General features: G+C 37.6%; 1 protein-coding gene across 1 annotated transcript; it reads right to left on the bottom strand.

The window, feature by feature from the left end:
• Window positions 1-33,423: 33,423 nt before the first annotated feature.
• On the bottom strand, window positions 33,424-143,898 carry CEP128 (centrosomal protein 128). The gene is made up of 23 exons (XM_054162221.1): window positions 143,738-143,898; window positions 142,113-142,199; window positions 139,894-140,017; window positions 138,757-138,878; window positions 135,622-135,713; window positions 134,187-134,259; window positions 129,237-129,353; window positions 119,772-119,858; window positions 118,219-118,293; window positions 116,613-116,745; window positions 114,637-114,797; window positions 108,421-108,771; window positions 104,475-105,125; window positions 99,823-99,987; window positions 97,036-97,212; window positions 95,703-95,762; window positions 93,699-93,891; window positions 64,902-64,951; window positions 57,082-57,105; window positions 43,748-43,825; window positions 41,344-41,457; window positions 37,710-37,818; window positions 33,424-33,570 (listed from the first exon to the last, which is right to left on the bottom strand). The coding sequence occupies exons 1-23, from the start codon at window positions 143,882-143,884 to the stop codon at window positions 33,464-33,466; spliced, it is 3,297 nt and encodes a 1,098-aa protein (XP_054018196.1). The 5' UTR covers window positions 143,885-143,898; the 3' UTR covers window positions 33,424-33,463.
• Window positions 143,899-144,179: the final 281 nt, after the last annotated feature.

Raw genomic sequence — 144,179 nt, 5'->3', positions numbered from 1 at the left:
GCCAACAGTCAATGGTATTTTCCAGGCTCCTAATGATTAATAGGTTTCAGGGAAGCACCCATCTACCAATTTCCCTCACCTTTGGCAGTACTACTAGGAGCATTTCTATGAGTTTTGAGCACTTTTTCCTTCTTAAGAAAAGAAGAGTCTAGAAAATTAAATTAAAAAATAAAGTGAAAGCACTGTTATGTTCCTGTAGATTTATCTAAGGAGTAATGTTATCCATGTATATACAAAGTTATTCTGAGGCATAAATGTTTCAAAAATCTGATCCAAGTCTGGTAAACCACTTTCAAAATCAGGAAATTCCAATGGAAAGGTTAGTTACATTTGCATCTGTATTATTTTCTGCTCTTGCTTCCATTTTTGGTAAAAATTTTAATATGATTTTATATAATCCTAGTCTCTTAGTCTATACTTCAGAATAAATAAAGGGTTTAAGCTTTCATTGAGACTAAGACTAATTATGCCACTCAAGCAAGTAAAAGACCATGGAGAAAAATGTTGTTTGTTCAACTTTAGAGTCTTTTAAAAAAGCTAAAGGGTTACAAAAATGGTTTGTTGTACAAGGAAATCAAACACAAGTTTTGCAGGATGACTGTGGTAAAGACCTCAGATCTGGGAAACTTCTAAGGTCCTTTCATCTTAAAAGTCCATTTATAACATTGGAGACGTCTGCTCTTTTGAGCCAACCTCAGCACAGATGAGCACAACAAAGAAAACAAGCAAAAAATTTTGAGGAAAATCAGAATTCAATGAGCTATTCCACAAAAAGTAACTAGTCCTTATAGTACATCCAGAAACCTGTCAGAACTGAACACCATTGGCTTACACATTGCATAAGCAGGCTGCATTTACAGTTTATAGACACAATTCTTAACATATTATCAACACTGATGTGTATCAGAGTACTTTCTGAACTTGAGATTTGGCTCAAATACTATACAACATATGAAAAAGGGAAAGAACAAGAAGTCAAAGGCGAATGAGAAGGATAAAATTACTGTACTTCACTACACCTACTCCATGCTTATTGTTCAGAGCTATTTACAGATGTATATGTGCCTGCATGCAAGAGGGCACATGACTGGTTCCTCCTGCTGTTACATATGTATCAACAGCCAAACCATGAAAAGAGACATATTCCTAAACCACTAACCAAAAAAATATAAATAAATAACTAAATCTCCTACTGTTTTTCAAAGGATTATTAAAGAAGAAAGAAAAAAATTAATCTCAACAAATTTCTTGCATCTCATACCTCAGCTGGTAGGTGAATCAGTGTCGTCACAACTTCATGCTTTTCTCCAGTATCAATTCTCACATCTGCAAAAAGAAAACCACTCTTTCCTTCCACCAGTGAGGTTGTCCACTTCCTAGTAAAAGGCAAGCAAAGCTAAAGAATGAGGGTGATAAAATAAATACAACTTGAAAGATTAACAGCATTCAGCTGTTCTGCCAGAAGGGTGATTATCTGCTTAGTGCCACACCCCAGTGAAATGAGAACAAGGTGAGAAAGACAAACCTTTACAAGATGAGCCCAGGTTCTGTTTCATAAGGCTTTCCTCCAACATCATGTGCTCTACAGGTCTTAAACAAACCCACCCACCCCCCTCAAATACTAGGAGCAGTCTCTCAAATGAATTCACTCAGCAACAATTGTAAGCCTAAAGGAGTGAAGTCATTTATTCACAGAACACGTACAGCGTGGGAAGCTGAACTGAAAGTTTCCTCCACATCCTCTTGCTAGCAGACCTGCACCCTGCCCTGGAAGAATGCTGGATATTTTGAGAAACAAGAACAACCACATTTAGAAATATAAGGGATATATAGACTTTCAGCATATTTCTTCACCACCAATTCTCAAAACTGAGCCAGAATCACCAATATGTGGCCTGGATTGGTGTTTGCATCTTCTTTTCAGTGCACCCGTATTCTTTCCCCCTCTTTAAGGCAAGACACTGCATTAGACAGAAAAGGGGTCTGGTCCTTCTGCCTTTTGAGTCTGCTGACTCAGCTGTAGCTGTACTGTGATCTTGAAAGACTGATTGCTACTGACCAGGAATCCACTATACTGACAACTCATTTCCCAACAATGTCAGATGATGGCTGAACTTGCAGCCACTGACAACCAGCATGCAGAACAGAACGACTTGTTAACAAGTTCACAGTTACTTACTTGGTATGTAGCTCCAAGCTACTCTTTCATTTGGAATTACTTCTTTGATGGATTATGCATACAGCAACTCGATACCATTTACTAGAATCTGATCACAAAGCTATCTTTCCTTTGGGCTCTTGTTTCTAATTATTGCCTTCATTTTGTTGTTTTCTTCCAAACTGTATGGAAAATTCTTAGAGAATTCTTAGAGAAATGTCTGTAGAGTACTTGCAGTTTGTCCTAATTAGAGCATATTTCTGTATTTTTTCCCCAGCATTTAATACAATTATTTATATAATAAATGAACAACAACAACAAAAAAGACACTGATGATGAGGAAAGAATTAACAAGACTCTTTTTGTGTCATAGAAGAGTAAAACTGAAAGGAATTGAATAAAATTAAGTGCAAAGTATTCACAAATGTGCACAGTTGTTTGTTTTTTTAAAAGACCTCATAGCATGTCCTTTCCCTGCTGAAACTTGCTATGCTATGAACGTCAATGCAGCTGGGATATTGGTGCCTATATGTCCTGTGGGGTCTTTTGGTAGTACAACAGCTTTATCTAACCAGCAATCAGGAGGACCAGGTGAGACAAAATTTTCCATTCAGAAATAGCAAAGCTTGAGATATTCCCAACTCCATCACCCATTTCTGTCCAGCGGCGTAGTATCCCTTCACCACTATTGACACAACTGTTTGTGGTATCACATTTTAAACTGAATTAGGGAACTGATCCTGCTTCAAAATAGCTCAGCAGAAAAGAAGGGTGTTTTTTGAGCACTTGGTCCAGTTTACCACATGGTCCCACAAAGACTTGTGCAGCCAAACAGAGAAGGAAGTGCCAGTGATAGTGAAAAAGTAGGGCACTGGGTGCTTTGGTTCCTGTCCCATAGGGCATAGCCTTCTAGAATGAACTGAGCTTTTTAGAAACTTATTTTTACATTTGGACAGCATTCAAGTTTCAGTGGGAGCAACCACTGAGCTTTTTTAAGCACCTGGAAGCAGCAGACGAATGATGCAACACATTTTCCTGATAGGTAGCCACAGACAAGACTAAATATTAGGTTTTTTTTCTGCAGGGAGCTCATCCAAAAAGCCAGCAGCAAAATCCCTTTTGACTCATGGTCATTATGTTAGATACTTCATTCTTTATCTGCTGTCTTCATTTGTTTCAGCAGCACCCCTTTTCCTCCATTTAAGAGTTTCTGTATTATAATAGGCCCACGTGTATCTAATCCAAAATAGACTGTCAAAAGCTTCGGAGGTAAAATAACACCTTCTACTGCTTGTCAGAAGCAGTAGAATAGGATAGGATAGGATAGGATAGAATAGAATAGAATAGAATAGAATAGACCAGACCAGACCAGACCAGACCAGATTGGAAGAGACCTTCAGATCGTTGGGTCCAACCTATTATCCAACACCTAATCAACTAAACCATGCAACCAAGCACCCTATCAAGTCTCCTCCTAAACACCTCCAATGATGGTAACTCCCCCACCTCCCTGGGCAGCCCCTTCCAATGGGCAATCACTCTCTGTGTAGAATTTCTTCCTAACATCCAGCCTAAACCTCCCCTGGCATAGCTTGAGGCTGTGTCCTCTTGTTCTGGTGCTGGTTGCCTGGGAGAAGAGACCAACCTCCACCTGTCTACAACCTCCCTTCAAGTACTTGTAGAGAGCAGTAGGTACTCTGTCTCCAAGTTTGAATGCTGCCCAACTGTCCTTTCTCTGCCTCTAACTCCCATATTATCAACGGTCTTCCATATGCAGAATAGCAGGGTCCATTAACATGGCACGTGAAGTGAGGGTAGTAAAAGAGATCACTCCACTTCATTCAGAACATTGTATCAGTTCCTAATCTTTTCACTGGAAATTCGTGACACAGGAAAGCTTTCACAAAGGTGAAAGGATTTCACACACAGGAAGCTTATCTTATCTCCACTGCTCTTCCAAACTTTGTACTTTATTCCAGGAAGTATTGATTTTTTATTTATTTTTACATTACTGGAATAGATTCAAGAGACTCAAATTCTGAACACTAAAAGAGGTGAAGGTCTTATATTTTATCTGGGAAAATCTGGAACGTCCCAACATTTCACAGTACTCCCTTATCGCTTTCATGAGGCCAGGGCCGTATTTAACAAACACAGGGCCTGCTATGAAATCATCATAGAGCAGGCAGTAGAGAAAATTTCTTGCAAGGTTCAGGGCAAGGAAATTATGGACATTAAACTGACTACATACTGTTACATTGCTCTGTAGTATAAATTATATTCTGTGTTTCCAAAGGCTCGAAGATGGACAACTACATAACACTAAAGTTGGTTGCACATATATAGTGTAACAAGCTTACAGCATCAGGAGTAAACTAGAAACAAACTGACCAAACAAACAAAAAAACCCCAAACAAACATCACAAAAGTCCCCAAACAAAAATAAATGAAAAACCCTACAAACCAAGAAAGTGCTTCTTGGGGGAGGAGAGGGGAGCAGAACTAGCTCCCTAGCTTCATTACAAAATAAAAGGTATTTCACAACTGACTAATACTTTTACTGTATCAATTAAAAATCAATAGTCAAAAGTTATTCTAAATTTGAACATAACAACTAAATCTTCAATATCCTCCAGTCTACCTAAAGTACCTTTGGTTTTTTCTCTTCCATCTTTCTTTCTCCACTACATAGTGCTGTGCAGAGGCAAAGATGGCACAAGCAGCAAGGGTTTAAAGATAATTCTGTGTATCAGAGAGCTGTATCAAAGCATCCCAGGCATTCCTACACTGTAGTCTGTGCACCCTAATCTTCAGCAGGGCTCACAGCAAACACCTTAACTTCACAATTGTTACAATAGTACACAAAGAATCTACTAACAAGCAATCAGCAACTTCTATTCACCCCAAAGTTCTAAGAGCACTCAAAATGAAACAGGGCAGCACTAATTGTGGTAAACTGCTTCTTGCCTAAAATTGCTTTGTTTGATACCAGAAGATGGCAAACACGGCATCAAACTGTTTTCTGAAGTCTCAGAAAGACCCAAGGAAGCCCTGTGACACCAATGAGGCACAAAACCCTCTAGGCACATTAGAGGAAGTTAGCCTGCACAATAAAATTAATGGACATATGGATAACTGTGAATGGGGAAGAGTCAACAAGATTTGTTTCTCACATTTTTTTAAATGAAAAATTGTGCCTCATAAATGTATTTAATTTACCTTAAGAAGCAATTAAGAATGTGGACAAGGAGCATGCCTTTGATGTGGTCTACTGTATTTCCAGAAGGCTTTCAGTAATGTTCCTCATCCAAAGATTATTTTAAATAATCTGAACAGCATGGGAACATCCTTGGACAGATAAAGACCTGTTTAGAAAAGCAGAAATAGAGCCTCAGAATAAAAAGCCACTGGAGTGCCATAGGATTTTGTGCTGGAACCTGAGGTCCTCAATGTATTCAGTAAATCAAAGAGGTGACAAAGAATGGTGACAACACTACTAAATGCAATAAAGAAGAGGGTCTCAGTAGAGCTGTATGATAATGAGTCGCTTGGCAAAAACATGGGAGATTAAATTCAGCTTAGATAAGTATATATGGGGGGGAAACCCCTGAACTTCATATGTAAAGTTTTGTTCTGGGCTGACTGTTACAAGGCAGGATTAAAATCTTGAGGTTTCAGTAAATAGTTTGATGAAAAAATAATCTCAATAATTTTTATCAGCCAATGAGAGACCATACAATATTACGAATCAGGAGGACAGGATTATTCCAGGGAGTTCCCTGACACATTTGTATCATGAAAATTGTAGATGGGTCTGACCCCTTTTTCCCAAAAGAAATAAGGTAGAATTGAGAAAGATACCCAAAAAAGACAAGTAGTATTAGAAGAGGCAGGGAGCACAAAGCAGAAAAATTAGCAATATAAGATCCTTCTGTTTGGAACAGGGACCACTTAATTTGAAATTTATTAGAGGTTGAAAGATAGAGTGGAATATAAAAGATTGTTCAGTCTCTCAACAACTAGAGAACAGCAAGCAAGATAATCAGGGCTAGACTCAAAACTAACAGAAGGAAATGCTTCTTGACTACCATGCTGTTTAATTTATGGAACTCCTGCTCTCAGAAAGTTGTGGGTGCTATAGGTCATACAGATTCAAAAAGTGAATGACCAAAATCACAGGAAGAAAATCTATTAATGCTGAAGCCAGATTCCTGGCTGCTGGGAGAGTATTTGGGGGAAACATCAGTATGCACTTGTTCATCGCCTCTTGCCACCTTCTGCAGACCACTATTTCTGATTTCTCTTTAAGACACTCATTGATGCAGCCATACAGTGAATTTAGAAGTATTTTCATGCTTACAGTCTTGAATCTTTCCTCATTTTTTACCTCAGCTTCATATTTGACCTTGCATATGCATAGTACTTAATGCCTGAATGAATCCCCTTATTGACAGCAGTTTTTGTACAGAGTATCAACAGAATAGCTGTGGGCATCACACACAGCTATAAATTTTCATAGAATACTTGATCTGCAACCTTCTCTACCTTCTCCTGCTCATTGCAGCTGCTTGCTTCCAGGTGTAACAATCAATACTTTTTACCCTAGTGTGTATTTTTTTTTAACTATTGTGGTCCTATGAAGGGAGCAGCAGGAAGTTTCATGAAAATCCTTGCCTCAAAGATCCTGGTGCAAAAATCCACATGGTCTATGGTGAAGGAACTACTGCTTCATTGACCATTCACCTTATGACTCTGACAGATAATTCTGGATCTTTCACTGATAGGAATCCTGCTGGTGTTGGGATACTGGGATAGATCTTTGGTCTGACTTGGCATGGCTTTTCTTGCAGCACTACCTGCTTCACTAGCTCCAGACTCCTGTTCACTTTCTTTTCCTATGCTCTGCTTTTCACTGCCTCCTAGAACTGTTGCTGTGCTTACCATGCACTAATTGCCAATGCCTCTACAAGCAGGAATGGCTAAAAGTAGCAAAAGAAGGTTGTAAGTAGAAGGAAAGATGGTGCACAAGGACTGTCTGAACAGCAGTGGTAGTAATTACAGCTTTCTATCTCTTTCTAAAAGATAAAAGGGATCAGACTCCTGCTTTTTTATTATTCCACTCTGGTGGCTTCTTCTGCTTAGATTACCAGCTGTTTACATCATACTCTCTCTCAGAAGTCTGTACCATTGCTAGCACAAAGGGGCCTTGACACTTTGCAAGTGTTATTGCAATATAAATGAAGCCTGGTAGTTATGACCAATCTTAGTGCTGACCTTCTGTCCTCATATTAATTGGATCATCTGCATGGGATCCTTCAGATGTTCTGCTGTTCTTTACAACATTCCAAACTGGGAAGTAAACCAAGTAATCTGGCAGCAGGTTTAAGGGGGAAAACAGGGAAGAATTTTTCACCTAACGCATTATTAAAGTAGGGAATTTGTTGCTACATGATGTGAGCACTAAATAAACAAAAAGGGTTTGGGAAATAGACTAATGGAAAGTAGGTCTATTATGATAGCTGAAAGTGCTTTGGATGCAGTTTCTAAACTACCGGTGAAGGGAAACTGAACACAGAGTTCATTTGATACATTCCTCTCTGCGAGGCTTCTGCTGGACAGTTTGAACAGGCAGGCTGGTAAGCTGCATGGATCACTAGTCAGACAAGGAATGGCTGCTCACATGTTCTTACACTAGCATTTCTGTAATTGATGTCTTTAACTCCTTGTCAGCTGAGAAAGCAGATGAAGCATGGATTGGCTAGTAAAGCAAACTTTGGTAGAACACCATTTGAAATTCTTGGATGCCATTATAAATGTCAGTCATTAATATTTTATTAGGCTGGGCACTCCTAACACACAGAACAGTTAAGCTGAGAGATTCATACTGAATCTAATAATATCCACAAGGTGAAAGCACAGAAGCTAAGATTACTTTAGCAACCCATCTGACTGCATTAGTAAGGAAAGCTGTTCCCTAGCTAAAAGACCTGAAAGTTCCAAATGTGGGCACATTATGAACACTTTTTCTCCTACTGTTATAAAGACACTAACCTTTAATTTTTTACCTTTGGATAAAAGAATTAATGTTTGGAAAAAGAATTAATAACTATTATGATTATTATATTGGTATTTAGCATATAGACTGCAATAACCTCCTCTGCTAGTACCTAGGACTTGCCACCATATCCACAACAAAACACAGATCTTTGCAAAGACAGTACTGCACTGGAAAGGTTATAGCCTAGAAAGGCAGACAGTTTACATAGGCATGCTGAAGATTTTTGTCAGCATCAGAAGATGGTTCTTCATTAGGGAAGCCAAAGGAAACCCAGGAAAAAGAACTCAAAGGAAGTTGGCATCTTGCCTTTTAGATGGAAGGCATTCAAAAAGAAACTTCAGACAATGGCTCTAACACCTCCCCAGTGATTTTTACCAGCCAAGTAACAATTTGCAGTCGCAGCTCAAAACTGTGCCTGCAGCTCTAAAACGTAATTATGGAGCACTGGTTAATACTAAAGCAAAGATGACAACTGCATTTGCCTCTGCAGGACTGAATTCTGCAACAATGGAATCAGACTCTGCGGTCCAGATTCCAGAATCTTATGGACTCCTTTCCATTACAGGGTGCAAAACAATGGCAATTAAACACAATATTCATAAGCAGGATGTGTTCTACTAACTACACAGTAAAAGCTATTTTCAGCTTCAGAGTTTTGTGTCAACTATTATTTCAGCAGTGAGCTTAGGTAGTATGTAAGGTAATGGATGTTGGTCAACAAGTCACAGAAATCAACTGTAATTTAATTTAGAGTTTTTCCACATAAAGAAAATGAGGAGTAAAGAATGGTCTCCAGGCACTTACAGCTTAAAAACACTACAGCAGGAGAGCAAAAGGTGTAATACCATTGTTTTTTCCTGTAGAATACAAACAAATACATCCACACTGTGCCACATTAATATTAGTCTCCTTAAATCTCTGATATTTCAGTTTTGCTGTTACAAAGTTACTGAGGTATCTTTTTTCCTATCTTAACATAGATTGTACTGTTGTAATACGACCTAAAGGAGTCCCACACGGGATATAAAGCAACAAGTATCTTTCTACCCTAACAATATATCTTAGTTTAGAGGTATCAGTTATGAATTTTTCATTCTATGGGGGGAAAAAAAAAGAAAGGGAAAAAAAAAAAAAAAAGAGGCAAGCTTTATTTCTTTGGGCTATGTGCTATTCAGCCTACAGTCTTGATTGTGAGAGTCAGCAAAATCTCAGATTCATTAGTATGCTCTATTGATACAAACTTGGTGTCTTTGAATACAACTTGCTCAAAGCCATTTGCCATGATGACAGCTCTAGTTCCCACATTTGTGCTGAAAATTACGTATGAACAGAGGAAGCATACCTTTAGCCAGAGCTAATTAACAGTTCCACAAACTTTTGGGGGGTTTCTGGTAAAGAAAGAAAGTGTAATTAAGCAAAAAGCTACAAATACTAGACGTGCAATGCACCTTATTTGCATATTTTAACCAATAAAAATTGATAGTGAGAAAGCAATGCTTGCTTCTTAACTTAGAACCTTTTTTTTTCTAATTCAGCATTGTTTTGGTAATGTTCATGAAGTAACCTACAGCAATTCTTCTAATAGCAAAGCTGGTAGAGTACTCGAATTTACAAAGCTGGATTGGGAATAGAAAATGTAAGTATGCACCAAAAACTGCAGAGTTTTCATCTTATTTTTTTCTCAACTACAAGGTGTTGCACAGCTTTCTATTATTCCAGTTGAAAAATCTCCAACTCATGACAGCTCTGTCAAGTTCTCTTTCCCTGGAAAAAAAAAAAAGCTAACACACTGAAGATCTAAACAAACAAACAAAAAACCCCCAACAACAAAAGTAATTTTTCCCCAGTTTTTGTTAACTATATATTGGGTGAAGTATGCACAAACATAGCACACCAAATCATGTTTGATATTAGACACCAGCAGTGAAGTTAGAATAGATTTTGAATTCAACTTGAACAAAGAAATTGTTCAAGGTTAAAGAAATACTGGGAGTCTTTCTTTTCTGTATTGATAGCTATAAAGTAAAGCTTTCAATTTTTTTTCTCTACACATGAAGTAGTCTCCTTCTTATGAACTGTAAAGTGCAGTTTGAATCTTTGAAAGAAGTGTCGGCTACTGCCTCAGCAGTAACAACTGGCTTGTGTTTGCAGGGGCCAAGTGTAGACTACAAAACTCTCCATTTATATATAGAATGGATAGAAGCATGTGTGAGGGAACTGGCTTTCAGTAAGGTCCTGCACCAAAGATTCTTAGAGAGAAAAAAAATAACCATCACACAAGAAAGTTTTTTGAGAAATAAAAGGTTTGGAAGATAGGAAGCAGAAGTATGAGTAAATACAAAGTATTTATTACATGTGAAGGTCTACAAAGTCTTTATTACATGTGAAGGTCACTTGCCAAACTACACAGAGATCTGTGCCGATCAGCACATTAATAACTTACCCAGAAATTTAAAACAATTATTTTACATTTTGTTCATTAAAGTACTGCAACATGATCTAGGTGAACCTGCATTAGCAGGAGGGCTGGACTAGATGATACACAGAGGCCACCCTTCCATCTCCCGCTGTTCTGTGATTCATCAGGATGGTGTAGGTGAGCTTTGTCTGACAGATTCAGCTTGGACTATCCGGCCATGCCCTCCTGCTGTTGCTGCTTTCCCTGGGCCATCTAGACTTTTCTCTAGCTTTTATCATTAGAGATTTCTTGTGGCAGCTTTCCAGTGACCATACTTTAGCCCTGTATTTTATCATTTATAGATGCTGTCTGGGGCTAGTTTCCATTCCCTTCACCAGATCTTGGCTCACAAAGACAAAAAGAACATCTCAGATATTTCCATGGCAATAAATGCCAAACTTTTCTTTCCAAATCAAATGCTAAGGGCCAGATACATTCAGAAGTTCCAGAATTCCTCCTCTTCAGGTGACACACAAATAACAAAAGAGCATATCAAGTGTACACTTCAAAGAGGCACAACTACCCAGCTTCTGCTGCTTACAAAAGAGAGAATGTCAGATGGACACATTCTTTTACCTTGCTCCCAGTAGCCCCAAATCCTACTATGACAATCCTTCAACTGGTAGTCAAAACCCCATTCACCTCAATCTGTGAATTTTCTAATCGTTTCCCCTCTTGGTAAGCATTTGTAGATGCAGTGTATTTCATTTGTAGGAGTAGATGGAGAGTCATGAGTTCTCTGTGTAATTCAGAAAACATTCCTACAAAATAAACACTTACTTTGACACATACTTTAAAGACATAACTTAATTTTTCCTTTAATTTCTAGCAAGGGGTAGAGCCACGATGAACTGACATTGTGTGAATATCCTTCCTTGTTACAGATCAAACCCCAGGGCTAATACATGCCTCTTGAACTACCTACCTTGTGCAAAGCCAGTCCTCTGAAAGGCTGGCTGCTCAGTGCAGACATGTATTGTTTGTCCTATTCAACCGTGTTCTGTGAAGCCAAACTTCTTGGAATGTCACTTAAATGCTGCCTGCCCTGAGGGAGCTCTGGTTTGCTCTCTACAAGGAACAGAACTGGCAGAATCCTCCATTAAAATTCTGTCTGGGAAAGAATTAATCTCTCACTTACACTCAGTTTCTAACCTAAAACAATTTCAGGAAGAGTATGAATCTGAAAACAATCTGGCTTCACAGAGAGATTTCAATTTTCATTCTGAAGGCTCTGGAATTCTGCTCTAATACCAAAATAATTGAACTGCTTCACATCAAAACCAGGAAAACAAGATTTACTAGACATTACATTCATCTAGACACTCTTAGTGTTAGGATAATTAAAAAGTTTTTCACATTAAAGTGCAATTCTGACCGTTAAAGACCAGGTATTCTCAGTTGGCGTAGTCTGAGTACAGGCAGGATGCTCTCACCATCTGTCAGGCTTTGAATGTCATACTCATTTCCCAAATGCTTTGGGGCACCAGGAGGGTACTTCTGTGCCAAAGACTTAGCAGGAACTGTATTCTGTTGTTTAGTTGGCTGGCTGGTTTGCTTATTATTTCTCCTTTCAGATGGATGTTTCTGATTTAAACCATATGCAGCCATTTTTTCCAACCACCTTCAAGTTCCTCCTCAAAACTAACTACTCCATTATGCAAATAAACCCTGGCATTTATACTAAGGTACAAATGCAAACCAGAATTTATAACAATATTCAGAATACCTCAAGCTATAAGTAACAAATTAAAGTTTTGCTACTTTCATGTAAAGGCTTCTAAAGGCAACTATACCAATTCTGCTACCTGAGCCCACCATCCCAACGAATGAATCCTACTCCACTACAGATATTAACTCATTAGAGCTGTGATTTTTTTGGCAGGGTTTTATTTTACAAAAACAACAAATAAACAAAAACCCCCACCAAGACTCACGTGTCAATATTATAGAGCAACTTGCAAGACCCAGAAACAGGTGAATTGAAGGACACTTAAAATTCATGCATTGTGAAGTCTAAGATGGCCAAAATCTGAAAAGAGCTGAAAGTCTTAAAATGTGACTATACCTTCTAGGTTATAGCATGAAAAATTGAATGTCATGTTACTGTTTTGGAACTTCAAAAATTTTGCCTGCATGATCAAAGACAGAACCATATGCACTAGATTATGCACACGAGCACTGTCAGGATTCCATTCTTACTGGCTTCCATGAATCAAAACACTAGACAGTGAAAGACTCCTCAAAAGTAAAAGAAAACGGGATCTAGTCAAGATAAAGAAGGAGAATCCTAGTTGATTTTCCTTTCTGCAATCAGTAGTAGTTTTCCCGGGTACTTGACTGGGATAAGATTTCACCTATGATCTAGAGATGTCATCCATAAACTGAAATTTAATGTCTTGCCTTCCTTTTGATTTGTCCTGGTTTGAGGCCAGGCAGGTTCTCTCTTGCCCCTGAGAAGGACAAAAGAATCCCAAAGCATACAGAGTCCCTGACAGCACACCCAAAGGCTTCCCAGGACTTCCCTTCTCCCCACCTGAGGGTATACCCAAAACCCCCAGGGCTCGCTCTTCCCAACCCCCACTGCTAGGCTGGTCTCAGCTGGCCAGGTCTGAGACTGTCCCCCCACTTCTCCTCCTGGCATTAGGCCTAGCCAGGCCTAAGAGGCCTTGAGATACTCCCCCACCGTTACCCGATAGGGCGCATCTCTCCCAGGAGCAGAGAGGGAAGAACTAGGAAGAGAAAGACTCTGCAGATGGATTTATTTGGCACAGGATATTACGGGTAGAAATTCACAGCTTCCTGCATCCACCTCCTGGGTTGGACCCTCTGGACACCGGAGGTGTAACTTATGCAGCAGGAACAGGAGGCAGCCAGCCTAAACTGCCACATCATTACAGAGCATGAAGTTGGATGATATCTCATTTCTATCGGATTTTGCTGAAGAGTGGAAGTTCTGCTTCTCCCCTAGATTTGTTAGACTTCTTTATTTTCAAAAGTCTTCTAGCATCCCAGAAACAAACCAGTGGGTATTTAACATGTCTGCCAACAGAATCACCTTAATAAAGAAGTCACATAAAAGTACACGCTCAAGCACTGCTTAATCAGGTTTAACTAAGCACATCAAGTTTTGTTCACTCAGCTGGAAAACCAGCACTTGGGTCAGCTTGGCAACTGCTTGTGTTTAGGCGTCTGAACATAACATATAGATCTCCAGCACAGCAACGTTCAGTGTCTGCCCAAGCATCCACTGCTAGTTTAGATTAAGCTGACAAACTTTCAAAGGTATTTGGCATTCCCAAAGAAAATGTTAAAAAGAAAGAAATAAATGTTGGTGCTTGAAAGGATCCTGTTTTCATGTTGTAACATTCTCAGTTGTGGAAACTGGTAAGCTCCTCCTAGCAGTGAGATTTCAACCCAGACTCATTTTTTTCTTCAATATGTGCCATTTAAGATGAACAATTCAGTTAATAAAAGTTGCAATTACCAGCATCTCAGTAGCCGTGGGTATGGCTTTCTTACTCATAAAGGAAACTCAGACAAGTTTTAAGTTAGCCTGCTTAGGAGATAGTCCTGCTTTGGAAATAGAGATCTTGATGGGCTATATTTGGCATAAACTGAAAGTCATGTCAAGCAGGCCAGCAAAGCACTGTCTTTTTCTTTTATTTAGAGTATATCTGAAGAAGGCTAACTTGTTTTAGGAGCAAGAGAGAAGGTATTTTAACATACACAACAGCAAAGTTTTAATTTCCTTGGACCACTTCAGTGGGTTCACACAAAGCTTTCCATGTACAGCAAACTGTTTTGAATTATTAGTCATAAACTTGCATTATCACTTACCTGTTTGCCAGTAAACAAAATTATGTTTGTGCTGTTTCTTTATATGTCAACCTTAGGGTCCTTTAACCCTATAGGAAGACAAATCAGAATCTAATTGCTCTTTTTCTCTTCCTAATGAAATCAGTATTTCTTCCTTAAGCATGCTCTATTTGGACTTTGACTGAGATAATGCTGTTGTGGATCATATGTTATACCTTAAGGCTCTTCCTCCTCTTTTCTCTGCATATTTTTCAACTTCAGTTTTCACTGGTATTTTTCTTAGCTCTGATACTCTTACTCTTCTTCCATCACTGATGATGTGAATTTTTTTCTAGCTGTTGTCTCATGTATCTGTCCTTGGAACTAGGATTTGTCACTTTGATGTCATTGTTTCCTCTCAAAAGTTCTCTCCTTAGAGATGCCAAATGATTATTATTTCCTTAGCAAGCAGCACAGCTACTAGATCTACTACACAAACACAAGAAGGCATGTCTATGAAGAACAGACATTGCTCAAGGTGACCAAGATGAACTTCTGCAGTGGCAACCCTGTCCTTCCACATTCTCTGTCTTACCTCATTGATCATCATTTTGTCACTCTCCATTTGATGAATTCTGATTTCAGTCTCCTCAACCAGTCTTTTGCTGTCATCTCCCCAACAGTTCTGCTGTTCACAAGTCTCTGACTCTTCCCATTCCTTCTGTTCCATTTCACAGAATCACAGAATCACCAAGGTTGGAAGAGACCTCAAAGTTCATACAGGTTCCTATACATATTCCTCAGTGTTTGATAGCTTTATGCTGTTTGCTGGACTTCCATCCATCAATCCATCCACCCTTACCATTATCAGTTTTTGCTCACATTTTACAAGTAATGATTTAAGGATGGCAGATTCCCTTGGTTTTGGCAGAAGCCCTTTAGTCTCTCTGTACAGAAAGAGAAAAGCAAATGAGACAGACTATTGAATAAGACAGGATGAGAATACATTCCAGCCAAAACCAGTGACAGCTATGCTAGAAAAGCTGCTTTTTAGCCCTATTTTTTTAGGGCCAACTAAACTACAAGGCAGAAATCCCACAAATATGTGGTACTGACCTTCTGTGTATTATTTGATCTGTCATAAGATCCAAATGATACTGTCTTATGCTGTAAGATAATTTGAAACTTTAATGGAAAATACTGGGCATAACTCTAGCTGTGATAATGGAAACTGAATATGAATATGAAAGCAATAAAAGAAGTATGAGCACAGAATTGTAACAAGCAGATAAGGAATACAGGAATTGATTTGTATTATAGTCTCTACACACACAGCATCAAACTTCATGCAGATAGTTTGCAGTATCACATATCTGTGAAGGTGAAAGCAATATTCAGTAAAAAGGTAGATACTGCCAACTACTTTAAATGGAGAACTGCTCACAAACAGAGCGGCTGAAGCTTTCCAAAGTCACAACGGCTTTGTGTACATCAGCAAACAATACAAGAGGATCTGCAGATCAAAGCAATTGGTTCTAAGACTCCCACATCTCAGCTGTGAGCTTTTCAGCATTTCATGCCAGATCAGGTTCATTTTGGTCACCTAGAATGAAAGCAGTCATAAGCATAGCTGGAAGCTACCTGAAGGCCCAGTTCTTGGTGCTGGTGTCTCTTAGGGGCTGCTGTGCATTTGACATGCTGGAGTGAATCTTCTAATTTAATTTCCCCTGAATGGAACTTTGTTCTTATGCACCAAAATTGCTAACTAAGCTAGTACTTAATACCTTTTAAACTGTATTGAATTGTACTCACTCTACCTTGAGCAATGGAATTTTGATTTAAGTTGTGGTCAGATACAACTTAAAAGAAAATGCCCATCTTTCAAGCTCAGCACCTAGACTCTCAAACAAGCACATCTGGAAGAAAATACAGAAAGATTCATTTGCAATGATGACATTTATACTGAAATGCTGAGGTTTTTATTTTTAAAGATCAGTGTAAATCAGTTGGCTGTGCATCTGAGAAGGTGTTTAAAGTGTCTAAAACTTCCTTCACTTTAATAACCCACAGAAAAATGAATGTTGGTAGTAATGCTCATTAGCATCTTTTTAAGTCCTCATCCCTCAGCTCTGATCCTCTTTGTCTTTCACACACTTCAAAGCCTTCTGGTTTTGAGAAGCATGGAATATCTATCCTTGCTCCTTCACAGATGACAATCCACTTTGAGGCACATCAGGCAATTTATATGTCAATACTGGAAAAGTCAGTGTGACAACAGCAACAGCTCCTCTTATACAGTCCCTTGAGAAAGAAAGTTCAGTTGGAAGCAGTATGCAATCATCACAGCATTTTAAATTACTCCCAACGTTGTGTAACCCCATTAGGTTACACTCTAGTGGGAAATAAATGTTTTTATAAGGCACTATTTTAGACAAAGGTGAATAAAAAAAGTCTTATGCAAGATAAAGATCATAACTGGAACAATCAGAGATTCTCTGCTTTTGTGTTTTTGAACCAGCAGAACTTGTATTCTGTCTTGGAGCTTGTTTTTTGCCAGGCCATGTGCCAGTGGAAAGTCTGATCAACTTAAAAACAAAAAAAGAAACAACAAAACACCAAACTTTGTGTGGCTGTTAGTGATATCCACTGGCCAATTTTTAAGAAAGGTTTGTGAAATGTTGGGAGCTGAAAGGTAATAATTATTTTTTTAAAGTTCTAATTAAGATGTCAGACTGGGCAGTGGAATGTATTTAGAATCCCATGTAATTTGATTGTGTTGGCCTCTTAAGATAAATTGCTTTGGAAAGACAAATAAACCAGTTACTTAAAATGTCCAAGAGGTCCAGGCTCCATTCCAGCATTTCAAGCAATAGCCTTTTGTAACTAACAGCCAATCCAACAATAGACATCCAAGTGTCAAAGTCTGATATAAAGAATGATACAAGAGCCTGGATCACCATCACTAACAGAATAAACAGTACGTGGTGTTATTTAAGCACAAATGCTTAGCTTTTTTTCCCCCTTTGAACTGCAGACCTTTGGAGACAAGCACTAAAGGAAATGAACCCTCAAAAGTTCAAAATATCTGAAGCTGAGACAGCGTCCTACATAAACCCCTGGGATTATTTGGGTTTGTTTAGTTAGTGTGATTTCCGCCCAGGAGATGTACTAAATCTGTATGACAAACCCAAGATTCAGAACATATTAATACTGTGCTGTGAATAACCTGACACTCTAAAACCCATAGCATTATTCTGGAAATTTCAAAATAGAACCTGCCCCATTAATATACATATAGCCAGTTTACTGGTTTGTATCACAATTAACTTTACAATCCATTGCTTTTTCCTTTTATTAACAGGGAGAATCAAGGGAGGAAAGGGTTAGAAAAGCATATTTGATTTCCAGAGGAATAGTTTAGTACTTCCTTGTCCTTGAATCCATCACTGTAGGGTAAATTTAGGTCTGGACAGTTTTACCAAGAGAAGGCAGATGAATTTCTTGGTAATTTATACCAATGGCACAGTTTGGGTGCTCTTGGAGCAATGTTTCATCTTTGATCACTGGTTTTACCTTACGTGTTGCTTCTATCCAAAGGGCAGCACTGGTTTAAGTTTTTCTTGCATCATCCTTGTGAGATGCACAGTTTCACCAGCTTAGAAGGCGAACTGTGAAGTCAGAACACATGAAACAAAACTTTCTCTTTGTGCTGGGGGCACAGCAAACACAGTAGGGATCGTGGTGCTTTGGCATTGCAGCAGGGGCATGCTGCCTTCCCAGATCCCCTTCCTGTTCCCAGGCTGTACTGCGGATTCTGCTCTGAACTCCCTCCAGAGTAGCAAGACACCAGATTTCTGTCATGCCAGGCAGCACAAAGGAGGGTGTTTGCTCTTAGTGGGGCAGACTCGGTGGTTCCTTTTTTGCTGTTAAGTGGGGAGAGAAGATTTTCCTAGCTGGAGGGTAAACAAAACTTAGAAACAATTTTGCATGTCTTTGCAGCTTAATGTACCTGCTCTAACACATGATATTCATAGCTCTCATTAGCACCTGGGATTTCAAACCTTAACGAAAGCAAAGTTATATTGAAATTTAACCTACAGCTCTTCTCCACATTTCTTTGAAGATAATGGAAAGAATCAGGCAATAGGATCTGAGAAAGTTTTTACAACCACTAATTCTATGCTAGTACCTGTAGTACTATATTAACTCAACTTCTGATTCATTAATCAGGTTTAAAGCAAGAGGAACAGTGTGTTCCAGCACATAACCAGAATAATCCCAGAGCCTTGGGGAGCTACAGTTCACATGACAGCCATGCACGGGCGCTCCCAGCCAGGGCAGGAAGAAAATTATGTGAAACGTTAGATACAAGGTAGGTCCTGGTATGATCAACTTGGCTAGCATGTTATTTTATATAATTAAAATTAAAGCAGGATTGATGTTTCCTAACAGCTGTAACCAGTCACAGACTTCTGTCTTTTGAAGTAATTTTTTCCTTCTGTGACTTGTGCACTTTCTTTCAAGGTCTTCTTGTGTTGATTTACTCCCAATTCCCCTAACTAATATCTAATTCTCCACTGTGCTTGCAATGCCTGTGCTCCCCAATTGCTCACTTATAAGGACTTAAAATTAGCAATGCAAAATCTACAGAGGTAATTCAAGCCTCTTGACAGTTCTCTTAAAAAAATCCAGAACTGGACAGTACTATCTTACATTTTCTGATGAAAAAGGTGCCACCACACTCTTTCTTTCTGCTTAGCGTAATAACAAAGGCAAGTTGTTGGACAATTTAATGCCATTTTGAGTGCAGATAAAGAATTCTACCTATAAATACCTTGTGCAGATTAGCACAGTCTTGCAGTTAAAAGCAACAGCTGGGACTGGGATTCTTTCTGGTTTAATCACAAGCTTGCACATTTACATTGTCCAAGGCACTTTATACCTGGAAATTAAGACAAAAATGAAAAGTAGATTATCAATCCTTACCTATCATGAGAAACAATATTTAATTACAGGCTTGCCTGTAGCTAAGGGAGATAAGCTACAGAAACAGTATGAATACTAAAACACTACAGAAGTAACAGCTCACTGAGGTTACTCTTTATGTGAGCAGCCAATTTTTATAAAATTATTCTTGTGCATAATACTGATTGTTTTATCAACCATCTTCATCACATCCACAGTATTTGGCATGTAGCACAAAAAATATAACAAGTAATTAAAACTTCACCAAATGCACAATAGAGAGGACAAGCAAACACTAAACAGAGTAATGGAGCATTGAAAAGAAGGCTTTTACATCTCATCCCCTGTATAGCTTCCAGCATCCTGCTGGGACATTGTTTTGGTCTGAAACAGATGGAAGAACAACCCTTCTTGAATCAGCCACATCAGTCCTTCTGGCACCATGGAGGACACTGCTGTCATCACTGACTTTAGTGAAGAACAGCTCCTCCCTGCAATACCCCGACTGCCTGTAGCATAGACACTGCTAGCGGTAGGCCAAGATAGCAGTCATAGGAATTGTTAAGGAAAAACACATCTCTATTCCACAAAACAACAGATTTCCTCCAGAATTAATACATTTGAAAAACACTTGGACTCTTCAAGATCAGACAAGGAAAACACTCCCAGAAAGGCAGAGATGAAGGCTGACTTAAGGGCTCATTTGTGTGCAACAGCAGCTGGTATTCTGCAGATTAAATGTAGTGTATGATTGAACCAAATTGTGGATGTATTGTAGGTATTTGACGTATGGTGGGTTGATGTGCTTGCCTGCATACTGCAGGATCTCACAAAAGGGTAATTCTTTCCATGTTAAAGCATTCTGTTGAGACCAGTATAAAGATTATATGGGTTTTGAATTCCAGTATAAAACAATCCAATTTGTAACAGCAATCTTCTACTCTTTGGTAAAAAGACAGTTGCAGTTACATACCTGGTTAGTCTTGGCTACCTGAGGGAACATTGTTCCTCCCCAGCTTTATTCAGAAACTTCACTTTGAAGAAAGCAGTTTTGCCAGGCCCTGGGTCTCTTCTCTCTGTTAATTCCCTTGATGAATCTAAACAAGTTAGACTTCTTTCTTTTTATTAGTCAATCTTACCTCTTCAGGAGAACAGATCTGGTTCCTCAGAAATAAATGGTATTGTCTTGAGACTAGGATATATCTAATGGAGAGATCCTCCATCCTCCATCAGAGTTCATGCGATCTCCAGTTCACACCTTGTCTTCCAAGTGGCACAGAAAAAAAGCCAGAAGGGTCCAACCTCTCTGCAGTAACCAACAATTCCAATAAATCTTTCTTTCCAGTCAGGCATTGGAATAGGCTGCCCAGGGAGGCGGCAGATTCAGCATCCCTGGAGGTGATCAAAAAACATGTACACATGACACTTTGGGACATGGTTTAATGACCATGGTGGCGTTAGGATGATGGTTGGATTCAATGACCATAGAGGTCTCTTCCAAACCAAGACAATGCTACAATTCTATGGGAAAAAAATCCTATCCAGGTGGGATCCTTGCAGCTGAAGCACCTGTAGCAGTATCAGGAAGCCACAGAACAGAAAAGAAAGTACTTAAATGTTTTAAATTTTATATTTATGTCAGACAAAAGGCATTTTATGATGAAAGATTTTCAGAAGACAACTTCTCTTTTACTGTAGTAAGAATTAGGTCAATTGAATTGGAAACTTGCAGGAGGTACACTCAAAAGGGTGACTATATCCACAGCACATGGTTGAGTAGCAGAATTCTTTGCTGAAGAATCTTATGGATGCTAGAAGGTTATATAGGTTCAAAAAGTGTCAGTGCAAATTCATACAAGCTAAGAGAAACCTGGAGATTATTATTAAATACAATATTATCACCATAGGTTCAGGAACTCCATGAAACAAAAATTGTTACATACTAGGAAAATACCCTTAAAAACCAAACACAATAATACTCTAAGTACTGGTCCTGGACATCCAGAGACAGGATTCTAGACTAGATGAGCTTTGGCGGTTTTTTATGCTCTCATCACTGCTCTCAAGGTTTATGTTCCCTAAAGAGCATTGTGAAGTTATTGCCTTACTTTGCATTCAGGTACTTTTCCTAACAGAGTATTTGAGCCTTGGGCAGTTTGCTCTGAGCTCTCATCTTGCCAATAAGGGTATGATGGAAAACGGCGAAAGCAGGGGTTACTGCCATCCAGTGCCAGCTGTAGCCATAGCATCAAGATGCTTCACAGTGGCAGTGATGGAACATGTGGAAGAGCTGAAACTGATCAAAAAAAGGTTTCCTTCATGAATCTAACCAGAAAGATCCCAAATGAGCTGGACTATGTAACTTTCCCTGCATTGTCAAGAAGCTCTCGTACCAGAGGGATTATGTGCGGTTTCCTATTCATGAACTGCTCGTGTGTATGAAAACTTCTATGATTTATGAGGACATAGCTACAGGATGCTGTCAAGCATCAGCTGCTTTTTCAGCCTTACTGACCTTAGTTTTACAGGTGAAATTAGAACCAACATGCTGATGCATATTTGGCTTGCATGGCATGGGGTGGCTTATGTGAGAAGCTGTCAGAAGTTTCCCTCATGATTGACAGCACAAACACCTGCTGACTCCAAGCTGGATCTGCAACTGGACAAGGCCGAGTCCATCAGCGACAGTGGTAGCGCCTCAGTAATAACATATTTAAGAAAGGGGAAAAGAAATGGTGTGCAACAACAGAAGCCAGAAGAGAGGTGTTAGAATATGTGAGAGAAACAACTCTGTGGACACCAAGGTCAGTGGAAAAAAAAAAGGATCTGAGAAAGGCAAAAGCTGTTTGCCATAAAAAACCTGCAGATGACAAAACTATGTAAAAGACACACAAAACCTCTTAACCCCCAAAAGGGAATACGTAATTGAGGAGAACTGAATTAAGAAAATAATTACAGGCTTTCAATGAGTGATTTCTTACAATATAAAGAAACTGTACTTTGGCCATGTTGTGAGAAACCAGAAAAAGGAAACTTCTTTATATGTAACGATGCAACACATGTTTTGTTTTGCTTTGTATTTTGAAATACAATGCAAGGCTTCGCTTTTCCATTAAATGCTTCCATAGAAATGTAGCTCTGTGGCACTTTCCAGGAACATTGGCTTTCCAGAGAATTGTCAGGGTTGGAAAGGATCTCAAGGATCATCTAGTTCCAAAACCCCTACCATAGGCAGGGACACCTCACACTAGATCAGATTGCCCAGAGCCACATCCATCCTGGCCTTAAAAACATCCAGGGATGGGGTTTCCATCACCTCCCTGGGCAACCTGTTCCTGTCTCACCACCCTCATGGGGAAGAACATCTTCCTAATGCATAATTTAAATCTGCCCTCCTCTAGCTTGGATCAATTTCCCCCAGTCCTATCATAACCTGATATCCTAAAAAGTTCCTCCCCAGCTTTCTTGTAGGCCCCCTTCATATACTGGAAGGCCACAATAAGGTCTCCTCAGAGCCTTCTCTTCTCCAAATTGAACAACCCCAAGTCTCTCAGCCTGTCCTCATAGGGGAGGAGCTCCAGCCCTCTGATCATCCTCATGGCCCTTCTCTGGACATGTTCCAGCATATCCATACCTTTCTTGTAACAGGGATTCCAGAACTGGATACAGTACTCCAGGTGGGGGTCTCACAAGAACAGTGCAGAGAAGAATCACCTCTCTTGACCTGATGGCTATGCTTCTCTTGATGCAGCTCAGGATGTGATTGGCTTTCTGGGCTGCAAGCATACACTGGAGGCTCATGTTGAGCTTCTCATCCACCAGCACCATCAGGTCCTTTTCTTCAGGGCTGTTCTCAAGGTGGTCGCTGCCCAGCCTGTATTGGTGCCTGGAATTGCCCTGACCCAGATGCAGGACCCTGCACTTGGTCTTGCTGACCCTCATGAGGTTGTCATGGGCTCACCTCTCCAGCATGTCAAGGCCCCTCTGGATGGCATCCCTTCCCTCCAGCATGTCAGCCACACCACAAAACTCGTCAGCAAACTTGCTGAGGATGCACCATTAAATACTCTGATGGCTCAATCTCTTTGCATGCTTAACTGCATCCTGTCCCTGTGACTCCAGCGGTATCTTTCATTTAAGGTAATAAAGAACTTACCCAGGAATCCAGATGAAAAACATGTCTATAGCCTCCACCCTGCGGGTGGACTTGGTGAATGCTGCCTGACTTGTGCCTGTAATGCAGGCAATATACATATGTAATTAGCAGTCCAGGTTCCCTTTTTTACTAAATGGAGATGCAGTCAACAGAGCAGTTTGCTGCTATTCATTTTATCAACCCCTGGGTGTTTACTTTGAGGGGAGAATAATGATGGCACAGAGTCCAGGTACTCTGTTGACTACAAGAACACGTTCATTTAGATAAAAGTATGCATTCTGTCCCAAAGTAAGTTCAGCTGAACAAATCTCATTCACACTCTGTAAAAGGCAATAGGCACAGCCATTTTGTTCCATTCAAGGACGCAGAAACACAGTGATTTGCAGCCAATGTAAAGATCCAGCCCTATTGTGACACTATGTTGCCAGATTTATGTTTGGGAGGCCATAATGGTACACAAATATTTTACTTAAATAACATTATAAACACACACTTTTGAAGAAAACTACCAATTCTTACTGCAAAACTAGCATCCTAGTTTAAAACCATATTTCAGGGCAGGGAAAAAATAGAACTAAGAAACAAATGTGAGAACATGCTGTTTTCTTTCAGCCAAGTTGAAAGGCAAAATCAGACAACATAAATCTGTATCACCTCTCTGTTTCTCACAAACAACAACAAAAAGATCAATTACATAAAACAGGGCTTTACAGAAGTTTGGCAGTGTCAGGCAAATAAATACAGATGCTATGCATTGCTTCAAAAAATAATTTATTTTATTAGCTTCCAAAAATGTCAACTTTTCATGTTACACTTTATGAGTACAGCTAGCAACTTTGATCCTGCAAAGGTACTAATTATGTCCTGAGATGCAATTAACACTCGCAACCTTGCTTTCAGGAATAGCTTAGAAAAAAGTCCCAGGTCAGCAAAAATAATGAAGTTTGATATTTTTGTTACTGTCTTATTGGCTAACATTTCATAATCTTATTGCATAAAGTAGGTACAAATGTTGACATTAAATTGACATACAAGCTTTCCAGGTAGAGTCTTAACCAAACTTAAAAATAACAGCACATTCTGTGTCAAGTTATCCATTTGCAGCAACACAGTCATAGCACGATAGCTTTCTTCTACTTTGTACTTTATCTCTCAACATGATCCCTTCAACATGAGGAAGAAGTTTACTGCAAGGGTCACAGAGCACTCAAACAGGCTCCCCAGAGAAGCTGTGGAGTCTCCTTCTCTGGAGACTTTCAAGAACCATCTGCGTGCATTTCTGTGAGACCTTCACTAGATTATATGGTCCTGCTCTGGCAGGTGAGTTGAAGATCTCAGAGGTCCTTTCCAACCCTTAACATCCTGTGATCTCAGCGCTTAGTACTCTGCTTGGTACTTACGCTTTATACATAGACTCATAGAATCATTCAGGTTGGAAAAGACCCCTGGGGTCATCAGGTCCAACAACTGGTCCTATTTTACAAAGTTCACCCCTACACCATATTCCCAAGCACTACATCTAAGCAATGTTTAAACACATCCAGGGATGGTGTCTGAACCACCTCCCTGGGCAGCCCATTCCAATGTCTGACCACTGTTCCTGTGAAAATTTTTTTCCTGATGTCCAGTCTAAACCTACCCTGTTGCAGTTTGAGACCATTCCATCTTGTTCTATTGCTAATTACCCATGAGAAGAGACCACGGTGCATTTAGAAGTCCAGCAGCTTTCATTAGAGAACTGAATTTGTTGTAATCTTGCAAAATGAAAATTTATACAAGAGCCTAAATTAACTTAAAATCCCATTTCTCAAATTCTGGGGAAAAAAAATAATCTAAAGTAGAAAAATAAGATAGTGCCAAATTACTCCAAATGTTTGCACCCTGCTATGAAATTATTTCTGTAAGATCACAGATTTTTCAGTTGGTATTTGTTGCTCTCCAAACCAACACATATTGTAGGCTTTCAGACCTCCAAAATGCAACAAAGAAGTAGATAGGGAAAATATTTCTCCCATCTCTTTTCTAACTCAGCAAGAAATTGTAAAAGCTGGGAGGTCGGACTAGATGAGTTTTGACCTCATGAACATGTTTGTTCATGTCTATGCCCATAAGACAGATATGCAGTTATGTGAACAGGAGTGCACAGGACGTCCACATAGTTATTAGAAGTCTGATCCCACCTTTACATTTCAGAAATCAAGTTTGAAGGAAGCTGCATAGTTCTGGTTACTACAGCAATGTCAGCTTCAACATGCTACCTTCTCCGGTGCATTTGACATAAATGTAGGGTAGCAGCATGTTTATACAGACACACAGAATGAAACTCGTAAGAAAGGATAACTAGGATGAACATTTAACAAAGAAACAACAGATACAGTTTTGTTTTCCCCACAGATCTCCCCAATACCCTGCTGAATGTTGATCTTATATGGCAGTGTTTAGGGAGAATTTTACATTAAGTCAGGAGCTGGACTCCTTGCTTACCTACTGGCAAAAGTCTTTCAAGGACTTTGTCATGAAAAATTGCATGTTGAGGAATTTCATGCATATCCCTATTACATTAGCTGGCATATCAAAGTTTAGCAGTGCTAAACCAACCTTTCTGACTTGAAACAAGTACAGAGACATCCTGCATCCAAGTAAGTCATTGAAATTCTGCATTTTTAAGGTCACTTTATAGCACACTGCAGTGGTAGTATCAACTAGGAAATGTGATATAATTTGTTCAGTGTCCCGTGTATACTTGGGACAGAAATCTGGTCACTCTTAAGGTTTAGAATTTCCCAGACTAAATACTAGCTCACAAGATTAATTTTGTTTCCATTTTAGAATAGTAAATGTAAAAACCACTGTATTTTATTGAAATTCAATGAAAACAAAAGATCTGGAGGCAAATCACTCATCCAGCAACTAACTTAATCAGAAATGCTTGTAATGAGGTATCAGAACTAGCTGCTTTTAGTTATTGCCAAATTAAATAGAAACTGGCGGCACAAAATGACAAAACATGTTCCAGCACTCAGAAGTAACTTATATATTTTTTTCTCTCATTATTCAAGGAAAGAAGAAAAATAAAATTCAGCATTTAGACATTTCAGCTGCAAAACTGACTCGCCTTCAAAAACACTGTAATACACCGAATGTTCACTCTTACCTGCAGTCTAGATGTTTATGTATTTGTCACTGTCTTTTGGTTATCTAATGCCAAGGCTGAAATTTGAACACTTGATCTATTTGTTAAAATCCTCTGCATCACCCAGCACTCCATACACAGCACATCAGCTATCACCAAGAGACTTATCACAAGCGTGAGCTTCAGTGCACGGTGTACATACCAGAATTTTGTAAAGCATGGGACATAATTAAGTCTAAATCAAAGTGTGCAAGCCTTTCACAATAAGAGATTACATCAAGTGCCATTGATGTCTGTTGATTAATATATTCAGGGGCTTCAAAGATAGTCTTTAAAAGACTGTCACTCTGGTGAAGTTTGATAAATTACACTCTGGAAAAAATGAGGCATTTCTTGATTTTGATACTTGATTTCTCCATTTCCACAGAAAATTTTTTATCTACTAAATCTGAATAATTTCTCCTACATTTTTAAATCTTGTTGATTAGTCTTCTTGTTAAAGAAGTTTAGACAGATCCCTCATCAATCAATGCACAACACGCCAACAGATTCACATCATTTGGCTAGTGAGCCACATCTGTGATGTAGCTCGTACTAAGGTTTCTGCATTTTCTATCTTTATGACTGCACTGGAAACCAGTCCAGTGAAGACAAAACAAAAAACTTCATGATTTGTGATGAACTTACTGACATTTTTAGTCAAAACATGTAATTCTGTCACCTATATGGTTGCAGCTGTTTGGATGGAATTGTGTTGCCAGTGCTGTACCCAGCAGTGAAATCTCATTAAAAAACAGTGAACTCATTGAGTTCCATACACAAAATAGATTATGCTACAGCGGCAAACTGTTCATCTGACCAGCAATAAAACACAGTTCATCTTCATCGTCTTCCACACTAAGAACAAAACTGGGCCACTAGTAGTTTCTCTGAAGAGTCTAATGCCAGCATATATATTGGGCTGGCTTCTCAGTTCAATGGCTTGTTTAACCTTGTGAGTGACACAGAAATCCACATTCGCAGAATGACATTGTCTGATCATCTTTAGCAAATGTTGGTATTGTTTCTCAGGAATATATTAGCTATCAGCAACTCCTTCTACCAAGGGCAATTTGATATTGAAGAAATATACTTTGTAATATGAGAGGGTTTAGGTTCTAGACTAAGTTAGACAGGTCTCCTAAATTAGTTACAGCCTCTTTTTCCTCTTGGAATTGGTAATGTTTCAGGGTTAGTGCAGCAAAGTCAATCCTTTATTATTTTCTTCTAGAAACTGGTAGTAGAATGAATAGTAGCACTCAGAAAATCTAGACAAACCAAGTAAGACACATTTACTTTTGTCTGTGGGAAAACCTTTAAAATTAGGCAGCATAGAATCATAGAATTGCTCTGCCCTTATGTTAGTAGGTCTACCAAGTAGGTTTTACTTTAGTAAAGAAATAACAGAATTCATAAGAAAAGAGATTATAAGAAACTACCTTTCAAATTCATGTCATTCCCTGGGCTTGTCAACTACCAAATTTATTGAAGTTAATGAAGAAATGATGGTATGTTTTCTGACATATTAGTGCACTGTAGATGGCAGATGAGAAAAGCAGTCTAAGACCAAAACACCTCTGGTCTGAAGACAGATGAAAATAACAGACAAACTCAGGAGCAATTACTGTACTTATTCAAGCAAAACACTTAGTAAGTCCCTAAGTAAAGATAGCAGAATTATCCTAAAAGACATAGCTTACTGTAGTTCTTCTATTTAAATGTAATACTTCTGGAACCTGATTGCTAAGATGTTTTCCATAAAATACTTCGTTCCAAATAGCACCCAGCAGGCACCTACATAAAATTATTAGAAATGTAAAAAGAATATAATCACTGTATGCTTTCTCAAGGCTCATGACATTACAGATTTTGCCACTGTTAAGGTAAGAGAAAACAAAACCTTGTTCTTACAGCATGAGAAATGGCAGATGTGCCACTTCAGCTTCGGGAACATGAGAGCTATTGCTATTAGCACAAATGACAAATGCTGGACGTGGCTGTAGTTTACACAAAGAAATGTCATTCATTACAGTAGTAACATTCCCAGAGGCATTACTGAGGTTATCAGATTCTGCTCTGCTATACTTCTGTATAAAGCACTAAAGCATTCTTTGGATTTAAAACCTAATTTAGCTGTTTACACAGAAAAGCAAAACAATTCATATTCACAACAGCCTACACATGCTTACAAGAAAGAGCTGAGATGAGCTGTGCTAGAGTAGAAAATAGTTTTGTATGTAAAAAAGTAACAAAACAAAAAAAAATTATCCAAGATGGAATCTTATTTAGGGACCACTTTTAATTAGTTGGAAATACTAACTCTAAAGCAGTTTTTAATTTAAGACACCAAGAACAAAAGTATTATGAAATTTTAATTTAATCATGAGCTGCTTTCCATTCCTTCTACTACTTGTTTTCCTCTACATCTGCTTCTAAATTCTACAATTGGATCAAAACCACAGGAATTTGTGTGATGTCTTTCTGCACATCCATTTTTGACAAGGCTGCATCCTGAGATACTGGCCTGCAGCTCACAATAACTTTGGTATCAACTACTTGTGCGAAGACAGGTCTTACAGGAATATATTACTAACACACTTGAAACACGGAGAATTTAACAGTCATGGTAAACTTTGCAACAAGCAGTTTCACATAAATTTGTGAATAAATTCTTCTGAGTGTTGTAGACATGAGAACATGTTCAGGTTTGATGCTATTCATTTTTAGCCATAAAAGTGGTATCAGTGTTACAGAAAAATACCTACTTGGTTACATTCAAGGTAATATTGGCATTTTCACTCATGCAAAATCCATCTAGTGCTGCAGAGTGCAGAGACTATGTCTTGCAAGCCAGAGATGAACTGATATGTACATTTCATAGCTCAAAGGTGGATTTTAGAATACAGTTTTCTTTGTTCAAAGAAATTTTCATACATCCTCTTTATTTACTCTGGTGGGATAGGTAGTGAATAGAATAGAATAGAATAGAATAGAATAGAATAGAATAGAATAGAATAGAATAGAATAAACCAGGTTGGAAGAGACCTTCAAGATCATTGTGTCCAACCTATCATCCAACACCACCTAATCAACTAAACCATGGCACCAAGCATCCTGTCAAGCCTCGCCCTGAACACCCCCAGTGACGGCGACTCCACCACCTCCTCAGGCAGCCCATTCCAATGGGCAATCACTCCCTCTGTGTAAAACTTCCTCCTAACCTCCAGCCTAAACCTCCTCTGGTGCAGCCTGAGACTGTGTCCTCTTGTTCTGGTACTGGTTGCCTGGGAGAAGAGACTAACCTCTATGGGGTTGATTATCCAAGGAGTACCTTCACCATCACTGAAGACTGGCTTCCATCATAAATTTGAGAAGCAAATATAGGAAAATTGGTTTGGTTTACACTGTAAAGTGATTTTTATTTTTTTTTAAATCCTGGCCTAAGTTTTATTTTTATTTTGATGTTTCTTCCTAGGATGACAAAATTACATGATAAAACCAAATTATTTTCAACATCTAGTAACTATAATCTCAAAAGTGAATACAGTGAGGTACTATTAAGTCTGCTGTAAAACAATAAAGAACTTTAGGGCATAAAATGTAAAGGTTATTCAAGTGCTGAAATAAAGGGCTACTGAATTTGAAAGCACAATATTGAACCACCTTATTTCAGGACAGCATTAAGAAAAATAAATGCCTGATATTAGTTTGCAAAATCTGTATGTACTTAATACCTATATATATATACTTGTCTGATTTACTAAATGCTGAACAGAAAAACCAAACCAAAACCCCACAAAACAGCATTTTATAGTGACATATCACATTTTTTCATCATTGAAAACTACTATTTTGAGCAAGGATCGAGGAAGAGGTCATTGAAAGGTTAAAGTATTTAAAAAGATCTGATTAGCAGAAGCGACAGCAATTGTTCAGATCTGAAACATACAAAATATTTTATTTTAAAATTATCTGGTTTTCTACTTTAAAAACAGAGACTGGTCAGAGGAATATTATTTCAGGCCAATATGGAAAAAATATTATTTCCTAAACCACAAAGGGACATTTTCACATAATGTCATGAATGGAACTTTAGCTTTCAGTAAAAAGGGAACAAAATTCACTTTGTAATACGAAACTCTATCAAAGGTGGAAGAGAGACAAATATTACATGCTATCTGGACTGCCATGCCAAGAGAATACATTTAAGAAAGAATTTCCTGGCTTTGGAGTCAATATGTCTACTCATTACAAATTCCTCTTTTTTTGTGGTTTGACTTCTTCCCTTCTGTTCCCCCAGCCCTTTCCGAAAAAATTTTAAAAGGATGCAAAACTCTGCTGAAAACCCAGTCAAAAGGGCAATGACAAATATACTAAGCACTGAGCATATTTAAAGTCTTTAAGCCAAAAATACTCATCTGGTAGTCCTTTCTGTCCTGCATTGTACGATGCAGATTCGATACTTGATGAAACAACGAGAAAGTTCAGATTGATTACTTGTCTGACGCTATAAAGCAGTAGTGATACTGTTTTAAGGAAACATACTTCAGATTTCTGAGTTACTAGTGACCTAAAAATTGTATAAGTACATAAAATGGTGTGATCAATATCCAGATTTTTACAAATTCCTTGGGAAAAAGAGAGGACTTTATTTTTCTGTGTATTACTTCTCAGTTGGGACTGTTAAAGCCCTATTTGTTCAATAACAGGAACTATAACTCAAATATTATTTCAAGTTCAGTAAACTGGGTTGAGCATACAACTATCCATCAGCAATCCATGCAGATCTCATTTACAACATGTTTTCAGAGGATGATTTACTGATTTATAATACATTTATAAAATGACCTTTCCATATTGTTAGCCATAATTTCAGGTACCATAAAGTCTGCAGTTTTTAATGTCTCTCACCAGATAGAGCAGCTAAAATATTTTACACACTGTATTTCCAGCTGCGCTCAGACGTCGTTAAAAAAGTAAATTACAAATATTGGATACACTCAAAATAAGTTTAATTTATGGTAACTGTGGCTTGGGCTAAACACTGCTTCATGACATCCACACTCTTTTTGTAAGATCATGACTAACACAGACAGGTTTCTATTTGTCCTGTTTATGCTGTTTTTCTCTTGGTCCTGTCATTGCTGTCGAGATCAGAAGAGACAGATGTGCCTGTTTTGCTTTCTTGACTTTCTGAACGAGTAGATGTGCCAGAAGCTCACAAAAAAGAAAAAACAAACCAGTGCCAGCACTACAACGTGTTGCATTATACACATACAAAAGGTAAAGAAAACTTTTGCAACCAAGTTATATAAAAAAAAAAAAAAAAAGAAAAAAAATAAATTAAAGTAATTTAAGTGTATGGAAAATACAAATGAAAATGAAATTTTTTTTTTCCTTATTCCTTTGTCTGATTTAGATTTTTTTTCAGCAAGAAGTTCTGTTTGAAACAGGCTGAGTACAAAGGGGGTTGTCATATAAATGTAGTGTCCAGAGAACCCACTGGAACTGGAGAGGATTTCTTCAGAAATTTTCTTTTTAAAACAAGGTCTTGTTTTCCAGTGGCACATAGTGACCTGCAAATCATATCTGAGACATCTACAGTGCCAAAAAAAGACATGCTTAGCAAGCCTACTCCTCTGAAACACCAAAAGAAGACGACAAAACATGACGGTTTCAATGGTGTTCATGTTGTTACAGTACTCTGACAGATTTGGCAAATTTTTTAGGGCACCTCAGTAGTTATTCAGCTAGAATCACTAGAGAAGGTAACAAAAACAGAACCATCAGGAATACTTCCATTTCTTTTGACAGTAGAAAATTCTGCTGTGATGTGCCGTTTGAGATGAGAGTAACACAGAAACCGTGACCAGTTTGTTTAGAATAGAGATATCTGAACTTCTACAACTGTGCAATATTGTATTTCCAAAACATTTTAAAATCATTAAGGCATGTCTCTTCAAAGAGAGAATAAATAAATGATCATTAAACTCTGCTATTAAAATTTTCACATTACAACGTGCTTTCTCAGAAGGGTGAAATTCAGGTGCTGTTAAATGTCTTGCCAGAGGTCATCTGAGAATATTGTTCTGGTCAGAAAAACAATTCTAAACAGCTCATAACAGATATGTACTAAACCTGAAATTATGATTCAAATTTCCACTGCTTTTGAGGAAATTTGGTTTGGTTTAATATTTACAAATTCTTTCTCAAACGATTGTTTCAACTAAAGACCCTGAAATTACAAATGTGTCTGCACAACACTGGATAATGACTCTCATAACAAATATTAGTATGAAGGCAATTTCTGAATGTTGTTGTTGTTAATCAAGTTGTTAAATGTTATAAAAAAACACACCTGAGAACAATTCCTGTACAGAGATAAATAAACTCAAAGCAAAGATTAATGTTACAGGTCTTTCATTTCATAATAGTTCAGGAATATAATAAATTAAGTTCAGGAGGACTGCAGAAACAAATACAAGAGAAAAGCATAATACCAGGAAAAATTTTGGTGCAGAAGTTACATTAATGATCAGAAGAGTTCATTAGACTCACTCTTGCTGCTCTTTCACTGATTGGCACTAGGTGAATCCTTAAGGGTGCGTCAATCCAATTGTGGATGGAATCCCTACTGTTCAAGACTGAAAAAAACTGGAACTGAATTTACTATAAAGAAAACTGGTCTGTTGTAAAATATTCTACTCATTCCCTCTTTCTGCTTGCGTTTTCATTTCACTGACAGCAACAGCAATGGAATCTTCCTTTGTGGTACTTTTATCAAAAGGAACCATTCTTCTCATGAGTGCTAGAAATAAGTCAGATAAGATAATTAATTAAACATCTTCATTTTGCTGACACAAAACACACATAAATATATGTTTATATTTATATATAAATATAATGTACACAGCAAGTAATATAGTATTAACATGTATTCAATATTCATAATGCTATGAATTGAGAAACTGACTTATTTTTCTAAGTTGTTTTTAATACTATATAATTCAGGCATGGTGAAGACTTTTCTTATACAAAAAAAAAATGTAAACTGCATTTTAAAAAAAAAATCTACCATCATTTATTTCCCATTTCATTTTCCAAATTTTTTGTTTAAACAAGAGAAAACAAACCACTCAGAAAAAATCCTGAAGAAATATACCAATAGCATGGAGTAAAATCAACAAGTGACACAGACACAAGATGGACATGGACCTGATGGAGAGGGTCCAGAGGAGGGCCACAAAAATGATCAAGGGCCTGGAACACCTCTCCTAAGAGGACAGGCTGAAGGAACTGGGGTTCTTTAGCCTGGACAAAAGAAGACTCCTACAAAGACCTAATATTGGCCTTCTAGTACCCGAACAGAGCCTACAAGAAGGCTGGAAGGAGACTGTTTACAAAGGCCTGTAGTGATAAGATGAAGGGCTGTGGCTGTAAATTAGAGAAGAGTAGGTTTAGGTTGGATTTTAAGAGGAAGTTTTTTATCATGAGGGAAGTGGAACACTGGAACAAGTTGTCCAGGGAGGCAGTTGAAGCCCCATCCTTGGAGATGTTCAAGGTGAGGTTCAACAGGGCTCTAGGCAATCTGGAGGATGTCCCTGCACACTGCCATGGGCTCTTTGGAGGTCCCTTCCAACACAAACCATTCTATGATTCTTTGATTCATAGGATGACATGCTGTGCACACACTCTCATAGCAAGGTGCATATATAATGCTGTCTTGCAGTATCATGAGATTATAAAGTCTTGATTTTTAAATTAAGTTATATCTTTTTAAAAGTCAACACAAATAGTTTTAAGAACTTACGGGAAAGTACACACAGAGTTAAAAACAGCAACACACATTGCAGAAGTATTATGACAATATGACCAACAGTCAGGACAACTGGTTTTACTCAACCATGATATCATTCCTACTATATGTCACACTGACACAAGAGTGTTGTGTCTCACCAGAGCCAAAGGGTCAGAAAAGACTGTGATCCCAGCTATAGAAACTGGGAAAACTGGTGGCTATTTTCTTCTCCATAAAGTCACAGCTTATGATGCCCTGGAACATAAATTCCAAACAGCAACAGAAAGCTTGAAAGCTCTATGACTATCCAGGATAAAATACTGAAGTAGTGAAATTTACAAAGAGAAAGGCAGGACCTGACTCAGAAAGCCAATGCAAAGCATGTGTAACTCTAAGGACCTTTGTCATACAAATTTAAGAAAAAATGTAGTGATCATGAAAAACAATTTGTTGAGCAAGTAGTAGTGACTTTGTAGACCCACAGGTGTGGTCTGATAGTAATACAGGCATCAAATCACGTCTAATGAATGCTTCCTTGTAACAAATTATTTTCTTAGTTCAGATATTTCTTTCCTAAGAAAATGGTTATAGAGATAAAAGCTCATTCCCAAGCAATGGTTATAGAGATAAAAGCTCATTCCCAGAGCATCTTTAAAATAGTTTGTAATGGAAAAGCTGTTACAATTGTGGAAATTACACCAGGAACATGAGGAAGAGAGATAAAACAGAATGTTAATGTTAATCACTTTTCCTTTTAGCTGCCAACTGCATTGGCAATTTTTTTGCTAAACATATATATAGAGGCAGATTGCTGTTCCCTAATTTATCTTTTCATATTTTTTGTACCTCTTTCTTCAATCAATTTTAAACTTAAATGATCCCCCTCACAGATAAATTAAATTCTATCAAACATGTCTGCTCTCCTCCCTAATGTTCTCTGCCAGTCATAAGAGACCCACACTAAGAAAGGAGCTTCTAGTACTATTTATTGACTTTATAATCTCTAAGATTTCATGAACTTAAGAAAGATGAAGTGAGGAAATATTAAATCACAAAGGCTTGCAAACTGCTCCAAACAGTAAACAAAAAGAGCTCCATACTTCTGTTTCTGAAAAAGTGAGGAGACAAATCACAGAAAACAAGTCATGACATTTATAGGTAGATGTATTAAAAGCTACAGGAGGCTTGGGTGCAAAAATTGCACTGACAATTACAAGAAAAGGTCCTTTATGTTAATACCACTGCAGCAGAATCAGCAAAGTCAGTAATTAAGAACACCACCTTCATTCTATCAGAGTCAAATAAAATCAAGGGCAGAAAAATATTTTATACCTGCATCTCTGATTTAGCCTTATAAAACCTCACTAATGGATTTTTATAGCACACAGGTAAAAAACTCTAAAGACTTTTGTATCCAGTTTTCCCTTAAAAACACATAGGAAAAAGTGAAACACTTTCACTGTTACTCTTTTGCTTCAAAAAAAATAATTTTAAAAATAGTTCCTTACCACGTGGGCAAAAGAATAAAACTAAAAAAACACTCTCAGCACCATTTTGGGATTTGGAAAATATTAAGTATGAAAATAGGCTTAATTTGTGATGTGGAAAACACCTTCCTAGAAGATTTAAGCAAGAGAAAAAGTCATTCCTGAACAAGGTTCTGAAAGAAGCTTCCTCAAATGTTGAAGCCTTTGCAGATATTTCATAACAATTAACACTGTATCACCACTGTTTTTCATTCTACACTTATTTTTACCTCCAGAATGCTTACTGTTTGAAAATCTCAGCTGAATTAGATAATAAATACCCAGAACAGGCTCATCAGACTGATGCTCACATCACGTGGACCTTATTTCTCTGGCAAGTGCCTAACATTGTTTTAAAAGTACTAAACTAATAAGGTCCTAGAAAGATCCATTCAGGTTTAGTGAAGATATTGTAATATTTTAGGAACATTCATGCTGCATCTTTAAATTTCAGGAACTGGAATCACAGAGTTGTTCAGAGTGGAAGGGACTGCCAGAGGTCATCTAGCCCAAGATGTCTGCAAAGTACAGGCTGTTTCTTTTCTATACCCCAATCAGGCTGAGCTGTACTTTGACTTGCAAGACTTTGGCAGAGATGAGGTTAGGAAAAAAAGGAAAGCAGCTTTGAGTCAGGGGAAACTGTTCCTGAAGTACAGATGAGGTGGAGGCATTTGCTCTTATGGTTTATTCCCACTATTGTTATTCAGTGTGCTCTGCAACCCACAGACTCTGAAAGGAAAAGAAACCAATTATCTTTAACCTCATCAGATTAGCTCAGGACTTACTGTTGAGCAGTAATGCATTGCAGCACTCATTCTAAGACGCAAAGGTTTGAAAGTGCAATGAAGCCTGAAATAGAGCTTTCCATTATACAGAATGTGACTTACCAAATAGGTTCCCAACACATAAACTGGCTGTATTGAAAAGAATTGGAAGGTGATATGCTTCTGAAGAGAAGTATTCAGATATCCATGTGCTGGTATGTTAAAACCCCACAACCCTTAAAACCTTTTTTTAGCCATTCATGCAAAGGTGTACTTGTACTAAAGATTTGATGCGTCCTATGTTTTACTGAGAAGTTCCTAGCTGTATCAGAGGTCTTGTGACCTTTCATGACCAGAGGTTGTATATGCACTAGGAGATAAGGAAGAAAAATTAAAAAAAAATCACTACTGAAATATAAGCAGAATTAGTGAATTCAATTTTCAAAGTTAAACTGCTACAGAAGCACCAGAATAACTGGTTCAAATGAAAAATCTTGCAAAAAATCCTTGGCTGAGGATGTCTTTCTGGTCCCTGAAAAGCTACAAAGTTTACACAAGTATGATTCATCATGCAGAGACTCAGAATCCAAGTGCAGCCCTTTCTACTGGTGTAGAGTTGGATGATTAAGAGAGTATGCTGTCTATCCCAGTGAAAACAAATCCCACATCTATCAGTGGGATGCAGTGAAGTACTTCTTAGACAAAGGCATCCAGTCAGCACACAGAGCTAAAACACAGGATGACTCTTAAGATGGTTTCTAGCATTTTCTTGTTGAAAAGTTGAGTGTATTACTCTCTCAAGTTAATCAGTTTTGAAACAGGAAAATTGTAGCTTTTTTTTCTGTAAAACAATACTTACAACCAGAATCTGAGAGCAATGAGCTGGACATAAAGCTGTTTTGAGTTCGCCAACTAGAATAGGGAGTAGTCGCTTCTATACCAGAAATTTCGGTATCCATTTTCACATCCTATGACAGCCAAATGAAAATAAGTTTTATTTGTAAATATCAAGCAGCTGTAAACTTTAACAAAAACCATACATTAGCAGACATCTACATGGGTACATGCTATGTTTTCACATGTGCTGGAAAACACCGGTTTGAATTCTCAGTATTGCAGTTAGGATCGAATTAATTTGCTTATGAATTTCACATTCATTTCATCATTACAAAACCTCTGAAAAAAATGCTTTGCCTTGAGAAAAGTATTGGGAGCGCTGCAAGTTTTTGTCACATTAAGTTGCAAAAATTCTCTTTCCTGCTGCTATCACATCCACAGCTTAAGAAAAAGCAGAGCAATGAAGTCAATGAAGAATAAATTCCTCATCAATGAATATCCCATATTAACTCACAAAAGTTCCATAAGTAAGTAGCAATAAAAATTACATCTGTTTTCCTTGCCACTGAGGAAACTGAAACTTCATTGATTTCTCATAGTAAAATACATAAAGTCACTTTTCCATTTTTCTGTCAAACCACTAAATAAAATCCGAAGTGCATTTTTACTATTTATGGCTAGATCCATACAGCATAGCTTTTTAAGTGAGTGAAGTCATTTAGTCTATAAGCTTAAAAAGAAAAAAAAAAATCAATTTCAAAAGGGCATTAGCACTGCAGCAAGTAGTCCCCTGTTGCAATACCTTTCAAAATAAGATTAAGAGCTTGACTCGGTATTCAAATTATTCAGTTTGTTGATACAAGAAGATAGACTAATGCACAAATGCATCAGTTCATAAACCACTCAATTTTGCTACTGAATTCTTATCATAAACAGCCTCAGGGAATTTTGTTAAAACATCTTACAATTTATCATTCATGCTGATACTAAGATTTGAAAACTAAAAAAAAAAAGAAACAAAACCAAAGTCAGCACTAATTTAGAGATACAATGAGCTTTTGTCCCACCCCTGAAGAGAGATTTACTCCTATTAAGACAAATGGGAATTATACTTATTAATCCCCTTATGTGCTAATGAGAGACTTAATACCTAAAGCATACATAACACAATAACAACTTTTAAAGAATGAAAAAATGTTTTTGTCTTTTCATTGTTTCCAAAAATCCTACTTCAGAAAACAGATTATAAATAAGCAAAGTGTTTCTACCAGCATCTGCAGTGCCAAATGGCTTTCTCTGTACAGAAATCTGAATTTATATAACATGCCTGATTTTATGTGCTTCATTTACAATTACATCTATATACTGTGTCTGGCTAGGTGGTCAGTTGTTTGTGGCAGAGAAACTGCCTACTTTATTACTGGAAATAGAATAGAATAGAATAGAATAGAATAGAATAGAATAGAATAGGACAGGACCAGACCAGGTTGTAGGAGATCTTTGAGATCATCGCATCCAACCCATCATCCAATACCATCTAAACCTTACTTTTTAACACATACAAAGAGCAATTATGATTTTCTTGGGCTTCTGAGCAACAGGTACTTTACAGACATCTAACAAGAGTACAGAGAAGTGGGAAAATTGATTTGGAACAATGATATCATAAGAAAAGAGGAACAACAACTGCTTTTAGGGGAACATGCAACTTTTGCTTCATTTTTGCTCCTTAAAATGAAAGAAGGACAGGGCATTAGATGATGCCTGTCTGAGATTAATGTCGGCAAATAAGCTGAAAGAAGTATATTAAGGGAAAGGCTAGAAAGATCATAACAGCAGAGAATTATTAACTCCTCAAGTAAAATCTTATCTAAAATAGACAAAGCAAAGACTTTACAATTCCCTTTGTTTTTTTCAAGATAAGTATTTTCTTAAAATGTACCAAATCTCAGCCCAGTTTGCACAGCAGAAGCGCTATGTTGTGTATGGAGCATGAATCAAAAGTGGCAGAAAGAATGAACTTTGATGTCCGCAAGCCTACATTTTTCCACAAATCAAGTTTAGAGACTCCCAAAAGACAAATTGTAAAATAACAAAACAAATCAACAAACAAACAAAAAACCCTAAAGCAAAACACACACACAAAAATAACCACATGTGAGTTAGTTCCAAGGGAGGGTAAGAAAGGTAAGCACTAAAAAGGGTGTTTTTTTAGACTAAGCTAGCCTGATCACTGAAATCAGATTAGTACCCTCTGTTACTTGTTCTTGAACATTCTGTTCTATTTGTAACAGCCATGGCAGCGGAGAGTACTGTATATCACTCAAAAACCCAATTAGGTCTGACTAAATGGAAGCCATTAAATGCTCCTTGTTGTCTAAAGAAAGAGGAAATATTGTGTTGGAATCAGCTTTATACTGGATTGCGAATATAGCGTTCAAATCATGCAAGCTCTGTGAGCTCAGTCAGCTTAGTGCAATATTATATTCTACTGTCAGCTGATTGCATTCCACTTAGATTTCCCAATGTTTCCCAAATTTCAGGGCTTACTGAATTAGTAACTCTTGTGTGAAGACAAGAAAAATTCCAGAAACTGAAGATCATCATTAGTAACAGACTTAAAGCGAATCTGCCCTGTTTCTTTCATTCAGTTCTTTCTTACAAAAGAGCAAGATGGCTTTTTCAAATAGCTTAAATACCACCTTCTTACAGCAACTAAGAAAAAATACTCTGCATTTATTTTACCCTTTCCTACTCATTGCTCATTTTACAGAGGGAAGACTGCTATGGAAAAGGTGGGAAACAGAAACAGCTTAAAGTTTTTTGATACAAGGTATGTGATCCCAGATTTTGAGCTTAACTGCTTATAGACACTGGCAAGACTCACTGCCAAACAATCTTGATTTGAGTGTGATAAGCAACAGAAACACTAGCATAGTTCTTCAGTTCTGATCACTTATTTTGACCATGAGAATTTCAGTTCTGCCAAAGTAGGCTACTGCCACAATGACATGCAGTGAGAAGTGATATGAGAATAAATGATCTAATAAGCAGAGAAAAAAAGAGAGTGTAAACAGTTGGAAAGGTGAACTTATTTCTAAACAAGTGCACTGGATTTATATCGCAGGGAGTTAGGAAATTATGTTTAGCCCTGCTAACAGCCCACTGAGTGACCTTTAGCAAATCACTTCCATTCCATTTCCTTGGATTGTGTTTACATGTGAAATAGATATCATTCAGTACCTTTTGTAATGAAAACATGGATGAGCTAATGAAAAATCACTATATATGTTCTACAAATTAATTGTCTTTTTAATGCAGGAAACAGGTTTCTGTATTTATTTTTTGCATGAAAGGACAAGGGAAAATTGAACACAGATCAAAAAAATTGCTGCAGACAGCTATTTGACAAAGGTGGTAAACACTTCAAAGTAGTAAGACACACTTTTCTGTGAAAATTCAAAGATTTTTCAAAAGTACTCATGTAACTCTATAGTGAAGACAACACTTCTGTCACCAGATTCTACATCAACTACGGCAGCTACATAAACCAGAAACGTTCACATGTGATTTTAGTCTGTGTCTGTACAGACTAAATAAGTTTACACTGCTGACTGAAAGTAATTGGGAAACAAAAGTGAAGTGCATGCACATACCTTGAATTGCTGAACTCTTTGTTTTGAATCTTCCAGCTGTTTCTGTAGAGAACTCACTATCTCTTTATACTTTATATACCTCTTCTCAATCATCTCCCTTCGGCAACGGGACTCCTAGAAATGCATTGAAAGACCTAAATCACATTGTAAGGTTAAAAGTAATTAATAAATGTTGGCTGGCTATTGTAAACAGAGCTACTACCAAGGATTTTCAACATAGCAAGAATGAATGAAATACAGGAGCCTTATGAAAGCATGTTTTCTCATGAAAAATAATGTTAAAATGAGAATAGTTTAAAATGTGAACAGCCTCATTCTTAACTGGTGAATGACTTGTTGCAACTCTGTCCCAAATTCAGTAATATCATGTCTTCTAACAAAGACATTCTGTAATTGTAACAAAATTAATTAGAACAAAGAACTTGAAGAAAATCTTCCAAGGATATGTACTAAACAGTATTTTCAAATAAGAAAATACAGTTTCTCACAGAACTAATGATTCACTTGAATGAATGCAACTACCAGACAACTTCTGAGGCATTATTCCGTCCCCCTTCCTGTGACAACACTAAGAGAAAAACTTGCTAGAAGTGAAAAGCAATGAACAGCTTCAAAATACTTCATTCATGACTACCACTTGAGAGTAAAACACGGTATTATACAAAAACGTATTATTTTAAAATAAAAGAATTACTGAAACACCAACCTGACATCATTCTCTACAGATAATTCATAAAGCTTATTAGCTCTCTTGAATAATAGATTATTTATTAAGCAGCAGCCTGCTGTTTGTAGAGACTCATTAACACAACAGTTTTTAAAAACTAAGCATCAGGGAGTGGGATAGTGCTCAAATTATACCAAAGAATCCATCTCATGAATGAATGCTGGCCAAGTGATCACTACAGCAAACCAGAAGTGGCAGTGTGTCAGCGGCTGGATTTGATGATCTTAGAGGTCTCTTCCAACCAAAATGATTCTATCATTTCCACAGTAACGTTAATCAAGAGAGTGCAAGAGCGAGGAGAAACCCGCATTCAAATGTCTGCTTTGCCTAGCTGAGAGCAGAATTTTTCCTTTAGCAGTGCAAAACTTCAGAAACAGATGGGAAACTGTATCTGGGGTTGCCTGGAATGTGAAATTAAAATGATGTTATCTCAACAATATTTTTATTTTAAAAATCCAAACATTTCCATCGGCATTTGTGTTCCTAACTCTGTGGATGATGACAGCAATTATTAACACATGACCTCATGCAATAACACTTGGAATAAACAACGTTCCAAACAAGTATGTTTTGCAATGTTTATGACTACCTCATATATTCTATACAGCAAATAAAATGCTAATCATTCTGAGTTTGTTGACCTGTGATTTAATATGATTTAAAATTCATATTGTGCAATGAGGTTCCAAATCTTTTTTCAGTAGAGCATCAGCTTCATATGTGGAAAGTAATAATAACGCAATGGTTTAGCCACTGAAGATCTAATTTAATGCTTATCACTCTTGACAATACTTCACCGCTGTGGTGTCAGGTCAATATCATAGTATCATAATATCAGTCAGGGTTGGAAGGGACCACAAGGATCATCTAGCTCCAAGCCCCCTGCCACGGGCAGAGACACTCCACACCAGACCAGGCCGGCCAGAGCCTCATCCAGCCTGGTCTTAAACACCTCCAGGGACGGGGCCCCAACCACCTCCCTGGACAACCCATTCCAGGGCTTCACCACTCTCATAGTGAAGAACTTCCTCCTCATGTCCAGCCTGAATCTCCCCACCTCCAGCTTCATTCCATTCCCCCTAGTCCTATCACTACCTGATATCCTGAGAAGTCCCTTCCCAGCCTTCTTGTAGGCCCCCTTCAGACACTGGAAGGCCACAATTAGGTCACCTAGAAGCCTTCACTTCTCCAGACTCTTTCCAAACAAACACTTGGATTTGATTGTGATAGTGGGAAAATAAGTGACAGTTGTTGGCATTGAGACAAAACAAACATACCAAAAAGCTGTAAAGCTTACCTACATTCATTCATTACTTTAAATATTGAAATAACTGGCATAATTTCTTTCATTACAAAGCGTTCATTTTTTAACAGGTAATAGCAGAACTAAATACTCAATACAAATCTGAAACAGCTTTTAGGGCTTGACCAATTATGCCCAGTTATCAGTATTTTGCATATTCCATAGCACCTAAGCAGCATTACTAATTCAGATTGTCACCTCAAAAAAATAAATCTGTACAAACAAGAAAGTGTATTTCTATATGTTTTTGTCTATATAATATGTACATATATAATTTTAGACATCTTATTAACCAATCTATCCACACATATGAACACAACATTTATCAACCAAAATATTTTAGAACTACTGAAAGAGCATAAAATTTTTCTCACTCCAATATCTTTGAAATCTTCTAACAAGTTCAGTTTCTCAGGAACAGACTCCAGATGGTCTAAAGCTATTCGAGTACTCTAAAGAAGAGAACACAAGATAAACATAAAAATGTAAGCACTTCTTTCAGCCGTCTCAAACATTAAAAGCCTAATACATCTATGGAAACAGGTTTATAGGTACGTGTGTTCCTGTAAATTAAACAGGTGAAGAGTGAACAGCCTGGTAAGGAAAAAGTACAAAATAAAGCACACAACAGTTTCCTTATGGAAGGTAAACTAACTATTGTATCAAGGGGAGTTGAATCCCCATGAATAGCCATCAGTTTATTGAGCAGAAAAGGATACACTTTTTTTTTTGCAAATACAAATACAGCAGTTAGCACTTAGTTAAATATAGAACAATCAGATATCATATACTTGGTGTAGACATATGGAATGTACTGCTGAAAGATTAATTACCCCCCTAGGGAGAGTTTGGGCTGGACACAAGATGCCATATCTACACCCAAGGCACACAAAAAATGTAGTTTATAGCAAGATGAACAGGTGAAGTTGCTTGAACATGTGTAAACAGTAGTCATGTCCCACAAGCCAGACACCTCTGGAGCTTCTCAAAGGCTGCCCTTCTAGGTAAGGGGAAGGAAATTTGTGAGAATTTGAGAGAATTGGATGTATTGTTTCTAGAACAATAGGAAGAATAAGAAGCCTATAAAATGGGATAAAAGGATTGACTAGCAAGGAATGACAAATTTTAAGAAGTACAGGCAGACCTGTCAAAGATGAAACAGAGTAGAAAAATTATTTAGTCATTTAGAGAGAACAAGAAAACAGAGACAGGGAAAATAAGGTGGAGATAATTTAGGCATGAACCCAAACCAAAATGAGTATTTTTTTCCTTTCTTTTTATACTAACACATCAATTGCATCAGATTTTTACAAAATGTACACAAATTATACAAGACTAAATAGATGAAGTTATATCTGAAAGACAGGTAAGTCATTTCCTGAAATGGTCAACCCTGAGGACACACTGTACAAAAAAGTCCTTAATGTTGGAAAAAGTCTGGGAGGGCAGAGAGGTGCACACTTGTGCTGACTTCAGTGAATAAAGTAGGGCCATCGCTTTTGCAAAACTCAGTCAGAATGAAGAAAGAAAACAGGGCTTTCTTCTTTCTCATCTGCTACATGAGAAAGAAAGTTAGATTCACACTCAGCTAGCCATGAGCTAGCTAGCTAGCTAACCAAATGTAAAATTTATTGTATTATATTCATAAGAAGCCTTGTATTTTACCATGTAACTTGATCTGCATCAAGTGTTTCTTACTTGCAAAATTCACCTAAGAAGGTTTTATAAGGAGGGGGAAAAATAAAGTTATTTCTCCTGTAACATATCTGGTTCTTTACCATAATTACAGACTTTGCATTTATATATTAATAATGAATATGTAAAATGGATTCTTCTTCATATATTCAGCATGCAATCAGGCAAGAGGCCTACACAGTGTTTAAAGTGTTTTTCACAGATTATAGTGTAGAAATGTTTTTATAGCTATAAAATACCTTTTATTTTCAAACGGTATTATGCCTCTCCACCCGAAAGTAAAACTGCCTAGAGGTATACATCAATCTCTAATGTTTCCCTCCTGTAAGAATCAACCATTTCACTTTTACCACAGTGAAGCAGTATTCATTCATATTTCATGCTTCATTTACAACAGCCTTATGTTCATCAAAGCACTGATTTTCCATTCCATTAATTTATGATGAGATGCAATGTTTGCTGCTTCTACACAGAGTACCCCCTGGTACTGGTCTGCATGTGCATTTCTAAGGCTAGGAAATCTATGAGAGAACAGATCTTAAGCAATCCAAACTTAACTATATGTGAAACAAAATAATGACTGCTGATTTTAACAGTTGTCATAGTATCACACAAATCTCTTGCACACATGCCCATAAAGTTTTTTTACTTTAAAAACTAAAAACTCCCTTAAAGAAATAAAATCCTTCCTCATGGGAAGTAACTGCAAAATTGTAACACCCCTCAATCTCTCTTCACAGCCCATGTGGTACTACCATCCCACTCCACTCACGGGCTGCAACTCCCCATCCTGGGCCACACAGCAATTGTAAAAAGCAGTGTAAAAAGCAGTGTAAAAAGCATTAAGGCAACCCCCCCATAAGGTACCTCTCTCCTGTCTCCCCTGTTCTCTGGAGACAGAAAGGATGCATACCTCATGCAACAGACAGACCATTGCACAAAGCAGAATGTTACAAGTAATCACGCTAGATTGAAATAGAAAATTACTCAACAAAAGTCAATTGCTCTTATAAACAGCAATCCAAAATGAGCCTCTTGGAGCTCTCCTGGATCACAGTGCAACGCCTCTCAGGGCTGTCTGATGGTGAAGTCAACACCAGACCTGAGCAAGACCATCTCCCTAAGACTCAACTCCTGCCTACTGAGAAATGCTGAAACATAGTGAATATTTACTCTAAACTGAAAGGAGAAAGTTTTGGTTACAGGCTAGCCTCTTTTATCTACCTCTCTGCCTATTTAAGTATTTGACTTTACATATTCACTTTTATGGCTGTGGGTGTCTCCATATTTCACTTGCCATTGTGTCTGTATGTTTTCTGTTTATGCATGTACACATCATCACATTGGAAATACCTGGTAGTAACTTAGTGTGATTCTTGTCATCCTTGAACTTGTAATGAAGTCACTGTTTTACTAAATCACTTGTTACAAGTGCTGCTAAAATCAGTCTTTGATTTATTTCATTTTGCTAATAAATCTTGAATTGCTGATAAATCAAAACTGACAAACATATTCATCTGTGACAGTCCAACACCAAATTAAACCATAAATATTTTAACTTTACAGAACATATTACCTGACACGTCTTCCTAACATATTTTACTTATAAGCTGCAGAAAAATACACCTTTGAGATGTCACACAAAGTTGAAATAAAGTTTCTAGGGACACAGGAAACATTTGATGCAGTGTTTCCTCAGTATGTTATGAAGTATATTCAGTTTATAGCAGGTGGGGTTTTTTTTCCCCAAGTACAGAGATTTTTGCCTTTTCCCCTATTTTAATAAAGGCCACCTGTGATTTGTTCTCAGCATAAAAGGAACTCAGGCCCTAAGTGTAAGCCCATGCCTCAAGCCATCCCATTTTTTAATTCTTTCTCTAAATTCAATGACAGGCCCCCACTCTCTGTAAAAGGACTTAAGGAAGATGCTCATCATCTGTTGTCCCCAAGTATCTCCTAAATATATTCCCTCTGTTTCACATGGTTTTTGTGGGGAAAAAAATAAAATCATTAGTTGTGACTCTGCTAGACCCCATCAGCTACAACAATAAATCTAATCTTGAAAGAAGATGACCACCTTTGAGGTTATTATACATACTCAGTCCAGTTTCTCAGTTTCACCCAGGATAATATTGGCTACTTGGACTTCTAAAAGGTTTTTTAAATTCCTCAAATTTTAAACCTAACTGGACACACAAAATGATGGGCTCTAAGATAACCACTACTGCTCAGGAAGTAGACCATGGGGTAACAATACATATTTCCAAGAATTTGTTAATTCAGTACTCAATATCAACCAGAAAAGCCAAATAAACAATGGATATAATCAGGAAAAGGAAAAAAAAAGTCAGATAAAATTATTTCCAAGTGTGAATCCACAGTGTGCTTGCATCTTGACTACTGAGTGCAGCTGTGGACCTCTATTTCAGGACAGAAACAGGGAAAAAGCAGGAGTCTTCCTCCAGGAAGACAGATGCTTGAGGGAAGAATTAACCAATTTGCACAACATCAGAAGTCACATAAAAAGAGAAAATTCTGTATGGGTTTAAGCAGAAAACTGGAAAAGTTCATGAATAAGATCATGGGAGGGTCCCACATTTGTAAAAACTACATCTGTGTCTGGAAGTCTTCTGAGCTTTGAATTGCTGGAATCAGAATGAATATATGGGAAATAAAATATACATTAGTCCTGTTCATACACTCTTCCCTAAGTATTTTTTCATTTTAACCAGAAGGGCTCCTATTATGTTTTAAAATTCTCAGATTTCTGAGTAGTTTGGTTATTTGAACAGGGTAACTCACACAGTAACATTTTCAGGGACAGAAATTCATAACTTTTTCATAAAACCAATTAAAAGAACAGCAGTGGTGTGCAAACAGAAAAAGAAAAAAAGCTAAGTTTGGTAGGAGAAATTCAATAAAGGTGGTGGCAACAGAAGGATATGTTGAAGAGTGGAAGGGAAAGGTGGTGAAAGAGCTCTTAACTGGCTCGCAGAATCAGCGTGGTAATTTAAGGAAATGTACAGCAACATCCTCAGTGAAGATCAAATGCCATACTCATATCATTAATGACAACACTCTATTCTATTAGAAGAGGTGGATTTAGCTGCACAGATAAAATGCAAAAAAAGGATGTCAGAAGCACCTGACATAGAGGGTAATTAAGTACTGTTAACTTTTTTCCCAGAAATCTGGGAAAGCTGTATGCCATAATGCATACAAATAATCCTAAAGACAGTAATCACATCTGTCTACTCATTGTTTAACAGGGAACAGAAGGTACTGATACAGTACACTGATGGTACCGATAAGAGGAAAAATCACCAATCGTCCTCATTTGAAGCAGTATTAATAGCCTTCTAATTAACAGCAGTCTCTTCCATACAGTAAATGTTATCAACATTTCTGCATTTAAAATGAAGATTATTTACTTTGAAAAGGTGTGTTCTGTTTTCACTGAGAATGATAAACCATATTACTTGCTTTCCGTGACTTCGTACAAACATTTGATGTTTAAATTGCATGTGAACAGTTAATCCTCCCACACTGATGTGTTCTTTGTGATAGTCTCCCACTGTCTCAAGGGACAGATCAAAATCAAAATCAGATTCACATTTTATTCCTAGTCTCAAGGCTGCAATGCTAAATGCATGTAAATCAAAGTCGGTTTGTATACAGTCCGCCTACAGTTTGCCTTTATGGTTGATTGAAAACATATAAACCAGAGACCAAACTTGACTGACTTTCAAGTAGACCGCTCCTTTCTTTTCAGAGGTAGGTAAAACTAAATGGCTATCTGTATTGAACAAATATTTCTGAAAATTAGAGCTGACTTAAATAGCAGTTAGCTAATCCCCCAAAGAACATCCATAAAAAGATTAAAAGGGACTGTAATTTTAACTGTCTGCAATGCATGTCAGCAGGCGGTTACAACTCAGATGAAAGATGTAATGTTAAAGGTGACCTACAATGACTTATTTTTAAATGGCCTTATCATGTTGAATACTTAAATAGCAAGAACAGAATGCAGACAGCATATATAAAGGTATCCTTTGCTCTCAGTGTTAACATCTGTAAACCCATTCATTGCCAGCTTCTATCTCCAGTGCTAGACTAATACAACTTACACTCTTCTTTTAGAGTATGGTTCTACTTAAAAGGCATGAGGTTCTCTGCTGACTTTCACATGATAGGCAAATTCTGTGACAGCTAGGACATTTTGTGATATAGTACATCATATGTATAGAGGGAACTTTAAGAAAAACAAAAAAGGTGTTTTGTATCTTACATTGCATGCATACCATTGCTTTCATTATTTCAGCACATCAAGATAGGCAACACATATATATTTTATCAACTGTGTCCAGTTCTGGTGTCCCCATCACAAGAAGGACACAGAGATGTTGGAGCAAGTCCAGAGGAGTGCACAAAGATGATCCAAAGGCTAGAACACCTCTGCTGTAAGAATAGGCTGAGGGAGCTGGGGTGGTTCATCCCAGAGAAGACTCACTCCAGAGGAACCTTATAGCTGCCTTCCACACCTGAAGGGGTCCTACAGGAAGGCTGGAAAGGGACTTTTCACAAGTGTGTCTAGCAATAAGATAAAGGAGAATGGTTTCAAGCTGAGGGAGAGTAGGTTTAGACTGGATCTTAGGAAGAAGTTTTTCAGTACAAGGGTTGTAAGACTCTGAAATAGGTTGCCCAGGGAGGCTATGGATGCCTCCTCCCAGTGGGTGTTCAAGGCTAGGCTGGATGAGACCATGAGCATCTGAGTTTAGTTCAGAAGTATCCCTGCCCATGACAGGGAAGTTGGAGTAGATGATCTCTGAGGTCACTTCCAACCTAAGCCTTTCTATGATTCTATGAATTTACACAACATGCAGATACAACTGGCTCTTTTTTCTCCCCTAGACTACATTGTTTCATCAACATTTTAACTAGCAGACTTTTTTAAAAACAAAAACTGAACTCATACTAACAAAAAACAACAAAACAACTTTGTTAACAATGCATTGCAAAAGTCAAACTAACCGAACTTTTAATTTAGACTCCAGATGTTTTGGCACAGGGCAAACCACATTTTAATTAAGAGAGCTTCATGGATGCTTTCTTTCCTGTTTGCAATGACATGGACCATCTCCCATTCATAAGCCTATAACATCTCTGTGGTAACTACAGGAATTGTTTACAAGAAAAAAATACTAGGAAAGTATTTCATGAATTTTTAGCTGTTTGATGCATACTAGCAGCTGGAAATGTGGAGGAGGCAGTGTGGTCTTTTGGCAAGCCAGCTCTCTGTGAATCATCAGCTAGTGCTCTGAATACTATTGGGGGTCTGCAGGACTAGTTTTGGAGAATATTTTCCTTTTTATTCACTAAGACTTTGATCAAAGACATCCAGATAAAATTACTGGAAATGAAAAGAAATACAAGAAGCAGAGTGTGTAATATAAAGCAATGTTAGTGGGCACACATTCTTAAGTACTTCCTTGTCATTCATTCAAAGATGCTATCCTCAACTTTCTGGAGTTTTGCAAGCTAAAAATCTTTACGTGTAAACTATGTTAATGTTTTCTATGCTAACAGTATTTCACCAAGCCTTCCAGAAAACATTACAAAAATTCAGTTAGCACAGCCTTTATGGGAAAGAAGGAATATCATTCAGTTTTACAGTTGAGAAAAAGTGAAATACAGGGAAGTGATTTAACCAAGGATTCACAGCAAATCAGTTTCAGGGTAGGAGAATAAATTAGGCATTTGGCTTATAGATTTCTCCATTTTAATGACTAGAGGTAACTGATGTCTGTGTTCATAAGGTTGATGAAACTTAAAGCATTTAAATAAAAAATGAAGGACCTAGCAGCACATTTGTAACATTTTAGCCAGCAGTTCACTGTCAAACAAAATTTTAACTTGTTTTATGATACACAACATGTGCCTTACTTAAAAAATTATAAGCATCCTATACTCTGTGATGGAACTCATAGATACACATTCCACAGAGGAATGGCCAACCTTTCTAAAGAGAATCCTGTGGACAGAATACATAGGGTCTCTCTTTAAAATTATATTTATAGACATATTGATACCATGTTAAAAAAAAAAAAAAAGTCACTGCACATTTCTACTTGTAGTTAAACTAAGAGAAATAACTGATCTAAAAGAATTACAGTCTTCTGTAATAAAGATTTATCCCGAGATTTTTACTTTCTCTAGTGGAAAAAGGAGAGGATTTTGCTTTATTAAAAGCTGGCAAAAATGTTCAATACTTGCAATATGGAACCCATCTTTGCAATATCTTTCTACTTAGAGAATGTAAGGCTTGCATTAAGGGGAGTGTTGCCAGCAGGTCAAGGGAGGTGAGCCTTCTCCTCTTGTCAGGCCTGGCGAGACATATCTGAATTGCTCGGTCCCCAATACCACAGAAACATACTGAAAACAATCCAGCAAAGATGAACTAACATGAGAAAAGGCTGAGAAAGATGGGATCATTTAGCCTGGAGAAGAGAAGATTCAGGGAGATCTCATTAAGGTGTACAAATATCAGCAGGGAGAGTGCAAAGAAGAGGAATCTGGACTCATTTCAGCAGTGCACAGTGACAAGAGGCAATGCCCAAGCTGAAGCACAGGATGTTCTGTCTGAAGTTCCAAGCACTGCCACAAGTTGCCTGGGGAGGTTGTGGAAAATCTCCAACTTTGGGAATATTCAAAAAACCATCTGGACATGGTCCTAGGCAACCAGCTTCCTGAGTAAGGGGATCAGACCTCATGACCTCCAGAAGCCCCTTCCAAACTCAGCCATCTTGTGATTCTGTCATGTATATTGCCAATATCACCACTGGAGAAACAATGAAGTTATGAGATCAAGTTGTTAGCTATGCACCATGATTAGTTTCCTGTGAGTAAATATTTGCTGCCAAACAAAGAATAGTTTAATGAAGTTTATAGAGTTGCTTGCATTTTGTAACTTGCCTCTTACAGTCAATTTAGCAATAAATCCTTTGTCTACTACTTCATTCTTTGATAAATATGCAATGATATTCTTGATTACACTTACCTGCAACTACAGCATTTAAAGTCTCAATGCAAGAATATTTATTTTTCTAACAATATCTTATTCTATTTCTTACATTAAGTAAATATTTTTCACAAAATAGTGAAGAACATTTTTAATATAGAATAACTTTAAAATAATGCTATAGATCAGTTTTTGAGGGAAGGGGGATTAGAGTGGTGACATTAAAAACAAATCTATCTATCTATGTTTAGTTTCTGAACTTTGTGCAAGTACATAGCCTTAAATGAAATCTATAAATTGGAAAACCTCTGCAGAATCATACAAATCAATTTATTTCAGCATTTTGGTCCCCACTCTCTCACGTTTAGACAGAAAGTGAGAAGTAGGAATGAATTGGAGAGAAAGGCTAAACTAAACTAAACTAAATCACACTCTAAACTAAACTAAATCACACTCTAGTAGTACAATAAAATATTTTACAGCAAAAAAATATCAACATAACAGCAGAAAACTAGAGGTAGCTGTAACACAAAAACACTAGAACAAGTACAGTACCAAAGAGTAAGAGGAAGAGGGTGGAGAAGTAGCAGTATATTCAACAAGAGCAATAGATAGGTTAGGGGAGAAAATGACATCAAGAAAGAAGGGAGGAGGAAGGTGAGCCTCAGGAGAAAAGAAACAGGTGTCTGGCAAGCACCATCAGGCAGCATAAGTTACTTAGTGGGAGTGCACAGAGGAAGGACTCAGGGAACCTTGGGAAAGTTTTCCACCCCTAGCAACGGGAAGGGACACACTGGCTCGTCAATGAAAAGAAAGGAAAGGGCGAGGCAGGCAGGACAGAGGATCTCAGACTCCTCTCCCGGTCATTTTTATAAGATCAAAGAATGGCTGTATTCTGGGAAGACTAGAAGGCCTTTGATGTAATGGTAGTTTTGGCAAGACACTAGAGAAGGGGAGAAAAAAGTATTAACCCTCAGATTCAAGATTTCCTAAACATTCATAAACAAGCATAAACTAGTCACAAGAGCTAACAGCAAGATTTGCTTATTGAGATTTGCACATCGAGAGACACAGAGTGCACCCTAATATGGATAGTATCTGGCAGTCACATAATCTCCCTGTATAAAGCATTGGGCATTGTCACTCTTCCAATTTTTCTTTTATAATGGGTGATAAATCAGAAAACTGATGCAAATTTGAGCCTGCTACTACAGTAGAAGAATCCAATAGCTTCTACATTGTTGAGTGTGTGCAGACAGAAATTTGTTTTACTGGTATTCAAAACCTTACTTCCATGAACGTAAAATAAGAGTTACAACAAAATGTTCATACTGAAAAAGAAATCCCTATTAAATAACAATTTTGCAGAATACTTACAGGATAAAACCTAAGTTTATAACATTGAAACAAATAGTTGAATCATGTCCAGAAAAGTCTGATTAGGTTCTCTGCTACAAGCAGTAAGCTGTCATACTGACCAAAGGATACAAAATGCATACATTCAGTGGACTAGTTTCAGGACTTGGTTGATTTCAAACTGAATTTCCCAGACTAGTGCTACAAAGGCAGAGGAATCTGACTTGCAACTTATGCTCACAAAGAACATGATGTAGTTTACAGAAACACACTAAAGTCATACGCACAGCGTAATAGCAGCATGCACCTACAAAATACACACTGACATCTTTATGAGAGAAGTAGATTCCCAATGTGGCTACTTCAGAGAATGATTATAGACTTTACCCAAGAAAACTGTATACATCCATCTATAAATAATATAGAGCCAAATGCTACGTGCACAAAGCAATCTACACTCAAGATAAAACTAAATCACCTTAGTTAGAGATAAAATCTGGAAAAACATCAGACTACAGAATTGATTATTAAAGTAATCAGGAAAATTACTTGCTAACAGCTATGTCATAATTAAATTCACTTTATTAAACAGTATTTAAAAACAAACAAACAAACAAAAAAACACCAAAAAAAAAAAACGCAAACCAAAACAAAAAAGAACCAAACAAAGACCATAATGTCTAGATACTCAAAATCTCACTTTGCCTGTACTTATTACTTCCTTGGCACTTCTCACACGCTGAAGGGTTATTTCAGCTCCTTTTGTATTCACTAGTGAGTCTGTTCAAGTATCACTGTCCCTCCTTAACTTCCCAACTCTGTTCCTGTCCTGTGCACTCTGCTGCAGCAAGAAGTAGTATACCTATCTGTGTATCATACTGTAGAATTGATCTGATTGAAAAAAAAGAGACAAAAAAATCTAAAATATTTTTGTGATGGGTATTATTTGTTCTCAGGTTCGTTACAGGGGTGACGACATCAAGTGTCATGTGCTGATGTGTGATGTTAGTAACAGCACTTTCCCTGGGGACCTAGAGAGTTGGCTAAGGAAAAAGATCTAAGAAGCCGTTTGGTACAGCAGACAGGATGAGTTGTGGGTATGAGATGGAGTTTCCAGCTCAGACTGCTGAGAGAAGAGGCTGACAGGGCTCAGTGCTGATGCAAGGGACAGGGCATCATCTGTTTGCTGCAACTCACAAAACTCACTGAGTTTGTTCACCTAGAGCTCTGAAACAAATCTGCCACGTTCCTGTCACATTACTTTCCCTTCCCTTTTTCTTTTGTTTTCCTCCTGCCTAAATTGCTTAGTTCTTCACATGGCTACTACAACAATTTTACTGAAAAGTACAGGAGGCAGAAATGAGCAGACTGTCAGGAATGGGAGAATGGGCTGCCAAATATACCTCTCAAAATATGTACACATACAGAGTTTTCAGGTCATTGTGTAAAACATCTTTTTTAGGTTAAAATTTTAATCTAAAGAATTTTAACATGCATTTACAGTTAGAGGTACACGTCTGTTGCTTAAAAGGTAGAAACATTTTAAGAAGTGGGTGCAAGAGGCTTCACACTTCTTTGTCTCACCTCAAGACTAAACTTCACCTATTCCTGTGCAGAGCAATATCTTCCTGGTATTAGGGAGAAAGGGGGATGCTGTGGCAGAAAATGCAGATAAGATTCCTAATCTAGCCATCCCATGGCCTCAGAGTTTGAAAACAGCTCTGGAAAGTCAATGCCTTCCTATGCATTTTGTATAGGTTGTATATGTGGGTGTTCTGGCTTTTCCCTTTGTTGACTCTTTTTTTATCTTGCATTTTATGAGTCTCATGAACTGCCACCTCTCTGTCAAATTTCTCCCAAGAAAATGCTTTTTGTACACAACTGAAACAATTTTTTTCCCCTAAGGATTCTGTTTGAATTTGAATTTAATATCTTATGTCTCTATTCCATTTCCATTCCCTATAACCTGAATCAAATCACAAAATATGTGATTGTATTTTTTTAATGTCACACTGAGCACTCCAATAACAAACAGTAAGAAAATCATACAAATACATGAGTACCGTAACAATTATGTACTCATTGTAAATGCTATGTAGGCATATAGCTATGCAGACATACACTCTATAAATATAAGGATTCTTAATGATCTCTTAAACAGCAAAACTTATTCATTCCTTTGCTCAAGGGCTTTTCTATCATAGCTCATCCCATCACAGACTATGAAACCATGTGTCTTTTTTTTTTCTTTAAGGTCAGCAATGAGCCTCAAAACCCAAACAGAGATAAAGAAGTCAAAAACACTTCTTAAAATACTCAATATCAGCTAACATATGAATTTGAGTATACTTAGCAATGTACATAGCTAAAGCTCCACTAAATTCAGCTGTTACTAAAACTGCATTTCTAAAAATGCAGACCTCAAAACTCTCAAAGTCAGATACCCAGAAAATGAGGAACACAAAGTAATTAACAGTCTGTGAAAAATTTAGTCTAAGTTATTTGCTTGGTATCACAGCAGAAGCAAAAGTAAAATGAGTGCCCTGGGAGCATTCGACAGCCTTAGTGATAACCATACTTTACTTGCCTGAAGTTTCAGGGCTTAACATCACACATCTTCCAATGTCAGCAACAATAAAAGTAGAAACCAATTTCAAACTTTAGGATTTAACATCACAAATTTGCATTCAGGTGTTACCTCCCAACTTGCATTAAGAAAGAAGTTTGTATTTTACTGATTATTATAATCCTCTGCCTCTTCTATTTGAACAATAACTTACAAATCTTCCTTCTTGAAGTAGAGGAGATTAAAAGCATAAAGAGTAAAAGGCTCCAGGAAAAAAAAAGAGAGAGAGAGAAGAAAATTTTAAAAGGTTATATTTGCAGTCTTGATACTGTTTCAGTAGAGGTTTCTTCACATGAAATTTTTTGCATGTCCAATGAAAATAAACTACAAGTCCAACATATATTGCTGTGTGACATCTAACTGGAAAGAAGCATGGTTCAGAAATGCTAGGGCAAGCCAAGACCCATCCCAGATATTCCACCTAATAGATTTATAAGTTTGGGACTTTTGGATAATCCTGCTGCATTCATGGCATGTACATGCACAAATGCTTTTGTCCTTCCAACATAGTATCTTACAAACTATATTAATTAATCATTAAAAGGTTATCCCTTCATGCTTTTAGTTGAAGTGTTGATGCAGGCAGATGAACCGATTCTAACTGCATTTCCTAGGATAAATATGTAAAAAGCACACAGTCACTGAAATGAACAGATCCATCACATGGACCTCAACCATTAGAAGCATCATGGGCAGAAAAATAATATCCTTTGTGTGGTTCAAATCTACAGCATTTCTTTTCCCAGGGATGGAACGAGGACTCAACTGTACAGAAAAACTGCAACATTACACTGCATTTCATACAACTGCTGCTCAAATCCTGTAGTAAAAACCTACACAGAAAGGTGAAGCGTAAAATTACCACATCTTCTCCTAAAATTAAAATGACAGATAAAAAAAATTGTAGAATTAAATATTATTTTTTATATATTTGAAAATAGTATTGTTAATAATTTAGAAAACTATGAGCAATGTAAGTGTGATTGGCTTGGAAATCAATTCAAGAAACTTACCACTTCCAAGGCCATAATACGTTCCTAAAAATAAAGTACAAGATGCCATTAGAAAATAAGGAATGTAAATGTAACATAAGTTGAACAGTGATGAAAAGGATTAATTTTGGTATTTTGCTGTTCATATGTATGGCATTTTGTATACAATCTCACTGAATAGGAACCCCTATACTTAACTGGGCCTCTGACCCACTTACCATACCATCTCACTTAGAAATTTGTTCCAAAGAACAGAATAGAATATAGAATAGAATAGAATAGAATAGAATAGACCAGACCAGACCAGACCAGGTTGGAAGAGACCTTCAAGATCATCGCATCCAACCTATCATCCAACACCACCCAACCAACTAATCCATGCAACCAAGCACCCTGTCAAGTCTCCTCCTGAACACCTCCAGTGATGGTGACTCCACCACCTGCTCGGGCAGCCCATTCCAATGGGCAATCACTCTCTCTGTCTAAAACTTCCTCCTAACCTCCAGCCTAAACCTCCCCTGATGCAGCCTGAGACTGTGTCCCCTTGTTCTAGTACTGGTTGCCTGGGAGAAGAGACCAACCTCTGCCTGTCTACAACCCCCCTTCAGGTAGTTGTAGAGAGCAATAAGGTCACCCCTGAGACTCCTCTTCTCCAGGCTAAGCAACCCCAGCTCCCTCAGCCTCTCCTCATAGGGCTTGTGTTCCAAGCCCCTCACCAACTTTGTTGCCCTTCTCTGGACACGCTCCAGCAAGTCAACATCCTTCCTAAACTGAGGGGCCCAGAACTGGACATAGTACTCGAGGTGCAGCCCAACCAGTGCAGTGTGCAGGGGCAGAATGACCTCCCTGTTCTTGCTGGCCACACTGTTCCTGATGCAGGCCAGGATGCCATTGGCCCTCTTGGCTGCCTGGGCACACTGCAGGCTCATGTTCAGCCTACCATCGGCCAGCACCCCCAGGTCCCTTTCCACCTGACTGCTCTCCAGTCACTGACCCCAGCCTGTAGCACTGCATGGGGTTGCTGTGGCCGATGTGCAGAACCCGGCACTTGGATGTGTTAAATCTCATGCCGTTGGATTCTGCCCATCTGTCCAGCCTATTGAGGTCCCTCTGTAAAGCCTCTCTACCCTCCTGCCCCAAGTTTGGTGTTGTCAGCAAATTTATTGATGATGGACTCATTGCCCTCATCCAGATCATCAATAAAGATGTTAAACTCCCCAGAAACAAGATGAATAATTTGGGGGAAAAAAAGCCCTATGATGTATTCTTTATCCAATTCATATCATTAGATTTTCAAAACTGTTGAATTTACTCTTATGTGTCTCACAGTTTGTTTTCCCTCTTTGATCATCTGTGACTGTAAATCTAGCATGGTTTTGGAGTTCATTTCATGTTAGCATCTGGTTTAGTTTTCATTTAGGCACTTCCTTAGAAAACTAAAAAGTAAATTCCATATAATTATTCCGGTATCCAGAAATAGCTCTGAAGAATGTCTTATGAATAACGAGATGACGTTAGTCAATGTCTAATGTCAGACAAACATGAATTGCAGATAAAATAAACTTGTGTCAGCTTTAATCCAGCACAAAATATAGAGAACCCAGAATTTATAAATTTACTGTATGTATTTTAACATTGTTTCCATTTCAAAGTATCTGTAAGAAAAATATAAAGCTAGTAAAATTAAGTACTCTGGCACTGTCCTGATACTTTTAAGTAATCTGAAATAACAGGCATTCAGGTGTTTACAAGAGCCCCTATTTCAAGTTCCTCACTGTTAAGACATTACAGGAACCCTTGCCTTGGTCAAATACTACATTTTTGAAAGTACAGAAGATTTTTTACTAACTTTTTTTTTTCCTAGGCAGATCAGGCTAAGAATTCTTACACTTTTTCCTGTTGTATCCTTCCCTAACAGGTAAAACTTATTGTAATAATCTGGATTTATTCCTGCAATATCTAAAACCAGACAAATCTGAACTAACTTCATGAGCTTGGAAGTCACTGGTACAACAAAAATTTCTGAGACCAGCTGAAGAATTTGGGAGTCAGAAACAGTTTCTGCCATTTGCAAGAATACATAAATATTTTTCTTTTGTCTAAGACTAAGTGGAAATCAGCTACAAAGACTGTTCTGGAGCTATTACTCTCTTCACTGAGAGAGTTGTTAGCCATTGGAATGGACTGCCCAGGGAGGTGGTGGAGTCACCATCCCTGGAGGTGTTCAAGAGGGGATTGGACATGGCACTTGGTGCCATGGTTTAGTCATGAGGTCAGTGGTGACAGGTTGGACTTGATGATCTTGAGGTCTCTTCCAACCTTGGTGATTCTGTGATTTACATATTGTGTATTTACCTATTTGTGTGAAACCAGTGTCTCTTGAATTACTGAAGAGCTTTCATTCTTATAATCTTTTGAAGAAAGACACAGTTCACCCTAGTGAAATGCTTGAAGTTCACTCACATGTAAGTTATATCTGTTTTTACCAGTTGCTTACAGTAGTTGCACCCTTGATTAAAATTCTAAACCACAGGCAGAAATTGAGACAATATACTTCAGGAAAAACAACCAGGTCAAGTGAGGCTGGAACAGAAAAAGAACCAAAAAAGCATCTGGAAAACACTAATTGGCTTTGAAGAGGTACAAAGAACCAAGCAAGACTGCTCAGGAAAGTAAGTGCATGGAAATATCTGAAGGGAAAAGAGGAATGCACGCATAAACAAGTTTGATGGAAATCTAATACAGAATCAAAATACAACTGTTTTTAAAGAAGTGCTAACATTTTGCCAGCAGTGGATGCCACTGAACTAGCTGATGTTGTAACTGCATAACACAGTGATTTGAAACTCCCTGTACATAAACCAATGACAAATAACAAACCAAATGTACGGAGAGAGGGAAAAAAGAAAGAGCACTTCTCACTTGCAGATACAGGACTCTTTCCAAGTGACAGATTAAAAAAAGACAAAAAAATAAACTTTTAAATTTTATTTATTTATTTTAAAACAAAATGGAGGATGACCTTACCCCTAAAAGCTAAATCAAAATACTCAAGATAAATTTCTCAGGTTTCCTATAGATTTATTTCACTTTTTAGTTTCTTAACAGCAAAAATAGAATAATATGAGGTTCTGGAAAGCTGACGTGTCTGTTAAGAAATATTTGCTCAGTGGCCATTACAATGCATGTTAGTTGGAGATTCCAACTACAACATTGCCTAAGAAAAAGCTTACAGAATTTCACTAAAACTCTTTCTTAGAAATAGCAGTGTATTAAGTACTAAGGTCCTTATTCCTTCTTGGAAGCAAGTCTGAGATACAGGCTGAAAATTTCAGCATGTTAGAACAAACATGGTAAAAAATATTATGTGAAAAACTCAGAAATATTTCTTTTCAGATGACTGTTCCTTCAGAAAACTGCAGTGACTGTTACAAATACTAATATTTATTTAAAGGTTCTGCAACAAAACCCAAACAAATTTGTGATGATAGTTAAGAGCAATTCAGATATAAATTTCTTCTACAGTTGAATAGTGCAATTATCCTGCATAGTATATTCTTTTTTGTACCATGTAATGGCTTTCAGAAAAAAAGGAAGGTGAAGACCATACAATCAGAGCCTTTTAGTCTTCTTGGAGTGGCTATCAGCAATAATGTAGAAAGCAATGTAGACTTCTGGCAAACTAAATATTGTACTAGATGAACATGATCGCACATGTAACAACAGCGAGCAGCAGGTTTAGGGAGGTTCTCCTCCCCCTCTACTCTGCCCTTGTGAAACCATATCTGGAATACTGTGTCCAAGTTTCGGGATCCCCAATTCAAGAGAGACAGGGACCTGCTGGAGAGCAGGACAATTGCAGGACTTGAACACTTCTCCTAGGAGGACAGACAGAGAGACCTGGGGTTTTTTAGTCTTGAGAAGGCTGAGAGGAGATCTTATCAATGTCTATAAATATCTGAGAGGTGGAAGTCAAGATGAAGGTGATAGTCTATTTTCAGTGGTGCCCAGTGATAGGACAAGGAACAATGGGTACAAGATAGAACACAGAAGATTCCACCTCAACATAAAGAGACACTTCTTTATGGTGAGGGTGACAGAGCACTGGAACAGGCTGCCCAGAGAGGTTGTGGAGTCTCCTTCTATGGAGGCTTTCAAAACCTGCCTGGATGCATTCCTGTGCAGCCTGCTTTGGCAAGAGGTTGGACTCAATGATCTGTAGAAGTCCCTTCCAACCCTTAACATTCTGTGATTCTGTGATATGCTTAATGAGAAAAAAAGATATTATCTAGAACATATAAACCCTCATTTATAACTATCAAAACTCTCACATAAATACTTCATGTATAACACAAACTCTAGTCAGAAGTATGCAACAAGTTCAAAATGGAAGTCCAAGAATACAGCAATGTCATTCAAAGCATCATCCTTCTAGCTCCCAAAAAACTCTGTATCAAAGAATCCCATATATTGCATACAGTTTTTATCATGACACATCATATATGAGTCATGTTTATGAAGAAAGATGTAGCTACAACGATTGCAACTGTCTTAATGAAGTGTTATTTGTATTTGTCATGTTAGTTGCAGTCCAACATAGGCCCCAACTAAAGGAATGCATGAAAATTGGTGGTCCAATATTTCCAGGAACAATCCTCATAAACCTGCTTTTTTCCTTTCTATCCTTTGTTATTTTCAGCAGATGGCATTGTAGAAGCAATAACTGTACATAATCCAAATTATTTTTAACAAAACGTGCTCTTTGTCTCCCCTAAAAAAAACACAAGCAAACTAAAACCATAAAAAACCAAAGATCCTTAGCTCTTGGGAATAGCCTTTTTACTTGATGCTGAGGCATGGCAAAGAACCTGATGATATTCCTAGTCATAACTTGCCCATGGCAATACATTGATTTCTGACAGATTTCCTCATGTCCCTAGTTTTGTTTTAAGACTATGGTCAGCATTCACAGCTCAAGTAAGAAATAACTCCTAAAGGCATGATAATCTGACTGCTTCCAACTGTTTGTCCATACTCCAAACATACACCTTTTCTGTCCACCTTGTTTCCTGGACATTACATTTATGACCCGTTTAAACTGCAAACAAAATGCATCACGGACCAACTTACTATACATTCTCTGTGTAAGATACCTCTCCAGAGAGGCCTCCAAGAACTGTAGACAACAACAAGCAACATGACCTATTGTCTACCAAGAACTGAGCAGGATCAAATGCCAGGTGAATCCTACTCAAGGACTGTAGGTTTCAGGGGTAAAGAGAACTTTCATTTGGTAGTGGTCCTTCATTTAACAATTATCTTCCAGCAATCTTCTTCAATGAAAACATCCATGCATTAACCAGCTATATGCATGCTTTGATGAACTGAGGCTCATAAGAAACAAATATTCTGCACCACTGTGTCCAGTTCTGGAGCCCCTACTACAGGAAGGATCTGGACGTGATGGAGCATGTCCAGAGAAGGGCCATGAGGATGATTAGAGGGCTGGAGCACCTCTCCTACGAGGACAGACTGAGAGAGTTGGGACTATTCAGTCTGGAGAAGAGAAGGCTCTGAGGAGACCTTATTTTGGCCTTTCAGTATCTTATGGAGGCCTACATGAAAGCTGGGGAGGGACTTTTTATGGCGTGAGGTTATGATAGGTCTAGGGGGAATGGGAAAAAATTAGAAATGGGTAGATGTAAATTGGATATTAGGAAGAAGTTCTTCACCAGGAGGGTGGTGAGACACTGGAACAGGTTGGCCAGGGAGGTGGTAGAAGCCCCATCCCTGGAGGTTTTTAAGGCCAGGCTGGATGTGGCTCTGAGCAACCTTACCTAGTGTGAGGTGTCCCTGCCCATGGCAGGGGGTTGGAACTGGATGATCCTTGAGGTCCGTTCCAACACTAACAATTCTGTGATTCTATGATCACCTGCCTAACAAAAGGATACAAGCATCAACTAAAGCTCAGGGAAATGGCATATTTGAAAAAAATCTCACTTTCTTCTTACTTCCTATGCTTTATAAATGGAGATACAACAGTTTGGGGAGATTCAAACATGATAACGTGAATTAGCTTTTATGACTGCTTGCACATAAAGCCACACATATTCAGCCACAGAAAGTTTTGAATACAGTATCACTTGACCAGAGGACCCCAGGCAGAGAAAATTTTGAATCACACTGGCTATGATCAACATATTATCTAGAAAAATAAAAGATGTTTTTGTTGAATACGTGACTGTAAAAGCATAGGCATCTGAAGGAGTAGAAAACACTGACAAGCATTTGAATACAAGAATATTGTGCAGTCAGAGCAGCACAAGTCACACACTTGACCAGAACTACCAGTTAGGGAAGCAATTTGATCAGCAACTTGACAGACCGTCAGAAATACCATCAAGGATAGATACACACACAAGACACTATTATGATGCAACTTTCTGCAGTATAAAGTTAATCCTTATTCAACTAGAAGTAACATAATTAGAACAATTTGTCAACCATAGAGCTTCACATGAAAGCAGATGCAGAATTGCTTCACATGAAAGGAGATCTTTTTACATTGATGTAACTAGATATGCACCTGTGTAAACTGCTTGCGCAGACAAGCTCTTGGCTTTGTTGAACTTGAGCTGCCAGAAAGCTAGGCCAAAATTTTTGTTTGAACAGGAAACAGCTGGATTGGTGTGTTGTGTAACTTTTGGGTCTTGCAACTTCACTTCTTACTGGATCAAACTGTTTCTACAATTACTCTGGTACCTTTAGCCCTCAAAATGCCTTCTATTTATTACATGGTAAGAGAAGGTTTATCTTCAAACAAACTCCTATGGTCAAAACTCAAGTCAATACAGAATTTCATTTTCCTTAACAGCCTTATCTTCATTAATTCTCTCATTAACATTCTGCTTCCAGCATACCTCTAAAACAGTGCTTTATTGATACATTCCTTATAACATACCTAGGCTTTTTACTATTATTATTCATACTGGATACTGTTTGCTGTAATTTGTTGCTAAAATTTTCTTCTTTACCTTCTCTTTTCTGAAGAATACATACACTACCCTCCCTAACTCCTGAGCCGCACAATTTAGACACACCAGCTTGATTTTGCTTTCCTAGCCATTTTCCTTTCAAAGGAATATGTTTTCTTTGACTGTAATGCTTAAATACTATTCCAAAGCTGAGCCTAGGGTAAATCTTACTTTCTGAGCACAAATTTAAAGTGCTTAGCACAGGCAGCTTTGCTGCTAGAGGCCATACAATGAGAATTTACTACATTGTATCAAATCCTAGCACACGTTGACTCATCTCCTTTCTTCCTCAGGAAGGTGATTAGGGACATTTAATATTTCAGAGATTTAAAATCTTACTTAAAATCTCTCATTTTTATAGGGAGATACAGAAGAAAGCAACACAGTTCAGAAAACATAATCCAACTGCTGAAGTAGAATATAAAGTATTTTTTCATTTCTGAACGAGGATTTGCACTGCCTCTATTCATGTACAGTTTCAGTGAAGTCAGCAGTATAATATAACAGAGCAACTTCTGTATAGAGTGTGATATAAAAGCACCATTTTTTTTTTCACTGATGGACTAGATTTATAGACTCATATAAGAATGCTGTCTACTTTACTCTTCCCCAATATTCAATTAAATTGGTGGGCAGAAACTCAGCACTAAGCATTACTAGCTATCAGGTTTGTATTTGGTTGCATATATATTTCCAAAAGTTGCATTTAAGATACAAGGGAGCACAAATAATCATAATGTTGTAAAACAATTTAGTAGTTTGAAGGGTGACAAAAAGTGTAGCTAGTTAATTACATAGAAAGTATACCTGGAGAGCAATTATTTCTTCCTCTCTTCTGAGGGTCTTCTCTAGCAGCTCTGCAAAATGAAAACCAGAACTTGTAAATTCAACTTCCTGTCTTGTGGCTGACAGGAAAACTATTGTATAAAACAATCAGCAAGTTTTTTGCTTTACAGATTTCACAACATTCCTTTTCAGTTGATCAAACTAATTGATTAAATGTGTGAGTGGTATGATTGCTTCCAAACACAGGCTGTTATGAACACAGAAAAACAGCCATGGAAAGACAGTCTTGCTGGGGGTGGGGAAGGGGGGAAAGCATTCAAATTCATAGAAAAACTTGTCTGTGCTTAAATCAGTCCTTTGGTGTATTTTTGAAATTCAATGGGGGGAAAAAAAAAAAAAAAAAGACATTAATTCTGAAAACTGATTAAAACAGAAGCAGATCAAAGTCATGCCACTGCATATGACTCCAGGTTACTTTTTTAACAACCAAGTAGCAACCCCTGCGGAAATGAGTGGAGTCAGTTTTGACCGTTATCAAAATAATTACCATGTCACACTGAAATGGAACAATTCTGATAATCAAAATAGCCAGTTCACTGTAACAAACATATTAGAAAAGTCTGTTTACAGTCTTTACACCATAAAATCCTACTATCTTGTATTCATTCCTAACCATTCTACACATTGTCATATACATCCCCATATGTAACATTACAATAGAAGTTAATTTATTTAAATTTTGTGGGATATGCCACGAGTTGCTTTTATATTTAATTTAGACATATTTATGCTTAAAAGTGTGGTTTTGATCAAGTGCATCACATTTAGAATCCGGGGAAACTCTAAATTTATAACCTCAGGGAAAGAAGGAAAAACAAATACACATGCAGAAAGCTCATAACCGTTTAAGTATCCTAAGTTCGCTCATGAGTTTTGCATGACAAAAGCACTGCTTTAACTAAGCCAGAGACCAACTCTGAATCAAGATATGTCCTCGTTTGCTTGCAATTAGGAGTTATGAGATTAGGAAATTGCCTTGACAATCTCATAGGACTCAGTTCTGATTGCTAACTCCCGCGGCATCCAAGTACAGAACAGCTAACTAAAAGTACTTGTGTATACTTCCTTAAGAAGTATATATACTTCCTTAAGAAGTATACCCTTAAGAAATACAGGGTACTGATAACTGCATACTTCAAAGATTAGCTTAAATGCTTTACAATAAAAACCACCTAAAATATTCTACTGACACAAACTCAAAACTTTCCTTTATTTCTCTAATCTTTCACTGTTCTTTCTCTTGTTATGAAGCCTCATGTGAGTGCCCTAATCCACTGCCTCTTTTTTCATAACTAATTTTTCATTTCTAACTGCACACAGCTTATTTGAGATTTATTTTCAGGCACTAGTCCTTTAAAAGTAATGTTAATATATACAAAATTTCAGTTATCTCTTCCACAAGCAGAGAAATTGCCTGGCTGTTTTTAATTCCTAGTTTCCATGAAGGTTTTTTTTCAAATTCTTTCTTAAAACTAATAAAAAAGATTGTTTCTTTACTTTCTATTGGCATATTCAAGTTTTTCTGGATTATTCTTTGGTATGCTTTCTAGTACAGTGAATTAACTGCCATATAAATTACTGTAGCTAAATGTGCTGCCATCAACATTAGTTATTGCAAGTATGTGACTTTGGGAAGTGGCTGCCCTGTATGTTTTCCTTGGGTATATTCCAGTGTTGTAACTGAGTTGGTAAAAAAATAGTATTGTAACACTAGCTTTCAAAAAAAAAAATTATGAGGAAGGAACAGGTCTATGAGAAAGGGATGGGAAATGACAGATTTTTCTCTATGTTCCATCTGACTGCACTTTGGTTTACCTTAATTCTGATGCAATATTTTGAGATTCTGTTGTACAGGCGTGATTATTATTACAAGGTTCTTTTCAAAGGCCTTTTATAAGCATAAGGTAAATTGAGATAATTTCTGCTGGCAGTCTCTAAAAAGAAAGTTCTGCATCTGAAATTACAGATAGCTAGAATCCATTTACTTAATTGTAACACTGCCCAAATTGGCTGTTCTGCGGGATACTTCAGAAAACTCTGTCCCCAGATGGGCAGGTTGGTATTGAAGTGGTGTTATTTAACTGACAACATATACCTACTTTGCAGAGTTGTCCTTTATGACAATGTATTTAAGAACCATGTTCTCCATTGAAAGTGATGACCCCACTTAGTACTCCATCTAAAATAGCATGTTTTCTTCAAAGCTAAAGCAAACCCAAGAAAATGAAAGCAATAGATATTAAATAGCTATATGAAAAAGTGTCATGAAAATACAGCGCATTGTACCGTTCTTTTGAACACTGCAAATCATAATAACAGAAAATCATTAGTTTAGTTTATCTGGACAGTGCTGATGATTTGTTTTGTAATTAGGAAAACACTTACCATATTTAAGTTCTTGCGCAAACATGCTTTATACACTTAGTGCCAGAAAACAATGTTACAATAAACTTAAGATGGAGAATGCGCTGTGTCTGTAATACTGCAAAGACAGTCACGACCCTAGTGCAGGTTCCTTTTCTTCATCCTGTGATCAGTCTCTGCATTTCTCTGATCATAATGTTCCTTCCAAAAGGAAGTTATGATATTGGATATTGGTGATCCCGAGGGTCATTCCAACCAGAATGTTTCTGTGATTCTGTGAAGCTGCACAGTGGCTTGACTTTCTACATTTGTGAACAGCCCTGCTACGATCTTCTTTCAAGGCCTAATGTAGCCACTGAGTTCTTGCTTCTTTCAAAGCAACATATCATTATCCTCAGAGGACACAGAACAAAGCAATTTATAGATTGCCTAGAAGAACTGGCATTAGCGAAAAAGCATTACAAAGGCAACCGAATGCATTACAGTTCTTCCCAAATGATGAATAATACATGGGGAAAAGACAACATGAAAAATCACTTTAAAAAAATATATATATTCATCAATATATTCCTGTAAGCCAAAACTATTTTTAAAAAATCAATTAAAAAAAATAAATATCAAGCATGTTTCAGTTGTTTAATACCCCTAAAAATCAACACTAAATCTAAGAAACTGTCTCCAGAACTAGAGATCATACTTTTAGGTAGTTTTGCAAAGATAATTTATTTAGAGTGGTTGAACTTCAAATCACTGAAAGTTTCTACCTCATTTATTTATGTGTCAATGAATACCAATTAAGTGTCCCTGCAGTTTACCACAGCACTGTAACCTTGTCTGATCAAACTTCCAGGGAATATTTAGGTTATGATTTAAAATATTCCACAAGAATCATTATATTTTGCAGGTTACCTGACACTGAAACAACATAGTATGTTGCAAAATACTGCAAAGAACCACCTGGAGATGAAGATTTTACATTACATCATAACAGTCAGGTAAGTGAGGAAAATAAGGTATGCAGTTATTCAGACATCTTTTTTTCATACCCATCCATCAGCTTAAATTTTCACTGCTGGTGAGAAGTATCAGAAAAAAAAGATTTAGGAGCAGGTATTTATTGAGTGGAATGAGTAAAATAGAGCTGTTCTTTCTTACGTATCCCAGCTGAGCCACTAATGTGCCAATAAGTAACTCTAGAATGTTAAAATGCAGTTCCGGTGGTGGTAAGTAACAAAGCTGTGAAATAGGACATTGACTTTATATTATCTGGAATAAGAAACTTCATAAGAATTTGAATTAAATATCAAAGATTTATTTCAGCAAAAACTGAAGAGCCTTCAGTCATTGTTAAGTGGGTACTAGATTTTTAATGCTGCATGATTGCCTATTTTATGAAACCGAAGGCAGTGGTAGACCACATTCTGCTTCACATTCTTTGTGAAGATTTAAGTACCAGAGAAAAGTTAGCAAACTGGACCAATACTGGGTTTGTATGTTCACCACTAAGAATTTACATTTGGTACCTGTTAATTCACAACTTGTTTTAGCAAAGGGAAACACACAGGTACAGGGCTATACACAAAAATCAGTTCCTACATCCACAGATACAGTGATACAGTCAAAAATCCTAAAATGTAATTCAGATTCCTCTGAATTTGACTTTTGTACTTCTTTTCAGTTCTGCATACACAGCTAATATGTGGCAAACTATCCAAGGTGCAAGGTGCCAGCAGATCTGACTCAAGGTTCTCAACCCTCTGAAGCAACTGCAGGTCACACAGGAAAACACACAGCAAGTCATATCACACAAAAAATACTGTTACTATGTGGCATTAAAACAAAAAAATCCAGGTCACTAAAAGAATGGCCATTTGGAGAAAAGTGTCAACATATTTGTGCATCGTCAAGCTAAGAACAGTCCTTCTCCAAAACACAAGTTAGGGCTTTCAGTCACCTACTAGTAAAACTACTTTTGCTTTCTCAGAGTTTGTGACCCTATAAATTTAGGTTTTACATTACACAAACATAAGTCAAACTCTTAAGAAATCACTTCATTAGACATATTTTAACCTTACACCCTTACATCTGTTTTGATCAAAAATTGCAGTGTATTTATTTCAAGTCTCTCCTATCATTCTCACTTCAAATATGCGACCCATGGCTTTCAATCACCATTTGGATATGTTTCCCACAAAGTTGCTGAACGGATACTGCAGCATTCCTGTAGATACACAAGGCAGCCAAGCAAGTTTCCATCAAGTCTGAAGGAATTTTCAAGCAGCTGAATAAACTAGCTCCTCTCAGCTAGAAATTCCGTATCTTGCACGTGTCTACACAGCAAAGTTTAATCACATATTATAACAAAAGGTTTTTCCCTTCATACAACGAAGCTGACATGAAAGTCCTATTTGGAGGAAGAGGGGATTAAGCAGTTTCTAACTGAACCAGCTTAAGCAAAATGTTTCAGAACAGATATATTCATGGCTAGTAGAGACAGAGCAATGCAATTTCACACTGTACCTGTGTTAGCATGATTCTGGAGAACGGCCTCACTGTGACAACGGTCATGGTTCAGAAACACTCAGTACTAAAAGACATTTCAATGAGGCTGGACTTTGTGCAGTCAGGCCAGAAAACCCACCCTGGCACAAAAGCAAATGAGATGTAAAATAGTACTGGGACTTGCTTCAAAGTACTCTAATTGAAACAGTATTTGTCATGCATGTAAGCCATTAAGGAAATATCCACATAAACAAGATATATTAAAAGTGTTCTAGAGAAACAGGTATTTCTTAAAAACCTTAATTTTTGCTACTGTAGAACAAGGTCCATAAATTATGAGCATTTCAGAATCCTAATCAAGATTTTTAAAAACTAAATAAAATTCTCTGGAGTCAAGTGTGATACTGTTTGGCTTCAATGCAAAATACAGTATCTCCAAGATACAGACTATTTCTACTCTGCTAGTTTCATCCCCACTGCATTCACAGGTTTAATGAAAATAAGCTGTGAGAATACTCAAAAATGGTTTTGTTTGGTGTTATTGTTTCTTTGTGGTTATTTTTTTTTAATAGAAACATAGAATGGTAGGAGTTGGAAGGGACATCTGGAGATCATCTAGTCCAACTGCTCTGCTAATGCAGGTTCACCTAGATCAAATTGCACAGGAATATGTCCAGGTGGGTTTTGAATGCCTCCAGAGAAGGAGGCTCCACATCCTCTCTGGGCAGCCTGGTCCAGAGGCTCAGTCACCATCAAAGTAGTTTTTCCATAAGGTAAAGTGAAACCTCCTTTGTTGTAGTTTGTACTCAATGCCCCTTGTCCCACCATCTTCTTTTCTGCCAGGCTTCCTGAGGACTCCTCATGAATTATATACAACCTTCCTGACAGCTCACTGCACAGATTTGAGAATCAAGTAAGGTAGCAAAAATTGTTGTAACTTGTTCCAGATGAAAAGCATAAATAATGATTTATAGGTCTGAAACACTAATGACAGATGGGAAAAGAGGACACAAATCTCTGATGCAAACCTAGCTATGTTTCCCCTAACTAAAAGAGAAGTCAGATGGAAACCACTGATTTCAACAGCAGCTAACTGGCTCATGCATGTTTACACTAGCTAGTCATTAAATAATTTCATGCACATAGCCAGTAATGATTGGTCAATTTCAGGACAATTCACAAGTAGAATTGGTGACTAATTAAGTATAATTGAAGAGGCATCATTAGCCCCCAAGCTTGCACACTGAGGAACAGACTTTCATCTACTTGGTTTCATTTAATAGGTTCCACAGTCAAATTCAGTGGTCACTGCATTTTTTATTTTGTAATTTCTGCTAGATACAAAAAGACTCAAGTGATTTTTAATAATTAGAGTTTTCTCGTCCATTAGCAAACTGTTTTATGAACACTATTGTAATGGGTTGGGGCAGACCCCCTCCCCACCACAGGCAGAAATAACGACTCAGACAAACTGATTGCAAAAGTAGTGGAGAGTTTAAATAGAGAACAGTGAGTGTGCACAAAAGGAAACATGGTGACAAGAAAGGAACCAAAGTAAACCCAGAAAGACTCCAAACCCCACCTGAGGGTGCATCCAAAACCCCCAGGGCTCCTTCTTCCCCCTCCCTCTGCTGGGCTAGTCTCAGCTGGCCAGGCCTGAGACTGCCCATCCCCCTGTGGCCTTGGGCCCAATCAGGCCCATGGCCGGGAGATCTCTCCCCCAGTTACCAAGTCTCGGAGAGGGAAGGAAAGAGGAAGTGCCAGACCCCACTGCAAAATTTATAGTGGTGCAAGGGATTATGGTAGAAATACCTAATTTCCTGAGTCCACCCACTGGGATGGACTTCTGGACACAGGAAACACCCGTGTAGCAGAGGGCACCCAGCCCAAACTACGACAACTATGCATAGTCCACTATATTTAAAGATTACAATTCAGTTGCCACCACTCAATGCAGTGCTTATCACTGCCAAGACTGAAACAGCTGTTTACCTGTATCCAAATCAAGTTTTCTCACCCACCTGTAAAAAGACCTCCAAACTCAGAGGGATTCCTTTTGGCCATAGCCTTTGCCTTAATAAATTCTACCCATTTATTAGCTACTGTAGTCTTCAGTAACATCATTGAGATTCCAAAAGAATATACTTCACATGACTTTTAAAAAATAATTCATTCTTTTGATACTTTTTAGGTATACAGTTTTATTTTTGCTGTGGACCTTCAAAGCATATTCTTAAACCTATAGTGGTACATTTGTCTCAATTCACCTGAAGCAGCACTCATGATCATAACAGATAACAGAAAAAAGGCACCTGAAGCTGAGAGAGAAGGAAACACTGTTCAGATTCCCTAAGATACTTATTACTATGCAGAAAATTGAACATACTGTGTTTTCCTGCTGTTTCCTGAGGTTTAGCAGCACATCTTTTAAATGTTCACATCTCCAGTGCTGGTCTAGTCTGTACCTCCTTATATGCAAAGATGCTAATTGCTTTTGGAAAAAGAAACAGATAATATATAGAAGGGAAATGCAACAATTTGGGGGTGGGGGGACAAGACGGGTGCAACTTAAGATTCTCAGATAATTTTCTCATCAAGCCATACTCATGACTTTGAGGAATCAGTGATGTCTAAAATCACGTAGCCTACCTCATGCTTTGAACAGTAAGCACAAGTGGATATTAAGACAGGAGGATAAAAAGAAAAAGGTTATGTTATTTATTCCAATGACAGCTTCCAACAACGAGCGTCTGAAAAAATTCTTACAAACTGCATCTGAACAATACATAATCTATCTGACCTCCATGAACTTGACTATTTCTTCATTGAATCTATTGTTTTGGATGCCAGAACATGTTGCAACAATGAATTTCTACAATTGAAGCATGTACTGCATAAAAATAAAAAGCTTCCTTTTGTTTTAACCATGATGTCTGGACTATCAAACATTATGTATATAAATGTTGCTTCTAATTTACTTCCTTCAGTAATTCCTATGTTTCATATTGCTAGTTCTCTTTAATATTTCCTTTTCACTTTGATTTGTATTTGATGCAGACATGCAGAAGTGAATTATCTCCCACATTTCAATTAGAAAATCTCTTCCAAGTTTTCATATAGAATAGAATAGACCAGACCAGACCAGACCAGGTTGGAAGAGACCTTCAAGATCATCGCATCCAACCCATCATCCAGCACCATCTAATCAACTAAATCAAGGCACCAAACACCCCATCAAGAAGCTATCCTAAGTCTTCTCATCAGCTCTATAACCCCTGTGAACCTAACATTACCTGACCTATCACAGCGCCTGCCTTACACTGAATTCAAAAGGACAAGACCAGACATATGTATATTTAAGAATACAAAATACAATGCTGAGTGGCTACAACCCTTTCTACAGGCCACATAATGCTTGTGCTGAAATAGTTTGTCTGACTATGAGATTAAATACATGCAGAAAACTATACTACAAGATTACCACACAAACATTTATAGGTTCCAATATGCTGCTTATGCATTTTTTAAAAAAGACATTTATCAAAAGAGGGAGAATTTGTTTTTTTTATGCTTACATAAGACTTATTAGTTCTATTCCAGGCCCTGTCACTTGTGTTATTATCTCCCTGGGGAATTTTCTGTGCTTCCTTTAAAAACATCTTTTAAAAAAAATAAAAATTTCCCTACTTTCACAGCCATGGTATGATGCTTAAAGCACACTGAAATCCACACAGAAGTTATTCTTATGAATACATACATACATAGAATAAACCAGGTTGGAAGAGACCTTCAAGATCATCGCGTCCAACCCATCAACCAATCCAACACCACCCAAGCAACTAACCCACGGCACCAAGCACCCTGTCAAGTCTTCTCCTGAAAACCTCCAATGATGGTGACTCCACCACCTCCCCAGGCAGCCCATTCCAATGGGCAATACTGTTTCTGTATAGAACTTTTTCCTAACATCTAGCCTGAACTTCCCCTGGTACAGCCTGAGACTGTGTCCTCTTGTTCTGGTACTGGCTGCCTGGGAGAAGAGACCAACATCCGTCTGTCTACAACCTCCCTTCAGGTAGTTGTAGAGAGTAATAAGGTCACCCCTGAGTCTCCTCTTCTCCAGGCTAAGCAACCCCAGCTCCCTCAGCCTCTCCTCGTAGGGCTTATGTTCCAAACCCCTCACCAACTTTGTTGCTCTTCTCTGGACTCGTTCCAGCAAGTCAACATCCTTCCTAAACTGAGGGGCCCAGAACTGGACACAGTACTCGAGGTGCGGCCTAACCAGTGCAGTGTACAGGGGCAGAATGACCTCCCTGCTCCTGCTGGCCACACTGTTCCTGATGCAGGCCAGGATGCCATTGGCCCTCTTAGCTGCCTGGGCACACTGCAGGCTCATGTTCAGTCTACCATCAACCAGCACCCCCAGGTCCCTCTCTGCCTGACTGCTCTCTAGCCACTCTGACCCCAGCTTGTAGCTCTGCATGGGGTTGTTGTGGCCAATGTGCAGAACCTGGCACTTGGATGTGTTAAACCTCATGCCGTTGGATTCTGCCCATCTGACCAGCCAAATGCAAAAGGTGGTAACAGCACAGAACTTCAGTATGTCTGTTGATCATTATACGGAGTGCCAAACATTCCAAAGAGGAATTGTCTGTATGTCAATGTCAACCTTTATGGAGGTTGGTCATCCAGAGCTACAAACATCTTCTCTCAACAGCTGCCACTGTCACAAATTCAGAGGTGGTGCCCCAGGTATTTTTTTGTTCTCTGAAGAAGCATCCAAATAGCAAGCTGAATTCTGGCCAGAACAGAATTAAATGTCGCCTCTAGAATCTACTGAGATGGTACATAAAACCCAACACTGCTGGGTCAGCAGCATATAGCTATTAACTCACAGAAGCACTGGGAAGTTGATGACCTGTAGAGCTACAGAAAATCTGTTTGCAAAATGTTATTTGCTCAACTCTACACGTATTTAACTCTCTCTAGGAAAAAGTCAGACTACCTGTATTTCAGTTTTTGATAGCCTCCTTAATCAGTCAGCCTGTCTTGATCTGAAGCAGCCACTTTTCCTCAGCAGGAAGTATTAAATCTCCTGTGTGAGAGGGGGTCCTTGCAATACAGACTTTAATATGAGTCATCTGCTGCAGAATGACTCCAGGGCAGTTTCTTTGATCTGAAACCTTTACTAAACCATGACTCTACTGACAGAAAGAAAAAACACTATGGCCTACATTCTCTTTATGCTTCCAGTAAATAATTTCTTGAAATTTTATTTTAATATAGATATATTTCACAATACATTAACAATTTTTTAAATTCCTTGTTTGGAAACAAGAACTACAGATGCCAAGACTGGTACAGTGAAAAAAAAACCAAACAACTAAATGAAAACATGGAGAATTGATCTAGCAAAGCAAAAGTCTAACTGAAAGGCAGACACCTGATTTGGAGTATGTTGCAATGCTTGGTTTGGGGCTACTATTTACTGAAACATATATCAAAACATAAAGATTCCAAGTCATCTTCTATACTATCCTTACATTGCCATGGCTTGACTACAATCACAGAAGTGTCTTTTCAGTTGTAAGTATGTAGACATTCCTATATGGAATTAATAAAATATAAGGAATTAATAAGATTAAAACTCCTAAAAATAAAGATAATTGAGATCCACTGAATTTAGAAATTATTTTGACACTCAAAAAACTCAAAGAGAACACAAGTCATAATTAAAATGTTGAGTTTAATAGAATTGCAGAATGATTTAGGCTGGAAAGGATCTCAAAGATCATCTACTCCAACCCCCCCCACCATGGGCAGAGATACCTCTCAACTAGACTCAGCTGCTCAAGGCCTCATCCAACCTGGCCTTGAACACCCCCAGGGAAGAGGCATCCACAACCTCCCTGGGCAACCTATTCCAGCATCTCACCACCCTTGTACTGAAGAACTTCCTAAGATGCAGTCTAAACCTGCTCTCCCTCAGCTTGAAACCATTTCCTCCTGTCCTACTGCTACATACACACATTAAAAGTCCCTCTCCAGCCTTCCTGTAGGAAACAACCTGCTTCACTGGCTTTTTGCAACCATCTACTCAGTAAATTGCAGTTAGGGGATGAAATGCACAAAGTAATTGGCTCAAATAATTGAACAAAAAGCTGAACAGAACATTTGTGCTGGAAGAGTGCCCTTTGACCACTGGTCTACCTGGTTTACTGGATAGGACAGAAAACAGTAACTTGTAGTAGTAATAATCACCAGCTATTGCTCCTTTTGGGCTTTGTGGCCTTTAAAAAACATAATGCTTTTTTGGGTCAGCACACATTTGCTTTCAATTTGATCTCACTCACTATTTCTACCCCTGCAAAGGTTTAAAAAAAGTTATTTTCATTGTTTCATAAGTGTGCTAGCTGAAGATACAATAAATCCTATTAGTAAATTGTTATTAGAAACAATATTGACAACATCTCTAAGATAGTCTAAGTAACTGCTTTTCTTTTACAAGTTTGCATGACTGTGAATTTGAAAGCATGTAAGAAGCAGAATGTGCTCTACATGAAAAATACCAGTCAAGACAAACTGCAGCACTTTGAAGAAAGTCCGTATCTTATACTTGGGTTTGGTACTATGGTGAAGTGCATCAATCACAATGATTTCAAGCTTCTCTTTGAGTAGGTGTAGCCAGTCTTGTTAAAAATCACAGTTTGTACAGAATTCTGTCATCTCTGATAGGGCAAACATAACCTAACACATACCACACAAAGGTCCAGACCAGGTGATATGAATAAATTCATGTTAAGTATTTGCCTTTCCATTCAGAAACCTGCTGTTGACCCGCAAATCACTCGTGTTGATTACTCATGCAGCAGTAACCTTGCCAGCTAGTGCCAGAATGCAGATAAAAAATGTTCCTGGTATAAACAAATCTTGAGAACAGATTTTTTTTTTTAGTTTTTTATTTAGATAATCTAAACTACAATAGTAGTGAATAAAACCTTCAAATTTTACAAGATTCAGAGAAGCCAGCAAACATTTACCTAACAGTCTAATATAGTACAGTAAATCACAAAATCACAGGATGTTAGGGGTTGGAAGGGACCTTGAAAGATCATCTAGACCGGTTCCCCTGCTGGAGCATGACCATCTAAGAGCAGGTCACACAAAAATGCATCCAGCTGGGGTTTGAATGTCTTCAGTAAAGGAGATTCTACAACCTCTCTGGGCAGCCTTTTCCAGTGCTCTGCCACCCTCACAGTGAAAATGTTTTGCCTTACGTTAATCACAGAATTGTTCGGGCTAGAAGGGACCTCAAGAATCATCTAGTTCCAATCCCCCTGCCATGGGCTGGGATACCTCACACTAGATCAGGTTGCTCAGAGCCACATCCAGCCTGGCCTTAAAAACCTGCAGGGATGGGGCTTCTACCACCTCCCTGGCCAACCTGTTCCAGTGTCTCACTACCCTCATGAGGAAGAACTTTGTTCTAACATCCAATCTGAATGTACCCATTTCTAGCTTTGTTCCATTACCCCTAATTCTATTGCCACCTGACAAGCTAAAAAGTCCCTCCCCAGCTTTCTTGTAGGGCCCCTTCAGATACTGAAAGGCCACAATAAGGTCTCCTCAGAGCCTTCTCTTCTCCAGACTGTATAGCCCCAACTCCCTCAGTCTGTCCTCGTAGGAGAGGTGCTCCAGCCCTCTGATCATCCTCGTGGCCCTTCTCTGGTCACATTCCAGCATGTCCAGCTCCTTCCTGTAATAGGGGCTCCAGAACTGGACACAGTACTCCAGGTGGGGTCTCACCAGAGCGGAGTAGAAGGAGAGAATCACCTCCCTCGACCTGCTGGCTATGCTTCTCTTGTTGCAGCCCAGGATGTGATTGGCTTTCTGGGCTGCAAGTGCACACTGGTGGCTCATGTTGAGCTTCTCATCCACCAGCACCCCCAGGTCCTTTTCTACAGGGCTGCTCTCAAGCCAATCACTGCCCAGCCTATATTGGATTGCCCCAATCCAGATGCAGGAGCTTGTTGAACCTCATGAGGTTGTCATGGGCCCACCTCTCCAGCCTGTCAAGGTCTCTCTGGATGGCATCCCTTCCCTCCAGTGTGTCTGCTGCACCACACAGCTTGGTGTCATCAGCAAACTTGCTGAGGGTGCACTCAGTGCCACTGTCCATGTCACCAACAAAGATGTTAAACAAGACTGGTCCCAGGGCTGATGCCTGAGGGACTCCACTCATCACTGGCCTCCACTTGGACATGGACCCATTGACAGCCACCCTTTGGGTGCAGCCATCAAGCCAGTTCTTTATCTACTGAATGGTCCATCCATCAAACCCATACTGCACCAGCTTGGAGACCAGGATGTGGTGCAGGACAGTGTCAAAGGCTTTGCTCAGATCCAGCTAAGTGACAACAGTTTCTCAGCCTTCATCTATTAATGTTGTAACCTTGTCATAGAAGGCCCCCAGGTTTGTCATGCAGGATTTGCCCTCGTGAAGCCACGAGGTGAAGCCACACTGAATGTGCCCAATCACCTCTTCATTATTCTTTTGCCTCAGCAGTACCTCCAGGAGGATCTGCTCCATGATCTTACAGGGCACAGAGGTGGGATTGATGGCCTATAGTTCCCTGGGTCATCCCTCTTTCCCTTCTTGAAAATGGGAGTTATGTCTCCCCTTTTCCAGTCAGTGAGGACTTCCTGGGACTGCCAAGATTTTTGGAATATGATGGAGAGCAGCCTAGCAACCTCATCTGCAAGTTCCTTCAGCACCCATGGGTGTACCCATTGGGTCCCATGGACTTGAACACTTCCAGGTTCTTCAGATGGTCATGAACCTGATCTTCACTCACCATGGGCAGCTCCTTCTTCCAGTCCCTGCCATTATTTTTCATTATTCTGGGAGTGTGGCTGGAGCCCTTGCCAGTGAAGACTGAGGTAAAGAAGTCATTGAGAACCTCAGCATTCTTGTCACTCATCACCAGCTCACCTGTTTCCTTTCTGAGGGGGCCCACACCTTCCCTAGTTTTCCTTTTACCAGTAATATACCTATAGAAATTTTTCATGTGGAACCTCCTATGCTCCAACTTGCACCCATTGCCCCTTGTCTTATCATCAGACATCACTGAGAAAAGCCTGGCTCCATCCTTGCAACACTCACCCTTCATGTGTTTATAAATATTAATGAGGTCACCCCTCAAGTTTCTTTAAGCTAAAGAGAACCAGCTCCCTTGGTCTTTCCTCATTGTGGCTCTGCACTAGCTTCTTTCAGTAAGTTCTTTACTTAAAGGAGCTAGCTTTAACTAAGCTAAAGTACTAATGACTGTGGAATTACTTCACATCCCACAGAAACAAGTACAGCCCCAGATCAAATGGTGCTAGGACTGAGTATTCCAGCTCCACCAGATGTAGTCAGATTGCATCATAGATTGAATTTGCTTAAAGGCATGGACCTTGGACCTCCATAAGGGTCAACTGAGTTGATTAGCATGAGAACAGAGTATAGTGGCAAAAATCACAGGTAGTCCTATGTGGCCAATAGTGAGTAAATATGTTTACAGAAGGGTCCAATGAGGAGCAGACATGAAACATGAGAAGGAGCAAGCAGTACAGCAGGTGTGAAACAGAAGAGAAATTTTGGCCTTTTGTCTGCAGCAACATTAAGTGGCTCCACTGAATGGGAAGCTGCAGTCTGACCCAAAAACTCATTATTATAATGCATTTGTATGAGAGAGCTGTAATCACATCTCTGTGGCACAAACCTACCCAAACTAACTGGCCACTGGCTTTTTCTCCCATAGTTTTGATTAGAAATCCTATTAAAGCAAAAAAACCCAACTCTATTAAAGAAAAAAAAACAGCAACCAACAAATCCATGTCATATAAAACAAAACATAGTAAGAAATGTCCTCAAAGTGAGGTCTTCAGAATAGCTGACATTTTAAACAGAAAATAGAGTTGAACATTCTGTTTTGTCATTGCGTATGATACATAATTGTTACAATTCTCTCCTGAATAGAGAAACATTTCCTTTCCGATGATGAATAAAATCTCCCAGGAGTACACAGAAAGAAATTGAAACTTAATTTGTTTTCATCCACCAAGTGCAAGCTTGAAAAGATAATTTGTCATTTCTTGTTTGAGAAAATTATGTTGATATGTTTATGGGCATAGCAGCTACATAAAAATTATGGTATGGCATATATAAATGGCAATACAGGAAATTGAATGTCACTTTATTCAGCGAGTTCTCTGTCTTAATATCTTAGGCTTTTCTTTTTTTTTATGTTTATCATCTCAACCATATTTATGCATATCAGCAAATTTCCTTCTAGCTATATCTGAATGGCAGCTGCATATTTTAATGCAAAGGTACACAGAACCCATTTTGGACCTAAAAGCTAAGCAAGGGTCAAAGATTAAGGATATAGAGTTTTTTAAAGCAGTTAGTACAAATAATTTCAAGTAGCTGGGCTAACTGAAGGAGGTAAAGAGGTCCTTAGCTGCAAACCAGAAAGCTTTTATAGCTTAGGACCACTTTGTTATGTGAGTACTACTTTGGAGCTTACAAGTGCATTTCCTAATTGGGCTGTCTGAAAATTGCAGCTGAAGAATCCATTTGCAATGTTCACAGCAAAGGGCAGCAGATGAGATAGGAAGCTGAGAGATATTGGTCCTAAAATTGAGTTTCCCTACCAGTCTCTGGAAAAAAGGGATCTTTTAGAAGCTTGGGCATTTTAATAAACTGTCAGAAGAGTAAGGCACACAAAAATATTATCACTCTGTGGGATTCAGTCCTTGATAAATTCTGTAAGAAAGCTTCTACTAGCTGGCCATATGTAACAGCAAGACCCAAATAACTTCTAAGAAAACATATACTTCAACCAACCATGCAGACACACAGAGGTCAGTGCATCTCACTGCAAAACAGAGAACTTCCCTACATTTGCAAAAGTTCCTTCTTTCCTTTTCTTTCTTCTATTAGAAGCCACCATAGAAGACAACTAGCTGTTATATAATATCCCATCTCCCCACATGTGCTTTAAAGGAAGGGGCAAAAAACAAGAAACTGAAGAAAGCCCTAATAGTAGCTCTTATTCCTAATTTTCTCAACTGTAGTTAGATTGAGATTTTTCCTTGGTGGAACAATCCTGTTCTACTATCCCAAGGCAACTGATGATATACAAATGAGACTTACCACCGTAGCTGCCAAACACTTTTGCTTGGTATCTAACACCCTATTATGAAAATTCTGATGCCATGGCACACTTCTTATTCTCTCCATACAGTCATGTGCAAAAAACCTACAGTGTAACAATTCTAGCAAAATTTTCAGAGAAAAACATATAATGCATAGGTTTGAGGAAAAAAAAATCTCCTATACTTTAAAAGAGAAAATAATATTGAGGGACATAATATTTAATTTAAACATTCCTTCTCATGCACAAGGGATAAAAACTAACTGATTTCCCCCCTCGCCCCCCAAAATGAATAGCAACACCAGAGCTTTGTAATTCTCTTGTGCAGAGGAGTATATATGTCATTTTGAACTGACACTTGACATTGTATTTATGATTAATCTAATTCCTAGAGGCTAAACAGAACAAAATCAGACTTACACTGCTGCTTTCACTGAGTAAAAAGGGAAGAGGGCATTAGTCTCAGAATGGAGATTACACAGCAAAATTAATACCCAGTATGAGCAGTATAATAAACATAAATTGTTTTCACACACACATTGTAAATCTTATTACAAGGTGGACAGGAGTTAAGTTTATTATAGAATTTCTTAGCCAGTTCTCCCAACACTATATAATTTCTACAGGTAGAGATACTCAACATTTGGTAAAGAAATAGCAAAATTAGAATCCCACAACATACCACTGTAAATGAAGAACACATTGTATATCCTTCACACCTAATAATTGTACCTATTTACAGCATAGTTACATACCTATAGCCTTAAAGTGCTAGGAAAGAACTGAAGTCTGCAAAGCTGATAAGGTGTTCAAAATAATTTTTATGATATATGAAGTATACTGACAAACAGAAATCAAGAAATTGCTTTTAACAGCTGGGACATCATCTCCTATGTAAAGAATGAATTCTCAGTGGTGTCAGGAATACAGTTACCAAGCAAATAGTAAACATTCTTCAGTGGATTTGACCTGCAAGGGTCATAGTTTAAAATTCTCATTGATCTATTCATGCAGAAATCTAATCTCAGAATGGATGCCCAGTCTTAAAAATTTATATTCTAAATGTAAGATCTTTATATGCTTTAGGAATCTTAAATAATGGCTAAATTTATCTTCCCTTTTGTTTTTCATGTTGCATAAGACAAAACACAATGACAGTAAATAAAACTCCTGAGCCTAAAAGTAAAGGTTTAAGCCCTATCTCTCATATTTTCCACTGTGAAAATATGGTCCTAAACATTTTTTAGAAAACAAGAAAAAAAAAACCCAACAAAATGAAAAGTTGGGTTTGCTTTACAGGAACTGTTTCAAGCCTCTTACCCAAAACTTTATACTATTTTTTGTGGATTCTATAATCTTTATCCCATTCACTGAGTATAATTTCACTTTTCTGCAACATTAAACTTTCGCTGCCAGCATATTTATTTCAGAGGGTCTTTTTGTCAACAAAAGGACCAGATTTTCTTTTCTGTCTGGTAATCTACAGAATTAAAAATTAAAATAAACCCACTGTGCTTTCCCTAAGAAATGAGCCAAACTTCACCTTTTGTGTTGTTTGCAAACTGTATGAGTGACTGTCCGTGACACTGCCTCCTTGACAGTGTCCTGCCTCAAGATGTGGAGAAGAAAAATATTAAACCTCAACCTCCTTGAAAGCCACAGTAATTCTTAACACGAAGTAATGGGCCTGGAGCTTGGGGTTGGTTTTTATATAACCAGTAACACACACATTTTCCACGACTCAGGTATTGTGTCTGTCCAGCAAGAAGAAAACTTTTAAAGCACCAATGTTTGATAACAGTGCTTAAAAACCTGCTGCTGGCATCCTTTATAAAATAGGCAAAAGTATGCAAATCATGCCCAAAACAGTTATGAACTTATCCTAAAGACATAATCTACCTGGACAAGAAAAATACTGTGCCTGCAATAAAGAAGACTTAAATTTAAGTGCCCATTATTACAAGCAGATTTTTCAAAAACTAGAGATACATTTTTTATTTGGAAAAAAAACTTTGTACCTTATTATTGTAATCACTGACACTATATGAATTATACAGTTAATCTGTGTACCTGGCTCGACTCAAAAGGTAAAAATCCTTAGGCAAAACAGTAAAGGAAACAAAAGCTGAATTTCAGATCCACCCAGCTGTTACCTTGAAGATGCTAATCAGAGTAACATGTTCATTAAATTGATTAGAAACTATCAATTTATCATATTTAAACCACTAGAAAGAAAACCAGGATAACAGATGAGTTAATCAGTTAATTTAATGTTTATCTGGCAAAAATACCAGCTGCTTGCTCTTTTTTCAAGAATTCACTTGCAATGGCCATTCAGTAATTAAAATCATGTTGTTGCATATAGTCATGAAGAGCTGGTTTTACTGGTAACCCAAGCTCTTCTCAAAGTGAAAATGTTTTGACAGGGAAATAGAATTTAAATTTAAATTCTCTAAATACACAGCATCATTAGCACTCACTTTAGGGGAAAATAAAGTTTCAAACAGCATTCCAGCTAAAAGGATATAAAGGCTGTTAATGTATCAATGCATTACACTGAAATGCATATTCTAACACAGCCTGACAAATCCTAGGCAAGAACAATATTAGCTCTATTTTTAAAATAGTAAATAAATAATACAGCAATATCAAGATTTCAAATAATTTCAAGAGTTCTGTGATATTAAAAACATCTCAGATAGAAAGTTGCTTTTCATTTCTGCTCAAATTTCCAACATGATTCATCTGTATTTTAGACTAAATAGACTTTGACTATGGCAACCAGTGGAAGAACCATAGAGTCCTTGGTTCAGTTTCATTTCCAGTAAAACAGCACATTATTTAATTAAACAGGCATCTTATCAGATATTAGTTTTCTGGGAAAGCTACTTCTACCTCATGAAGACTGGGTGACCAGCAGCACATTTTTGCTATGTACTTCTCACTAAATACTAAATAATTCAAGACAAGCCTGAAACTACCACAAGTGAAAGTTAGGGCTTTTTTTGTTTGACTGTTTGTTTTTAATAGTTGTATATCGGTTACACTGATTGAGTATGGAAACATTATGTAACCTGAAAGTGTCACAATACCTTCCATGTGTCAAGGAGCCCTGACAAAGCTATAGAGATGCCTACAAGATTCTCTTTATTATGTAGCATTAAAGCATTGCTAAGGTATAACTGATTTACATATACACTCCTATGCCATCATTTCAACTATTATAAAAAACACCCCAAAGAATCCAAAATGCATTGGTTCTTAGAACAACAGCTTTTCAGCTTGGTTTGAAGAAAAATATCATAATTCAAAAGAGGAAGAAAATATTAAACAAGAGATTCTAATTATTTAATAAATAATTAATGTGCATTAAATCCCCAGCCCCTGGATGACTCCTGATAATTTTCATTTAGTTTCCAGTATGTGTAGGTAAATCATGAGGAAAAACTAACAAATTTAGTCTCTTATTATTAGTATGCACTACAAATTCAGCAATTTACTTTTTGAAGGACACATCAAGCTTTCTAAACTATAAATCTCTACAGAAGTCTCAGATAAGCACTTAAAGTATGTGATTAAGAAGAAAAGAAAAACAAAATCAAATCAAAGAGTCCTAAAAACACATCTTTCAAAAGTTTGATTCCATTTCTTACCTTTTCTTTTTCACAATGGCAGCCATATTTTTATGAGAGCACAAAAAGATAGCAGCAAACACAAACAGTTGCATAAAATGCTAGTTAAGGTGACACATCCAGTTTTCCAATCAAAAAGAAAAATCAAAACCAGAAGGTAAGCTTTCCAAATGATTTGGGCTTATCTCCATTCCTCTAAGACTCTGAATGCAGGTTCATTTTGGCAAAGTTTAAAATATTTTAGAAGTCCTCCCTCCTCCTTCCCCCATCACACTAAAAAAACCCAAACATCATTTAAAGGGCAAGAACACTATTAAGAAGAAATTAGTTCTATGCATAGTGATCATATTCCAACTTTATGCATTTTGAAGCTCATCATCAAAAACAAGTATTACGGAGAGTTTCACTGAAATCCTTCAGCTACCTTTTTCATGTATGCTTAAAAAGAATTTTCTCTCTGTGATGTTCCCATTCACTGCTCAATAAGAGATAACTGCAAAATATTTTGTGATGTTTCTTGCTGCCACAGAAAGGACCATCACCATATGATGACACTATGAGGTGACATTAATAGAAACAGGAAAAAAGGAAACACTGCTGTAAGGATAGAACTAAGGGGTAAATATTCAAAACAGTGTATGTACTTCAGGAGTAAATTAAACATAATACTTCATAATTTAAAAAAAAAACTGCAATATTTTATTTTCACTGTTTCCCTATTTTCTACTTTCCTTCTCAGTTTAAGCAGCAGGGAATTTCTCAATTGTACTGCATTGACTCTGTATTTTGAACTTCTACAGGTTCTGGAAGATAAGATTTTGTGAAAGTCTTAAGCAATTCTCAAATCTACTTTAATATAATAGGTTCTTTGTATCTGCATCTTCCACAGCAGTTCAATGACAAATAATCCCAGCTGAACATAAAGAAAATGAACCCCCAAATTAAAATAGATGGATGGCTTGCTTCAGAGATCACTTACCAAAATCTATCGCAGCTCAGGTCTAGGATCATTACCTTCTTAAGCCTTGCCTTCTTGAGCCTTACTTAGCAGTATAATCTACATCAGAACAATTCTTAAAATGTAATACATCATAGAATGGGTTGGTTTGGAAGAGACCTCCAAAGAGCATCTTCACCTTCAGTGAGCAGGGACATCCTGCCCAGAGCCCTGTCAAGCCTGACCTTGAGTATCTCCAAGGATGGGGCCTCAACTACATCCCTGGGCAACCTCCTCCAGTGTCCACTACCCGAATGGTAAAGAACTTCCTCCTAACATCCAACCTAAATCTACTCTTCTCTAATTTAAAACCATTGCCCCCTCACCCTGTCACTATAGGCCTTTGTAAACAGCCCCTGTTTAGTGTTCTTGTAGACACCTTCAGGTACTGGAAGGCTTCTCTTAAGTCTCCTTGGAGTCTTCTCCAGGCTGAACAAATCCAGCTCCCTCAAGTGTGATTAGGTGGTGCAGTATATGGCTTGCATCACCTGGGACTTTTATGTAAAACAGTGTTTGCCGAATATTGTGTCTCTGAGTTAAATCAGTGTAAGGTCTGTATATCAGAGCAATGCATTTGCTCTTCTTGCATCACTGTAGTCTAACATGACTTTGTACAAAAGGAATGGATTTGGCATTGACTAATACATTGGGTCTTATTTTGCTAAACATTTCTTTGTTGACTACCCATGTCTTCTCTGAAGTAGAACTGTATTATCCTGCAACAAAAGAACTGTGCATGCTTTATGCCTCACTGCTATACCACACCATGTCTATCTTCCATACATTTCAATACATTCAAAAAAGATTTTTTTGGAAGAGCTATGTTCCTGAATCTATAATGTTTGAGCTCTGTATTCATTTTAAGAGTTTAAGTGACCACTAATGCAACAGAGAAATATGTACTTTTATAAAGAAGGTAAATATTAAAGCCTCTATTATCCTTTATCTATCTAAAATTACATACTCCTAATAAATACCTTAAATTGAAAAGTTATGACAAGATTACCATACTTGTAATATTTTTAAAGGGTTTAAGCATTAACAGAGATTGTTACAGCTTAATGTCGATTTTTCCTTTAATTGGCTAGTCTAACTACACTATATACTACAGCCCATCTTGACACATCACCAGAGAGCTCTGAAACTTCTGCTACTCCATGCACAGGCCTAAAACTTTATGCTGCATTTTCCTTCACTCACTAGTCTCTTTCACGAATCTCTGTTAACTTACTTGTATTTGTTAGATTTGTACCACATAAACAACCAGGTTATCGTCACAGGTAGGACTGTGATGTTAACACTTGTAGGCTTTTGGACCCTCATTACAAATTTCTGTACAATATCCTATACTTTTACAAATGCTTTGGTGAAGAAAAAGGGAAAAGACAGAAACTACACATCTGTTTTAGTAGGTGTATTTAAGCTCACAAAACATCCTGAAATCTGTTCTTCAATAAAGCAGCATCCTGCCCACTTTTGGTATGTCCACCATAAATCTCTATTTTTATTCTTCACCCCCCCCTCAAAAAACAAAACAAAACAAAACAAACAAACAAACAAAAAAACACCAAAAAACAAACCACCAAAAACAAACACAACAACAAAACAATAAGATATGGTATCAGATCTGTTGAAGCAAAAAGAAACAAGTAGGTATCTTGAGAATACAATTTCGCCATCATCTTCTTACAATACGTAATTTCTGCAAACTTACAGTCTAAAACTACTTCAAGAATTCATTAAGTACTTCAGACAAGTGGTTTATGTTGGTGGGGAGAGTTGGCCATATCCATGGATACTCAGAGAATGTTCCATCTAAAATCTACATCATTTCAAATGCAGTAAAATAATTTTCGTCTGTTTGCACCAAACTGGACTGCAAATCTGTTTTATTAAGCAATACTGTCAAGAATAAGAAAAATAAAAGAGTGAAGAGCCTTTTTATCAATTAGAGTAAATTCATTCTACCTTCATTTCCTTTATCCCTGCACCTGGGTTTTGCCCATAATTTCATGACCACGTGTCTTAGTATTCTGTAAGTATTTCTTCCACTTTTGATAAGTAATGAAAGCTAATCACCATTCCATCCTCTTAATTTCAATTTTCTATTAATTTGATACATTGTTGTCTTCTTTCAGCTTAATGCCTTTTTTTTTCTTAATGCTATTAGCTATGTTTTGTGGATTTTTTTTTCCTTCAGGAAAGTAGCTTTTTAGATGTTTACATTCTACTAGCTGCCTCATAATTAAACCTGAGTTTTGGACTCAGTATGCAAAAGTACTTACTCAAGAAATGTAAATACTCACATCTTGTCTTGCAATTGTGATATTTTTAATTAGAAAACCCATTTATAAACATTCCAATATTACCACTTCATAAATAATAGTACTCAGAATTCACATTAACAGACATGCATTGTATCAATTCTCTTCCTTCTACTAACTTACTGAAAAAAAAAATGATTTAGTGTAAGGAAGGTCAAAGTTTTCAAGTTAAAAAGAACATCTTGACACAACTGTGAAACCAACCAATTAAATTCAGAGGTAGACTGTAAATTCATTATTTTTGTATACACTGCCACATTTGCAGCCATTAATTCAGTAGCAGAATAAATTGGTATTGAATACCAAGTCAACCTGTGCCTACCTCTCCGTGCGGTAGCAAAAAGATCTCAAAAATTTGTTCAGCATTTCTGAAAGTGATTATTCATTTGTTATTCAAGCTTCAAATCCAATTTAGTATACAAAAGTGGTAGAAATAAATCATACATAAAATTTCCTTCCCTGGCATTAGGTCAATGAAATCAAATGATGTTATTGCACATCGTCTGTGTAACAACAAAACCAACAAATTTTCTCAGGCTCCAAGATTTGTTATCATATCCTTGTTCTTCAGAAAAGGTTAACTCACAAAAAAAGCAAGTTTATAGACCAATATCTACAAAATAGTACTAATTATCCATTTCAATAATTACCCCTTTGTCAGAGGAGTACATTCCCTAGTCTAATTTATATTTCTTGTATTTAATCATCATGTCTACACCAGCAATTTCCTTCATATTCCCATGTTGAATACTATATAGATGACATCCATACTGTGTGTTGTCTTACATGTATCAGTTATTTGGAAATACCTATGTTATTACATGAACAAAATGCCGGGAAGTTGAGCTCAGATTACCTGTGGTAAATCTTGTTGTGTTTTATTTCCCTGTGTCTAATTATAAATTCAATAAATGTTCCTTCTAAAGTCTTGAATGCTATTAAGAGTACAGGACCTACTTCTGGAAGGCCTGTTAACACCAAATCAACTAAAGCTAAATAAACATACTGGTGCATGATATCTGTACCAACAAAATCTGTGACTCTCATATGTAATAAAATTAGAATACAATGAAGTAAACAATAAATTTGCACATATGAAGACTATTCTTAACTGTGTACAAATTAATTGGCTTTGTAAATGGAAGTATGGGCTGGAATCAGTCTCTGGAGGTCCCTTCCAACCTCTGTGATTCTGTGATCTACTTCTTGCCTCCAACACTATTTTCATGGCATAAGCCAAAAAAAAAAAAAAAAAAAAAAGAAAGAAAAAATAAAATCCCCCCGAAGCCAAACTCCCAATAAGTAACATGACCAAGTTTCATATCACATCTCATTAGAAAAAGGTAAAGAGCTAATAAGGTGCTTGATACCTATGGACATTCCACAGTTCCTTCAGTAAAGACTGAATGGCCACGGCAACCCCATGCAGCACTACAGGCTGGGGTCGGAGTGGCTGGAGAACTCCCAAACAGAGCGGGACCTGGGGGTGCTGATTGACAGCCGCCTAAACATGAGGCAGCAGTGTGCCCAGGTGGCCAAGAAGGCCAACAGCATCCTGGCCTGCACTAGGAATAGTGTGGCCAGCAGGAGCAGGGAAGTCATTGTGCCCCTGTACTCTGCATTGGTTAGGCCACACCTTGAGTCCTGTGTCCAGTTCTGGGCCCCTCAGTTTAAGAAGAACATTGAGACACTTGAACATGTCCAGAGAAGGGCAACAAGGCTGGTGAGAGGCCTTGAGCACAAGTCCATGAGGAGAGGCGGAGGATGCTGGGATTGTTTAGCCTGGAGAAGAGGAGGCTCAGGGGTGACCTCATTGCCCTCTACAACTACCTGAAAGGTGGTTGTAGCCAGAAAGGGGTTGGTTTCTTCTCTCTAGCAACCAGCACCAGAACAAGGGGACACAGTCTCAAGCTGTGCCAGGGGAAGTTTAGGCTCGAGGTGAGGAGAAAGTTCTTCACTGAGAGAGTCATTTGTCATTGGAATGGGCTGCCCAGGGAGCTGGTGGGGTCACCGGCCCTGGAGGTGTTCAAGAGGGGATTGGATGTGGCACTTGGTGCCATGGTCTAGTCATGAGTTCTATGGTGACAGGTTGGACTTGATTTTGAGGCCTCTTTCAACCTTAGTGGTACTGTGATACTGTGACTTTGACACTGTTTCCTATGGAATTCTCATGAAAAAAGAAAGAAAGATGGACATGGTTTGGATGAGCATATGCAATGCTGGATAGAACACTGGCTGGATAGCCAGGCCCAAAGAGTGGTGGTCAATGGAGTTAAATCCAGTGGTGTTCCTCAGGGCTCAGTATAAGTATCTCTTCTAGTTAAGATGTTTATCAGTGATCTTCATGAGCAGTTAGAATATACCAATAGTAAATTTGCAGATGACACCATATTAGGTGGGCATGTTGATCTGCTTGAGGGCAGGGAGGCTCTACAGAGAGACTTAAGACAGATGGATCAATGAGCCAAGGTCAATGGCATGTGCTTCAACAAGGCCAAGTGTTGGGTCCTGCACTTGGGTCATAAAGCCTTATGCCATGCTATAAACTTGGAGAAGCGTAGCTGGGAAGTTGTCTGGAAGAAAGGGACTTGAGGATTCTAATCAACAGGCAGCTGACTATGAGCCAGTAGTGTGCCCAGGTGGCCAAGAAAGCCAATGGTGTCCTGGCTTGTATCAGAAACAGTGTGACCAACAGGAGTAGGGAAGGGATTGTTCCCCTGTACTCAACACTGGTGAGGCCACAAGAGTGCTGTGTTCAGTTTTGGGCACCACAATACAAGAAAGACATTGAGGTGCTGCTTCCAACCAGATATATTCTGTGATTCCTTATTATTACCTACCCCTACCCCGCATTCTCTACCAGAAGCATATGAAAGAGAACAGAATTTACTAAGAATTTAACATTATATATATGAAGTAACAAAAAGAACTGACAGTATTTGTAGGGAACAAAGGAGTGGCCTTTATAAATAGAAGCTATGAGATTACATACTGGTTTTCATCCTCAGTAAATAGTACTACTCTTGATCACTCTTTTCAGCTTAATTTCCCACAACTTTGGCAGAACTTTGAAATTTAAATGCAGGCTGTGAATTTTTCCACAAAACCAAATGAGGTACATGATTTATGTCCTATTACTTTTTTCAAAGGCAAATAAGGCCTCAGGGAGATCCTGTCAGCAGATAATTATTTAAATATAGGAACACTAAATACACTATTAGTATTAAAGCAGGGTCTTGGCACTATCATTTTAAACAATTGAAGAATAACAATAAAAAATTCAAGCTTGAAAGATCAAAGCATGTTCTCTTTCAAAGTTCTTTATAAGTGGAAGAACCACCTCTTGACAGATCTTACTATTCTTGTAAAGCAAATGATCTGCTTTGTTCAATAAAATAGTTTAAAGTATGTTTTTATTTGTTACTGCTATTGTTATTTTGCTACTATTTTTGTTACAGTATTTCAAAAACATTATCAATAATGCTTCAGTCAGATACTAGGAGCTATAACCACATGTCCTTAAAAGTTGACCCTCATCTAATCTGAGTATGTATCAATTTAAATACAAAATGACTACTAACAAAATTGTTAAAGAGAATACTTGCTCACACTGACAAAATACAACCAGATATATCATTATCACTACTGTGTTCTGAATAAAGGCCAGAATCCCTTCTTTGTTTCAGTCTTTACTGCTAAGACTGGTCCTCACGAATCCCAGTCCCTGGAGGCAAGATGGAAAGTCTGGAGGAAAGACCCTCCCATAGTCAAGGAGGATTGGGTTAGAGATCACCTGGACAAGATGGACACTCACAAATCCATGGGCCCCTATGGGATGCACCCACTACTACTGAGGAAGCCAGCTAAGATTACTGCTAAACCACTCTCCCTCATTTTTGAAAGGTCATGGAGAACAGGAGAGGTGTGTGAAGACTGAAGGAAAGACAATGTCACTCCAATCTTCAAAAAGGGCAAGGACCAGGACCCAGAAAACTACAGGCTAGTCAGCCTCATCTCTATTCCCAGAAAGTTCATTTTAACAGTCATCTCTACATGTGTGAACTGCTGGTCATGTTTCTTCTGATGCAGCCCATGGCACAATTGGCTTTCTGGGCTGCAAGTGCATGGTGCTGGCTCACATCCATCTTTTCATCCTCAGTAGCCCCAAGTCCTTCTCCCTTCAGGACTCTTCTCAATCCCTTAATCCTCCAATTTATATTGATACCAGGGGTTGCCCCAACCTGGAACCTTGCATTTGGCCTGGTTGAACCTCATGAGGTTCAAATGGGCCCACTTCTTGAGCTTGTCTGGACCCCTCTGGATGGCACCTTGTCCCTCAGGTATATTAACTACATCACTCAGATTGATGTCATTGGTACATTTGCACAGAGTGCACTAAATCCCACTACCCACGTCATTGATGAAGCTGTTAAACAGACCCCTGAGAAATACCATCTGGATACTGAGTCACTCTCTGGATGCAACCACTCAGCCCATTCTTTATCCACCAAAATGTTAATCCATCAAAATCTTATCTCCATGTTGTGTCAAAGATAGGCATTGATAACTTAATTGTGCTTTTGATCAGATCCATCAAATATGGGTCAGTATCCAGTACCCAATTTCTAAGTAATTTTCCAAGCACTTAATAAAAATACCCTCTTGGAAATTAAAGGCAGTTTCTGTCAGCAGAAACAATATCAGTTTTTAAAGACAAAAATAAAAAGACGTGGTGCTGGTTTTACTACAAAAACAGTCTTCACTGAAATAACTTGTTCAATTAAGCTTACAAGTAACACAGCATAAGTGAGCTTGTACACAGATGAAAAGCAGAATGGAAAGCTGAGATCTTCCTGTCTGCCTGAGACTCCAGAATAATGTCATGATGAAAGCATATTTCTCTGCTCTTGAAAGCATTCTGCTCAAAGTCAGTCTTCAAAAAACTATAAAATGTCTACAAGTACCTGAGTTGAGATGAAAAACAGCTGTTGGCTGGGTGCAGTCCATCCTTACCAGAACACTGACATTGCTTGGGAAACTCTGATTAGTATTTTCCCCTCATGACAAGCACAAATAGAATGAATGCTAGCACCAAGCCTGGCATTCAGCACTCCAGAGAAAGAATTACATGCCAAGAGAGGGAGAAAACTATGGTTACATGGTGTTCCATATATGATGTCATTAATTTCAATTACAACCTAAGCTTGTCTTACTTTATTTTGCAATACAATAGAAGGGATGAGAAGAAAATGTGTCAAAGTTCTTTGTACATACAATTTATACAAACGAGAGTAACTGCACAGTACTTGGGATTGCTGTGGGTTCCTTGGTGGTTTGTGGCTTGGGGTTTTTTGTTTAACAGATAAAAGAAGCATTGCCAGTGCTACCTCAGACACCTGTATAATTCCTCTTTCCCCAAGTTGTGGAATGTCTCAGATGGTACAGTTGAAAAATAACTTCTATATCCACTATGTATTGCATCCTCATGTATTATTCAGCCATTGGACTGGGGTGAAAAGCATAGAATACATAGAATACAGTTGATTTCATTTGCATTTTTGTCAGCAAGGAGAAACAAAGAATTTCCTTTTTTTACTTACTTATCAACAGTACCTTTCCAAATCAGAATTTGTAATAACTATTTGATAAAACACATCTGAAAGTACCACAGGAATTAGGTAGTAGAATGTTAAAATTCTTTCTACCTTTTATTAACAAAAGAGGAACCAGCCACATACCTCTTTTTTCTCTGTGAACTTCTTCCAGAAGTTTTTCTTGCTTTTTTATCTGTTTAGAGAGAGATTGATGTTCAGCCTCCTTCATCTGTGTAAAGTGCTTGAGCTGTTCTCGGCTCTGCAGTAACTTACATCGCAGGCTTTTTTCCTTACTTTCTCTCTCCTTCACCTCCTCACACAGCCACTGAAGTTTAGTCTACATTAGAAAAAAAAAGGGGGGGGACACACACAACAACAAAAAGTAAAGAATTCTAATGCAAGTAATAGGACATAAATGTGATTAAATTACCTTTAGAGTCACAGATTACTCATTTGTACCTACTACTGACCAACAAATAATAAACCGGGATATATTAAGAGAACAAAGGTTGACCATCAAAGAGTCTCAAAAGACATAGATTTACACTGATAACTGCATGTGAAGAAGTAATATATAGATTTTTTAAAAGTGACGGTATTTTTGGTGGTTTGTTGGGTTTTCTTTGGTTGGTTGGTTGGGTTTTGTTTGCTTGTTTATGTTTTGCTTTTGGTTTGTGCTATCTTTTTCTTTTCTTTAAATCAGGAGCCTGAATTTGCTAGGGTAGATTTGGAAATTCTCATTGAATTAGTCTGTATCTAAACACCAAGAGATACCCTTCCTTTCAGAATACCTTTCACTTTCTAGTCTATCTTGATAGAATTTAAAGCACTTGACCATTCTGGTCAACAAAAGTTAATATTTAAGGTTCCTGATGAAAAAATAAAAAAGGATCTCATAGGTATGGCAGGTCATGGTCAATATAATAAACCTAGAAGTAGAGGAAGAGAATACTTTCACACCACCTATTCAAAAACAAAGAGAAAAAAAAAGAATGAATGATTACTTAAAATCCTTCTAGACTCCTCTCTAGTAACTAATGAAACTTGGGTGAGAAATGTATGCAAACACCATAAGTGAAAGGTATTTTTAATAACCTATTAGTGTCACTTTTTAAAATGAAGACATACTTCCTACATAACATTTCTTGTTTGATTCTAATGGTCTTATCTATAACAGCAGCCTTTCTTTTTTTAAGAAGTCTTACACACATCATGCAAACAGTTGCAATTTTTCCTTAAGTCAGTTCTGCTGTGGCTTTGACCTTTTTACATGAAGGTAAAAACCAAACCAAACCAACCAATCAATCACAAATTCGTGTCTTCTCCAAATCAAAGTAGATCCTGACAAAGTGTAGAAAGTTACACCTTTTTAAAACATATTGGGTAAGAACAGTGTTTGTGTGCAAGTTGCAAGAGCTGAGGGAAAACTGCAAAATGAAAGACAAAGGTTCTAAGGGTCATGTCTCTGAATTATTGTGCTAAAGATGTCCCTTCCCACGGAAAGAGGGGTTGACCACTCTATGATTCTATGCATGCACCCACATTATAGGATTCAAAAGCTTCAAACAAAGGGGAAAGGAAAATAATTCAAAGAATCCAATTTAACAGTTTTTAGGCTTAATATATAACAGCTTTATTTAAAATAAGGGCCTGCCTTGTTATAACCTTGTAAGAGAAACTTAGCCTACTGACTACATTCTCACATTTCTCTTGTCTGAGAATAACCGGACCATATCTAAAGGCTATCACTGCAGCTACTTCAGTGCATCTTTTGTAAAGACAGGATTGCTATTTATTTTGCTATAGAAACAGCTTCTTGCTGATAGCAATATTTGGAAAACCATGCCATCAGTTGAAATAACAGTCTGGGAATATCAGAATTGTTGCCAAAGGAATGGTTTTCTATGTTTCCCTTTTCTCCTTTTCAAACACACATTCACTTGAACAGAGCCACCATCATTGGAGGTGTTCAAGAGGAGACTTGATAGGGTGCTTGGTTGCATGGTTTAGTTGATTAGGTGGGTTGGATAATAGGTTGGACACGATGATCTTGAAGGTCTCATCCAACCTGGTTTATTCTATTCTATTCTAAATATAAATGTTTGGTATTAACTTATTCATTAATATTTCAAGAGGTATGATTATTACCTTGGTTTCTGCTATCCAGCGATGAGGATCATTCAGCACCATTGGTGAAAGTGATATTGCCTATGGAATAAAGAAGAGAAATAAATAGGTATAAAAGTCAGAATGAGGCATAAAGAGGAGAAAGTCTTTCCTCCTTACTGGAAATTTATCAAATAAATACTCTTTGCTAACTTGGAAAACATATTTGCAAGCGGTTTAATAGAACTATTTAACCACAAATTTGCTTAAACAAAATTTGTGAGTTTGCATAATTTGCTTCTAAAGGCACAACTTACATTGCAACAACAGTAAGTTGCATTCTGAATCTGATGCATTTTGAGCACAGCCAGAACACGTCTGAATCAAGGTATATATTTTCAGCCTGATACTGCATGTCCTGTTTTGGAAATAATGCAATCAGACCATTTAAATATTACTTTTGTAAGAGAAAGGCAGCTTCAAAGTCATTCAACTGATTTTTCCCCTCCATTCTGCAGAACAGTGGCTGCCCATAAATCAGAAGTAGAGCTGTTGTTAGTCATTGAACTGTTAAGAAGGCTAAAAGTTTGGTGATAGATATATTGATATGTCCAGCATGACAAATATCTTCAAGAAGTAAAAGAAGACAACCTTCCAAAATCTTTAAATGACGTTTCACCATGATTGTCTTAATTTTTTAATGGGAAACACAACTTGCTTGCTTTGAATATTTGATAGGCATAAGAAATGTGAATGCTCAGGAAAAAGAAAAGCTAATGGAAGACAAGGGATGTGGGAGAAGAAAAAAAAAAACAACCAACCAAAAAAAAAGTTACAGCAAGATACATTTTTCTTGAAACTCTGAGTCTGAGTTTTCTGCATGCAAGGACCTGCTTCACAGAACAAGGAGGTTATAAAGTCTTTCCACTTCCAGCATTTACTCATCTACTTAATAAACCAAAACATCCAAATTAACTTTTAATAAAATCTTTCTTTCACTTTTTCCTGATTTTAATAGCCTTTTAGGTCTTACTTGGGGATTTCCCACCACTAAGGAGGTAGCCTAGGAAAAACTACCTTAAATTGTGGCTGATGTACGGTCCTTTCATATATGTGGGAAAAAAAAAGAGAAGGGAAAACTATTTCTCACCAAAAAAATCCAGTAATGATTAACACATGAGCAGATATTCATAGTACCCAGTTCTAACACCTACTAATGTACATCTGCACCAGTTAAACATACATCCATAATCCTGTTGTGCATAAATTATCTACACCAGTTAAGTGATAGGTGGCAATAATGTATACAAATACCAGTACAAATACTCATTAAGAAAATAACCAGGTACACAGCATACTTAAAACCTAGAATTACTTTGAACTTCTCCATGGAGTCCCGAGAAAAAATTTCACAAGCAGCATCAATTTCACTCCCTATCATGGAAAGAATGGATTCCTGCTCCATTTCTAAGTGATGCAGCTGATCCTTAAACCTCAGTCTGGCCTCATCCATCCTCCTCAAATGATCTTCTTCATTGCTGATTTGTTTATCCTGCAGTGAAAGAGGAAAAAGGAAACAAAGAAAAAACATTGAGTTAATAATACACATCATTAGGAATATATCTTCCAATCTTACCATCACACTGTACTCTTGTACTGAGTTCAGTTCCTTCCCATGCAAAATAACACCTTCTACTCATACGCACGTTTCTCTTGATGCTCCTTATTTTCCTGCCAAATGTGTTTCAAATATGAAAAAAACATATCTGATAAGCAACATGATTTATTTAACACAAAAATACCTGAGTTGGACAGTAGCAATTTCAAACTCAAGGAATCAGAAGAATTTTTAATGTGCACAGGTTCTAATATTTCTGCACTACCCATATAGGAAATGAAATACCAGTTCTGATCTAGATCAGTATTCTGAAGGTAGTAAGATTGCATTATATTATGATATGATATGATTTATTATTATTATTGTTGTTGTTATTAGTAGTAGTAGTATATTATATTATATATTATATTTCAGTGTCAGTATTGTATATTATCTCAACAGGGAAATGAAGAAATTGAGAGCAAGCCTGCAGAGAAAGACTTAGGGGTACTGTGGGATGAAAAGCTGGACATGAGCTAGCAGCACACGCCCACAGCCCAGAAAGCCAACTGTATTGTTAACTGCATCAAAAGAGGCATGGCCAGTAGGTCAAGTGGGCAGGATTCTCCCTATCTACTCCACTCTAATGAGACCCAGCCTAGAGTACTCTGCTCAACTCTGAAGCGCTCAGCACAAGACAGGGATGGACCTGTAGGAACAAGTCCAGAGGAATGCCACAAATAGGATCAGAGGGATGGAACACCTCTCCCACAAGCACAGAGTGAGAGAGTTGGAATTGTTCAGCCTGGACAAAGAAAGGCTCCAGGAAGAATTTATTGTGGCCTTTCAACAATTAAAGCAGTCTTATAAGAAAGATAGAGACAATCTTTACCAGGGCCTGTTGTGATAGGAAAAGGCATAATGGTTTTAAAGTAAAGGAGGGTAGATTTAAACTTGACAACTAAGGCACTTTTTACAATGAGAGTAGGAAAACACTGGCACAGGTTGCCCAGAGAGGTGGTAGAAGCTCCATCACTGGAATCATTCAGGGCTAGGTTAGACACGACACCGAGCAACATGATCTAGTTAAAAGATACTCCTGCTCATTGTAGCAACATTGGACTGGATGACCTTTAAAGGTCCTTTCCAATTCAACCCATTCTATGATTAATCACTGAATAGACTCCACCATAAGTCAAAGTTCACTCCCAAAGACCATGGCTGAAAGAGAATATATAACTCAATATATTTTCCTTTGTTTTTTTTTAAATCTGCTCTGTTTCTCAGTGTGACAATACTCCTAAGCATTATACATGTAAGGCCTACAAGAGGATGTGTCATCACTAATGACACATTAAAAAAAGAAACTAAATTCCAAGCTATCTATAAGGCTTATGCTTCTTTGACTTGGTATTTGCTCTAAGGACAGAACTATACTACAAGTATAAAAAGTGTTGAAAATGAAAAGCGGTAATTCTTGAACACAATAGGCTTCTGTAATGCAACATATGACAGCTAGCATCAGATTTCCAAAGAGGCATTATCATTTCCCCCATCTTAACATCCACAATAAAACCACAAAAGCAAATACTCAATTAGGTTAACAATCGACACAATCAAGTGGAACTGTCCCTCTGCAGCTGAGATCACAGGACTGTGCTTAAAGGCTTCACTGTTTTTCAGTTTAGAGATAAAAGATTATCTAAGAGCTGTATGTTTGCATTATTAAGCAAGGTTGAAGCTGGTTTACAGCTGACTTCAGAATATTATGTATACTCCTGAAAATACATTTCCTTAATAACAGATATCACAATGCTAAAATCCCAATCTAGAAAAAAAAAAAAAGTGTTTTCATTTGGAGAAAGTAGAAGTTTATCTACCACAGTGTTGCAGGAAGAGAAAATAAAAACATAAAGCCAGTACAATGTAAAATACCTTCATGGTAAGAAAAACATGACAAACAATGCTGGGGAACCAATCACAGGAAAAAGGTACAACTCAGGAAAGCAGAAAGAGACGTTACAGAAGAAAATTCTTTAGCAACTCGATATCTATCACTAGATTTTTGAAAAGAACACCTGACAACTTTCTAGGAATATGCCAGTACAAGAAATGGATGTGAATGTCTTCAAAAACTACCCTTGCTTTAAATAGTCAAGTAGAAAATAATTTGAGTTAGTTACAATGTCTACTACCATGCTTGGTACTTATTTACTACAAATTAGCTCTAAATTGTTCACTGCAACTTAAAGAAAGTATGAAGAAAACTAGAAGTGTTTGGTTAAACATTTGTTAGTTACCTGCACTAGAAACAGGGCAGGCAATAGGTCTTCTGTTTCTACTAAATAGCATTAGCAAATCTTTGGAGGGATACAGCTCATGACTCAGCCAAAGAACTTCTGCCTTCTTTGATTTATATAGAAACTGTGTACTGCAGTATGTCTGTGTATATTCTTTAATGTATTTTTTTTTAAGTTTATCATCTATTTCTGTAATTCATCATTTATTTTTGGTATTTGTGAGCAGAGAGACTGATCAATCATTGTTGCAACTACTTAAGATTACCTTTTTCTCAAGCTCTTGCTTTGCAAACTCACACTTCCGCCTGAGTTTCATGTTTTCTTCTTCATTTTGGGTTAATTCTTCTGTCAATTTATCACACTCAATTTTTATCTTCTCCAGTTGTCTACCTTGAGCCTTGACTTTGTTCTTCTCTTCTATGAGTTCAACCTGATGGTAATGGAAAACAACAATTTCAAAGTCACCATACAGTTACCTTAAACATTCCCAGAGTGTGGAGTTTTGAATCCATGGAACACTACTATGGAAATATAATTCCACTTAAGTTTTACATTTGAGTTATATTAAGTGCCATCACTTATTTGAACATGCAAAACATGTATTGCAGTGATGTAGAAGTATAAGTGTTTTAAAAACAGTAAATAGAACTCTGCATTTCAAATCTGCTACACACATCAGCTTACATCATCCTAGGAAGAGCAGCATTTATGCAACTTTTCCATTACTGAAATAATTTGGAATCAGAAAATCTAGAACTATCACTTCATTTCAAGACCAAATACTAAATGTATATCTGCAAGGAAGTATATCTGCAAGAAAGATTTGATATTTTTAATTTCTAGAATTGTGTGGGCTTAATGGGATTCACGGGAACACTGCAGAGAAAAATGAAGAAAACATTTCTGGGCCTTGAAAGCCCTAAACAGGTGACTTAAAGTATATTGGTTTCAGGTGGGAAAGATAAGCAACCGAAATTAACAGATTTAAGAAATTCTCTAGAACATTTAGGGGGAAAAAAAAAAAAATCAAACAAAACAAAACCCAAAATCCATCCAAACAAATAAAACAACACCCAATCAAAAAACAAAACCCAAGCTACAACAAAAAGGACACACATGTGACTTAAAACCAGCTTCATATTCAATGAATTGTGGATGCAGTTACAGACAAAAATAAACCTACAAAGTAAATTCCTTCCTGAGGAAAAGCAAAAACTCTATTCTCCGAACTACACTATAAATATAACTTTTATGGGGAAGAAGAGAAGTTTTACGAGTTAATTTCAACACCAGAGCTAACAGAGTACAAAAGCTCCTCTGAAGGACAATTCCGAGAAAGAATTTTGGTGTCCTAAGTCCACAAAGACTTATGGACAGAGAAAAGCCTGCAATGCCTAAAGCATTTTCTGTGAATATGCTTATAAAAACAACTTTCCAATTACTACTACAGTTAATTGAATTATAATGTCTATGCAGATGGAGACAATCCAAGAACCTAATTCCTCACTTATGTTACCTCTGAGACACAATGAAGAAAGTTAATTTTTATTAATTTTCAGTATGGACCAAGCAAATTTGACTATAACTGATGTGCATTGAACCCATTTCCCACATCCGATAATCTTCAGGGGGGAAAAAAGAACTTCACCTACTTGGTATACATATAGAAAACAATGTAAAAAGAAATGTAGAAAGATATATATATATATATACACACACACACAAACATATACAAAGACACGTGTACAATTTTATATGTATGAATACATGTCTATGCAATCACATATTTAAGATTAATACTTGAAAGTGCTGTCAGGCATGAGGTCAATGTATTTCATTATATTCAGAGAACAAGTATGTTTTTAATGCAAATGAGAGCACACAGTAAAATCAGGGGACAGATTCAGAGCTTCTGAAAACAGTTGATTTGGAACCACTACGCAAACCACTTTCATTCTTATGCTTAGTTACCTATTACTTTAAATAATTGGGGGAGGGGGTGGGAAGACATTATAGAGACATTTTTTGTGAATCCTTCAGGAAGTTCTAGTAGAAATAGAAATAAAATCTGAAGCACCAGAATCTCAGTACTGCGACAATAAGATCCTTCTCAATACAAACATCTGATACAAAATTCTACGTTCTTCAGTTCTGTTGCAATATACAATATTCCTATGGCACATCCCTGACTATTCAGAAAAGTCCTTAACTACCTTAACTTTTCAACTCAGTGCAGCACTACAGGAAGCCAGACAAGAGTGAAGCAGAAAGTATCGTACAGATGAGGCAAGTGAGGAAAGAACAGAAAGGTAAGGATTAAGTCACTTCTTTTTTGCAACCTCTGCAGCAGTTGGTACTACAAACACAGGACACACTTGATTTCCTGAAAGTAACTCAGAATTCCTCCTAATTAAGTTTAAGAGTTTAGGTATTAATAAATCTGTTAAATTTCCCTTTAATCCTCGAGTCTCTCCCATCTGACCTTTATTTTTAAGACTTTAACAACCTTTGGATGGGGTTATGTAAATTCTTTCCCCAAAGAAGTCACAATGGTTGGATGAAGCTGAGGCATAAACTAGGTCAAGATTATTGTTGTAACAGTGAAAGACAATTGGCTATTGTGAAGAAAAAACCTGACCAGTCTGAAGAAAAAGGATAATAGGCAAAGCCCCACCCTTTCTGTCAAATTTCCCTAAATCCACAATATTTAAATACAATTTTATACAATGCATGCTAACTTTACCTTAATTTGGAAAAAAAAAAAAAAAAAAAAAAGAGTATGTCCATAAGAGTGAAACCCAATTGCAATGGAATGATGAGTTCAGACAAAAAGTAACCCAATCACCTGCACAATGGCATGTTCTCAGCAGATCTTCCTACAGATGGATGGGATTATCTATTCTGCTGCACTTAAATGTCACACATTTTCATTTTGAGCATTTCCAAAGTAAGCTCCCTAACCAAATACCTTCCACCATTAATCTCCCTCAAGTCCTATGCTCTGTTTCAAAGAAAACTGTAAGAAAACCCAGGTATGTAAATTCAGTATTCTGGGAAAGTCATAAATGAAAGAAGGAAGTGAATTTTTAAAATATTCCATTTAGGTATAATAAGCAATACCAGGATGAAGGCCCCTACTTCTAAGATTGATCTTTCTGTAGAAGAACATAGTCACAATCAGCTCATGTTGTGATTACTACCATCCAGAATACACTTTCCTTCTCTTCGCTTGATATTAAATGTAGCTTTATTTTCAGTGTCAAAGAAAACAGATATATTTGGACAGCTCCTTTAAATAATGCTAGACTCATCATAAATTGAGTCTAAGTTTAATGTTAAGCACTGCTGTCAAAATGTTTTTATTTTAATTATGATTTCATTAACAACTTTTTAGTGATATCTTCATTGTATGCTTTCTGCATCACCAAGTGTTTAGGAATTATTGTCAGTCAGGGTCGGAACTAAATGATCCTTGAAGTCCCTTCCATCCTCCTTAACAATTCTATGATATTAAAAAAAATCTAACCAGGCTTTTCTAAGTAATGTTAATTCATAACTGCAAAAAACATGGAAAATACACATTTTTACCTAGTTGTGTCTTTGTGAGAAAAGAAAGGAAATAAACGTGTTTATGTAACTTATGATGAAGCAAATCATTAACTTTGATTACAGATTTTATAGCTTTTTTAATTGGTAGAATTGCAACATGAGCAAAATTTTCATTTGATGGGCCTGAGGTGGGAAGCATATTTAGAGTGCTTCAGAAGTGCATGCAAAATAGGCTGGTAATTTATAACCTATTTGGAAAATTACTGCCTCTGTTAATATGAATATACAAATTACTATTATTATTGGGGCATACAAATGACACTTAGGTATCTGTCTGAAGGGAGGTTGTAGCCAGGTGGGGGCTGGTCTCTTCTCCCAGGCAATCGGCACCAGAACAAGAGGACATAGTCTCAAACTGTGCTAGCGGAAGTTTAGGCTCGAGGTGAGGAGAAAGTTCTTCACAAAGTTGTTAACCATTGGAATGGGCTGCCCAGGGAGGTGGTGGAGTCACCGTCCCTGGGGGTGTTCAAAAAGGGATCGGACATGTCATTTGAAGCCATGATTTAGTAGTCATGAAGTCTTGGGTGACAGGTTGGACTTGATGACCTTTGAGGTCTTTTCCAACCTTATTGATTCTATGATTCTATTTAATCATGTAATCAAAATAGCTTCAATAAATATACAATGCATTGCTTATACTAGTGTTGACAGTAAACTGCAGTTTAGACCACCAACTTCACATTTCAGTTTTATTCAGACCGCTTAAAGCAACTAAAATTCTTTTCTTTCCAATAGCCTTGAATCAGAAGCAAACTAGACATTAGCTTATTTCTTCAAGAACAAAATGCCATATTTCATCATTTACTATATGAAAGTCATCACTTTTCTGAGAAATTGTGCAGCAATTAGAAATTCTAATAAACTCTGAAAGAGATATCAAAATTTACCGTAGCAAGTGTTATCCATGATCACTATTCACATTCTGAAAGTATTTCCAGATTTCCCCATCATGTAATGTAAACATTTAAAAAATGCATGATCCATGAAATACTGCCTACTTAATTCTTTAAGAGGGCCATGACAATAACCATAAAAATCACAGCTGAAGAGGGGATTAAATCAGATTAAAACATTACAGTTTCACAAATCTTCTTATCTTCTAATCACAGACATACCTTATTCACTACTTTTCAATTAAGAAAATCTTTTGACCTTAAAACTATTACTGTTACATAATTTTACCCTCAACTTTAAAATTTTATGATGACTTGCAATAAAATGTACATTAAATGTTTTAATGCTTTATTACCTTCACCACCCCATAGGGAAAAAAAAAAGTCTGACATAGGAACTCTTCAGAATAGGTACCTTTAGCACTCTAATCTGAGCCTCTGCATCATCCTTTTCCTGTTTAAGGAGTTTCATGAGCTCTTGAACATTTCGTTCATGTTTGATCTTGGTATTTTGTAACTCTGATCTAAGATCTGCCAACTCCTGTTGGTGAACTTCTCTTTCCATCTTTAGCTGCCTGTTAGCTGTAGTCATCTCTTCATGCTTGGATTCCTGCTGTTTCTGGAGATCTGAGAGACTCTTATGCAATTCCTTTTTGACTTTCTCCTCTTCTGCTATTCTGTTTGTTAGTTCCACACGTACAGAGCTTAAGTTTTTTACATCTGCTTGCATTTCTAAGAGTCTTTCTTGGTCTTTTTTATGAATCAAGTTACTAGTTGCAAGTTCTGTCTCCAAGTGTTCCTTTTCAGTCTGCAACTGATTTTGTAGAAAGACTTGCTTTTTCAACTCATTCTCCAATTTGTTTACTGTCCCTTGAACTTCTTTGATCTCTTCTTCAAGAGATGCCTGGTGAGACTTCATTTCATCCAGTTTTACCTCTTTGCAGCGAAGGAGTTCTTCCTGCTGGGTTTTCTTTGTAAGTACATCATTCAGCTCTTTCCGAAGGTTTTCTATCTGGTGTATAGCAGAAAGAAGTTGACTTCTGAGGTCATCCTTTTCTTTGAGAGCCTAGAAAAGAAAAAGAAATCCAGGGCAAATTAAAATAATTGAAGAAAATTGTTGGAAGCTTGTCCTTAGGCACTAGGAATGTCAATGAGCACACTTTGTTCTGTGATAAGACAATTTTTTTTGCTTGTTATGAACTCAGTTCAAATCTATTCAGAGCTTCTTTAAATATCTGTGATCTCAGATCTCAAATGTATACTTGCCCTTAAATGACTTAGCCTCCTAATCCTTTGCTTTTTTCACCCTCTTTGCAGACTGAAATTTGGTTTATTCACTGGTACCTCCAAATACCCAGATGGAGGAAAAGAGACAACATAATAACGAACGCAGCTGAAAACAGGGAGGACTAATGGTCACATACACACCCCTTACCTATAAATCCAATTAATAGGCTGACTTGCTTTTCTTATTTTTTATAATATTACAGATGAAATATATCAACCTAAATTCTTTTTGAAGCTGTACACACTAGATGAATGAATAGCAGTTAGAGCCCTGGTTCACCAAAGGCAAGTAATGTAGACTTCATCTTCAAAGTAAAAATCATCCACGTCTAATAAAAATGGCACTGTTTTCTTAAGGAGCAGAAGAGTTGAGTTGGCTTTTTCTTTTTTCACCAATATTGATATATTTTAGTTTAAAAAAAAAAATCCTAGAAAAATGTGCTAAATGACAGGAAAAATTCACATTGCACATACCATCGACCAGTACCCCCAGGTCCCTCTCCGGCTGGAGAGCAGCCAAGCAGAGAGGGACCTGGGGGTACTGGTCGATGGTAGGCTGAACATGAGCCTGCAGTGTGCCCAGGCAGCTAAGAGGGCCAGTGGCATCCTGGCCTGCATCAGGAACAGTGTGGCCAGCAGGAGCAGGGAGGTGATTCTCCCCCGTACGCTGCACTGGTTAGGCCACACCTTGAGTACTGTGTCCAGTTCTGGGTCCCTCAGTTTAGGAAGGATGTTGACTTGCTGAAACGTATCCAGAGAAGGGCAACGAAGTTGGTGAGGGGTTTGGAACACAAGTCCTATGAGGAGAGGCTGAGGGAGCTGGGGTTGCTTAGCCTGGAGAAGAGGAGACTCAGGGGTGACCTTATTGCTCTCTACAACTACCTGAAGGGAGGTTGTAGACAGGCGGAGGTTGGTCTCTTCTCCCAGGCAGCCAGCACCAGAACATGAGGGCACAGTCTCAGGCTGCACCAGGGGAGGTTTAGGCTGGATGTTAGGAAGAAGTTCTACACAGAGAGAGTGATTGCCCATCGGAATAGACTGCCCAGGGAGGTGGTGGAGTCACCATCACTGGAGGTATCACAGTATCACAGTAACTAAGCTTGGAAGAGACCCCAAGGATCATCAAGTCCAACCTGTTCAAACAGACCTCACAACTAGACCATGGCACCAAGTGTCACGTCCAATCTCCCCTTGAACACCTCCAGGGACGGCGACTCCACCACCTCCCTGGGCAGCCCATTCCAATGACGAATGACTCGCTCAGTGAAGAACTTTTTCCTCACCTCGAGTCTAAACCTCCCCTGGCACAGCTTGAGACTGTGTTCCCTTGTTCTGGTGCTGGTTGCCTGGGAGAAGAGACCAACCCCTTCCTGTCTACAACCACCTTTCAGGTAGTTGTAGAGGGCAATGAGGTCACCTCTGATCCTTCTCCAGGCTAAACAATCCCAGCTCCCTCAGCCTATCCTCATAGGGCTTGTGCTCAAGGTGTTCAGGAGGAGGCTTGATGGGGTGCTTGGTGCCATGGTTTAGTTGTTTAGGTGGGTTGGATTGGTTGATGGGTTGGATGCGATGATCTTGAAGGTCTCTTCCAACTTCTTTAAATTCACATTACACATGCCACTCCCGATTCTTACTTATCTCAAGTTATAACTGAATTTCTTAACAGTCTGTTTAAATTAAGAAGGAATTTACAACACATCTATCACAAGTCACACAATTTCGACAGGTCAAAAAAGGAATGATAAAGAGGGACAACTTGAAGTTTTCTCAATGTATCACACAACTGTATTCTTTAAACAGGCAAAGATTAATTTTATACTGCCTATTTCCACTAATTGCACTCATAGTACACACTTCTCAGATATAACAAAATTGGTTGAAATAACCAAAAAGGCAATAATTGTTAACAGTGTGCAGTTTAAAAATAATAAACCAATTTGCAATTACATGAAAAATAAGCAATGTAAACCAAAACACAAAAATAATAAATCAAGGATGTAGGGTAATTATCAGCAGTGTTTCTTTAGGGGGAAAAAATACATAAGTATGCTTTCTACATTCCATACTTAGCAGAAAATAACGTTCCAGAAAACACAGGATTTTAGAAATTCCACTGTCAACCAATATCAAGGATGAGCACATAGGCCAGACTTTAAATTATCCTAATAACTCCAAAACAATTAAGCAGTCTTTCTGTAGCCCACCCATGTCTGCAAATGTTTGGAATAGCTCATAAAATTGCAAGCTCTGAATGGCAAATTTCAAAATTCGATTGTATCAACTCTTTGAAGTCCTATGACAGAAAGCAAAGGCAACAGAGAGACATTTATTTTTATAAAGTTTTCTCTCAAATGCCCTTTTTGAATTTCACAAGGTTCCCCTCTGCCCAACTCTCCTGTCTATCCAATAGGCCTTGTTGAATGGCAGCACAGACTTCTGGAGTGTCAGCCACGCCTCCCGGTTTTGCATCATCAAACTTGGTGAGAGTACACGCCATCCCTTCATCCAGGTCACTGATGAAGATATTGAACAAGACTGGACCCAGTACTGACCCCTGGGGAATACCACAAGCCACAGGCCTCCATCTAGACACCGCGCTGTTGATCACATCCCTCTTAACTCTGTCATTCAGTTAGTTCTCAATCCACCTCACTGTCCACTCATCTACCCACACTTCCTAAGCTTACCTATGAGGTTGTTATTGTTCAGGTGTAACTTGAACACAGGTTATTACCTAACATAATTTGAAATTTTTCACAAAAAGCCCTATCACATTATTTCCTTGAAAATTAACTGAAAAGATAAGTTAATGGCAACATTCATATAGAAACTTTTTTCCTTACAAGAAGAAAGCTTTGAGTGGAGAGAAGAAATATAGGATAAGAAGAGAATGTGGAACTCCTCAAGAGCTAAAAAATACGGTCACCTATTAGCTGTTTTGTAGTTCACCAGAAAATACGGTCCAGAACTTGAGGCAGAAAGAGGTTTGCATAAAGAAGTTTGCATAAAGAAACTGCTTATCTTCATTTCTAAAACAAATGGAAAGGGTACAAAAGTACTCCAGGCAACGTTACCTGGCTGTTCTTGTCCATCAGTTGTTTGATAGTTTCATTTTGTTTTTCTACCTCATGATCCAGTTTCTTACATTTCAGCTTCCACTGGCGGATGGTTTCCTGTGCTTTCACTTTCAAATCTTCTCTTTTTCTCTCAGTCTCCAGCCTGAGTGCTTCTGAATGCTTGAATTCAGTGAGGTATCTTTCTGCTTCCTTGGTACTCTCTTCAACCTGTTGAGCTAACTCAGCAGATTGGAGTTCAGTTTGCCTACGTCCATCCTCACAAGCCTTGTAGCAACTCTGTATTTCCTTTAGTTGGTCCAGCATTTTTTGCTGCTGCTTCTCCTTGTTTTCCAGGTCAGATGTTAACACCTGGAATCAAAGCAAAATATGAAAGTTCTGGCAAGACAGACATAGAAGACCTTATCAAACAACATACAGTGATGCTAAATCACACTTCTATCAAAATTGTGTATGACAAAAGATCTCCTTGACTACCAGGGAAACCCTGTTAGCTCTGAGAATCTCCCCCTCTACAACGGTAAAGGACTTCAACTCAGGATATGCATATTTACACCATCACATATTTTACTTTCTGCATTTGTTCCTTTTCTGTTTGGTCTTATTATTTTTTATATTTTAAGTTTGAGAATGAATCATTGATCACGATCTTCATATGCTACATACTACACCAGAAATAAGGAATAAAGCAAATAGTAAGATGTAAGAAGATTAATATAAACAGATGAGAGGAAAAAGAAAATTGGCAAGGAAAGAGTAGAAACACCAAATGTAATCTACCACAACAAATGTAATCTATACTATATATGTTTGCTGTTACCCAGTTTTCTGCTGGTTGCTTTTATGGAAGCAATAGGGCAAATAAAGGTATTTTAGAAAGCACTGATGAACACAGAGAATACAGCAGTTTGGTAGATGCTTCCACAACAAAGGGCAAAATGCTTGAAAATGTAGCATGAGTGTTAAAGCCAACATTAGCTGGCCTTTCAACACTGAATGAAATTGAAACCACACATATAAAAGTAACAAGCTCTGCCTATCTTGCATCTGATTATATTTCATAGGAGAGTCTCAAAATCAGGAAACATTCTCTATATATCTTCTGCAAGGGCATACTTAGAAATCAGTCACAGAAGCTTCATTAGAAAACCTGAATTTTATTAAGATAGTCACATAATTTCACATTAGTATTCTGTATTTCAAGCCTGCTTTCATACATTCAGTATCTTTGTCAATGACTTAGACAAATTTAATAGGCCTGCTCAGCAGTCTCCAAGATACTATCAGGCTTTAAGGAATGAAAATACTTGAGATGATTACATTTCAGAACAACTGAAACAAATTGGAGATGCAGTCTGAAATATACAGAATGATTCAGAAGGGACATCGGAAATATACTTTGCCTAGGAAAGAATAAGCAACTTTACAGATGTACATAAAATGATTATTTAGACAAAATTCCTTCCAGATGGTTTGGGGTGAGGATGGCTTGGGTTTGTCAGGTGTGAGATTTTGGGGGTTTGTTTGTTGGTTTGGAGCTTTTCTTTGGTTTTGTTGCTGCCGCTGTTATTCTTGTAGCAGTTGTTCATCTTTCTGGGTTTGTTGGTTGTTGGTTTTTGTTTTTTTCTTATCCCCTCCAAACCAGGCTGTTATGTCCTGGGAAGCAATAAATGGTACCAGTCTATTCAGGATAAGATTTGCTGTCCTGGTAAGAAGACTGAATGTGTGCTCTTGCATGCAACAGATCATGGTACTGCCAGAAAATATGGATATAAGACCGATGCCAAGACAGGAACCATCAGTCCAGCTTGCTACTTGTACCTATGGTGCAAAACAGGAGTAGGATTATATGCTGGATGTTAGTTACTCACCTGTAGGATGAATATCCCTGCTCTAGATACAACTGAGATATAGATACTAAAACAACAGGTAAACGCATTACAGAATAGTTGAGGGTCAATTGTACAAAGGTGGGAAAATTAACACGGGAAAGTCTTTCTAGCTTTACAGTTCTTCATATGAGAAACTCTACATATGTTCTCCTCCACTGTTATTTAGCCACAGATTTTCAAGCTTATCAGGCAAAACAGCCAGGCCTAACCTTGTCAAAAGTCTTGATTCATAAAAGACAATAAACAACCAAAAACCCTCACAAGCAAATTTTTAATTGAAAGAGCTAAATTTCAAATGAAAACGGATATTATAATACTTCTTTAAAGGTATGAATTTAAATTATGAATGTAGCAGAAGCTAAAACTGCCTAATAAAATACAGTCATATACCACATTTTATCTTTCCACAGATTTTCTAAACTGGGTTATAATTTCTTTCAGTCCTGTGATTACACGTTAATATCAATTCCCATTTCATGTCTTTCTGAAGACATGATAGAGATGTCAGCCTGAACTGATGTAATGTTCAAGTCTGCATCACAAAAAAAAAGTGATTTATGTATAATTCCTGCAGAGAACACACTTCATTAATGTAACTACAGTTCCCACAGACTTCTTCATGAAATATGAGTTTAAACTTACACACAGAAAGCAATGTTCAAATGTAAACATTCATTGCACTGTGTAGAAGCAAATCGTCATTGACAATGTATTAGTTTACAGCAAAATGAAAAAAAGGAGACATTTGTTTTAGAAGTTTACCTTGAAGCACAACTAACTTCTCTACACCAGCTACTTGCACGAGGAAGAAAAATTAATTATGACATGAATGTACCAGTTTAAATTCACATTTGTCTGTTTTATTTTTATTATTTGTGAAAATAAAGTAGTCTTTGCTAATAGTTTGCAATTTGCTCCACAAAGTTAAGCAAGCACAGACCCAGAACAGTTGAAGTCAGCTGGAAAACTGTAGTACAGCACATCAACATTTCATGCAGCTTTCCTTGTGAAGCAAGAGGATAGGGAAACAGTGGGGCAACCAACTTTGTTTTTATATTATAATAGGGGTCTGAAATGTCCATTTGGTGGAACTGCACTCTGAGCAAATAGTAGCAGATACAACAGATAAAGCTCCATTATGTAAGTTACACTACTACATATTTTTAATGCCTAATTTTGATGTTATGAGAATTTAGATTGTTTTGACAGTAAGAAATAATTGTGCAAATTACTCTTGTCATTGGAAGAACATCATACTTGGCAGTGGTGCACTGTGAAAGTATGACCTTGCATTTTCATAACATAATGATGATCTTATAACCTTAAGCTTTTAATTTCTTTCTAAACAATCTTTACAATTAAAAATGACTGATAACTAATCTAGACATATAGCTTCACATTTTTGAATTTTAGCATATTTTCAAAACTAAAAAGAATACAGGAAGCCACATTTTACCACACCACACTAACTACATTAGTCACTTAAAGTGAATTTATAGGTATTTTTCTCCCTCCTTTTCTGTGCCCTGTATCTCAGGAACACAGTCACCAGATCCTATTGCTATGTAAATCTACTGCTCATTATTGATACTGTTTTCAACAACGCTATCCAAATCATGGACCAAATTATTTCTCCTGAATGTAAAACTCAAATATTAATTTATTCATCACAATCTGATCTGCATGTATTGCCGATCACATTTTACTTAACCATCACGAGCTGTTAATCCAGAAGGTTTGAATTTTTCATTCAAGCATAAATTCTGTGAATTGAATAATCAAAGATGCATATGTATACATTCAGTCAATAAGTGTATTCATTCAGTAAAAGTTACACTGCACAAAATCAGTTTCTTAAACTGATGCCTTCTCCATATTTTACCAAGCTTGAACTTCTCACAGGCAACGTTTTATGTAAGTGTAAGATACGGCTAAACCCTTTTTCCCCCCGCCCCAGGCTGATATGTGATTTAGACCGAAAATCTACTTAGAGATCTTAGATAGAGAATCTACTTTTCAAAGTGAATAGTATCTGTCCATTTTAAATGTATTTGTAGCATTATTTCAGCATCTGAACTCCACTGACATGGCAATATGGGTTTGCCTGTAAAGGATAACATTCCTTGTATTTTAAAGGAATATTTCTTTACATTTAGAAAATTGCTACTTACTGATTTTCAGATATATTAATTGGCTTATATGATTAAAGTAATTGGCTAACAGTTTCATCTTTAGTGGATGAAAAATCCATGAAATTAATTTTTTTATGACAATAACATCTTCATCACTCTTCACAAGACTGAATGGCTTATATTACAAAAAAAATTCTTACCTTAAAGAAACAAATCACTAATTTGCCCTCAAAAAATTTGAAACATATTAAACAAACTGCCTGCTGCTACATTCTACTGGACAACACTTAAAGACTACTTTGACTAATTAGAATGAGAAATGATTAGTAAATCAAACAATTTCACAAACATAATAGACTAAAAATGTTTATGGAAAAACTAGGGTATTTCATCTTTATCATTTGTGTATTTGAGCTATTTCTTAGCCCTAATAGTCAGCAGTAACAGCTGCATTTCTATATTGTTCCATGCAGAAAAATATCATTAAGACAGATGTATAGATTTGCAAGATCTTATAGAAGAATCCTCAGGTAAGCTACCGCATCTGAAACCAATATTTTCTCTACGAAATTTAGCGGTTAATTTAAGATGGAACTAAATTCTACACGAGTTTAAGAATGTGATTATAATCTTTTTCATCCTCTCCATTTGACATCATATTGTGCATTTATGGCAACTGTCAGAGACTAAATATACACAACTCAAATTGATGAAAACAATGACATTTAAATAAATCAAAAGAAATTTATAATATCACATGAACACCAGCGGCAAATGCAGTTACATCCTCCCTACTAACCAAAGACAATTTACACTCAAGTTAAACACAACTGGTCAATTCCAACCAGGAATCAGACTATCTGACACGAGCAGCTGTTAGAGCAACCTTGACAAAATGCATTGTTAGTATAAAAGTTTAGAAATTCACATCCTTGCATTCCTTGATGTCCCATTAAAAGAAAAATACACTAGCTATTTTCCTGTTACAGCCTCTGTAGGAAAATGGCAGTGGGAAGCAGATAAGACTTACAAAGTATTTTCTGTTGAGGTAATCGGGGAAATCAAAGGTATCTACCACAGATCAATGACAATGACCCCCAGCTGAGCACTCTTCCATCAGTATTTTCAGAGGAGGAAATTAGTATTAGAAGATCATTCTGATCCTCAAAAAGCATGTTCTACATGAAAAAGTTTTTAAAAGTTGGGTTTATATGCATTTTTATCCCTTTAACTCCTGCCATCAAAGTGATTAGAATTTCTCAGACCCCCACAGAGAAAAAAAACAACTTAGTCTGGAGCTGTATTGTTCAGCTAGAACACAGATTCTGACGGGCATCAGGAAATCAGTTCTGCTTACTTCACAGAACCACTCTAGGTCTTTTAAACCTGTTCAGTGATAAGCTTTCATAAAGCATGAAGGAGATTATTTTGAGACTTCAATTCTTTCCAAAAGCAATTTGTTCTCTTAGTTTGATTTAGAGCAGCACAGAATTTGATAAGGGAAAGAATTGAAGAGCATAGTCCTGTAAATTGATATGAAAAAAAAAAAAAAATCTGCTTTTGCATTTCTAAAGTGATACAAGATCACTACAAAGAGATATTAATTAGAAAAATAAATACAAAATACAAATGCCTTGGATTACCCCAATACAATTCAACAAACGTTAGGTACTTGACTACTGAAATCCCACATAGGGATTTGAAAATGTCCTCATTTCTCTTGACAGTCATGAAAGATAACAGAAAATAGCTACTGTTCAGGGATCTCCTTACCAATGAAAAACCTAGACAAGATCCAAAAATACAGAAATCTCCTATCTTAAAATGGCTACTTCCTCCTTATATCTCATTTCATGTTCAAGGCAAAAGTCTTCTAACTACAACTCCAGCGTCAGAGACTGTTGTTCTTACTTTCACAGAGAAGCACTTCAAATAGTATGTACTTACCATAAATAAGAATAGTAATACTTATTTTATAATCATTCTGATATTGCATCTAATTGCAAAAAAAGAGCAGTTATGATCTGGTTTTATTACTCTACTTTCTCATAGAACAAGGTATCCCAGTTTGTTTAAACTTTATTTCTGAAGCATGATGGAAGAGAGAATCAAAAAGGAAAATTTTACTCTGCCATATCATCTACCTTAAAATTATGTGAAATTATGAAAAAATATAAACAAATACAACTTACCTGTATATGCATAATGAGCTGTGCTTTCTCCCTGTCCTTTTGCTCTATACATCTCTTTAATTCTTCTACTTCTGACATTACAGCATTATGACTAAGTTTTGCTTTAAGCTCCAAAATATGCTTCTCCAGTTCTTGCTTCTCTCTCTCATATCTTTCAGCTACTAAAAAAATAGTGAGAACAGAACAGGTCCAGTAAAAACAGAGATTTATGGTAAATTACTTTTTTCTCATTTCTCTTTCAGCAATTTTATTCTCTACTTGAGACTATTCTAAAACTCTCTATGAAAAATGGCTATACCTTTTACTGAAGGCAACAGTATTTGTGTTTCAGCAGTCATTTTACCGGGGTTTTCCCTTCTTATTCCCCCTTTTCTCCCACCTCAAAAAACCAAACAGCTGAACAACAAAACCCAATAAAATATTATAGGACAGAAGAAACGTTGGGGAAATTCTGATGTTACTGGAACTCAGCCTCAAATGTCAAGGTCAAGATTTTATAAGACCAGAGTAATATGTCCTGATTTGGAAGTCATACTATCTGTAAGGTTTATGTCTGAATCCTACAACTACAACAGAAGTTCTTTAGAGTAAGCTGTAAATTTCCCAACCAGAAATTCAAAAGTCTTTAGTCATAAACAACTTCTAGAGGCAATGAAAATCTTCATTTGTATTCTTCCCATGTATCTTTGAAGAAACAGCAATAACACAATAACGAGAATGACAACTGAATAAATAATATCACCAATAGATTTTTTTCCCTTCATATTTTCACAACAGTTATGATTTATAATTATAAAAGAAATGGAAAAATAAACAGCTTTCATTAAAATCAAAAGAATATTCTTTAAACACACTTTTAAACAGATACATTAATATGACTGGGAAAAAAAACACTATTAAATGGTATTTTGTGTATTTTTGAAGCTAAGATAAGTACAAAACAAAGCCATTTTCCAGTGCTCTGTATGCAATTTGTGAAACAGGGAGTCAGAGTTCTATTTTAATAAGCCAGATAATTCAATAGCTGAAGTACAAAAAAAATATAAAAATAAATCATTAACCAAACTAATTCAACACTCAGAGACACTGAACTTGGAGTCACTAGTCTGCTATTATCTTGAGGAACACATTTCAGTGTTAACAGGGAGAAAGATAAAGATTTTCTCCAATGCATTTTTGATTATGTTTCAAAAATTTAAATACAGAGACCTAACTAAAAATGCAAAGGCCTGGATAAAACAGCAGTTTTTTATGCCATTACATCTTGAAGTTGTTTCAAATATTTTTATTCTAAATATTAACTGTTCTATCTCTAAAATTCTAACATAATGCACACAGAAGGTCCAACTGCATCATCCTGGATGTGTTTGGATGTGGTACTTGGGGATATGGTTTACAGGTGAACCTTGTAGAGTAGGGTTATGGGTTGGACTTGGTGATCACAAGGGTCTTATCCAACCTGAATGTTCTGTGATTTGTGATAGTAGAAAGTTTTCTTAAACTCTCTGGAACATGGTATTACCCCTTTGAAAATCTACCAGAAATTCAGCCACTTTATTAACTTTGGCTACAATCTTTGAGGTGGCAGAATTTAAACTGCAAAAAGACTGAAACACAAAATTTCAGAAAAGTTATTTTAAAGTAGTGCAAATGTTTTTCTTCTCAAAACCACTATCCATTTCACTGAAATTGTCTCCAACAATATTCATTTGTTTTCACCATGCAAATGTGGATATTTTAGCCTAAAATTTAACTCGCATTGGTATTTATTAGTTAATATTCAGGTGTCAGAAATTAATACTTAATATTCAGGTGTCAGAACTTACTAACTTAAAGCATGGGAGTTAAATTGGCTGGTTTAGTTGAAATAGTAGAAGAATTAGACTGAAACTCAAAGACAGAGTTAATATCCAGGCTAAATAACTAATTTGCAGGCCTCTAGTGCAAAAAAAAAAAAAAAAAAATCACAATTTTACCTGTTCTAATTCTCCTGTCATCATCTTGTACATCCTGGTAGCTATGGCGGCGTGGAGCAACATGTGAAATTTGATGTTGCAACTCTGCACGGTCTTCTTCTACTCTCAAAAGTTGGGAACGAAGATCTTCAATCTGAAATGCACGTACAAGTATCAAATGCTTAATGAGAAACAGAACGCAAGAGTAAATAGCAATCTTTTATTCAACAATAAAGACTATACACAAGAAATATTTATAAATAAATCTCAAGAACACTGCAGATGGTAAACAAGAAGATAAATTACTTCCTAATTATAGGCCATAAAGTAATTATTCAAAAACTAAAGGAAACCTTTTAGTTTGTTATGTTGACTGCAGATAAGCTTTAATTTCTCTGGATGAAACAAAATGCTACCATTTCATATGTCGAAACTGTCTTTATATAGTGTGAAAAAAATCTATATAAACATAATAACCAATATATTTTATTTAAATGCTGCTCATTAAAAATGCAATGTACTTATTCTTAAGAAACATAGGGGGTTTTTTACATTTTTCCTATCATGTACAGTCTGGCACTCAATGATGACTTTTGCACAATAAAGAAACTACAACATGCACTAGTTGAAGGAAAATAGCTCTAACTCATTACCTCTATGTTGTATAGCACTTTATTTCATGCACAATGTTAGATTCAAAACACTAACACAACTTACTCAAACTTCTGGCAAATACACACACACAAAAATGCTAACAGGTAAGTATGCCCACTGCTCCATCCCTGTATAGAATCATAGAATGGTGTGGGTTGGTAGAGACTCTCACAGATCATCCAGTCTAAGGCCCCTGTAGTAAGCAGGGACATCCCTGACTCTATCAGGTTGCCCAGAGCCTTGTCAAGCCTGACCATGAATATCTCCAGGGATGGTGCCTCAGCTACCTCCCTGGGCAACCTGTTCCAGTGTTCCACCACCCTCACAGTAAAGAATTTGTTCCTCCAACCTAAATCTACTCCTCTTCAATTTAAAGCCATTGTACCTCATCCTATCACTACAGGCCTTGGTAAAGAGTCCCTCCCCAGCATTCCTTGAAGGCCCCCTTCAAGGGGCCTGGAAAGCTGCTATTATGCATTTATATATATATATTTCAGTCTTTTTTCCCCCACCTCCTCTGAAAGACAGATTAGAAATATTTCTGAGAAAAGACACATTTTAAAAGCTGTAATGCAAGATGCTGCAACTTGTAGATTTAAGTATTGTTTAAAGTTTTTCAGATATTTGTTTTTTATATACTATTGTTACACAATAAAACACCTCAAGGTCACCATATAATTACTAATATAGAAGTTGTTCTAAAGCATACTATAAAGGGTACTTAAAAGTAACGTGTTTATGTACTTTATGTTCATATATAGTTAAAGTAGTGGTAATAGTTATGATACTTTTAAATACATGAAATTTTGGAAAGTATGACAACAGATCAGTTCACATATTTTAGACTCAAACTTGTCTTTCTGTATCTCATTTTCCCCTTAGAAAACAATATTATCAGACTATTAAATAGGAAGATTAAGCAAAAAGACCTGCTATGAAAACTTCAGGATTTTCATCACACCAAAGCAGTTACCTGATGCAAAAGAGCTTCTCTACTGCTTTCAGATTCATTCAGCTTTTTCTGGGACTGCTCCAATTCCTTCTCAAGCTTTCATTACAGAAGATGATGAAGAAAGAAAAGCAATGTATGCATCACAGTACAAAAGTATATTTTAACTCTGTAATTCTGGCACAACTTAATAGATAAAAGTATCTATTGAAAAGGAGGTGTAATATTTACAATATTCTTATTTGTCAAAATGTTTTAAGTAAACTTTGATTTGTAATAAATCCCTGCCATATTTAATAAAATAAGAATTTAACTTCCATTCTACAATTTTTGTACAATACTCTATATCATATAAAGATGCAAAGTGGTATATATTATCCAAGACAAAGAAGCACAAAAGCAAATTTTTAGTAAGTTACAAGAAGGAAAACTCTTTTTTAAAGCTTCAAAAACATTGTTCCTGGATTTGAAACAATTTCAAAACCAAAATAAAATTAACAATGACTTAACACCTGAAATCACCTTTGCTACACAGTTTATTCCTAAAAGTGTTGGAGAGGACAAACATTGGTAGAAGCAGTAATAGCTAAATTCCCCGAGCTTTTTCATGTTGTGCAAGAAAACATATTAGAATAGCTCAGGGAACAAGACAACTGAAAACTGAAATGCCCAGCATTCCATACAATTACATTTTTTCCTAGACATATAATATTAAGGGAATCAAAAAATGTTTAATCAGAAATAGTCAAACCGATGATCATTTAAAAAGAAATAAAAAACAAACAAATGCTAAGAAGTATTTTATGATGTCGACCATAAATAGTTCAAAGATCACTGATCCACATGGAAATAAATACAGGTTTTAACAGCAGAAATTGTTATTGTAGAGATAGCTATCTCAAAGAGGATGTTGAGATGCTGGCAAGTGGGCAAAGTAAACAGGATGAGCGTTAATGGACTGGAGAGGGAAAAGTAACATAAAACACTAAATGGTTTAACATAAAGGGTTATAACTTTGAAAGTACTGACAAAAATGCTAAACCACGTAACAGGAAAAAATCTAGAAAAAAAAAATCTAACATGGCTTCAGCATCCTCTCAGAACAGAAATATATGAAAACTTTTCTATGAACAGGAAGAAAGCACTATGACAACTAATAGTTCCATAAGAGTAACTAATAATAACCATGGTGCAAAATAACAAGCATGCATTATTTGCAGGGATGAAGAAAAGCTGCATTTTTGAGCTACTGCACATAAGCAACAGTAAACTATGAATAAATTCAGAGACAAATCAGAGAAAGAAATCAAGGATAATCCTCAATTTGTAAACTTGCCCACCTAGCAGGATGGAAGAGTTGTCAGAAGTAAAGAGCTTTGAATATACCTATGCAGAACCTTTGTCTCCTTTACATGACCTCTGATGGAAAAAAAAATAATAAAAGAAAATACAACCCACTCTTGTCTTAAAGAAAGTTTTACTCTGCTTGTATCTCTGAAAAAGGAAGCATATACTGTATCATATGTCAATACACACTTATTTAACACCAAACAAGAAAGGAGGTAATTTAGTCTTACTTGGTTCTTTTCACTTTGATATTTCACAAGTTTATTTTTCATGAGTTCTTCTGTTTCACCTGCTTTAGCATCTTGCTTCCTTAAAGCCTTTAGAGGGGGGGAAAAAAATTATGAATGTCATTATAAAAGTTACAGGAGTCTTATCTGCAAATGAAAGAACCTGATGGTATATTTAATAAAGAAGATCTAGACAAATGCTTTCTGTCTATGCTTAATATTCCCATGTGCAGCGAACGTGCGTTATGAAAAGAACAAAGAACAGGGCCAAGAACAAAGTCAAAACTAGCACTAACACCCTTCCAATGTATACAACTCCAGGCACTCAAGATTGACCCCAAACACTTTGAAAAGAAGGTCTAAGAGGCTCCAGAGACAAGATGTTAATATATCAGTTGAAAAACAATATAATCTCTAATGTAAAATATCCATGATATGAAATACAATACACTGAAGTAAGGAAAACACCAGCATAAGGTTGTGTAGGAATCCAAAAAAGGGAAAAAGTTATTTTTATCAGAATCTGGACAGATGTTTAGAATCACAGTATTAGCACAGAATTGTTACTGACATGGATGTGCGGTACTTTGAGATCATCTAGTTCCAATGCCCCTGCAATGGGCAAGGGCACCTCCTACTAGGGCAGGTTGCTCAAGGCCCCATCCAACCTGGCTTTGAACATTTACAGGGTTGGAGCCTCCACAACTTCTCGGAGCAACCTGTTCCAGTGTTTCACCACTCTCATGGTGAAAAATGTCATTGTATGAAAACAGAAAGCAAGATATTAATCAACCTCAGTGAAGCCAGGCATTCAACTTTAAAGTTTTGCTTTTAAATGTAGCTTTGTGAAGAAAATAAGTGGATTTATATACTTACCACAGTCTTACATCTTTACTGCAAGAAACATAAGGGTTTCAGTATAGTTTGGTCTACTCTCCTGCTTCAACAGTTTATACTAAAATCTGAGATTGTAGAACATATTTCTTACAACTATTCCACTGAAAATATGCCACATCAAGAATTATGCTTTTAGTCTTACTGATTCATAATCAGATACTCCAAGTCTTTAAGATGCTTCCCTAAGCACTCAGAACAGATTCAAATCTATCATTCCAGTCAACGCTGCATATAGATCTGACACCCATTTTACTCAAAAAGGCTCTAAGGACAACTCCAAAAAAAGCTGCATGAACAAAGAAAGAAATATAATCAAAGACCATTATCAGTTCAACTAATGTCATTGTTGCACAACTGGTTTGCTTGGTTGTGGGGTTATTTTTAACAACTAGAAGTACCAGTTCAGAACAGTCTACTAGGGATAACAGGATGAGTACTAATTGAAATCATGCTTCTAATTTCTACTAGCAAAATTAGAAGCTCTATTATATACAGTCAACTGTATGCCAACCTCATTTTTAGCACTAAATGTATATTTTTGCACCAAAAATGTATGTTTTCATGTGCAGATTTTGCTAGAGATATCAGCATCACAAGGAAAATGTTAAAGGTGGACTGGAATTAAAAATGCTAGGAAAAATTTCAAAGATTTCCCTACTGAAGGCAAAAAGGAACTTTCTGCATAAGTGGTACATCCTAATTCCCAGAAGCCACCACAGAAATTATTATTCCGTTTAAACTAATCAGCAGCACCAAATGATATTTAGCAATACCTTCAAATTACAAGTCCTTCCTATCACTCATAATACAAATGTGTATTTGTGGATGTGGTTTATCTGGACTTCACTAAAAACTTGGACACTGTTCCTCACAGCATTCTCATGAAAAAAATGTCTGTCCTAAGCCTGGATGGGTGTACACTCTGCTGGATCAAACACTGGCTGGATGGCCAGGCCCACAGAGTGGCAGTGAATGGAATTAAATCCACTTTGCAGACAGTTACAAGTGGTACTCCCCAAGGCTCAGTGCTGCAGCCAGTCCTACTTAACATCTTTATCAATGATCTCAACAAGGAGATTGAGAGCACTCCCGTTAAGTTTGAAGGTGACACCAGGTTAAGCGGGATTGTTGATCTGCTGCAGGGCAGGGAGGCTCTTCAGAGGGACCTGGACAGGTTGGATTGATGGGTTCAACAAACCCAAACATAAAAAGATCCAGATAAAGTTCTTTGATTTAATTTGCTGTCTCCAAAGAAAGCATTGAGGAAGTCAAATGTCAAAAATGGGACCTAGGGATGCTGCAGACAATGGTTCCCACACATGCTCCTCCCAAATGGCTCTAAAGCAGTTGCCCTGGAGAGCTCTGCCTGGCGATGCTGTAGCACGAAAGGATGGAAACAGACCTACAGACACCAGGATTCTCCCATCAAGAGCTTCCTCTTGAAAATATTAACATCCAGAATGGCCAGGAGGAGGCAGACAAGGAAGTTGATGAGGCCTTGAAGGGGGCAGGCATGGAGGAGTCCACAAAAGAACACCGAATGTTCGTGTCTTCACAGCATGGTTTCAGGATGGACCAATAAAATGTTACACTGCTTGCCTAGGTGGTCAGAAACAGGCTCTTTAACAGGCAAGATGAATTTTTTTATTTGACCTAGAAGAATAATTCTTGACAGGTCATTTAGACAGTATCAGAATATTAACACACCTGTTATACCCCAGCTCAACACCTCTCATCCCCATCCAATATATTAAAATCCAAAACTTCAGATAGAAGTTCCCTGCTAGGCAGATTTTTTTTTTTCCTTATATAAGGGGAAAACTATGCAGAGGCCTCTGTAACAACAGTTCTCAATCTTTCCAATTTATGAAAATCTTCCAATAGCAAATCATGACTTTTACTGCAATTCAAGCCTATTAACTTTTCTTAGGGTTTGGGGTTTGTTTGCTTTTGGGTTTTAAATAAAACCAGATTATTTGAAAGTAATGCACTGACCACAAACTGAAATTTGCTCTTTCAAAGTGAGACCAATCACTGAATTATATTCATACTAGCAGAAATACACAAGCAGACCAGCTTCATGCTAGAGTTTAAAATAAAGAAAAATGTACCACATCCTAATCATGAGAAGACTGAGAAAAGATCTTATTAATGTTTACAAATATATGAGCGGTGGGTGTCAGGAAGGGGCCAGTCTCTTTTCAGTGGTTCCCTGTGACAGCACAAGGGGCAAACACAGGAAGTTCCACCTCAACACGAGGAAAAACTTCTTTACTGTGAGGGTTACGGAGCACTGGAACAGGCTGCCCAGAGAGGTTGTGGAGTCTCCTTCTCTGTAGACTTTCAAAACCCATCTGGATACCTGACCTAGGTGATCCTGCTTTGACAAAGAGTTTGGACTGGACTATCTCCAGAGGTCCCTTCCAACCCCTACCATTCTATGATTCTAATCTGAACAAAAATTCTTTCTAACTACCTTCATTAGCAGTTAGCACAGGTCTGAGTATGCTACCTAAACATAACAGCCAGGCATTCAAACACAGACTGTCTGGATATTTCAGTGGCAGATATGTATGAGACGTGCTTATGCTTCAGGACAGAGTCAGATTCAAACCACCATCAAAACAGAAACCATTAGCCACAGGTGGCATAGCACGGAGCCAAGGAGCAAGCATCAACCGTGCATTAAAACATCCAAATGGCTCAGAGCACAGATCAAGTCTATATTTGTCTAAAATGGTCAGAGATAAAGACATGCTTTTGGCCATCAGTCTACCCCACTCAGTTGAAGGTCCCCCAGCCTCTTGCACTTCACAGTACGTGCAATGGGAAGAAAACAGAATCTAAGTATCCAGTTGCACAAAGAAAAAATAATGTCCCAGTTATCCAAGTTATTAGCTTAAGACATAACTACAATCTTTGCCTTACCAAAAAGTCAGCAAGTTCAAAATGTTCTAAACAAATGTTTCTGTTCACCTGAAGCATGCAAAGCATGAACACTCAGACTCATTTCACCAAAATCTAGGCAGCCAAGCACAGGAATTAATAAAGCAATCCAGGGCATCCAATGCATATTAGAACTGTTTAAAGCCCATTTTTAAGAATTTTATTTGATTTTGTTTTAGAAAAATGGATGCATAAATGTAAAGGCACAAGGAGATGGTGTCTTTATGTTGAAAATAAAGCACTGAAAAAAATCATAGAATCAGTCATGGTTGGAAGGGACCACAAGGATCATCTAGTTCCAACCCCCCTGCCATGGGCAGGGACACCTCACACTAGATCAGGCTGCCCAGAGCCTCATCCAGCCTGGTCTTAAACACCTCCAGGGATGGGGCCTCAAACACTTCCCTGGACAACCCATTCCAGGGCTTCACCACTCTCACGGTGAAGAACTTCCTCACATCCAGCCTGAATCTTCCCACCTCCAGCTTCATTCCATTCCGCCTAGTCCTATCACTACCTGATATCCTAAGTCCCTCCCCAGCCTCCTTGCAGTCCCCCTTCAGATACTGGAAGGTCACAGTTAGGTCACCTGGGAGCCGCCTTTTCTCCAGACTGAACAGCCCCAACTCTTTCAATCTGTCCTCATAGGAGAGGTGCTCCAGCCCTCTGATCATCCGCATCAAACTAGATTTAGTTTAGACATGTAGTTTGTCAAAGCAACCTATATACACATCGATAGCACTAGAAACAAATATGCTGATCTTCCTCCTCAAAACCCACTTATCAGGAACACAAAAGAAAGGGAAGATGTATGATTTGCATGAATTTGTCTGATAATTGCCATTTTCTAATTTGTAGTAATTGCTCTTTAAACACACCAATACAGATTAGAAGATGCATTAAAAAGTAGAGAAAATAAGTTTTATCCACATACACACAGCACATGCAGACCAGAGATTCAAAATAGTAATGCAAATTTAGATGTTAAAGATGCAAACTTTTATATGTCAGGCCTTCTTAATGCAGTATACAACTACACATTATGTTGGTTAATAATGTATAGTAATAGTGCAATACAAATAAGAAGTCTGCACATCGTGCACATGACTGACAGAAAGACAAGACGGACAAGAGAATGATTCAAACAAATGTATTGCTATGTTCAGTTAGACCCTGAAAAAATATACGATTAATAATTGAGATTTAGAAAGAATATTCTCTTAAGACAGTAAAATACTGACAAGTAGTGGTCAGTTATGGGCACTGCACTCTCCTAAAAAGTAAATACTAAAAAACCAAAATTATGTTGTAGGCTTTGCTGAAACTGCTTGCTTAAAATACAGGAGATAAGAAAAAAGAAATCATAAAAAATGGTGTAAAAATATTGATCTTTTTTTTTTAACAACTTTGCTCTGAGATCTTTAAAGGCAGACAATTTTATTTATAGCACAGAAAGATAAAAAGTACCCTAGCAAAATACAATTATATTGATGCAAGTAATGAACAAGTCTGTTACTACTACTCACACTGAAAATCAACCAAAAGGTTGAAATTGACCTTTTTTAACTATTCAGGTTCATAAATTTTAAATATTTCATAACCATATATTACATTATTTATCACAAGATCACAGGATGTTAGGGGTTGGAAGAGACCTCTGGAGATCAAGTCCAACCCCCCTGCCAGAGCAGGACCATAGAATCTAGCATATGTCACACAAGAACACATCCAGACAGGTCTTGAAAGTCTCCAGAGAAGGAGACTCCACAAGCAATCTGGGGAGCCTGTTCCATTGCTCCATGACCCTTACAGTGAAGTTTTTCCTCACGTTGAGGTAGAACTTCCTGTGCTGTAGTTGCCCCTTGTCCTCTCACAGGGCCTAAGTGGGAGGAGGCTGTCCCTTCCTTCTTGACACTCAGCTCTTATATATTTATATGCATTTATTAGATTCCCTCTCAGTCTTCTCCTCTCCAGACTAAAAAGCCCCAGGTCTCTCAGCCTTTCCACATAAGGCACATGCTCCATTCCCTTAATCATCCTTGTAGCCCTCTGTTGGACTCTCTCAAGTAGAACCCTGTTCCGCTTGAAGTGGGAAGCCCAGAACTAGATGCAATATTCTAGGTGGGGCTTCACTAGGACAGAGAGAGGGGGAGGAGAACCTTCCTCAATTTGCTAGACATACTCTTCTTAATGCACCCCAGGATACCACTGACCTTCTTGGCCACAAGGCCACCTAGTTAACTTGTTATCCATGAGGACTCCCAGACCCTTCTCCACAGGGCTGCTCTCTAGCAGATCACCTCCTAACCTGTACTGGTGCAGTTTATTATTCCTTCCCAAGTGCAAGACTCTGCACTTATCCTTGTTGAACCTCATTATGCTCCTCTGCCCAGCTCCCCAGTCTGTCCAAGTCTCACTGAATGGCCGCACAGCCTTCAGGTGCATCAGCCAAGCCTCCCAGTCTCATATGGTCAGCAAACTGGCTGAAAAGACACTTTGTCCCCTCATCAATATCATTGATAAAGATGCCGAACAGGACTGGACCCAGCACTGATCCCCTGGGGGACTCCGCTAGTTACAAGTCTCCAGCTGGACTTGGCACCATTGATCACTACTCTTTGGACTCTAGGCTGTAACCAGTACCTAATCCATCTCACCGTCTGATCTTCTATCCCACACCTCTTGAGTTTACTCACAAAGATGTTATGGGAGACAGTGTCAAAAGCCTTGCTAAGGTCAAGGAAGACTACATCCACTGGTCTCCTTCCATCTACCCATTCAGTTATGACATCATAGAAGGCTATCAGATTAGTCAAGTACAATTTCCTCTTGGTAAATCCATGCTGACTACTCTTGATAACCTTCTCTTCCAAGTGCCTAGAGATGACCTCCAGAATGAGCCACTCCATCATTTTCTATTCTACTGTGTTTGTCATACTGAATCTATTCATCTGTAACACCATACACAAAATAAAAATTGGAAAACTAATTTTGAAAAATGAAGATCAAAAACTCTAATCTGCTGTACCCAATTCTCAAACTGTTTTGTGTTGGCATTTTTTCCTGTTTGTTTTTAATTTGAGATTAGATCAGTTCTAAACTTTTTGCCTCATTAGATATCCTCATATTCCTGTTTCTTCTGTAATTTATATTCCATAAGTTAATTTTCTTCAGAGTTTTTCCACACAGCAGCCTCTAAAGAAAACAGTACACAGAGAGTCAGTGTGTACAGGATCCAGGTAATTTGTGCTCTCAAAAACAATTGTTTTAAGAAAACAGAGAACAAGGTGGTCCAATTTGCTAATGTGAGCGCCAAAGCAGCTCAAGAATTGGTCAAGAATTGTTGAACTATTCCTGAGAACTACAAACACCACCCAGAAATCACACCATTTCATACCTAGAGAAGGACAAACTGACATGAAAGTTCAGTGGGGAAGGAAAATGGGACAGTTGGAATGAAGCTTGGAATAAGGGTCTGAGATCTAAGGCCCTTAGCAATATTGGAGTTTAAACACTACTGGCATGTAGGAAGCTGAAATTCCATCACAAAGATGTTCTCAAAGCTATTAATATAGCTATGAGAGAAGCACTAGGATGAGATTGTACTGTTTGTTGCTACTGGCAATTTAATGAAAATCAGTGTTTCAAGGGTGATAATGCCTCCATATTCTTCTGTGATCTGTCAAAGAAAAATTGCCTAATGTCTATTAAAAGAAGCTTCCTTTTGTAGTCTTCATCTGGCACCACCAGGTTCTATTTCACATGTTAAAGGTTAGAAGCTCCTGACAAATCCATAATTAATTGCAAGAGTGGTAATCTATGTCTTATGAGAATTTTGAAATACAGTGACAAGTCATGACTGAGATAAGCTACCCAGAAGGAGATATGATTTGGAGATATGAGCCCCTGCTTGAGAGTTAAGATAATCATAAGAAATGTGATTCTCCTTGAAGTAGAAGCAGCTATGAATGTATAGCATGTGGAACAAGCCTGTTCCACCCAGCATTGTCTCTGAATTTCAGCTTGGGAACATTCCTAATAGTAAAAGTTTACTAAGCAGACCAATAGGGGTTGAGCTTTCCTGTAAGCTAAGAACAAGGACAATATTTCAAACTTTTGGGCAGTAGTGACACCAAAAAAAAAAAAAAAAAAGAAAGAAAGAAAAAAAGTGGCTAATCAAGAAAAATAATCTACAAAAATATAGATGGAACAAAGTTGAATTTGCAGGAGAAAGGATTAAATCGTCAACAGCTGGGGGGCTTAGGGGAATGGAATGTTGGGGGATGTACTTAGTATTTCATATTCATTTTGTGCTAACTTCAAAAGATGAACTACTAGGAAAAAAAGGTGTCCTGCTTGAGGGCTCATGATCCCCTTGCCAATTATATGAAAGTCTTCAAAATGCATTTGACTTCATTCAACTGAATTCAGGTTTTCCTTCTAAGGAAACCATGGCTGTGTCAATGTATCTTTACAGTTGTAAGTCACTATCCTTTCAAAAGGATGAAAAAATGTTGTTCTCATCCACAGATAACACTGTCCAATGGCACCAAATTATTTCTTTAAACATTCCTTTACCATACTGAAGGCACAACCAAAGAATCGAGCAATGGACACAGGTATATAAGAGAGTAATTAAAACTGCAGTAAAACACTCTAGCTCTTTTCACCTACCACAACATCAATAGTGAGAAAAATGAAACAGTAACTCTTTCTGAAATACCACCAGAAGCATTACAAGCTTTTTGATCAACATTACTTTTTGTCTATATCAAAAGAGCATCTTATCTTCTTAACTATGAACTCTTTGAAGAGTCTTTAGCCTTACATGAAATACAAAGTGTTAAGCTAAATTAAGGATCCTCAATATCACTGCAAAGCATAAAACAACTGCTTCAACATTAAAAGTGAAAAAACAAAGAACAGCACACTTCTACTCAACTGTAGTATTCTATTGTATAGTTAGATGACATTAGAGGTAACATTACAAACCTTATCTTAAAGGAAGTGAAATAGGAAGCTACATTATGTTAAGACATAGATTTTCTAAGTAACAGGTAAAAATCAGAAACAAAAGGAGCATTTTTCATACATTTCCTAAAACAACCATTAAAAAAAAAAGCTACTAGCTGTCTCAAATTTTAATTTTATCTGTATTTGTCTCCTAAACAATATTTGATACTTTGGCAGGCACTGTTGAATGAAACTGTTAGCAAAGCAATGAAAAGATGTGTGGGCACTTCACCGCATTTGATTGCTTGTTGAAATAAATTCATAACAAACTGCTCACTGCAAGCAAAGTTTACATTGTAGGAAAGAAGTGTTTTAATTAAGACAAGCTAGCTAATGACTTGCTTTTGTTTGTTTGAAGTCTGAGGGAGGGCAAAGGGAGGGGGTTCTTTTAAAGAACATTTGTGCCCATTAGCAGAAAGGTCTAAACATAGACAAGACAGTAGCACAAGAACTGCAGTTGTCAACTGGTCACCAAAACAAGCTATTCTGGACCGATACAGTTAAAAGAATGTGCCAAAGGTATAAGCACTTTTACCAGTTTGACAAGTACAGGCTCACAAATGCAGCACATGCCTAACCTAATCTAGAATAAATTAGTTTTTCTTTGCTTACCTCTTGTAACTGAAGAGACATATGTCCCAGCTGGTCCTGGCGCCTTTCTACAAGCTGTCTTTCAGCACGCATCTCTTGTTCTATTTCCTGTAATCGTCTCTCTACCCGTTCTGATACCTTCAAAAAGAAAGAACACCTTGCAGGAAATCAGTGCATCTTTCACCACATATTAAGATAACAATGACACAAAAAGGTAAATAGAATATGGGGCAGAAAGAATCACAGAATTGTTTCAGTTGGAAAAGACCTCTAAGACCATCAGAGATCCAGCTGTCAAAGTAACACCACCATGGCCATTAAACCACATTGCAAAGTGCTATGTCTACACGTTTTTTGAACATGTCTAAGGATGGCGACTCCACCACCTCCCTCAGCAACCTATTCCAATGTCTGACCACTCCTCCCGTAAAGAAATTCTTGTAATATCTGATCTAAACCTCCCCTGGTGCAACTTGAGGCCATTTCATCTCATTCTACCGCTTGATACTAGGCAGAAGAGGTCAAAACCTACCCCTTATTGCAACCTCTCAGGTCTCCTCCCCTCAGCCTATTCTTCTCCAGATTAAGCAACCACAGTTCCCTCAGCTGCTCCTCAAAAGTCTTGTTCTCGGGACCCTTCAGCAGCTTTGCTGCCCTTCTCTGCAAACACTCCAGCAACTCACTGTCCTTCTTATAGCAAGGGGCACAACTTTTATTTTATTAAGATTTAGAATGGTATAGAAAATAACTGGATCTACAGCAATGAGTATTCCAGAAGTATTCAAGTGGGTACCTGACCTGCTAATGTGCTAGCAATATTCTCCTTTAGAGAAAAACATAGATATACCTAAAGTCATCATTCTACTCAAATGCTAAATACCTCCTTATCAAGTTTGGTGCAGCCTAAGCTGAAGCTGCAATACAAAAATCAGCTTCTCTGCCACAAGCCAAATTAACCTCTCCAGAGTCATTTCCTTCAATTTTTCCAGCCTGTAAACAAGACCAATGCATGCCTCGTTCACACTCTGAAATCTGGAAAACTGAACGAGAGCTAAGTAGATGAAAATGACTGTAATAGCACTAAATAATTACAGTACTTTAAGACTTTCTCAATATTTTGTGAATCCATGTACAAACTAATCCAAACAATGCTAGTTATCTTTCAAAGCAATTTGGATTATAGACACAATAATTCAGCATTAAACTACAACGCCAAAGCTGCTTTTATTTTTGCATTTCAAGCTGCTAGCAGACAGCACCCTCTCGTGGGCAGCAAACTAAATCTGTATTGTTAGAAGTGGAGGGGAACAAGTGGAGTGGAACAAGTTCTCATCTGTACTTTCACCATTAAGTACACTTCTACCAGCACCAGGCATATGCACAGACAGAAATTTTAATACGAGCAACAGCAGTATAGCAACAAAAACATAAATAAGGACATATTCGTGTTCTAGGCTTCAAGAGTGTATCAGGTTTAAAGAATGAAACAGTCTTTTTCTTTACAACAGAATGCATCAGTTTGCACAGCCAGATCAATAGTCAGTTTACAATCTGGAATTTTCTATTTCTCTAAAAACCATCAGGAGACCCTCAAAATCATACTGTGTCAAACCACACTCCTCCATGTGATTTATGAAAGCTCTGCAGTTACAATCCAGAATAACTAATTACTAGAAAGTAATGTATAAAAATTAAGGACTGCATCACAACATTTGTATTTGTTTTGACAACTGCTACTTAATGCTACTTCTAATAACTCCAGATAACAGAAACAATGATACTATGTAGCAGGAACAAATAACAACACTGTCAGTTGTTAGCGATTTTAAGAACACTTCAGACAACTAAGTTTCCTAGCTGATCTGTACCAGATTATTTTAAATCATTTTACATGCATGACTTCCTCCCTCATATTGTAAGCTGAAGCTTCACATTCCCATTGCTGGTCACTAACACCCAGCCTAAGTTGTTGACACATCAGTGTCAAAAAAGGTATTAGAGAAGAATCAACTTCCTTGGCACACTGTCAGCAGTTTCCCCTCTTCTCCTTCATCTCCCTGAGAAATAGTGTTGCATTTACAAATGAATCATCATCACTCTTGATGTCTTTGTTATTGCATGTAAAGAGTCATTTCATAAATAACAAATTTTCAACCTCACAAACTATTCCAAATCTATGTGAAATAACAAAAGGCACAGTAAACAAAGAACAAGCCTTAGACTGTGAGCAAATAGATTCCTTAAAGAAATCACTTTTTCCCCATCAAATTTTTGTTGATTTTTTTGGTGGGGACAAGGGGGTACAGTAGAGCTTGGCATACAGAATGACTATTATCTAGTTGGTTTAGGATAAAAGAATATCTATCTTCAGAAGGAAACACAGGCAAAATGTTTACTATGAAACATTAAATTATTATTAATCCTGAAAAAGAGGATTAAATAAAGGCAGCCTCATAAACACTACTTTTATGCTTCTTCATAAAGAATAATTAGTTAGGAGATTATGACATTTCATTTGTGCTTCTCATTCCTTAGCCTCCCCAAAACTCAGCTGAAATTGACCAGCAGACTCAAACTTTCAAAAGTACAAAGATGTCAAATATATTTATATTCGTGAGAAGTTTTAAGAAAGTAAGAGCCTAGACACAGGTGATCTCATAAATATCTCATTTAGGGAAACAGGGAGAACTCAGGCCTTACTCCTTGTTTTGGCTGTACATAAATTTAGTCTGAAATTAAGTATTAGAATATTTAGCAATCTAAAACAACTGATAGATTGGAATTATAAGAAAATAAAGCTAGCTGTGAAGTCAGAATGATGAAAAAGTTTCATGGGACTTTGGAGGGGCATTGTGGTAAAGAAGTATAATACAAGAAAAACATGAAAGATTTTGTACAAGGATTTAGGTAACAAGGATAAAACAGAAGTTTTTGTAGAGTGACACAAGCCCAAAAACATTCAAGTGATAAGGAATGAGACTGAGAAAAGAAGGCAGCGAGCACACAGTTCAGCTTTATGATGTTGCACCTTGCAACACTACAAAAGAACAAAGTACCATCACCTCTGGCTTCCTCTGCATCCTCTCCAAAAGTTTCTATGTTACATTCATGGCCTAAGAGTGCTTAGGAATAAGTCCTCCTGGAATGTAGTAAAATTACCTTCCCCATTCTGAAAAATTTAGCATCAGCATACCATGACAAATCAGGTTGCTCATCATCACATTTAGCAAATCCTTTGTCATTTATGCTACAGAGTAGCAAAATTCTCAACACAGGTCCCTCTACATCTGAATCAGTCTTCCAATTCATTTCTGTGTTGGAATCCGTCAACAGCCTCCCTGGTCAAGATGGAGGCAAAAAAACAGTATCCTGTTTCTTGAACTTCTCTCCCGTCTTTCAGCTTCCCCCTGTTACTTCTAATGTGCAAGCCCTGCTGAATGAAATCTATTTCTACAAATTTTTGTTGCTTTTTCCTGCTATGACCTATTTTATCATCAACACAGACTTAAAAAACCCAACTATTAAAATCACAAAAATCTTCAACAGGTTTTTTTTTAAAATATTGTTACACTTTTCCCTCTCACGACAAGTGATAATGTGGGATAAACACTTTCACAAGACATCTGTGCCATGCCAAAAATCCCTGAGTCAGATCTTCTGGACAGTTCCTTATCTGACAATAATCCTGGTTCTCTGAGGAATCATACACACGTTAACTGCATGTAAGACCCATTTCACATCTAGAGTCAACAACTCACACAAGTATAATCATTAAGCCAGCTGGTGCCAGCGGTGGTCTGTGACAACAATATTGTTATCAGTGACAAACACACCACTAAAGCACTTGACAGAGCATTTAGTACCAATCCATGATGAATAACCTATGGGAAAATAAGGACACATACTTGCTCTGAAGAGTCAGCATCGCTGCTGATACCCCATTGATACCTACATTAAGCATAATTCAGGTCTTAGGCATCCAGAAGTGCCTACAGGACTTTCAACTTCTGTTCCTAACGCAATACACTTACTTCCTTCTCAACAGCAGATCTCTTTCAAATTTAAGTGACACAGGATGAACTCAGTCTGCTTTCAGCATATGAAAGGCAAAAGAAACCATCATATCTATCCTGCCTCCTTTTGTTTCAGTTGTCAAAAAGAGGTCAGAGAAGAGTGCAGCCCAAAGAGACTCCTCCCATTATGATGCACAGATGACAAAAGATTGAAAAGGACAGAGCACGAGAAAGAAGAAACAGTATTATTCACCATCTTCAGATGGCAAAGCTTCACAGTATCACAGTATAACTAAGGTTGGAAGAGACCCCAAGGATCATCGAGTCCAACCTGTCTCCGCAGACCTCATAACTAGATCATGGCACTAAGTGCCACGTCCAATCTCCTCTTGAACACCTCCAGGGACAGTGACTCCACCACCTCCCTGGGCAGCACATTCCAATGACGAATGACTCGCTCAGTGAAGAACTTTCTCCTCACTTCAAGTCTAAACCTCCCCTGATGCAGCTTGAGACTGTGTCCTCTTGTTCTGGTGCTGGTTGCCTGGGAGAAGAGACCAACCCCTTCCTGGCTACAACCACCTTTCAGGTAGTTGTGGACCTAAGGTAGCTTGTACCTTACAAAAGGTATGCTCAACAAGTATGATAGTGTTCAAACCAATGTTCAGAGTTAAAAAGCACAAAGCAGCTTTCTCCAGGACTACAAATTTTGGAACAGAAAAATTCACTAGATAGACACTTGTAAAATAATTGTAAACAAGTAAAAATATATCTATTTATGAAATATCAAACTTTTCTTGTTGATTTCATCAAAACAATCTACAGTAGCCTAAATAAGATCATGTTCAGATATGCATACTTATATGCAGTACTGATGTAAATAGTCATATTAAACTAGAAACTCACATCCTGCTTAAATTACTAACATAAATCATCTTTTCATGTTAGCCACACTTACCATTTCTTGTCTTTGGGATTCAGTGAGCTTTTCAGACAACTCTTCTAGAGTCTTTCTTAATTCAGCATCAGTCCTTCATGGAAAAATATAGGTAAAACAATCTTCTACAGTTCAAAAAGAAAATTATCACAGTTGATACTTAAAGCAGCATCAATCTCCTGAATTTTTATGCTAATTCTGCTTGCTCTATAGCCTCTAAGTCCCTACCATTATTAGAGACCAGCCTCAAGTGGAAAATTCATGATAAAAAGCATTTCCATTTTCAAGTGAAGATAATACAGCATCCAGTTTGAAAGGCTAGGTATCAGGTCAACAAGTACAAAATTATGAACATGTCTACACAGTCCTTTTGAACAGTACTAGTTCCTACTAAGAATTAGCAGACTAATTATTGCTATTGCTGTTAGACAAAGCACAGTATGTTGAGCCAAGTACATACTTTAAAAGAACATTATGGCCTGCATAAAAGCTTGCCCTCAAGAGACTCCAATACCCCGAAAATACAAAGAGCAAAGATGTTATAAAAAGAATTCCCAGGCCCTTGTTATTGTATCTATACATAAAAAACCAGGAAGAAAAGCCATATGTACTGCACAAACCTGAATTGCTCAGTGTTATTTACATTTATACACAAGGACATGGAGCAAGCAGTTCATAACACTGCTTTCATATCTACATAGAATACATACATAGAATAAACCAGGTTGGAAGAGACCTTCAAGATCATCGCGTCCAACCCATCAACCAATCCAACTCCGCCCAAACAACTAACCCACGGCACCAAGCACCCCATCAAGTCTTCTCCTGAAAACCTCCAGTGATGGCGACTCCACCACCTCCCCAGGCAGCCCGTTCCAATGTGCAATCACTCTTTCTGTATAGAACTTTTTTCTAACATCCAGCCTGAACCTCCCCTGGCACAGCCTGAGACTGTGTCCTCTTGTTCTGGTACTGCTTGCCTGGGAGAAGAGACCAACATCCATCTGTCCACAACCTCCCTTCAGGTAGTTGTAGAGAGTAATAAGGTCACCCCTGAGTCTCCTCTTCTCCAGGCTAAGCAACCCCAGCTCCCTCAGCCTCTCCTCATAGGGCTTGTGTTCCAAACCCCTCACCAACCTCGTTGCTCTTCTCTGGACTCGTTCCAGCAAGTCAACATCCTTCCTAAACTGAGGGGCCCAGAACTGGACACAGTACTCAAGGTGCGGCCTAACCAGTGCAGTGTACAGGGGCAGAATGACCTCCCTGCTCCTGCTGGCCACACTGTTCCTGATGCAGGCCAGGATGCCATTGGCCCTCTTAGCTGTGCAATCCCCCACTCTCCCCAGAATTTTTTTTTTTTAATATATAAAAAAGGCAAAGGAGTTTAAGAATTAGTTTAAAGCATAACAATTCTTTTCCATACTATTCTTCACACAGAGTTATAATCTGTTTATACCGATTTCTTCTTGAAAGCTCCCGACTGATGTCATCTCCTAGGCGAACTTGTTCACTACTGAGATCTCGAAGAGACTGATGTAAAGAATGCAGCTGTAAATTAAAGTACACAGATTGAGAAAATCCATATACACACACAAAAACAGTTTTTAAAAACAAAGTAGACAAAAATAACTTACAAAGGCTGAGAGAGCTGGGATTATTCAGCCTGGAGAAAAGAAGACTCTAGGGAGACCTAATAGTGGCCTTCCAAAACGTGAAGTGGGCCTGCAAGAAAGCTGGGGAGGCACTACTTACAAAGGCATGTAGCACTGCCCACAAGGGGCAATGGTTTTAAACCAGAGAGGGGTAGACTTAGTTAGGACATTAGGAAAAAAATATTCACAGAAAGGGTTGTCAGGAACTGGAACAGGCTGCCCAGGAAAGTGGTAGATGCCCCATGCATGGAGACATTCAAGGTCAGGCTTGATGGGACTCTGAACACCCTTATCTATTTGGGGATGTCCCTGATTACTGCAGAGGGGTTGGACTAGATGACCTCTGGAGGTCCCTTCCAACCCAGTGCACTGTATGATTCAGACACAAGCACTACCATCTCCCCTAGAGCAACTAAGCTGACATTTTAACCTGACTCAGGGGACGTTGAAAGAATCATAGAATCATCCAGGCTGGAAAGGATCTCCAAGATCATCAAGTCCAGCCATTTTGCCCACTCCACCAAGTCTGTCACTACACCATGTCCCCAGGTACCACATCTACATGGCTTTTAAACATGTTCAGGGATAGAGATTCAGCCACCTCTGTGGGCAGCCTGCTCCAGTGCCTGACAACCCTTTCTGTGAAAAAAAGTTTCCTAATGTCCAGGCTAAATCTCCCCTGGTGCAGCTTGAGGCCATTCCCTCTCATTTTATCATTCTCTTGTAAGAAGAGACCAGTGCCTACCTCAAGTTCGTTTCATGTAGTTGTGAAGAGCAATAAGGTCTCCACTCAGCCTCCTTTTTTGTAGGCTAAACAGTCCCAGTTCCCTCAGTTGCTCCTCACAGGGCTTGTTCTCCAGGCCCTTCACCAGCTTAGTAACCCTTCTCTGTACTCACTGTCTCTGTACCATGATGCCTTTCCTGTACTGCAGTGCTCAAAACAGAACACAGTAGTCAAAGTGTGGCCTCACCAACACTGAGTACAGAGGGACAGTCACCTCCCTGGTCCTGCTGTCCACACCATTTCTAATACATGCCAGGATGTTGTTGGCCTTCTTGGCTACCTGGGCACACTGCTGGCTCATATTCATCCACTCACCAATCAGTACCCCCAAGTCCTTTTCCACCACATAGCTGTCTAGCCATTCTTCCCCAAGTGTGCAGTGTTGCATGGGGTTGTTGTGGCCCAGGTGCAGGACCTGACACTCAACCTTGTTGAAGCACGTACAGTTGACCTCAGCCCATCAGTCCAACCTATCCAAGTCCCTCTGTAGAGCCTCCCTACCCTCAAGAAGGCCAACACTCCCACCTAATTCTGTGTCATCTGCAAACTTACTGAGGGTGCATTTGATCCCCTCATCCAAGTCACTGCCAAAGAAATTGAACAGGACTGCTCCCAGTACTGAACCCTGGGGAATACCGCTTGTGACTGGCCACCAGGTGGATTTAACTCCACTGACCACCGCTCTCTGTGCCCAGCCATCCAGCCAATGCTTTATCCAGCAGAGAAATGGCATACTTTCAGAATGTATCAGCCCAAGAAGGAAAGGGACTCAAATGTGTTAAAAGCCTACTCAGCCGCAAAACTACCTTAGATAGAAACAGAATAGGAATAAAGGGACTGGCATTACAGAAAGAAGATAACCTAGCTTTATTTAAGGCAGTACTGCTTTATCTCTGCCCCAATTTCTACCTATGGTCATGATCAATGACTACTTTAGTTCATCATTCCTCAAAGCACTACACTGTTCTTGCAAGGAGGAGTGAACCAGCAGTTATCATCAAAACCAGGAGAGGGAAAAAAAAGCAGCTGTTTTTTTGCATGTTTGCATAACGCAGGAATTTTGTATGCATTGGAAGAACTCCCTTGAATAAAATTTTTAACATATTCATAGAATATTTAGGAGTAGTCTATGATAGTTCTAAGCTTTTTGGAAGCTTAGGAGCAGTAACTCCGTATAACACTTTCCTTCCAAGGATTATGTTCCACCTTAACCTTGGGGGGAGGAAGGAATGGAGAGAGAATCAGACTGAAAGGACAATGAAACAGGGCTAAATAGAAGGAATGTGGAAGTCTGTAGCACTCAGACTTCCCAAAAAGTCAACTGAGAGAATGTATTGTGGTTAAATTTAAAATTAATTATTTGGAAGTTGAGATTGATTATTTAATAAAATCAACATGGACACTTTACAATCAGAAGCTTTAATATTAATCAGAATACATTTCTCCTGAACAAGTTAGTCTGCACAGAGGGATTCACTCAAGCAGATCTAGCCACTCTGAAAGAGCAAAAAACAGGTACTGAATTTTCCCCTCAATCTGTAGGACAGGGAGCCTATAATCTTATCCTTTTTTTTTCTCCTCTAAAGACACTGCAAATATATGCAAGTTGAGACATACAAAAATCAGCAGTGCCATACACATCCTTTCTTCCTAACATCATCTGCATCTTCATGCAGATGAATGGGGTCAAATTACCCTATTCAGAGGTCATAGAATTAAAATGGAGAACTAGCAGCCTCAAAATCAATCCAGGCTACACTGAAGTAAACTGGAAAAGCACTAAGATCCTGTAGCATTACCTATAGCAGAGAAATTCCCTTTATAGCCACAATGGCTACACAGATGAATGACAATCACATATTCAGAAATTATTTTTCTTCCTCATGTATGACCTAAAAAGTACAGAGATTATTTTCATACATTCTTTTTGACATCCCTACCATCATGCCTCTTTATTCAGTGCATGAAACTTCAAGACAGACAGGTAAAACAGGTGACTGCCTAATGAAGAACAGCACATAACACTGAAAGCACACTTCATAGCTCAAATTTTCTTAGATGCATCATCAGAATAACCTCATCTGACATAAGAGTGAAGAGTCTAGTGATCACAAACTGCTTATTTGGAGAAGCAACTCCCATTAGCACTCTGTACCTGGTCCAAATTATCTCCCTCATTGACAAACCGAACACTCGCAGATCTAGACCTTCGATGTTTATTGCCCTGTGAGTCTCCATAATCCCTGAGAGGAGAAGTAGGCAGGAAGTGGCGGTTCCCTGCATGAGATAACAGATTAAAAAAACAAAAAAAAGTAGGAAGAAAAAAACATTGTATGGGAAAATTTTCATTTTGCTTCACAGAAAAAAATAATTGTTTCATCTTGCCAATATCCCTACAGGTCACACTACAGACAAACCAACTACTAAAGTAGTTCTCAGGGTTATTCAGTGTAAACATTTCTGGAATACACATATATAATAGGTAAGAAAGAGGTTTACTTTGTTCCTCCAAGGAATAGGCAGGTTTTTCCTCAAATTTTATTTGCCCAAGTGCTAACTTCTATTCCACCTGGATCTATTACAGCTTCAAATTACAGTACTTCACAGCTTTTATGCTAGAAAAACAAAATTTTAGAACTTTCTACTAAAACACATTAAATGACACTTCTGGGAGGAATTCATAGACTTTTTCCTAAAAACATAATAAATTCTCAGAGATGTACAATAAAAAAAGCTTCTTTTTTGGTAGGTCATATATTGGCTCAGCTTTCCCTTTTCAGAGGCTTACATAATTTCATCCCCACATCCATAGTTTTACACATTTAAAACATTTATTTTTATTTTTGCTGTGAAGCAAGCTTCAGAAGCTTCAATATCTTTTGGAATTAGCTTTAGCTTTTAAGTACCTACAACTCATGCAATGGACAAGGAGTTTTCTCTACTGAAAGAATCAGTGTTTCATTTAGAACCCTCAGGATAAACGCATAAAAGACTGCATAACAGAAAGCGACAAGAATTTACCACAAAACAACTGCAAAGCTTAATGTAGGTCTCTCTAATTTCTAAAATTGATTTTTTAAAGTAATCAGTGATGACTTTTCATGCCACTATCTTTACATATTTTCATTCCTAATTTCTTCTTTCCACACAACAGCTATCACAGAATCACCAAAGTTGGAAGAGATCTCAAAGATCATCAAGTCCAACCCGTCACCACAGACCTCATGATTAAACCATGGCACCAACCTATAGGACATAATTTAAGTATAATTAAGCACCTTAAATATTTTACCTGATACTTCTCCATCCAGATCACTAGGATATAAGCTTGAGAGAGAAGCGCTTCTCATTCCAGAGTTTCGAGTTAATCGTTGGCTCCTTAACTGACCTATAGATTGTTCCAGTGTTTCTTTTAACTGCAGTTGGAGACATAAGCACAGGTTGATTAAAAAAACCCCATGCATATGAAACAACATTTTTTCAGAAAGTCATTAAGAGAATCAAAACTATTTTAAAGCCAAGTATAGCAAATAATTAATAACAGCTTTTCTTCAATATCTCTTATGTCATATTCCCATAACTGTAGCATAACATGTTTCCAATATTGGCAGCTTCAAATATCAAGTTTCTTAAAACAGCACTGCAGGAAAACTCAAAAGTATGTCTACTACAACCTGGGGGGAAAAAAAGGGCTATTTGCCAGCAATGCTCAAAAACAGCACTGCAAAAAATCCAGAGAATAACTTTTTTTAAAAAAAAAAAATAATTGGAATTTTTCTAGCAGCTCTACCTGGAATCAATTTGACACACAGCTACCAATTTCAGTAAGCAGCTTTACATCAAGCTCTACGTGTAGCAGTTAGACTGCCAGAAAAAGGTAGCCATTCTCCACATAAGAGTTCAGAGCTAACTATATTCATTTTTCAAACCCACATATCATTTTTCTAAGATTGCATTCACTAACTTTGGTTCTTACCCACTTGCTTTTGTCACACCTCTTTTCACAACCCATAAAACATCAATTTCTAAAGGTTCACCTTTACTCTCCCTAACAGAAGCTCGCACACAATGGTTAAATTGCTGCTTTATTGTTGCAGAATTACACACACTGTGTTGGATCTCTCTCTGGGCAGCACTGTTTTCAGAAAGCACAAAACACTACTTTCAATCTTTTCTGAATTTTACAATGTTTGTTTAGTTGTTTGGTTGGGTTTTTTAAGTATTATGCTTTCATTATATGATATTATTTCAAGAACTTTCTTGTTACCAAGAAACTGTCAAACAAAAGTCTGCAGGTTTTCATGCTTTCTTTAAAAGACTGAGTTCGCTCAGGGGAAAAATTGACAATAATTCATGTATGTAACAAAAGAGCACTCAGTATTCTAAAAGCAAAACCTTGATATATAAAATCATGAAAATGCCAGAGGATCAAAGAAGAAACAGCAATAACTCAATTTTCAAATCTAACTTGACTCTGTCAAAGACTTATCTTGCATCTTCAACAGGGCAATTGAAATCTCTGAATGAAGTTACAGGTGCTCAGTTTGCGTGTTTTAATTTACAGCACTCATTTTCATCCTTTCTACATCAAACCAAAGAGCTAGGGTTTTAAATTATTTTAATTTTTCTAAAAAAGAGCCATGACAGTGTCCAGAATTAACAATCTTCTGCTTCAGTCTCTTTTATCAGAAAGGAACAATGGCCAAAAAAGTTGATCAAAAATTTTGATTTACAGTTTACATTATCCACATCGTTATGTTTGCGGTCTCCTAAAAAATACCTTAAAAAGGTGAAGAAAGGCTACTGAGAGTAGAACAGAGATGTTAAAACCAATTTTGATTAGAATAACCTAAATAGTCAACAATTTGAATTCCACCCCTTGGCAGCTCATCTACAAGCTATTTAAATCCCATCAAACCAGGACCTTTACATTTTGGTCCTTGCCCATTTCTTACTTCTTTTGAAAAATTAATTTAAAGGGATAAACATCAGCGGCATCAAGAAACAAACACACACAAACAAACAAAAATAAAACCACACTGAAACACAAAACCTCTGCTGTTTCCAAACTTTCAGAAGTTTGACAATTATAAGAATTTCAGCCTTGTAATTTGGAGTATATAGTTCAACAGACTCAGAGTTTATTATAGAATAGCAGAACAAAACCCTATGCCAGTATGATCACAACCTCAGTCCCTGCTGTAGTTGTTCATCATTTAGTCATGCAAAAGGTGTGTTAGGTCATACTGTTTCTTTCAGCAAAGCACCTTGCACATGGCACAGCAACATAACCCAACAATGTTTTTGGTGCTTAAAAAACAGAAAAGTAACAAAGCTACAAAACTTGCCAGATGTTCATTATATAACATATTACTGTAATTTGATTTAGATTGCACAAATATGGAAAGTTTCTATCTACTTAACTCTTGACACACTCTATTACTAGCGAGTTTTCAGCTACAAATTCTATTAGCAGAAAAGATTAAAGCAGATGAACTGAAAGTTGCTCACAGTTGCTATTTCTTCAGTTTGTTCCTTGTTGTGTTCTCTGTATTGTCCAAGTAAATGGTCAACGTGTCTTAGATTTCTGTTGGTATCCTTAAAAGAAAGTTTGAGGAAGAAGTTAAAACAGAAACCTCCTCTAATCAAACATTACTGTTGTCTTTGTTGTTCTTGGTTTATAAGAGTAAACTGATAACACAAATGCTTTTTAAAGGGTCTAAGCAATCAAAATCCTATTCAAGTGAGGTGTTCAAGCGGAGATTGGACGTGGCACTTGGTGCCATGGTCTAGTCATGAGGTCTGTGGAGACAGGTTGGACTCGATGATCCTCGAGGTCTTTTCCAGCCTTAGTGATGCTGTGATATGTGCAGCACAGCTATAGGGAAGATTTAAAAAACCAAAACAGCAAAACCAAACCAAAACAAAGTACAGAAATATGCTTTCATTTACACTACAACAGTAAGGCCTCAGCTTCAAATAAAAAGTTTGGTTTCAGCAGCTCCAGAAAAAAACTTTTTTTAATCTGAAGACCTTAATGTTACCCGTCTGTAAAATGGAATTAAGTTAAATGTGAAATACATTTTTACATTAGGTATGGTCTCTGCTGAAGAGCTGGATCAAATGGTAGATCTGATGAAAAGCAGTCTGCAAAAAGCTATTACCCTAAAAATCAGAACTTCAGAAAAGCAGCTAGTTAGTTAGAAATAGAACTTCCTTTTAAAAACACACATTACCTTCTTATTAACTTGTCTCTTTTCTTGCTTGGCAACTACTGCCCAGCTAAGAAGTATTGAAGTTTAAATTCAGCATTCTATATAGATTTTTCTCTTTTCAAATAATAAATAGAACAAAAAATAATATTGTGTAATGGGTTGGGGCAGATCCCCTCCCCACCACAGGCAGAAATAACGACACCAAACACAAGTGATAATACATAAGCCCACCCACTTTAAGTATCAGAACTGTCAATCAGAGAAGAATGGGAATGACTTCTCATGCAATAAATGGTGCCAAGACAGCTAAACAGCTCCTACCACTTGCAAAATAGATTCAGACAATTCCTTCCCTGCTCTACTAAAAAAAGCAGGAATTAGATGAACATTTTCTCCTGCTCCAGTATGGATCTCTTACACATTTACAAATACTGCTTCTCACTGTGCTGTTCCACATCTCAAAAATATGTGATTTGTAGCAAGCTCTCTCATGAGGGAATTGACCGAGTACATATTATTTACTATATGTGCAATTGGGAAATTTTACACAAGACAACAAAGACAGGGCTGGAACATTCTGCTACAAAACTTAATGCCTCTTCTGAGAGCCTGAAAAAAGTTTATCTGGCATTTTAAAGTTTGCTAATTTCATAAATACTTCATTTTACAAATAGTTCATAGACAAACCATTGCTTCTAAGAACATTCTGAAACAGTCTGAAATAATGGCTACATAAAAGCTGACAAACCACATAATTTGTAGCTCAGAGGTAATGTGATCAACTTTCCAAAATCTTGGTTTGCACAGAAAGATGCATTTCCCATCAGCAGAGTATTTTCCACAACTTCAAAGATTAACATTTTTACCCCAGTTACAGAAATGCAGCCCACAAACACTTTAAAACCACATTGTGTAAACAACCTGTAAAGTGCTTGCTAAGGTATGGATCTTCTCTGTAACTTCTTCAGCACCATAGTTCCGAGTTCTGTTGCGGGATGCTCTCAAAGGTGGTCGCCTTCCTATTCGACCCCTAAGATAGTTGTCTGAATCACTGGATGTATCTGCCATTAGTATCTCAGAACCTAGGCAGGGAGACCAGAAAAAGCAATGAATGTTAAGTCCTCATAGTAACTGAACAATCTCAGACTTGCACACTATTCTCAAATCAACTTCATAGACTCAGACTACAGAATGGGAATTGAATTCTTTAAAACTTCTCAAACTCTTTTAAGAGTGGGCCTCCAAATAAGGTCCTGCATGTACCTCTAGTTAGCAAGTATGGGAACTTGTGATGTCAGGAATGAGACACTGATACAAAGTAACAACAAACAGCAGTTGACTTATCTGTTGAAAATATGGCTCG

Source organism: Dryobates pubescens, chromosome 5 (genome assembly GCF_014839835.1).
Source record: "Dryobates pubescens isolate bDryPub1 chromosome 5, bDryPub1.pri, whole genome shotgun sequence".
NCBI classification, from domain to species: Eukaryota; Metazoa; Chordata; class Aves; order Piciformes; family Picidae; genus Dryobates; species Dryobates pubescens.
Note: the sequence above shows the minus strand (reverse complement) of the source record. Positions and strands in the feature narration are given on the sequence as shown.

Coding starts and splice junctions, on each gene's coding strand:
- CEP128 (XM_054162221.1), bottom strand. CDS start 143,884: ATGGCAGATACATCCAGTGATTCAGACAACTATCTTAGGGGTCGAATA. Junction 119,859..129,236: donor TGTCTCTTCAGTTACAAGAG/GTAAGCAAAGAA, acceptor CCCCCTCTAAAG/GCTTTAAGGAAGCAAGATGC. Junction 57,106..64,901: donor AAGAAATAATTGCTCTCCAG/GTATACTTTCTA, acceptor CTTTATTTTTAG/GAACGTATTATGGCCTTGGA.